The 130,201-nt window shown below is 37.5% G+C and overlaps 1 protein-coding gene, 1 long non-coding RNA gene and 2 other non-coding genes across 9 annotated transcripts; 2 read left to right on the forward strand and 2 right to left on the reverse strand.

Annotated features, from left to right (window-relative positions):
• The first annotated feature begins 5,847 nt into the window (after window positions 1-5,847).
• Window positions 5,848-107,513, forward strand: LOC102969445 (leucyl and cystinyl aminopeptidase). Of its 5 annotated transcripts, none has more exons than XM_042990660.1 (18): window positions 5,848-5,932; window positions 40,635-41,475; window positions 46,557-46,695; window positions 48,471-48,602; window positions 60,256-60,376; window positions 61,040-61,194; window positions 63,213-63,326; window positions 64,744-64,878; window positions 69,569-69,700; window positions 71,623-71,783; window positions 72,026-72,114; window positions 77,837-78,020; window positions 79,143-79,299; window positions 85,543-85,727; window positions 87,163-87,324; window positions 89,652-89,792; window positions 90,442-90,523; window positions 91,402-91,625. In XM_042990660.1, the coding sequence occupies exons 1-18, from the start codon at window positions 5,914-5,916 to the stop codon at window positions 91,531-91,533; spliced, it is 3,081 nt and encodes a 1,026-aa protein (XP_042846594.1). In that variant the 5' UTR covers window positions 5,848-5,913; the 3' UTR covers window positions 91,534-91,625. The 5 variants fall into 5 exon arrangements, 2 of the variants coding, with proteins under 2 accessions (XP_042846594.1, XP_042846603.1); XM_042990669.1 differs by lacking the exon at window positions 5,848-5,932 and adding an exon at window positions 6,715-6,814; XR_444553.2 differs by lacking the exon at window positions 5,848-5,932 and adding an exon at window positions 107,395-107,513 and having other exon boundaries at window positions 91,402-91,613.
• LOC122232358 lies at window positions 31,196-31,330 on the forward strand. Its single transcript, XR_006209727.1, has one exon. It is a non-coding gene; the product is annotated as a small nucleolar RNA SNORA13 (small nucleolar RNA).
• LOC122239722 lies at window positions 107,009-114,303 on the reverse strand. Of its 2 annotated transcripts, none has more exons than XR_006219136.1 (3): window positions 114,209-114,303; window positions 107,757-108,729; window positions 107,009-107,650 (listed from the first exon to the last, which is right to left on the reverse strand). It is a non-coding gene; the product is annotated as an uncharacterized LOC122239722 (long non-coding RNA). The 2 variants fall into 2 exon arrangements; XR_006219137.1 differs by having other exon boundaries at window positions 114,178-114,303.
• On the reverse strand, window positions 107,318-107,424 carry LOC122232071. The gene has a single exon (XR_006209397.1). It is a non-coding gene; the product is annotated as a U6 spliceosomal RNA (small nuclear RNA).
• Window positions 114,304-130,201: the final 15,898 nt, after the last annotated feature.

Below are 130,201 nucleotides of genomic sequence, written 5' to 3' on the forward strand. Positions count from 1 at the left end.
CTACATCTTGGCCAACATTTATTATGTCTGCCTTTTTGATTCTAGCCATCCTATGCCTGTGCCTAGCCATAATGTGAAGTGGCATCTCATTGGGGTTTTGATTTGCATTTGCTTAATGGCTAATGATATTGACCCTCCTTTCATGTGTTTATTGGTCATGTGTATGTCTTCACTGGAGAAATGTCTATTCAGATCTTCTGCTCATTTTTAATTGACTTGTCTTTTATTCTTGAGTTGCAAGAGTTCTTTATATATTCTTGATACAAGTCCCTTGTGAGGTATATGATTTGCAAATATTTTCTCCCATTTTGTGTGTTGTCTTTTTACTTCCTGATGATATCCTTTGAAGTCAAATCTTTCTTGATACTTATCTTCAACTTTGTTAGAAAGATACTGCTATAATGAGTTGAATTGTGCACCGCCCCCTCCTCCCAAATTCACATGTTGAAGTCATAGCCCTCATTACCTCAGAATGTGACTTTACTTGGAAATAAGATCTTTGTAGATTTAATTAGTTAAGATGAGGTCATACTGTTGAAGGGTGGGCGCCTGATCCAGTATGACTAGTTTCCCTTATTAAAAGGGAAAATATGGACTCAGGTGTGCACACAGGGAGAATGCCACCTGAAGACTGAAGTTACACTGCCACCAGCCAAGGAAGCTAGGATAGAGTCCTGGAACGTATCTTTCCCTGGTGCCTTCAGAGAGAACATGGCCCTGCTGACTCCTTGATCTTAGGTTTCTAACCTCCAGAACTATGAGACAATACATTTCTGTTGCTTAAGCTACCTAGATTGTGATAACTTTTACAACAGCCTTCACAAACAAATATAAATGTCCAATTTATTTTTCTATTTTAGTAGTTACTTCCAGATCAGAATTTGAAGTTTAATAATATACCGTTTCTTGGTTTGGAATCCTGATTACATTGATAAATTATATGCAAAATTACATTGAAATGGGCTCTGTCTTTACTTTTCCTGTGACAAATGTCTTAGGGTTTAAAGAAATTATCAAAATATTATTAAAATATATCAGTGTTCATAACCTTCAGTTGACATTTAGACTGCCTGCTTGATATTTCGGTTGCTTAACCCTCCCTTCACCCTTCTGAATAATAAAAATGATTTTGCCCAAGTCCCCCCACCTCTCCCATATGAAACAGGGAAGTAATCCTAACTCAGCATTCCTAAACTCTACTTTGTGTAAGGAACCACTCATAGTAACCCTGTTTTTATTTCTAGTGATTGGTTTGGAAATGTACAAAATGCAGTTTTGGCAATTGAAACCTAGGGAGAATCTTAATGGGGGATTTTTGAGAAAAGTTTCCTTGCTCTTGAGGAAGACACACCAAAGAAAATATTCCTTCTGCCTTCTCTGATGCAACCCCTTTTTGTCCACATGACACTCAGTCTTTCGGAAAATTGTTCACAGAGTAGACAGAATGAGAAGCTGGGTTCTCGGTGAGGTTGGGAGCTGTGACCAGACACTGTTCTATCTCTGCACTTAACATGAGATGAAAAATTTCCTTGATGTCCGTGCTAGTTTGATTCAGCATATTGATTCTTGTAGTTCAAAGCATCTGACTTACTATATAACTGTTCCTTTCTAATAACCTTCTAGTTTATTTAACTGAATCTCTTTGCTAATGTTTAAGCTCTACAAGAACTCTGTTGCATAATTGTTCTGCTTTCCTTCGTGCTCTAAACATTTCTTAACTTGTTATAGCTTCAAACATCACTAAATGATGCAGAGCATGTGTGTTGCAAATAGGCTACAGATGTAATGAGACACTGATTCCTCTGGTCCTTAAGTTGACTGGGTAGAGTCTGGAGTCACTGGAAACCTCATGGTGGTCACCTTTGTCCTGGAAACAAGCATCATCCTCTGTGTATTCAAGAGTGCTGAATAGGGGCGCCTGGTTGGCTCACTCTGTTGAGTGTCTGACTTCAGCTCAAGTCACGATCACACCGTCTGTGAGTTCGAGCCCTGTGTCAGCCTCTGTGCTGACAGCTCAGAGCCTGGAGCCTGCCTCAGATTCTGTGTCTCCCTCTCCCTCTGCCCCTCCCCTGCTCATGCTCTGTCTCTCTCTCTCTCTTTTTCTCTCTCTCTGTCAAAAATAAATAAACATTAACAAAAATTAAAAAAAAGAGTGCTGAATAAATATCATTTTCAGATTTTTGCACCAAATTAAGGTATTGTTTAGCTTATTTCAGAGTAATTAGAAAAGATATTTAATAATGCTAAACATAACGGTCACATGGAATATTAGCAAATTAAATAGGAATATCAATTAAATAATTAATGGAACCATATTCTAGTAGGATGAAGCTAGCTATATTTCTGTTGACTACGTATCCCTTTTGTGTATTATTGCCAATGACCCTAAGTTTCCTGTGAGAATTGGAAAGCAACCACAAACTCCCGAGCATTGGTTTAGAACACAGATCACCTGACTTCTAGTCTCTGTCTGCTATGGGACTGTGAATAAATCCTCCAGCCTCTCCAGAATTCATCTTTATCCATTAAATTGAGACTTCGATTAGTTGATCCATGGCAGACCAAATTCTTTATTTTGATTTAAAAAAATGTTTCTATATCCATTGATTAGCATATTTGCTGCCTTTTTATAAATACATGCTATTTGTTACTCAGGGAGCTTATATTTTTTCCTTTCATGTTATTTGTTATATATTGTATTTAGTCCTCCAAATTTTTGGTTTTCAAATATTAAATGGTAGGCAGCAAGAATTTTGAAAATAGTAAATGGGTATAGAAGATAATGTCACATTATCTCCTCTGATAATGAATAATAACTTCATTATAATTTAAAGTATTATATCCTTAAAGAAGCAACTCTGGGTAGGAGGAGAAGAGGAAGTTAAAGACTGACACATAATCAATAGCAAATTTGTGAAACTGTGTTCCCTCAAAAAGTCTTTATGAAGTCAAATGTAAAATGGTATCCAAATAAATAAAAATACCCACAAAGAAATCCCAGAATACAGCAAAACAAAATTTATTATTATTCTTTTGAGGGTAGGCAGGATTCTGAAATATTTTAGTTGTTCACTTCTTTTACCTCTATTACAAAGCCACAAGTTTTAAATGTCCTTAATGTCTGTGTGTATGAGTATGTGTGTGTGTGTGTGTGTGTGTGTGTGTGTGTGTATGTAGGAATGGGAGGGATGGGAGGCAAGAGGTTGGCAAAGAGGACAAAGAAATTATTTATCTCTATTTCAAAGAAATCTCAGGTAGACATGACCCACCTATATTTGCTACTGCAGTGGTGAAGCATTTTTACCACAAGTCTCTGCAGAATTAAAGTATTTAAGACAAAACACAAGATAACGTGTTTCACACTTAAAAGCATGATAGACTCTAGCTTACAGGTAAGGTGAGATGAGGTGATTTGACACTCTGGGGAGTTTTAAATATCTCTGATATTAAGTGCTTTGACTGCAAAAATAACTCCAAAAGAACATGTCATGACCTAAAGTATAAGGATGAGTCTATTTTTCTGAACAATATAAGATGCAGTTCTTTTAACAAAATCCGGCCCTGCGTATACTATATAATATCTGAGCACTGCGAATACTATATAATATCTGAGCACAGATGGCACCAATCATGTGGTTCACTTCCTGTTTGGGCTTCTGAAGTGCCTGGGGGAGGAGGCAGCCTAAGGCCTCTGATTATCTTTAACACAGTAGGGAGAGAGCAGCTTTGAGGTATCCTAAGATTGACATCTTCTCTGGACTGATCACAAAGACAGCACTCAATACAGAGATGTTCTCTGGCAGAGTTTTCAACATTCCAAGTGAACTAGAACTCTAACTACCATCGCATCTGTTCACAAATTCATTCATAAATTATTTATGGCATACTTATCTTCGGTAGGATACAGCCCTTAAAAGGTAATGACCCTGCAGTCATGGAGCTTACATTCTTGAGAGGGAGTTTGAGAATAATGAAACAACAAACAGAAACATTGTTTCAGAGAGTGATGAGTGCTGTGAGGAAAAGAGAAGAGGGCCCAGTCTTTAGAGAAGACACTATGTGGCTATTTTCCACTGTGGTCAGGTAAAGGCTCTCTGCAGAGGTGACATTTGAGCTGAGACCTAAATGACAAGAAGATACCAGCAGGCGAAGTACCAGGCAGAAGGGATCCTTCTTGCGCAAGGAACATGCAAGAGGAATAGTTAACAATGCCGGGTAGAATTTGGGGACTTCCAGGGACTGAAAGAAGGCCTCTGTGGCCAAAACATCGTTAGCAAGTGTAGATGAGGTTCCAGAGTTAGACCAGGAGTTTCACTTTTATTGTATCCATTGGAGATTTTAAAGCGTGAGTGGAAAGTGGGTGATTTAGTACAACTGACATTCAAAAATACAATATTGCACATATATTTCACTTCTCTAAAACCTAATTTCTAATTCCGTGCGGGTTAAACGGCACCCCAGGCGTCCCTGTTCGCCCAGGCTGTTTGCGCTCGTCGGCGGCTTGTTTGCACCCGACGTCCTGCTTTTGACAGCCACGGAGGAGTGTGTGACAGTTGGCAGGCGCAGGGAGGCACAGCCAGAGCCAAGTCGCTGCAGGGGCCAGGGCTGCGAGAGTGGAGGAGGGGAAGGAGGCTGTGGCTGCGCGCTGGGAGGGCCGATGCTTTCGCTGCGAGCGTGGCGGCGATGCCATTTCGAACAAGGGATAAGGAGGCAGGTCCCCACGAACTCGGGGCTCACTGGGCCCCTGGTTCTTCCATTCCGAAGGTTCGTCGGGTATGCCTGGATTTGACATTGAAAACAATGCTGTCTCGGGATTGGAGGCAATGGCGCGAGTAGGAGAGGCGGGACAGGCTAAGAGAGTTTCCGTTTCTCCAACCTTGCTCCGCCAGGCCTGTCCGTGGGCCCCAGCAGCTGCACCCAAGGGAGCCGCAGGTGTTGATTCAAAGCTAGGCTCCGGCAGGCCTTCTGCTCACAAACTGCGGCGCCCGCAGCCCGGGGGAATCCAGAGCCAGGTTTTGTGATCTGCCTGCATGTAGAGGCCGCGCCCGGAACCTGTGGCCTGAGGACTTGAACCCGGGCATTTCGGACCCTGCGGGGGTCCTCGCCCTCGCTTCAGTTGGCTGGCCAACGACCGCAAGGGACCACTCTGTTGTGGGCATGACCCACAGCCCCTACTCCCTCGGGCCTTGGCGAAGTGAGCAATCTGGAACCAGTCTCCCCAGGGAAACCGAAGCTTCGCATTCCGGGGAGCGACCTGCGCCCGCAGGCGCGAGCTCTGCCTTCAGATCGCTGTCTCAGTGGCACCTGTCAGCAAGGCCTCTTTTCACCACGCCGTCTTAATTAGCTCTCCACTCACTCTCCATCACATCACCCTTTAATGCTCAGCGGGACAAATCTTTTAGTCTTGTGTGCCTTCTGTGTCTGTTTATTGTCTGTCTGTGCAATGTCCACTACACGGGGCAATGGTCGTTGTTTTTTGGGCGCAGTGTCCGGCTCCGGCGCCTAAGACTTGGCCGGGCCGGCAAGCAGTAGACCGTCACATTTGCTAAATGACTGACTACTGTCCCCCAGCACTGAAGAGCTCGAGCAGCCCCACTTCCTGGAGGGGCGGGGCCTCGTCGGGCCCCGCCCACGAGGCTGCCTCCAGCTCTAACCTGCTCCTCCCCTTCCTCTCTCGAGAGGTGGCCTCGGGCGGTGCGGTGTTTTTCCCTCTGGCCTCCCTCGCTGTTTCTGCAGCTGTTGCAAAACCCGGAGCAGCGGAACCTCAGAGCGGCGGAGCGGCGCCGCCCCTCGCTGCACCTCCCCGACAGCCCGCCGCGGCCGCGCTGGGCATGCTCAGTCGACAGGGCCGCTTCAGTTCTTGGAGTAGGAAGCTTGGGCGCTTAGGCTGTAAGGAGCCGCGGCGGGGGGAAAATGGATCCCTTTACTAACGGTGAGTAGGCAGCCAGAGGCGTCGGGGCCGGGACTCTCTGGGGAGCAGAGGGACATTGGCTGTCGTGACACGCGGGGTCGGTCGGGCTGCAGTCGCTCTCCACCGTGGGCTTCTTCCCACGAGGGTTTAGGGGAGGTGGAAGCCGACTGGGGAAGGCAGCTAGAGGCTGGGGTGGGTGGGCGAGCGGGCAGAGGCCGGCGCGGGACTAGGGGCTGGCGTGAAGGTCAGTGCCATCGCCTGCCGAGGATCAGGAGGCGTCGGGTGCCGCCAGACCCGCTGCGCGGCCAGGTGGGCGAACAGCAAAGTTTGGGTTGCTTTGCGCAGAGGAGGGGAAAGTTGGCCGCCAGGGTTTGCCCCTGGAGAAGACGGGTGTCGGCCTCGGCTCTTTGGCAGGAAGGGTTAAGCCTCGGTCACTGCCAAACCAAACTTCTGTGGTGCAAGGAGAGAGGTCTCCCCTGTCCTTCCTCGAGTTGCCGGCGTGACTTTTCCTAATGGGGCGGGGTGGGGGGTGGGGGGCTTTGCAGGTTAATTTAGTGGAAGGAAGGGAAACTTGCGGAAAGGCTTGCATAGTCCTGTTCTGTGCCCAATAGGTGCCCGCCCGCATTGGCACCCTCCCCGCTGTTGCTGAGGCACTCCGCAGGGCGTTCAAGCTTCCCTTCACGGGTTTCTGATAATACCAGTGTTTCAGTCTAAGGCTCATGAAATATCAGGGGTCCGTCATGGTGATATCACAATGTGACTTGAGGGGAGAGTCAAAGCAGGAACCTGCAGGATGCCCTGCAAACAGCCACAGCTCTGTACTGAATGGACAGAATAAATCCCACCCTGGTTAAAACCGATGGCTTTTGTTTGGACCAGAAGTGCCAGAGTCACAATACAGGGGTGAGATGCGTTACCATTTTGTGGCGTTGAGTATATGGATTCCCTTTTGGGGCAGAGAGTAGGAATACTGCCAGTAAGGGAGAATTCACAGTGAAACTAGACGATTTAGTCCCTAGTTGACATGTGTTTTCTTGCGGGTGGTTGGTTACTTAAGGTAGACAGTTTGTCGCATTAATAGAAGCCAGCATATACTCCTGTTTAGGTGGGTCACTTGCCACTCAAGAGACAGAGACATTGTCCACTATATCCCAAACCCTAGCCAGACTTTGTCGTGTGCTGTGCTTCATTCATGGGACTGCGAATTACTCGAATTACTCGTTCTTTTCTCCTTGTCCTTAATTCAGAATGCTTTATTCTACTGCCATCTTCCTGTCTGTACTAATTAGGCTTAAAGATGACAACTTTATTTCTGAATTTTTTTTCTCGTTCAGGTTCTATTTGTTATTACTATTGCTCTAAAAATAGTCGGGTAAAGTTACCAAGAATTAAGGAAAATTTGAGCTAAAAGTAAACTTTGAGACCATCTAGTATTTTAGTGTAAAATATGTTTGATACAAATCATTAAATCCTTTCAAATGACTATTCCAAGGATTTTTCTTTGTCCTGGTTAGAATACTTGGAGCTTTCATGTTTGTAGGATTTTAAATGTGAACTTTCACTTAAAAAAATTCCCCACAACAAGGCTGAGTCACCCATTTGGTTAAGATTATTGCTAGCTGATGTGGTGGACCTGTGCCTCCAGAATTAAAGTACATTCTCAAGTCTTTGAACTAGGGCCTTTTCTCCGCTTAAAACATGTTCCTCTAGATGTGAATATTTGCCAATTGTCACATTTGAGAGGTGAATGGAAAGTCCCAGAGAGAAGAACAAAAAGGAAGCAGTGCTTTAACTTTTATGTAGGAAATTGGATTTTTAATCCTTTTCCTATGAGTCTTCCAGATTTCCAGAATCTGTTGGAGACAGTTTGACAGTGCATCATTTTAATATGTTAATCACTCCTTGGAAGCTTATCTAGTGTCCTTTACAAAGAAATAGAAACTACAATATCTAAAGTAAAAAAAAATTAGCTCCTAGCAATTTAAAGTGCTTTTCAGGTTTAAGCACTGGACTGGTTATTTATTTCAGAACTTTTGAAGGATAGCTGTACAATTTTCTAGTGTCTTTAAACAGGACTTGGTATAGTGGAAAGTATGTTTATCTTTGTACTTAATCCTGTTGAGTACAAAGGATAGGTACATCTAATTCTTCTCCCCTAGGTCTGGGTGTCTTGGTGTAGAGTATTTCATTATCCATTGAATTTATAATCACAGGATTTACTGAGCTTGATACTGGCTTTTATTGCACATTCATCCTCTTTTAATAAAATCTTCACCACTTTTTACTATATCCCTACATATATAGAGAGGTGTGAGAGCTTAACAAAACCATTTTCAGCAGTTCAGAACCACATAGCTTCCAATTAAAATCTTGTCAATGGTTTCACCCTCTGACCTAGAAATTTGTAAAGGAGGCACATTTAGTTTGTTTTGTCATTTTGACTGTCAGTATGCATCGATTCCAATACGACTTTCTCTGCTTTCCCAGTTTTCTGTCAAAACTTGCTGTGTGTGTGGTTCATTTTTCTTGGGCACTGCTCTCTGCCTGCTGATAATGGGTTCATTTGATGAGTATCCTATGTTAACCTGTCCAGCTAACATACTGCTGTAATCTATTTAATATGCTTACCTACAGAAAGGGCTTATAAGAAGGAATCCTAGTGCCATTAGGCCCAGGAGATATTTTTGATCTTGCCCTCGGAAGGGACTGCTGACAATTACATTGAAGACTGTATATCCAGTTTGGTTTTGGATTTTTGGTGACTTTTTATGGGGAGAAAGATGCACTGGACCAGTACTAAAGATTATTTGGCAGTAGCTATTATGTCCTGTTAGGCAGTTAGAGGTGAAACTCTTAAGAAGTAGTAATTTATATATTACCAAAAACAAAACAAAAAATTGCTGGCAATTCTCTAGGTCTTTTGATAGATGTACTAGATTAGGGCAAGTGATTATTTGGTGACTGTGTAGCTTTATTTCTCTTTATTTCTTTATTCTCATTTACATACAGGATTTGGGTATTTCAAAATAATTTAAATTCATGTTAAGGAATGTAAATGCCAAAGCTCACTCTTAGAATATGATTAAGGAGGTCTGAGGTTGGGCCTAGAAATGTACAACTTAATTTTGAGGATACTAGAAGTATTCACCAGAAGGGAGCTTTTGAGAACTTTATTAGGTAGGCAAATTCAGGATTTAGATGTGTACTGATCGAAAAGGACTTCTTTTCCTGCCGTGTATATATATATATATATATATATATATATATATATATACACACACACACACACACACACATGTTTATATATAAACATATATATAAACATACACATATATGTATATGTTTTGTGTATATGTATTTATATATTTTTCCCCTTTGCTTTCTAGTTTGTGGTATCTAGAGGATGGAGAAGCATTGATATTTTGAAGTCCCAGAACTGAAAACATAAGTTAAACAGTTTGTCTTTTTTTCTTATGAACAAAGCCCCAAGGAATCACTTTGGTACTACAACCTGGTATATGATCAAACAAGGGGGATTTACCTGTCTTAGAAATGGTTTTGTTTTTGTTTTTAGATTGGCATCCAATCAAAAATATTACCCAACTTCCAAAATGAGAAGTTGGACAACAAATTAGAAATTCATAGGCTGTAGTATAAAATTGTGATTTCATCTTTTTTTTAAATGTTTATTTTTGAGAGAGAGCGTGAATGGGGAGGGGCAGAGAGGGCGGGGGGGGACAGAGGATCTGAAGCGGGTTCTACGCTGACACCAGAGAGCGCAATGAGGGGCTCGAACCCATGAACCATGAGATCATGACCTGAGCCAAAGGAAGTTGGATCATGACCTGAGCCAAAGTTGGCCGCTTAAAGGACTGAACCACCCACGTACCCCCATCTTTTTATCTTACAAATAACACTTGTCCTATAGTTATGCATTTCTTTAAAAAAAATTAGCATCATCTGTCAAAAATATGAGCTTACCATATGTATGTGCATATATATATATATATATGCACACACACTATTTCTTTTGTGATAAATAACCATGTTGAAAGAAAATCCTTAAAAAATGGAAGATCATAGTTTCTCTATGTGATTGAAGTTAAAATATGTTTTTATCCTCTGTCTTGAATGTTCTGTTTCATTTAAGTGAAATAGAACTGTATAGGAATCAAGTATTAACATGATTTAATATTCTAGGGTTGAGGCTATAACTAGAAACTATCCAGTTTTTAAGGAAAACAGTGGAGGCGGGGGCATAGTCCTTTGCTTTGTAACAATTTCCAAAAAAGGAGTGTCTTGAGACAAACAGCATATTTTAGGAGCAATTAAAATAAGCTTGTCTACAGATGATCCTTGAGAATTGAAAGATATATAACTAGAGAGATTGGTTATAAGGAAATTACCATATAGAAAATAAGCCAGGGGTGATTTCCTCTTCAGGAGTTCATTCAAACACTGTTTTTTGAACGCCCACTTACAAGTAGATTTTTTGCTGGGCACAGTTGCAAGAAACCCACAAACCTGTTATCAGGTAATGCTGACCTCAATGAGAGAAATGAAATGGAAGAATCTAGTTTTGCTTTCATGCTAATATAAAACTAAGAAATCTAGAAGAAACAAACAAAACAATAAAACGTTAAGATAGTTTTCTAATTATGAAATAAATGTACAGAATTGTATTAAAACCTGTTCATATAACATTTGCCACCAATAAGTTCACATTTCTAATGATGCGGTATGATACTCCTGTTAAGGAGTGAAAACATTTTCAACCCTTTCTGTGAAAGCGTTAGGAAATTGAGATATGAAGGAATTTATCCAAGGTTACCCTTGAAGTTGTGATGGAGCTACATTGGGCCCATGGCTTTTGGCAGTAGAGATGAGGACAGTGTAGCCATGTTCTGTCAGGTAGTTACCTCATGTCTTGAAAACTGTAGGAAGTCGGAGCTGGAGCTAATAATACCAGTAGATCTTTCCATAATATTATTGGAGCAACCAGAGAATGTCTTTTTTCTTTTCTTTTCTTTTCTTTTCTTTTCTTTTCTTTTCTTTTCTTTTCTTTTTTCTTTTTCTTTTTTCTTTTCTTTTCTTTTCTTTTCTCTTTTCTTTTTTCTTTTCTTTTCTTTCTTTTCTTTTTTTTTTTTTTTAATTTGAGTCTCTAGCTATATACCTTTTCTGAGCATTCACAGGAAACCAGGAATGAGAATGGAGGGAAATTTTGGAGGCTTTGTGGTGGTTCAGCTCCTTGTATATCTGGTGGCCTTTGTGAAAAAAGCTGCTCATTGCCCTGGTGTTTCTGTGCAGTAAATATGACAGAAACAAAATAGTTCTTGTTCCTGAATCTATGGAAGGATGGTCAGGATTCCCTTGCAGCCTTATTTGTTGTTGTAATCCATTCGTGATTGTCCTGGTAGCACCTGTAGGACTTTGAAACCAAAGATCTTTAGGGAAAATTGAGACTTAAGAGAATTAGTGATGAAGATGAGAGAAATGTAGAGATTTAAGGTAAAGGGGGAAACTGATAAGGCATAGATTTCCAAAATGGTCATACCTTGAGCCTTGCAAATCTTTGAGAAGTTAGTTTAGTTTGGGGAGCAGGACACTGATGTATGAGGTCAAAAGATGGAGGAGTTGGGCTTGGAAGGGGCAAGTAGACAAAAGGACTGATTAGACAAAAGGAATTGAGGAGTAAGGGGATGAGTGAGTTAAGAATGGCATTTGGAAACCTTGGAAGGAGATAGAAAACATTTGACACAAGTTTAATCATGCTACATATTTCTCTCTATCATAGTCAGAAAATGCATAGTCACTTGTGAGTTAAGACTGTTCTCTCTACTGAATGTGAAGAATATAGAGCCATTGACTTCTTTTTTTAAAGTTTATTTATTTATTTTGAGAGAAAGAGAGAGATGGGCAGGAGAGAGAATCCCAAGCAGGCTCCACACTATCAGCATGGAGCCTGAGGTGGGGCTCGGTCTCATGAACCGTGAGATCATGACCTCAGCTGAAATCAAGAGTCAGATGTTTAACCTACTGAGCCACCCACGTGCCCCTAGAGCCATTGACTCTGTAGGACTATCATGATAGTAGTCACTGTTTTTTATTACCTGTTTTTGCTCCACTTTTGTACTGATGCTTATGAGTGAACAATGGACCAATTTATATTTTTAAAATTTTTTTTAATATTTTTATTTACTTTTGAGACAGAGAGAGACAGAGCATGAGCAGGGGAGGGGCAGAGAGAGACGGAGATACAGAATCCGAAGCAGGCTCCAGGCTCTGAGCTGTCAGCACAGAGCCTGATGCAGGGCTTGAACTCACAGACTGTGAGATCATGACCTGAGCTGAAGTCAGATGCTTAACCGACTGAGCCACCCAGGTGCCCCTACTTTTTTTTTTTTAATTTTTTTTTTTTTAACGTTTATTTATTTTTGGGACAGAGAGAGACAGAGCATGAACAGGGGAGGGGCAGAGAGAGAGGAAGACACAGAATCGGAAGCAGGCTCCAGGCTCTGAGCCATCAGCCCAGAGCCCGACGCGGGGCTCGAACTCACGGACTGCGAGATCGTGACCTGAGCTAAAGTCGGATGCTTAACCGACTGAGCCACCCAGGCGCCCCTACTTTTTTAAAGTCTTTTTTAATGTTTATTTATTTCTGAGAGAAAGTGAGTGCTAGTGGGGGAGGGGCAGAGAGGGAGACACAGATTCTGAACTGAGCTGTCAGCACAGGGCTGGATCCGGGACACAAACCCATGAACTGTGAGATCATGACCTGAGCCGAAGTTGGATGCTTAACCCACTGAGCCACCCAGGTGCCCTATGAACCAATTTATTTTTTAAAAATTTCAACCCTTGCATCTAAACTTGGAGGAAACCAGTTCATTGACCAAATAAAGAAAATTCAGGCTTCTAAGGGAGTTTGAAAAAACAATGGAGAAGTAAGTTCAGTTGTACAAGGCTCTTTGAAGTCTTTTCCTTTAGTGTGTATTACTGCTTAATGAAGGTCTCCTGGGCATTCCTTCCACATATGTCAAGAATGCAGTCACCAAAACAAAATTTAAGCCAGTTGTCTGGACTTTTGTGGATTGGGGATTGGACAGACCAGAGTTTTCTCTAGCCCCCTGGTGCTGTCAGGGAGGCCAAACCAGTGATCTGGGATGAAGGGAGTTAAAGGCTTCCTTATGCTTCTCTGGGGAGAATTTCATAAACTGGGCTAAAGGAGAATGACAACTACAGTGAGAGAATGGGTATTTTTGTGGGTTGGGTGTGCTCCTTTCCTTCCTAGATCTTGCAGCAAATAATGGCCAGGGCTCTGTGGTAGTGTTTCGTAAACAACTGTCTTAGGCATTCACTGTCCTAGACCAACTTTCAGGTGGGCAGGGAAGCTTTGTGGGGGGGGGGGGGGGGGGGTAATGGTATTTCTCACAGCTGAAACTTATTTCCTAAGATTTAAAATAGCTGTTAGAACAGTCATCATCTCAACAGCATTGCACCACTCCAGGGTTTTCTTCAGAGGAAAAATGCATGGTGATTAGTGGGAGTGATTGAAGAGAGATAATTGTTTTAAAGATCTTTCTTTAACTTGGTATTGGTAGTGGGATTCGAAGGCAGAAGTTGTTTGATCCTTGTCTGGTTTCTTCTTGTTCCATAATTGTCAGAATGCCCTCAGTGATTTAGGGGGGCTGCTGTGGACCTTAGAGCCTGGTGGAAGGAATGAGTATGTCCAAGATTTATCAAAATAATGTCCATGAGCTTGGGCTGCTTCCTTTTTATACTTATTAGCAGTATTTTCTCTGCCCTTTAAACTAAGTGCCAAGTACCTAAGCCCTTTGGGCCACTGACATTGTCCTTTCAGTATCTAGATTGGCTGGCTAGATTAAGAAAACAACTCCGCGTGGATGTAGTGAGTGTTAGTAGGAATAAGAAATGCTTTGCTGTTTACAACAGCAGCCTCACATTCATCTTCCTTAGTACAGGTTACTGTGAGAAGCTTGTAAGTTTTCATTTGGAGGAAGCACACAGAAAAATACTTGAACGTAGAAGGAGGGTCCAGTCTGACTTGGGGATTAGATGATAGTGTTTTGAAGTAGGTAGAAATAAGCACATGTTCACTACAGTGTAGCTAACTTTGCTCTAGTGCAGTTCATTGCAGTTCGGTACATGGTTGTAGTTTAATTAACTGCCAATTCAGGAAACATTGTTGAGATAAAAACTTGAATTCACGCATAGAAGCTTTTCTTGGCAGATAATGAAATGACAGTGACTATTGGTGGACAAAAATGTAGTTATAATCCCAGACTTTTGGATAATCACCACTATATTTTTCAGTGGGTTAATGATAGTCAAATTAACCCTCAGCAAGTTGTAAATTGATGGCAAAGTTTTTACTATGAAGATTTAAGATTATCATTTACCTTGAATTTTATCAGTCTGATGAGTCAGATGGAAAAGTATTTCAGAATTATCAGCAAAATAGTTTTTTTTCAAATCCCTCTGACATCAGGTCTAGCAAATTTATTCACCAATTGAGGTATTTTCTAGCTCAAAAGCATTCTGCATACACTGAAGAGTCCTCATAAATTTTCTTTGCAGACCTCATTCGGTGATAGGCATTCTCTTTAAATCACTCACAGGTATTTTTTATGCCTAATGCCATTTTTCATTTTATATAATGAATACGTTATACGTATATGAATATGTTAAGATTCTTTTGGAACTATATCCAAATATTTGATGGAATTAAAAATAAACCTTTTAGCTTTAAATCTTTACAAAGTATTTGTAGTTATGTAGATTTACCTGAAAGATTGATGAGCATAAGTATTTAGGATGCATTGACAATTTCAATTACTTTTTATGGCTAAATCTTTCTCAGAGGTGCCCTGAGGATTGTCAAGGACTGTGGGACTTATGTTATAAGGAAATATTTTAAAAATTACTATATGTGATAAAGATTATAAATTTGATTGGAGGATAAGTTCAATATAAATATAAACATTATGGTAAATAATGTAGCCTAGAAGAGAAAAGAAAATTGAAAACTAAGCTACAATAATTTTAATTTTTCCCCATAAGAATATTAGCTAACTTTTAAGTGAATAAAATGGCATGTCTTTTTGTGAATTCTGATCCTTATGACAATACTCTGTACTGTTTGTCTGTATTCTTTAGTCCATGGGATATCTTGTTGCACTTGTTAAATTGATGTGTTTTAGGTGCCCTCTGGCCAGAATTTTAAGTAGAGTATTTCCTCTGTGGAATTGACAGTGTTTTTGAATGGTGGTTGTTCAATAGAATTAAATGGTTATTGCTAGGACTTTGTACATTATTGTAAATTTTATATTTTCTTGGTTCTTTATTCCATTATAACAACTGGAGAAAATAAATACAGAAATGAATACACACACACACACACACAGAATTTATTGTAGAAAAATTTTTTTAGATGAATGCTTGGTCTTAAGTCTATTTTATAGAAACCAGGTAATACCGGGATTCAAATGTATTTTTGTTGTTCTTTATTTGCTTTTTTCATTTTGAATTTCTTCCTTTTTACATCTTGCTAATGCTTTTATTCATTTCTTATTTTTATCAAGACTAAAAATATTACAAACCAAAATTAGTGTTCTATGTCTCCTTGGTCCATTCTTCTTTTGGGGAATCAGCACTGGGGGTCAGAGAAGAAGCCCAGAGGGATTATTTTAATACAGATTCTTCTTGCATACCATTTTAAACTGCATCAGTTAACAAGTATTTTTTAAATTTGTTTTTGACAGGTCCCTACTTATCTCTTCTTTTAAAAAAATAATAGTTTTTAAAAAGATACCTTTCTCAAATAAATATATTAAAATATACCTTCACTATGTGCTAACTTGTTCCAAGCTTTATTCTTTTTTTTAATTTAAAATTTTTTTTTAACGTTTATTCATTTTTGAGAGACAGAAAGAGTGCAAGTGGGGAAGGGGCAGATAGAGGGAGACACAGAATCCGAAGCAGGTTCCAGGTTCTGAGCTGTCAGCACAGAGCCGGACAAGGGGATCAAACCCATGAACCACGAGAACATAACCTGAGCTGAAGTTGCATGCTTAACCGACTGAACCACCCAGGTGCCCCCTAAGCTTTATTCTTAAAGCTGGAGTCAAGTAAGAGTGCAGTATTGTCTCTGTTTGCCCTTGGAAAGCTTACATCCAGCAGAATAAATTTTGAAGAAAGGTATATGAACACACAATTTAGTATCCTCTCTTTGAAAACGGTCAGGTTTGGAGGAGCACTGGTCCTATCCCACACTGCTTTCCTTAAATAGTTTTGGTTTTATACTTTTATTTTTTCATTTGGAGATCTACCCATGAATCTACCTCCTTTTGTAAGACTACTATCGTGTAGCATAATAGTGCAAAGTAATTCATACTGCCGGCCTTCAAATCCTGGCTCCTTACTCACTGGCTCTGTGACTCTTATTTAAAGATAATATCAGTGCGCCTGGGTGGCTCAGTCGGTTAAGCATCTGACTTTGGCTCAGGTCATGATCTCCCAGTTCGTGGGTTCGAGCCCGGCGTCGGGCTCTGTGCTGACAGTTCAGAGTCTGGAGCCTGTTTCAGTTTCTGTGTCTCCCTCTCTCTCTCTGCCTCTCCCCTGCTCACACTCTGTCTCTGTCTCAAAATTAATAAACATTAAAAAATTTAAAAAAAGATAATATAAAGATGTTTTAATATGTTTAGTTAAAAAACTAAAATGTGCACAGAAGCTCAAAACTTTTTCTGATATCACTGAGGTCTAGGAGACATGGTGATATGGCACATTCCTGCCATAGTGAGATTTTGAAAGTTGGGCCACAAATGATATTTCTTGTATCTTGTTTACTAAAGGCTTTAGGTCAGTATAGGATTCTTTCCATTTCATATTTATTAACAATTATGCATTTGTAACACTTGGAGGGAAGTGTTGCCTAAGAGTAGAGGAACTATTCATTTCTACATCCAGTTTAGTTCTTTTTCTGTCAAGCAAATGGAATAAGCACACCTCGCTTCATACACACTTCATACAAGTAGAACTTGTTTTGGTGTTAAATCAGGTATTAAATATATTTTGTCTCTTGGGTGGGGCTGAAACAGGAATTCAAGACTAAAAGGGGTAGTGTTAACATGAAGGTATAGAATAAAGGTACTTCTTTAACTGGTAACAAGGCCTGTATTTCAGACGTCGGGAATGCAAACAAACATGTCTCTAATATAATGTTTAAATTCTTACCTGTTTTGTTTGTGTCCTCACAGAAGCTTAATAAGAAACTAGTTTTACTAGTGAATTTATAGTTGTGCTAGTACCTGTGACACTGTATTTTGTTATTATTTTTGCTAAAGGAATGTAACTTGGCAGCCCCTCTTTGGCTCTGAGAATCTGTTGTGATTTATGGCAATTTACCTCCCTACCTCCATCCACCCTGCCAGAAGTCTCTAGGCCTGTTGCCTGTTGTTGTTGTTGTTTTTTTTTCCTCGCTAAGATAATATCCTGAACTTCTGAATCATATAAGGTAGTGATTTTGGACAACAGCAAGGTGAAGGAAGTAAGAAATAATCCTTCAAGTGGCTGTATGGCTGGGTTGCATGGGAACATAGTAGAGGCATTCCTCTCCTTGAGTCACAATTTTTCCTAGGAAGCCTCAGTGTTCAGAAAATAGTGTTTTCTCACAGGAATAAGTTATTGGAGTTCATGTTTCTTCCCAAGAATGTTCAAAGAGGCATAAATGGTATATTATGAAAGCAGAGGTACCATTTGTTTAGGACTCCATTTTCTGAATGGTGAAAACCACATTTCCTGTTCTGTATAAATGTACATGCTTGTTCAGCCAGGAACCATCAATTACATATGACAGAAAGCACACAGTTGTCCTATATTTAGTTCCTAATAGAGTTGGTGCCCAACATAGTGCTCCACACATTAGATACACATATTAGATGCTCATTAAATGTTATCTGAGACTAATATTACTTCATGCAACTCCAGAACAAACTTTAAGTAACAGTTGTGTTTCATTTTTACTTTTTCAATTTTTTTTCCCAAGTAAAGTTGAATTTCAGTGCTCTTTTCCTTTTTCTTTAAATTTCTCTAAGACAAGTAGAGTAATTCCAAATCAGTTTTTTTTTGAATATTCTTATCAGTGCTCATTCAGCTTTCTTTTCCACTGAAACGCCTTTCCAGCACCTGCTTTTTCAGACCCTGTGCTTTGTACTGGGAAGATAGTGCTAAATAAGAAATGGTCGTAGGGGCGCCTGGGTGGCGCAGTCGGTTAAGCGTCCGACTTCAGCCAGGTCACGATCTCGCGGTCCGTGAGTTCGAGCCCCGCGTCAGGCTCTGGGCTGATGGCTCGGAGCCTGGAGCCTGTTTCCGATTCTGTGTCTCCCTCTCTGTCTGCCCCTCCCCCGTTCATGCTCTGTCTCTCTCTGTCCCAAAAATAAATAAAAAAAAAAAAAAAAAAAAAAGAAATGGTCGTAGTGTTTTAGGGGAAGCAAGATGAAAGTTAGCAGGTTTGCATTTGAGACAAAAGTGATGCAGTTAAATCAGTTTCTTTTCCTGCAGTCCTGTGGGGCCTTCTGGCTGGCCTACTCTTGGGGACTTTGCCCTTCATTAGTGAGCCACAAAGACAAATCCCAAGCCAATTAAATGAGACTTTTAAAAAGGAATTTCCTACTATCCCAGAATTGGGAAGAAGGCATGAATTGGCCATGTATAAGCATTCGTGTGGCCTTATGGGTAGAATAGAGTAGGTGAAACTACGTCATGGCTGTCAATCAGGCAAAACCATTGAGAGGCAGGGGTTATTAGTCGACACAACAGAGTAACTAATGGTTGAAGTGTATTACAGCATGAGCTGAGATATGAAAGTATGAATATTAGACATGACACTAACCAGGAGGAAGAAAATGTGGGTTTCTGTCCCGAGGTTAATCAAAGGATAAAAATTAAATGACATTTTGAGAAAAAACCTGAAACAACTCCTTAGTGGCCAAGTAACATAAATTATGATATGTAAACTGTGAAGATATTTATTCAACATCTCCTTCCCTTTTAAAAATATCCCTCCCCGTCTCAGTATATTTATGGAGTTATAATACAGAAATGGTATAGGCAGTGTATTAGCTCAGGCTACCATAACAAAATACTACAGGATTGGGTGGCTTAAACCAAAGAAATGTTATTTTCTTACAGTTATGGAGGTTGGGAGTCCAAGGTAAAGGTGACAGCATGGTTGGTTTCTGGTGAAAGTCCCCTTCCTGGCTTGCAGATGGCCACCTTCTTGCTGTGTCCTCACATGGCTTTTCCTCTGCACAGAGCTCTTGAGGCTCTTCCTCTTCTTGCAGGAACACCCGTCTTACCAGCTCCACCCCCATGACTTCATTTAACCTTAATTATCTCTTTAAAGGCCCTGTCTCCAAATACAGTTGCATTGGGGTTACACATGCATTTCAGCACGTGAATTTTCGGGAACATAGGCAGCCATATTTTGGACCGTTTGTTTATCTCAAGGTAAAGAAGATTATATTTTTCCATAGGAACAAATGGTTGGAGTCTACATTCCTTCTTCCTAAGGATGCTGAAAGAAACACAAATGGTTCAGTTCTTTTTTTCTGAACCCAGGAATCCAGGATGATTCAAAACCCCTTGTGCCCTTGTATAAAGTTATACGGACCATCTGTATTTATTTTTCTTCATCTATTTACTCTATATGCTTTTTCAAACAGTATAATGAAACTTCAGTGCTTGAATTATGGTATCTGGAGAGTTTGGGAATTTTTTATTTATCTTTAAAAGCAAGAGTTATGCTTCTTAAGTATTTTGGTCTCAGGACCCCTTTTATACTCTTACAAATTATTGTGAATCTCTAGGAGATTTTGTTTATATGTCTAGATATTTACTGTACTAGAAATTAGCACTGAAAATTTTTTTAAAAATAAAAATTAGTAAATTTCATAGTGACAATAAAAAAATGACATTTTTAAATGAAAAATAGCTATCCTCCAAAACAAATTAGGGGAGGAATTATCTTACATTGTTGCAAGTCTCTTTAATGTCTGGCTTAATAGAACACAACTGGATTTTCAGATTTGCATTCAGTCTGTTGTATCTCATGTCGTGCGTGTAGCCTATGGAGAACTCCCCTATACCTACGAGAGAATGGGAGTGAAAATGGCAGATAACATCTCAGCGTGAAGACAGTTTTGGCCTTGAAGACCGCTAAAAAAATATGAGGGATTCCAGGGTACCCATACTGCACTTTGAGAACTGTCACTCTAAGCATTAAACTTGCCTTTTACAGGGGCTGGAGACAAACACCTTAGGAGTCTACAATGGGTAGAAAGTGGAGCTGATGGAATTGGGCAGCGAGTTTAAGATAGATCTAGGTCATAGAAGGAAATGTACTAGCCAGGAATATCTGACAAGCCACACCTCAGATGCCTTGGTTAATTGAAGACTCTACTGTCATTTCATTTCAGCCCTGGATAGTTCTAGGGAGGACACAGATTTTAAAAAAAGTATTCAATTGTCCTTTATAAAATGGATTTTTATCTATATTCTGTTTATATTTGAAGGGATTTCAACAAGCTGCCCCTCTTTCCCAATACCCCCTCCCTCCAACATAACACTTAATATGGATGCATCATTTAACTTCTCAGCCCTTGAGTGATGTCTTAGACTTATCTTAATTATAATGAATTAAAGGTCTACAAAGTTCAGTTATTTTTGTTTTCTGCTTGTCCAGAATGTTATAAAACCCTTTGTCCCATACTTGCCCTGCCATAGAATGATCTGGATCTTTAAGAGAACTAGAATCAACTGTCTTTTTTTTTTTTCTTGGAGCTCTTTGGGGCCATTAAGAACTAGGACTGATCTGCTTAAAACTGTCTTGCCCCCAAATTAAGACATATGGTAAACTGATTAAGTATAAACATGTACACCCTGCCATCTACACATAAGTTCAGCCAACTGAGCAAGAATTCTATAAAAATAGGTGATATACCCACTCATCCTAATGCAGTCATTCGAAGTACTTTGAAATACTTATTAATATTATAGAGAATTAGCCTTATGTCTCTTGGTGTTTAAGTGTCAGGAATACGTTTAAACAGGAGACTTTTTATGCTTCCTTTTTTTGTGAGCGGAAAAAAAGCCATTTTGGAACAAAGGTCTAAAGTCTGGTGTCTGCCAATGAGTAGTTATTGTTCAAATAAACCTCTCAGATTGGCCTTTTTATAATTAAAATCAGAGTACTGAAGTGTTGCATATTCCTCATTCTTGGTGTTACCTTTTTAAAATTTAAAGTCAAAGCAAAACCAGAAAGCTTTATAATTTATTCCTCCCTCCATTCCCATTCTTAGGCAATCACTGACCTGCTTTCTGTTACCATAGATTGGTTTACTTTCTAATTCTGTAGAATTTTATATAAATGGAATTATATAGATTTTGTATAAATGGAATCATAGACTGTCTTTTTTCGCCTGGCTTCTTACAGTTAGCATAATTTATTTTGAAATATCCATGTTCTATCAGTAGTTCCTTTTTCTCTTTTTTCATTTTAAATTGCTGAATAGTATTCTATTGTATTGATATGCCATTCTTTGTTTATCCATTTACCTCTTAATGGGCATTTGGTTCCAGCTTTGAGTTATTACAAATAAAACTGTTGTGAAGACTCAAATACAAGTCTTTGTGTAGACATTTGTTTTAGTTTCTTCTAGGTAAATGCCTTGGAGTTGATTGGTTGGATTACCTAGGAGCTGTTTGTTTTAACTTAAGAAACTGGCAACTGTTTTCCAAACGGGTTTTACCATTTTACATTTCCATCAGTGGTGTTTGAGAGTGCTTATTCTCTACATCCTTACCAAAATTTGGTATGATTAATTTTAAAAATTTTAGCCAATCCAGTGTGTGTATCGCAGTGTGGTTTTAATAGCATTTCCCTGATGACTACTGATATTGAATGTATTTTTTTTTTTTTGGCGGTAGTTCATCTTTTTTTTTTTTTTTTTTTTTGTGAAATGGCTGTTCAAGAGTTGGTTAGGGATTATAGAAGTTGTTTATGGGGGCGCCTGGGTGGCGCAGTCGGTTAAGCGTCCGACTTCAGCCAGGTCACGATCTCGCGGTCCGTGAGTTCGAGCCCCGCGTCAGGCTCTGGGCTGATGGCTCGGAGCCTGGAGCCTGTTTCCGATTCTGTGTCTCCCTCTCTCTCTGCCCCTCCCCCGTTCATGCTCTGTCTCTCTCTGTCCCAAAAATAAAAATAAAAAACGTTGAAAAAAAAAAATTAAAAAAAAAAAAAAAAAAAGAAGTTGTTTATGTATTCTGGAGACATGTTTACACAAAGGTATAAATATATCTGTGTAATATAGAACATGTATTATGTATATTACACAAACATATATAATAACAGTTCCATATATGTAAAAGCAATAAAGATGTTGCTCTATCATTTTCTGGCTTTCATGGTTTTCTGTTAAGAAACTCATGGAGGGGTACCTGGCTGGCTTCGTCTGTGGAGCATGCGACTTTTGATCTCTGGGTTGTGAGTTTGAGCCCCACATTGGGGTAGAGTTTACCTAAAAAAAACAAAAACAAAAGCAAAAAACTCATGGTATTTGTACCGGTGTTACCCTATATGTAACATATCACTCTTTTCCCATTTAGTTGCAAGTGTGGTTTTTTTTTTTTTTTTTTTTTTTTTACTTTTGGTTTTTAGAAGTTTGATTGTGTCTTGGTTTGGTTGTCTTTGGTCCTTTTATTTTTAAGGTTCATTGAACTTCTTGAATTTATAAATGTGTGTCTTTCACTATATTTGCAAAGTTTGGGGCCATTATTTCTGAATAATTTTTCTGTCTCAATGTTTTTATCCTGTCATTTTGGGACTCCCAATTACATATATGTTAGTCCTTTTGATACCTTCTTACAGATCCCTGTGGCACTGCTCATTTTTTTTTTTTCTCAATCTTTCTTTTCTCCGGGTTCTTCAAACAGAGTAATCTGTCTTCAAGAAATATTTACTGTCTGGTATGTGAATCATAATCAAAATTGATCTTCAGTTTCGCTTATAAATCCCCTGAAAAATAACTGCAGTAAAGAAAGAGCTGCAGTGAAACTTGGTTCAGTGAATAAATCTAAAGTATAATTAAAAAAAAAAAAATCTCACACGATATGATTGGCTGTAAACTTTTTTTTTAAGTTTATTTTTGAGAGAATGAGCAAGCGAGCAGGGGAGAACAGAGAGGGAGGGAAAGAGAATCCCAAGCAGGCTCTATACTGTCAGCACAGAGACTGACACGGGTCTAATCTCACAAACCGGTGAGATCATGACCAGAGCCGAAATCAAAAGTGGGACACTTACTGAGCCATCCAGGTGTCCCAAATTTGCTGTAAAATTTTAAGTTGCTAATTGAAATATATTTTTAAACAAATTGGCCACTTTGGTGTTTGGGGTATGGGAGCATCATTTCCTATATTAGTATTCTTTTATCAGTTGGGACAGTGAGTTCTGTGTCCCAACAAATAGCATTGCAGTTATTTTTTCCCAATGATGACTATATGTTGAGATCAGTCTTTGTAAGAAGATAGGAAAATAATAAAATGTGTTAGAAATATTTGCATTAAAAAACAAATTTTAAGGGGCACCGAGGTGGCTCAATAGGTTAAGTGTCTGACTTTGGCTCAGGTTATGACCTCACAGTTCATGTTGGGCTCTGTGCTGACAGCTCTGAGCCTGGAGCCTACTTCAGATTCTGTGCCTCCCTCTCCTGAGCTCATGCTGTGTCTCTCTCTGTCTTTCTCAAAAATAAACAAACATTAAAAATTTTCTTAAAAACCCACAAATTTTAAAAATTAGTCAGGCTTTATCTTTTAGCCAGAAAACTACTTTATTTATAATTATGCAGATTCCGTCATCCCAAGTGTCACATTTTCCTGTATCATGATTCAACTAGTACTATAGGGTAAAAGGAGACAGCAAATAGATTTTCTCAAAAAATGTTCTATAGTAGAACATGAGAAATTTCTCTAGGAATATAATTTTTTTCTATCATATCTAGCCTCTGTTTTGTCTGAGAACAGCATGGAACCATGTTGCTCAGTCTTGAAATGTCAGCTTGTCTGTTCCCCTGCAATGATTTTTATTTTTCTGGTTTGGTCTTAAAGTCTTGAGAATTCATTTTATTATGAAATGTAAAAACTCATTTAAAAAAAGCATTTCATAGTTCTTTGCTCTTTTCAAAGGAAATAGAGTATCTAGAATAAAGTAATAACCGTAGCATCTTGTAGACTTGCTCTTTAGGTTGATGAGTGCTTGTACAATGTTATAAAGTTCTATTATCTGAAAAGGACTCATTAAAAAAAAATGTGTCTGCTGTGGTGCAAGAACAAATGACTTCTCTGTGGTTGCTTAACCATTTCCTGTAAGTCTCAAAGTGGTTGTTTTCAAAATCATTGAGCTGAACTTGGGTTGATCTAAACTTAGCTGTGCAGTTGTGTGGGTTAAACTCAGTCGTTGTTTCACTTCCATCTTCCTTGTAGAAAAATTAAAATCTAAAAATTCAAAAAATCTTGTTTTCATTCCTTTTAACTAAGTAGCTGAATAATTTTGAACAAAAGTTAATAATCTGTAAAATATAACGGGCTTAGAGTGTCTCATAAAAAGCTTCTAGTTTTGTGAACTAGCAAAAAATAAAGTTTCAGTGAAATGGGTAACTGTGTTGTATTTGGATAATTTCAGAATCCTAATGAAAGAGGGATCAAGTTCGATTTACTGCCCAGGATGGAGTTGTAACAGGGAATGTAAATTGGGCAAAATCAAGCAGTACTTTTTCAGTACCCACTAAATGCCTGGCTGAAAGAGTTGTAGAAACTATAGTGCCGTTGTTTGACACATGGCAGTAGTTTTGTGGATCTCTGACACCATCCTAACCCTCTTCGCAGCTCTTCAGCTCTGATGTGGGGATGGCTCTGTGACCACCCAGCCCAGATCCAGAGGCTGCTAAGACATGAGGCATTTCTCTGTACGTGGGACCTGGTTTGACTTCCCTGGCCTATTTTAAGTCATGGCACATGGTCTTGAAGGGTTTAGCTACCATAGAAAAATATGGGTTTGAAATTTGGCCATGCCACTCACTAGCAAGTTATCTAACTCTCCAATTCCCACTTCTTCATCTATAAAATGTTGTGGGGATTAAATTAAATGAGTTGACATATGTAAAATCCTGATTAATAATACCGAAAGCTAATAATTATTTAGCACTTTAATATGTGCTAGGCTCTGTTCTAAATGTTTTATACATATCTCATTTAATTTTCAAAACTCAGTGAGATAGGTACTGTTATTATCTCCATCTTACAAATGAGCAAACTGAACTTGGAAAGATGAACTAACTTGCTCAATCAAGGTTACACGGGAATGATATAGCAGTGTAGTTTCAGAGACATTCCTAACTACTCTGCTGTGCCCAGGGCATTGTTAGCACATGCTAAAGCCCTTAGTGAATGTTGGTTTTTATCACTATTTGTGGTGGTGTTAAGATGATGGTTTTGATAACGAACTTGGTCTTACTTTTTTCATTGTTTGCCCTGGTCCTGTACTAGGGCCCCAGGCATAGCATCCCCACATCTATTGATAAGGCAGTAAGAAACAATGAAGTCATGTACTTCAAGTTTTCCTCAAAGCCCTTGGAGGGAAAGCTCACAGTTGCACACAGTTTTGTATAAAGAATGCTGAGTGTTCTGAATACCGGATGTTCTATTCTTATGTGTCTGAGTTGGAGTCTAACCATGAGGCCCTGCTTCTGTTCCCATTTCCAAGATGTCACAGAATCGTAGAACTAGTATGTGTAGTGTGATCTTAGGGGATTGTGTAAGAAATGTATACCACAATATTAATAGTATATTGTGTAGAGGATGGATAAATCATTCATCTGTTGCTGTGTAACAAATGACAATACTTAATGGCTTAAAATAATAACCAATTTTATTTGCCCACTATTTTGTAGGTCAACAATTTGTACTGGGCTCAGCTGGATGTTTCTTCCACTGATCTTGCCTGGGGTCACTTGTAGCAGCCATCATTTGGCAGCTTAATTTGGAACTGGAAGATTTAAAATAGCTTAACTGGCATATCTGGCAGTTGGTGCTGCCTGTTGGCTGGACTTGTCTTTCCATGTGGTTCCTCATCCATAAGGACATTAGCTCAGATTTATTCTCATGGGGCTCTCAGGTCAGCAAAAGAGAAATAATGAAAGCAACAAGGCCCTTTAAAACTAGGATTGGAAATTGTACAGTGTCACGTCTGCATTCCATTGATTGAAACAAGTTATAAGGCCATTAGATTCAAGGTGGATGCAGACTCCACCTCTGAATAGGAGGTTCCATCAGAGATTAATGGTACATTCTACCTGGTGTCCAGGTTTCCTGATTTCACCATCCAGGGCCATTTCTAAGTTTATTTATTTATTTTGAGAGAGAGAGGGAGAGAGAGAATCCCAAGTAAGCTCTGCACTACCAGTACAGAACCGGATGTGGGGCTTGAACCCATGAACCACGAGATCATGACCTGAGCCAAAGTCAGACGCTTAACCACCTGAGCCACCCAGGTGCCCCCAGGGCCATTTTTAAGACACCTCAACAGTGTTGATAATTTTTCATCATTTTATTAACTTTAGATCTTCATAGATTAAAACAAGATCTGTACATGTTCAAGGGGGTTCTCCTATTTTTATACATTTAAAAAGTAGAAAATATAGATACTAAAAACACCCAACATACTCATAACTCCCAGAAATAACCAGTATTTACATTTTTATTTACAGTGTTTCCAACTGGATGAATATTTATTTATTTAAAATTCCATAACCTGCCTCTTAATACTATATTTTGAATACCTTTCCATGTTTAAAATAGATGTAAATAAGTTTTATGATGTAAATAATTTTTATGTCTGTATAATACTTTATTAGGTATGAATATACCGTCGTCACATACTTCGATTATTTCCTTTCTGTTGCTCTGTAAACAAGACTGCTGTAAACATTCTTACATATATATTTTTCTGCAGTTACTCTTAGGATGCATTTCTCTTATGGAGTTATTTGGTCAAGTAACTTATTTTAGGTTTTGACATGTATTGATGAGACATGATTTTAAACATTCTATAGTTTAAACTTATCAGTAAGTATAACTGCAGAGCAAAGTTCTTAGGTGTTATAGAAAGATTATTCTTTAGACATTCACAAGTGGATGTACCCATTATGATTTGTGTTTGGGGGAACTTAGATGTGTGTGTGGGGGTTGTTGGAATGAACTGTTAGGGTGAACCTTAAATTTAGATCACTTTCCCTTTAACATGATCTCAAATATAATGAATAACTTTGAAAACCTAGATAAAAATGGCAATCATAAAAAAATAACATTGCTTTAGCATTTCAAATCAAAATGTGTTAATTTAGTTACTAATATTATCTTATTGACTAAAGCTTTTATTTTGCGTACAGGTCCACTGATCAGAGTTCTACAATATTTCATCTTGTATATGATATGTGCTGTTTGTGACGCAACTGTAATTTATAGGTCTTCATTATTTTTCAACTGGTTTGAGAACTTAAGACACTTTGAAGGCTGGGAGCAAAATTCTTCTGTAGGGCCCTCCTCCCCTAATCTTTTTGTTTTACTTGCTAATACCTAATCTGGCAGCTGTGTTATTTTGGGGACTCATTTTTGTGGGGTCTTTCTGCTGCATACTCAGCTTTCGTAGAAGCAGTTTTCATTCTTTTTTTCCTTTAATGCAGTACTTATTTACATAACTACAGTTATAATTTTAACTAGCATAAATTGATTGGAGAACAACTAATTCTTGGCAAGAATACAACTGCCCTGGTGGGGACATAAGTGCTTGAATCTTCTAGAGAGTAGCCCTTTAGACATTCAGTGGACACTTGGCATCAGAAAATGTCTTTCAGGGGGGAATGAACAGCATTTGTTAATGTGGAGGTTTAAGTGGACATAAGTTAAAAGAACATCTACTTTGTTGAGGTAGAAACTTTTCTTTATTTACTGAAGGAAATTACTCTTCTTAATTCTTGTTTTACAGTTAAGGTTTGAATTAAACTACAGGTGTTTATTTGTCCCTCTCCTTGATCCTTTACATTGAATCCTGTATCTGAAGCATTTTGTGGCAGGATTCTTTATGTGCTATAGCTCATGTTTGTATTTGATACTTTTTGGTCTTTGGCATTCCTGTAGAATGCCTCCTTTTCATGTTCAGTGTTCTCCTTGATAGATATTTAAAGGTTTTTTTTTTAATGTTTATTTTTGTGTGAGAGAGAGAAAGACAGAGACAGAGACAGAGCATGAGCAGAGAAGGGGCAGAGAGAGAGGAAGACACCGAATCTGAAACAGGCTTCAGGTTCTGAGCTGTCAGCACAAAGCCCGACATGGGGGGCTGAAACTCTGGAATGGCGAGATCATGACCTGAGCTGAAGTTCGATGTTTGTTTAACTGATTGAGCCACCCGGGCACCCCTACTTGATAGATATTTAAAATAATGTGCTTCATAGCTGCAACATTAAACTAGCAAACTCTTCTTTGTTGCTGCCATCCTGCACTGAAGTGTTGATTTTTGCTTATAGGACTACACAACTGCACAGAAAGTAACAGCTGTGATTAGACTGAATAAATATAATGTGGTGTACAATTTGAAGATGGTGATAAATTTATTGACTGAGTGTTTTAGTTTGGTAAAGTAAAATTCATGTCTGTGTAATGCCCTTTTGGTTATTTCAGTCACAATGTGACCATTATATGATTTAAGTTGCCTTCTTATAAATTGTAGCTGTCATTGGTTATCTGAGTTTTATTGTGTAAATGTAATTATAGTAAATGAGCATGGCCTTTAGATGCACTTAATCCCTAGGGATATTTTGGGAAAGGTTGTAGTGTCTTTACAATCAAGACAGCCATTTGGCAAATATATTAGAAGTCAAATGACTTAAAACGTAAAACCTGTGTACTAAAATCTCTGTGATACAGAATTATCTCAAGTTACCCTGTTTTACACTGGCTGAAAGCCTCTATAGATATTGCTGATGCTGATCTTACAAGATGTCAAGAGGCCAGAATTGTTGCTTATGTTATCATTTGGTATTTATGGAAGTAAGACAAAATGGAGTTTCTGGACTTTACTTATTTTATGAATTTATCTAATGACATGTGCTGTGAGTGGCATTTAAGAATCATCTTTTATAGTAAAAGGTGTGAGGGGGAAAATTGTACTGATGCATCTTAAAGAGAAATGCTAGAGTGCTTGGCTAAAAAAGGATGTGTTTACTGGCTTGAGATTTTGAAGTTCCTACTGTGGCTATTTAATATAGTAGCAACAAACTATGAATGTGGCACTTCATAGTTTGCAGAGTGTTATGACCCACTTATTTCATGTAATCCCTATGATAGTCTAAGTAGACAGAGCAGTTATCTCCATTTTACCAGATAAGAACACTGAGATCCCAACTAAGTTCTGGAGCCAGAACTAGAATCCACAGGTTCCTCAGCATTATACTTTATGTCTCCTAAACCATAATTGATTTAAATTATGTCCTAGCTTTGAAGAAAGAGGAGGAAATGTAATAAGTCTGAAGAATCCGGGTCTAGTAGAAAAGAAAGGCAGTGACTCAGAGCCCATAATCACTGAAGTAGTACTAGGCCCTGCTGACTTAGGACCCAGCCCCACAGCAGGTGTTAGAGGACCTTCTTAACCTCATGGCTAACATACTAATTCTGTCTTATTCCAAGCTTCGGTTCAGACTTCAGAGAATTTATGAGTGGCCTTGGAGGTAATTTTCGTTAATTAATACTTAATTTTAATGTGTTGAGTGTTGGTACTTTCATTTCAACATTTATTACAGGCTTTTTTTCCTGCAGGGCTCCAGGGATATAAAGATGAATGAGATAAGAGCCCCTCCCTTGGAGGAACTGTTTAAATGTGAAGCAAAATCTATAATTATAGTTTACTTCTGCAGAAATTCCCTTCTCTGTAGGGTAAACTAAGCCTTGAAATTTTTCTAAACCTTCTCATCTTCAACCTGTAATTCTGTAATAAGCAAAAAGTTACAGGATTAAAATGTATGCTATTCTAGAAAAAAGTATGGAGCAGGTTTTGGAACTTAGTATTTCATCCTAAGTGTGAAAGGCCGTATAAGCGTATAGTGTGCACAACTTCCATTTTCCAAGTTTGAGAGACTGCCAGGGGTTTGTAGTATGGAAAGAGTGAGGTGACTCATGATTTGGAATGATTGTTTTGATCTCTCCCTGTAGTTGCTGTAGAACATTGGCAGGGTGGCCAGCATAATTAACACCGCACAGTCTAATTATAAACACAACTCTGTGGACAGTGGCTACTAAAGAAGAAAGCACGTCCTGGATAAACAATCAAGTTGGCAGGATTACTTTAGAATGATGACTAGATAATGTCAAGTTTACTATAAATCAACTTGCTTTTCCTAGATTGTCTCAGGAGCTACCATAGGGGAAAAAAAGTATTACCTGTGAAAGTCTCGCTGGGTTATTTTTTTAAGGGCTCATTTTAAGCATTTCTTTATTGCAGTCTTTCTAACCTTTTCATCCTAAGAGAGAGAACAGCTAGGCATTTTAATTTTTATGGTGTACTATTTTAGGGAGAGTAGGGGAATGGGTCACAGGAGGACATTTGTTCTAGTAATAGTTGAATTGATTTTTAAAAGGTGAAAGAAACTAGGGATTTGGAAAGATTACATTGGAGTAGTGTAATAAAGAGCAGGAAAAGAGAGACCCGTGAGCTGAGGAGAGTGAAGAGGGTGTGCTAAGAATACAAAAGGGAAGTGGCCACAACAGCCATGCAAGTTTGAGAGAAACTGAGACGCATGTTACACGTGTGTGGTCTCACATACTCGTCTGAGACAGAGCAGGCACTGTGCATGTTTGTATGTGCTTAGGGATTTGTTGAAGCATGGCTGAGAGCTGAGGAATGATTTAGTTAGTTTAAATATAGGTTTGGCCCTTGGGTTCCTGAGTTTCAGAACAAAGGCTATGGAGATTGGTTTCAGGACCCTGTAGGGATGGTTGTATTTCTGCAGAATGAACCTGAGTTGTGATTTACTCTAAATAAAGTAAGCACTTGAAAGCAAATGCTTAAAAATGAGACCCTCCCCCCCCTTTTTTTTTGCTTTTTCTTTTTCTTATTGAGTTAATTTCAGTTAAATTTCAAATGGACACTTAAAAAGAGATTTTTCTGGTAGCCTTTGTGTTGCCAATTCACTTTTGGAATCTAGTGAATGTGGTGTCAAAAACGGTGGAAGCTTTGCAGCCTTTTCCTGCCCTTGAATTTTAATTTGAATATTGTTGGTGTAGGAGCTGCATAAAATAAGAGTCTATCCTTTTATATTAATTTGTTTACACATGTGATCTTAACTCTGCTTTTAAATGTATAGTTTCTCTTAAAGGGTTTAGAAGAGGACTGATTTTTCTTTTTAAGAAAAAATATACAAAAATCTAAATACAGAAATAGATGAGTTAAGCACAGTTTTTCTTGTTTGTTTTTGATTTTTTTTTTTTTTTGTAAAAGAATACTTTCTACTTTGAAGAGATTCTAAGAAGTGTCCTTTAAATAATAGCTCCTGGGGCTCCTGGGTGGCTCAGTTGGTTAAGTGTCTGACTTTGAGCCCCGTGTCCTCTGTGCAGACAATTCAGAGCCTGGAACCTGCTTGGGATTCTGAGTGTCTCCCTCTCTCTCTGCCACTCTCCCATTTGTGCTCTCTTTCTCTCTCTATCAAAATAAATAAACATTAAAAAAAAATTAAAAATATAATAGCTCTCCAATTCCTTTTAAATACTTGAATTTACAAAAAAAATCTAGCTTTTTATTTTAAAGAAGAGGGGGAGAACATGGATTTTTCTAAATTTGGGTAGAGCTAGCATTAACACTGGCTAAATGATTTTTTTTTTTTTTTACCAGATACTCTTGGAGGAGGGACAGATACAAGGCGGTGGGGCTTGTGAAAGAGGATCTCTGTCTGTAGTCCAGGACCCAATTCTGATTCCTCTGTTACATTAACCTAACCAGACTTTTGAGAAGTGAAAAATGGGTCTTGGAGATCTACGAGGACCTGATATAATGTTGATTTGAAGGCCAATTTCTAGGAAAATATGATTAACAGCCAGTAATACTATTTTTCTGCCCTCCAGCATTTTTTGCTTTATTAATTTTCTTTTCTGTTTTCTACTTTATTGGTTTCTGCTCTTTATTATTTTTTTCTGCTTAGGTTTACTATACTATTCTTTTTAGTTTCTTAGGGTGAAAACTTATATCATTGATTTTAAACGTCTTTCTAATATAGGCATTTAAAGCAGTAAATTTCTCTCATTAAAAAAATTATTTAAGTATTTTCTAAATCTGTTATTGTTTATTCTTTGATTTTTGAATTATTTAGAAGTTCATTTTCTGTTTTCCAAATATCTAGACATTGTCTAATTCATTATTTTTGGGTTTTCAAATTATTTCTACTGTGGTCAGAGAACACAGTCTCAAAAAAACTCAGTCTTTTAAAGTTTATTGAGATTTATTTTATGGCTCAGTGTATGGTCTACCTTGGTAAATGTTACATATGTATTCTGCAGTTGTTTGGTGTAATATTCTACAAATGTCTTTTAGGCCAAATCAGTTGGTAGTATTTAGATAGTCTATGGACCTACTTGTTGTCTACTTGTTCTGTCAATTACAAAGAGAGACATGACAGAATCTCCAATTATGGTTGTGGATATTTCTGTTTCTTGAGTTTTGCCATTTTCTGTTTTGAATTTTAAAGCTCTCTTATTAGATACATACATATTTAAGCTTGGTATCTTATCCTGATGAATTTCTCCTTTTATCATTATAAAATTTTATTCTGCTTTGTTAACCTAATAGTATCCTTAAATTTAAAAGGTGTCTTTTATAGACAGTGTGTAGTGGAGTCTTGCTTTTTTTTAATCCATTGTGACAATCTCTGTCCTTTAGTTGAAATGTTTTATCCACTTACAGTTAATGAAATTTTTTATGCGGTTGTGTTTAAATATATGATTTTGCCATCATTTTTATTTGTCCCTTTTATTATTGTTTTTGTTTCTTTTTTGATGCCCCCTTTTGGGTTAATTGGGTATTTTTTAATATTTTATTTTATTTTCCTCATTGGCTTTTTAGCTATACATCTTTTAAATTACTTTTTTATTGATTATTCTAGGGCTAATAATATGCATCCTTAACTTATTAAAGTGTGTTTATTGTCAAAATTATGCCATTTATCCATTCATCAGTTGATGCACATTTAGGCTCTTTCCATAATTTGGCTATTGTTGAAACCATAAGAGACTCCTAAAAACTGAGAATAAACTTAGGGTTGATGGGGAGTGGGAGGGAGGGGATGGTGGGTGATGGGCATTGAGGAGGGCATCTGTTGGGATGAGCACTGAGTGTTGTATGGAAACCAATTTGACAATAAATTCAATATTAAAAAAAATATGCCATTTAACATTTTACACCTGACCATTCTCTCTTCTTACTTTATACTTCCTACTTTTCACTGGACACTTAGCATTTCCCCTTCTCAATTCACAAATATAATTTAATATAATTCCTTTTATTCACCCCCTCTCTTCTTTGTGCTCTTGTTGTCATATTTTTTTATTTTTATATATATTAAAAACTTCCCACATATTATGCTTTAAGCAAATAGTTTTAATATATAGTGTTTTAAGGAAATTTGAAGAAGAATAAAATATATAAAATATATAAATTTTTTATTTTTAACAACTTACTCATCTTTTCTGGTATTCTTTCCTTCCTGCAGATCTGAGTTTCTGTCTGGTATCACTTCCCTCAAAGCTTTATAGTATCTTGTAGTGCACATCTGCTTGAGATTAATTTTATCAGCTTTAATTTATTTGAAAGATCTTTGTCTTATTTTTGAGAGATATTTTCGCTGGATATAGAAATCTGAATTGGCAACTTTTTTTTTCCCCCCCTTTCAGCCCCTTAAAAACCTTCTCACATCTTCTGGCCTCCATTATTGTGGTGAAAAGTTAGTATTCTTATTTTTCTCTTGCATGTAACATATTGTTTTTAGGCCTCTTTAAAGATTTGATCTTTGCTTTTCAGCAGTTTGACCATGATGTAGCTAGATATGATTTTCTTTGTATTTATTGTCTTTGGAGTTTGATGAGCTTTTCTGACCTGGTAAATAGTGTTTTTCACCAAACGTAATAAAATGTTAACTATTATGTCTTCAAATGTTTTTTCTGCTTTATTTTCAGAGTCTTCTGGGACTCCTATTACATATGTTAGACAATCTGATATTGTCCCACAAATTTCTGATGTTGTGTTCATTTTTCTTGTCTTTTTTTCCTTTGTTTATCAAATTGGTAATTGTTAGTAATCTGTCAAGTTCATGAATTCTTTTTTCTGCTATCTCCAATCTACTATCAAGTCCATTCAGTGAGTTTTTCATTTTAATTTTTGAAACTTCTAGTCCTAGAATTTCCTTTTTTTCTCCGATTGATCCTTTTTTGCAGTTTTAGTTTCTCTGCTGAGATTCTCATCTGTTCATATATTCTCCCTTGTTGTTGTTGTTGTTGTTATTGTTCAAAAATATTTTCCTTTATTTAAGAGATTTTTCAAACAACAGCTCTGAAGTTTTTACTAAATGCAGTATTTGGGCCAACTTAAAGTCAGTCTCTAATGACTTATTTTTTCTTATGGGTCACATTTTTGTTGAATGCCTAGAAATGTTTTTATTATGTATTGGACAGGATTGATACATTGTAGAGATGCAGAATTTTTTTTTTCTTTTTAATTTCTCTGCAGTGTTGTTTGTTTTAGTGGCAGTTTAGTTGCTGGCTGATCACCTTGTATAGGTTTGCTAGGGAAGATCTCTGGAAAGCTTTTTTTTCAAGTTTTTTTTCTCAGGCCCCTCTAAGTTAGCACAACTCTTCCCCCAGATTGTTTTTTCCTCATGGTTTTTATTAGGTCTTTAGGGCTTGGTTTTAGACTGTTTTAATGTGGGTCTAGAGTTGGTCTTATTCTATGGTGTGCTTTTCCCCTTAAAGTGAAGCCTTTCTGGCATTTCAAATTGATGTGCAGAATGTTAATGAGTTCTCTTTCTTCAGGTTGGGTTAAACTGGCAATGTTTGCCTATGCTGCTTGACCTCTAGTATTTCTATTCCATATTAACCTCATTACAGATACTCTTTTGTAAGCCTTATGTAGTTACTTACACTCAGCATTGGTTGAGGATTCTCAGGGAACCCCTGTACAAACTTCTGTGGTCCTCACTCTGTGCATTTCCATCCTCTCTAGTGTCCTGTCTCTGCCACTAGCCCTGCTCTGCTTGGACTCCAGCTCACTATACTACAATTAGAAAATTGTCCCAAGGCAGAGAGCCAAGCAAATGTAGCCTCGCAGTATTGCTCGTTTATCCAGTAGCTAAAAATAGTTGCATTATTTTGTCCAGTTTAATAGTCATTTATGAGAGGAAGAAAAGTCTGGTACCAATTACTGTGTCATATTGGAAGTGGAAATCTCCCACAGCATTTTTATATGTGTTAAAATGAACTTTAGAGATAGCTTGAAAGGGAAAATTAAACTTTAGTCTCTCTTAGAACTAAATAAAGTGAGCTTATGTTGCTTATGAACTGACCATTTCTCTCTGATCTTTCTGCCTCCCACCCCTAGTCTCCCATTCACTGCTGTCTTCTCTATTCACAAGAGACACAAGGAGGGAGAGGGGAACAGAAGAAAGACCTTACATGGACCGTGCGTCCTAGGTTGTGACCTTGGGCCTGTCAAATGGAAAATTAAATGTGGTTTTGAAGCAGTACTATGTAAAAGTAGAAATGCATATAGGACTTTCTCTGTTAATATTTTATGACACTGCTCATACATTGAAGTGTAAGCAAACAGGATGTATCAGGGAAAGGAGCTACTGAGAACATCTTTAAAATTTGTCTCTTAGTGTCTACTCTTCAGATTCTGGTGAGAAGATGATATATCTAGATTTGTAACTTAACATGAGTATTGTGATTAATAGGAAGAAGTTTTCTTTGAGTGCATCTGTGGCGGGGGTCAGGGGATTAGGTAATGTTTTGTCAGATTAGATCCATACAGAAAAATCACTGTTCTTGTTCTGAATTCTAGTTGTTTTCTTGCCTTTTTAGTATTAAACTTTAAAAAAATAAAATATCTTTTTGATAGTCAAAGATTGCTTATTGGGGAAATAGTTATGTTATTTGATAATTAGTCGTCACTTCAGAAATTTAATGACGTTTCCCTTTGGAAGTGATCTAGAAAATATAAATGTTGTCTCATGCTTGGAGCTTTCAGCTCTGTTTAAATATGTCTGAGAGGCCTCAGAAGAAGCATAATTCTTTATTGTTAAGGCCCAATTTGAATATAGCAAGTTGCTATAATACCTAATTGAATATAGCAATCTTGCATCTTCCCAAAAAGCCTTATTGAAATTAGGCCTATTCTTTTAAATTTGTTTTGGCTTGTTGATTTCAAAATATACCCCATTTCATTTCATTTTCTCAGAAAATGTGATGGTAGTTTAAAGGGATTAAAGTTTGTGGGAAGTTTTCTTGTTTTAATTCAAGTTGCTCACCATGTTGTTTGCCATGGCTTTACTTTTTCTGGTGTTTTCTAAATTGAACCCCTCATTTAATCATTTTCTCTCTTGCCAGCACCTTCTATGCATTTTCCTTGTAGCTTCTTACCACATCCTCTCTACATATTTAACCCTGGATTAACCCATCTTCTGTCTCTACTCTTTAAAAATATTTTCCATTTATATTTTCCATTTTAAATTGTGGTAAAATACACATACATTTTTTTTTTTTCTTTTCTTTTAGACTTGGGCTGGTGAGTACTGCTAAAAGGCATTTATGGAGACTGGTAGTATGAGAAGTTCTACTGCACTTACTGACCTTCTCAGCCATAGCTTGTCCTTGGGTCAACTTTCCCTGGTCCTCTGCCTAAGCTTTTGTACTTTATTTTCCTCCGTAAGCCACCTATCCTTCCCCACAACTGCCTTCGGGCAGATGGCCTTGATTCCTCTGTCACAGAGAACATAGAGGCTCTCTGCTGTTCACATCCTCAGTTTTCCATGCTCTTGTACATGCTTCTTCTCTGTCTTCACCTTCTGTCTCCCAGGTTCAGAGGAGAAGTGCCTAGTTCTCACCCAGGTTAATCTCTCTCCCGGAGTTTTTGTGGTATCTTCCCATCCCTGTGGGATGTTATTCTAACATTTCCTCTCTTCTACTCCTCCACCTGCACGTTTTGTCATTCTTTACTTTTCCTTCATGCTTAAGTTATTCCCATCTTAAACACAGACAAACGAACAAACAAAAAAACAAAAGGACTTTTCTCTTTTTTAGTTTGACCCTATGTTCTTTTTCTTGATATACAACTGTGTACCTTGAAAGAATAGTCTGCAGCCCTTGCCTTCCTGTGTAGATTTTCCATTCTTTGGGCTGTTAGGCTTCCATTTCCACTATTCCATTGAAGGTGCTTTATGAAAGTCGCTGGTTCCCTAGTTGCCAAATCTCATAACCTCTCTAGGCCTCATTTTACTTGATGTTTCAAAGACAGTTAATGCTGACCACTTCCTTTATGAAAACTTCCTTTGTTTTTTGGGATACTACTGTCCTAATTTTCTTACCTCTAGTAAATTCCTTCTTACTCTCCTCTTTTGCCCCTCTTCCTCTGCCCACCTCTTCAATGCTCATACTCTCTGACTCTTACCTCCCTCCCTCTCAGTAGTCTCACTCATCTGCACGGTTTTCATTATGTATACGGAGGTGATTCTGAAATCTGAATCTTCCCCATAAATCCCTGTTTTGAGACCAGATCCATATAACATAGTCCTCATAACAGGCCTAGAAAATAGTAATGTTTTTTCACATTTATGGGTGAGGAAATTGAAGCTAAGGGATATTTGTAACCCATTTGAGATCAAGCAGTCAGTGGAAGAGGCAGGACTTGAAGTTCTTTCTAAAATTAGGTGTTTATAATATGCCATTAATCAAACATCTCCACCCGGCTGACAGATGTATTAAATACATCGTATCCCATACCAAATGCCATCCTATAACTGTTCTCACTACACCGCCCCCCACCCCCCCCCCAAAAAAAAAAAGAACACCAAGAGAGAGAATTTGGAAACCTATATTATCAATCTCCGTGAATGGCATTCTTTTTTCCAGTTATCCAAGCCAGAATGTATATTGGGAATTGACATAGACTTCCTCCTGTCAGTCCATCTTACAGAACTGTCTGGCCCAAGGGAGCATCAATTCCTTGGTATTCTCTTTTTTTTAACATGACTTGTAATCATTCCCTCCTTTTGACTTCTGCTGTTATAATTGAGAACTTCATATCGACCTGGATTGCTATTACAGTTACATTGCTTCCCATTGTCAAGCCATTGCTTCCCAAGTTATGTGAGCCGAAGAATCAAGGTTGTTTTTTAATTTTTAACCTGTAGCATAAATTTTGTAGCATTTAAAAAATGAATCATTTTTTAATGATGAAAGACATCATTAAAAAAGACATGCAAATTATAAGCTTCATTTTTTAAATGATTAAATTTGGCAGACATAAAATTATTGACAGATTGCTATAAAACTTTTTTTTTAACATTTATTTATTTTTGATATAGAGAGACAGAGGAGGAGAGGAGAGGGAGGGGAGGGGCAGAGAGAGAGGGAGACACAAAATCCGAAGTAGGCTCCAGGCTCTGAGCTGTCAGCACAGAGCCTGACGCGGGGCTTGAACTCACAAACCACAAGATCATGATCTGAGCCAAAGTCGGACGCTCAACCGACTGAATGACCCAGGCGCCCCAGATTGCTATAAAACTTTTTAAATATTAGTTGTCCACATGTATCCTGTCACAGGTAGATAACAGTTTGTGGATTGACACTGATTCACAGACAACATAGGAGAGCACCAGTTCATGGTATCTAATGAAAAGAAATGTCTTCAGTTTTCTTAGATTATTACCACATGGGCCTACATTGTTTAAAACTGAAAAATTTCAACTAGGACATTCTTTGTTTTTTGCTTATAGATAGCATGTATATGTGGATTTAAGAGGTTTTAGAAAATTTCCTGTTTCTATAGGATTCCTTCTTCCTATACAAATAACATCCCATTAGAGCAATGAGTAATCATGTTACATTGTATACAATTTAAGGTTAAGATCGAAGTACTGACGAAAGAATCCAAAGCAGCATTTTCTTAAATGGGCTTGAAGTACAATCTTCATGGGTTACCTATTAAAAAGAGTGATTTCCCCTGGTTTGGTGTATTTAACTTGATACTGTACACATATGCAAAAGTCTGCCACCAATGTGCAGTAAATTATACCAGAGGAGGTGATGTATTCCAGTTCTAAAAGATTAAAATTCTACACAAGTATTAATCTTCATGGGTGATAAATAATAAAAGTAACTTATTTGGATTTGGCAGATGTCTGACAATCCCTATCAAAAGATTTGAAGTAAATGAAATGCAAACAGGAGATGCTAAAATGGTTACACAGTAGAATACCCCTGGGCTTTAAACAAGGCTTTGCTGAGGAATCAAAACACATAAAAAACAAAGTTCTAAGGGGGTATGGATTCAGGAATGGGTGTGCTCTAAATATAACTGAGATTATACCTAGAATTAGTTTAGAAATTCATTAAATAAAACCATACTGTGCAGACCTCATTGTTGTCTACATCACATCTCACACAGAACAAAACACATGGGCAAATGTTAAGACAACATACTTTTCTCTTATGAGGTTAAAAAAAAAAAACTAAAAGCCTTTTAGACATCTTGAAAAAACAAATTAAGCAACTACTCTTCAGCATATGCCAGGACTAAAAACTACCACAGAAAATTTCTAACCATTACGAGTTCATTAAGAGTTAAAAAAAAATTAAGTTCAACTATAGCAATATTTGCTCTGATAATGAAGTAGATGATGCCCAAACACAACCATCAGAACAAAACAAAACTTTGTCATGAGAAGTAGGGGCACTATCTGACGTTTAAGAGATTAAATTCCTAAGGCGGTATGTTATATAATCACTCTTCTTCCATTTCTAGGTCATTCACAGGAGGTGGAAAAATGGCAGCTTGCTAAACCCACACCTAGAATGTAACCAAAAGTTTTATTCAAAGAAAAAATTTTTTTAAGTTTATTTATTTTGAGAGATAGAGAGAGCATGGGCGTGAATGGCGCAGGGGCAGAGAGGGGGGGGGGATCCCAAGTGGCTCCACACTGTCAGCACACAGCTGGACATGGGACTTGACCTCAGGGACCATGAGCTGAAATCAAGAGTTGGGTGCTTAACCAACTGACCCACCCAGGTGCCCCGGGAAATTAGTATTTAGTCTCAGCTGCCTTTTTTTGTTACTAGCCTGCTTATTTAGGTTTCTTATTTCATGACTGTGGTATACTTTTATTTATGCTTAAGTTTCTAATGGATGATAAAAGAAAATTATAAGCATCTTATTTAATTCAGTAGCTCCATGATGGAAATAAGCCTTAGTGTTAAAAGAATTCTTAGTTTAAATGTGGTTTTGCTTGTAGACATTTTATTATGAGATTTTTTTTTTCTAACTCTGCCTTGTCCTTGTGTTTTGGTTGTTTAGATCTGCTTCAGCTTCCCAGGAATATGATTGAAAACAGCATGTTTGAGGAAGAACCAGATGTGGTGGATTTAGCCAAAGAGCCCTGTTTACATCCTCTAGAGCCTGATGAGGTGGAATATGAGCCCCGGGGTTCAAGACTGCTGGTGCGGGGTCTTGGTGAGCATGAGATGGATGAGGATGAAGAGGATTATGAGTCATCTGCAAAACTGCTGGGCATGTCCTTCATGAACAGAAGCTCAGGCCTTCGGAACAGTGCAACTGGCTACAGGCCGAGCCCAGATGGGACTTGTTCGGTACCCTCTGCGAGGACCATGGCGATCTGTGTTTTTCTTATTGTGGTTGCCGTTTCTATAATCATGGTGATTTATTTACTACCCAGATGTACTTTTACCAAAGAAGGCTGCCATAAAAAAAACCAATCAATGGGACTAATTCAGCCAGTTGCGACAAATGGAAAGTTGTTTCCGTGGGCCCAAGTCAGGCTTCCCACCGCCATTATGCCACTACGCTATGAACTTAACCTACACCCAAACCTAACCTCGATGACATTCAGGGGTTCTGTGACAATTTCACTTCAGGCTCTTCAGGCCACGTGGAATATCGTTCTTCACAGTACAGGCCATAATATTTCAAGAGTGACCTTTATGTCAGCAGTTTCAAGCCAAGAAAAACAAGTTGAGGTCTTGGAATACCCATTTCATGAACAAATTGCAATTGTTGCCCCTGAAGCTCTTCTTGAAGGACACAATTATACCTTGAAGATAGAGTATTCGGCAAATATATCTACTTCTTACTGTGGGTTCTATGGAATCTCCTATACAGATGAAAGTAATGAGAAAAAGTATGTAGCCCTCTTAAATGGTTCTACTTCTTTGCTCTGTGAAGACTTCTTTAATGTGGATTCCTTTGCCCATACCAGATATGTTAACTGGAATTTTTTTTTAATTTAGAAGGTTATGTGCAAAATAGAATGGTGATTTGGAAGCATCTACTATTTCTTTTTTAGTCAAAGCCTTGAGCACCTATCATGCTCATATATGTCATATATTATGTTAGGAGTGGGATATGCTGATGGAAGGAAATTGATAAAGATTTTTATCAGTTACATTCTCTATCACCACAACTTAAGTTATTTTGAGCTTTTCGTATCTTAGATGAATGTAGTTTTCAGTCCCTTAACAATATCTCAATGGGAATCAAAGAAGAAAAGAAGAGTATGGATAATTCTTTAAGATCTATTTTCCTAATGTGCAGAACTTTTAGGGGGTGCTTATTGAGATGGAGAAAGAGGGCAGGAAGAACTGTTGTATGCTTACATATATCATTTTTAGTGTCCTTAATATTTGCTGTTCATTAAAAAAAGTCACTCTATTTTGGATTTCTGATGGAATTTAAAAAAATCTAGGACAGACTTAATTTAGTTTAAAAAAAGTGACTTAAAAGTATTCTCGCTATTTATGTATTTTACACTTTAATCTTAGTATTCATAGAATGTTTCTGGAATTTGAGTTTCTGGAAAGATGCAGTGCGCACTGTATACAGGTTATTCATAAGTAGCAATAATACCATTTCTCTGGTGTACACAAAGTCCTTAATAGATGTGCTTAATTTTGCTGGCGCATTCCCTCATATTACTTTGTATACCAGTTTGTGAATTACTGAAGCTGGCCATTTGGCAAATGTATGTTTATGTATTGAGAAAAATAGAAATGAATATTTTAAATCTAAAGGAACTTGTTTGATCCTTCTTAAATGAAGAAAGAAAAAACAAGATCTGTACAGCTATTCAGATAAATAATTTTTTTCTCGGGGTGCCTGGGTGGCTCAGTCGGTTAAGTGACCGACTTCAGCTCAGGTCATGATCTCACAGTTCGTGAGTTTGAGCCCTGCATTGGGCTCTGTGCTGACAGCTCAGAGCCTGGAGCCTGCTTCGGATTCTGTGTCTGCCTCTCTCTCTGACCCTCCCCTGTTCACGCTCTCTCTCTGTGTCTAAAAAACAAAAATAAACATTAAAAACAAATTTTAAAAAATAATAATTTTTTTCTCTTTGCCTTTACTTAAAAAATGGCATGCTGGCTCTTGCATGAGATCTAACGTTAAAAGCAAATTTGTAATTATACTGGCAGCCCATGGCTTCTTGGCTTTACTTCTCCTTTTATAATCTTCATCAGCTCTAAGAATTAGAGGATGTACGTAAAAACAATGCAAACACACCTTTAAGACAAATCCAGTAGTCACCTCTTTGAATCATTATTGCTCTTGGAGTCCCTTGAGTCTACTCCTACTGTATAATGGAAGGAATAAATGTATGACAAAGAAAGCTGATTTTGGGTATGGTCACTTGTTGACTCTTGCCACGGGCTAGATTGAGTTGTGGAAAATTCTAGAAAAATAGAGAAGACAATCCCTTAAAAATAAAAAATAGAATGCTTTTAACAAGTGTTTTTAAAATGTTTATTTATTTATTTTTGAGACAGAGGAGAGAGAGAGAAAGTGTGAGCTGGGGAGGGGCAGAGAGAGGGAGAGAGAGAATCCCAAGCATGCCCCACACTGTCATTGTAGAGCCCGACATGGGACTCTGTCTCACAAACCATGAGATCGTGACCAGAGCTGAAATCAAGAGTTGGATACTTAACTGACGGAGCCACCCAGGTGCCCCAGCAAGTGTTTTTAAATCTATTAAAACAAATTAGTTTGTAAAACTCTGCTGTTACAGAAAGTATATAAATCTGTTAACCTGACTGCTTCAGCCAAATGAGTGTCCCACATAATTATATATCTTCATGGAAGATAAATTTGAGAAGATTATTTATGCCTTTCAAGGTGTCTGAAAACTTGAATTCAAAACAATTTTTTGCCTTTCTCCAAATTTTGCATAGTTTTGCATAGTTCTGTTAGAGAAATTTTTTGTACCCCCTCCACCAAGTATAATAAGAATAATTAAATAAGTAGATAAAAGAATTAGGGATATATTCCTTATTGATAGGGAAATCAGAGTATATGTAAATATCAACCATGTATTTGTGGTAAGGGAACTTTACCTACGTTATTTAAGAGGGGAAATGGCCAGTGACCTTGGAGTTTAGTCTAGAAGTTGTTGATGATATACTTAAGATTCTAGATAATAAACTGATGCTGAAAGAACTAGTAAACAATTTAGGATAGGGATGTGTTTTCTTTGTCCTTCAGTCTCTCAATGCCTTTTTTTGAACACTTCAAGCATCTTCTTAACTGGCTTCTAATCTTATCACTGCTTTCCCCTCCTCTTGCCACCATCTTCCACACTGCTGCTAGACTCATACTTCTAGAGTACAGATCTTACCATATTGGTCTTTGGTTTGAGAGCCTTCACACTTCCTCTTTTCTGATAAGATTTAGTTCAAGATTCTTCCAGCTCTGGCCCTTGTTTTATCTCATAGCCCTCACCTGCTACATTAAGCTTCATGTGCACTTTCCTGAATTCCAGTGATAATAATAGCCCATATTTACTGAGAACTCAAGTGCTAGAAACTGTTTGAAGCATTTTATATGTTTAATCTTTTATCCTGTCAAACCCATTAAGAGGTGGATATTAATATTTTATTCATTTTACAGATAAAAAAGCAGAGCATAAATAATATGGTTATCAGGTAGGAGGGGGGAACTCAAACTCAAACTCATTTTAACCCCATTCTTAACCCCACTATGATGTACTGCCTCCCTAGTTCACACTACCCATTGTTCATTTATTTACCTATTGTTATTCCCAGTGGTTAGAATTCTCTTATGTGAAGCCTGGCTAATTCATGATTGTCTTCAGCACTACTGGAGGTAGTGCTCAAACTGCAGCTAATATTTCTGAAAGCAAAGGAAGTCACTAATGAAAGAATAAGCTTCAAGGTATTCAGCATAGATAAGATAGATTATAAGTATCCTCAAGCAGCAGCCTTCTCAAAGAGACTTATGTAAAATAGTTAATAGTGCATCTCTTTCAAAAATAACTTAAGATTGTCTTTGCCTCAGAACATTATGATCCAGTTTTTATCCAAAGTGATCGTCTAAATAGACTTTTTATATGAATGGTATAGATATCATTAAACTTTATCCCCTGGTCCCTTGTGGCCCTCTTTCACAATTTTCTATTAACTAGGTAAGAATTGGGGAATGGAGTGAAGAAATTGAATATTAGCAACATAGCATGTTTAAATTGTTTCATATATGTTGATTGCTATCTTTCATGTAGTTTACTCGATAGAAACAGTTATTTTGGCAAATTCTTATCAGGAAAACACAATATTGAGTGTGGATGAGGAGTTATGACTGTCTAGCATTTATAATAAACATCTATGTTGGCAATTGTGGCATACAAATAGTTTTTATTTTGAATAGTCTTATTTGATTCTAACAAGACCCCTAGGTGTTTGGCAGAGGATCCTACTCAGTCCTAATTTAATAAATAAGGAGGGCGCGGGGTGGCTTAGTAGGTTAAGGGTCCAACTTCAGCTCAGGTCATCATGATCTTGCGGTCTGTGAGTTTGAGCCTTCCATCGGGCTCTGTGCTGACAGCTCAGAGCCTGGAGCCTGCTTTGGATTCTGTGTCTCCCTCTCTCTCTCCCTCCCTCCCTCACTCACACTCTGTCTCTGTCTCTCAGAAATGACTAAATGTCAAAAATATTTTTTTTAAATAAGGAAATTGAGGTGTGTATTACTGATTTGCCTGAACTCCTATGGCTGGTAAAGTGCAGGGTTTGGGTCTTCTTACTTCAAATCCCACACTCTTTTCTGTCTGTCTTTTAAAAGTGGAAACTAAGCCCTAAGCAAGCTAGGCCATCTTGTCCAGGGTGGTGGTTGTATATGTGCCATATTGACCAGTACCTGAAATATGCACAACAGGGCCACACTTGCCCTGATTATTCTATGGCCATGTTTGGATGATTTCCCCAATGCAGATCTGTTTTATTCCTCTGTTTAATTAGAAATCTGATTTTCTCCTCTTTTTTTATGCTTTTCTCTCAGTTTTTTAAAAAGTTTATTTGTGTATTTATTTTGAGAGAGAAAGAGAGCATGTGTAAGTGGGGTAGGGGCAGAGAGAGAAGGAGAGAGAGAATCCCAAGCAGACTCTGCACTTTCAGCGCAGAGCCAGATGTGGGACTCAAGTTCACTAACAGTGAGATTATGACCTGAGCCTAAATCAAGAGTCAGACGCTTACCTGACTGAGCCACCCAGGCACCCTCTCCCAACTTTTAATGTAAGACTTCCATATGAGTTAAATTCTCAAATGTTATTGCTGTTCTGTAGGAGAGGGAGGAAGTTTTTTTTATTCATTTCTGAAAAGCTTGAAGGAAACAAACATACTATAGAGTAGCTAGTTTTTTTAGTCTTCATGAAAGTTTAAGTAGTAAGTTTAAGGTTTAATGTTGTGAAGCCAGGGTCTGTACAGGTGATTAATGGCAATTAATGACCACCCTTCATAGTGATCATCCATCTGAAACCTTTTTAAGACCAGTTGTAGGCTACCTTTGTGGCTTCATCTCCAGCCATCTTGGACAGCCACCTCCTGTCCCTGAGTATCCATCACTGTCTTTCCTTGTGCTTTCCACTCTTTCTAGAGTATACTTTCTTCCCTTCTCTACCTTTTCAAATATTCTTCATTTTTTAAAATTCTCTTCAAAAGTTTGTCACCAGTTTCCATATAGTATCTCAACTGCCAGTCAGAATTTGTTTCCTATCCTTTATTTCCACTGCTTTGTTTTCAATATTAATGACATGATTTGCAGCCTTCAGGTTTCTGTTCATCATATAACCTAGGTCTCTCCCAGTTGATTGCAGATCCTTTGATGACTGGGATTATACCATGTTTATCTTAGTATCACTAGTACTTGGCAGGATACCTTGAATAGTAGGTGCTCAATAACTACTGGATGAATTTGCATTTGTTTTAGGTACTTTGCAGCAACTCAGTTTGAACCCCTGGCAGCAAGATCTGCTTTTCCTTGTTTTGATGAACCAGGATTTAAAGCCACATTTATCATCAGGATCATAAGGGATGAGCAATATACTGCTTTATCAAATATGCCTAAGGTACTGTTCTGTTCCTTAATGTAAAATCCTTGAGTGGGTCTCTTTCTTTGTTATAAATATTTGAATTCCTCTTTGTGATACTGTTGAGAATGAGTAAAATCATGTATATTCTTATCCTTTCTTAAAATACTTAAATAGAAGTTAAAATATATGTTAGAATTAATTGAGAAGTCAGCTCAAGGAGCATTTGAAGAAAGAGTAAGGCCTGCTCAATATGCATTGTGTGGGCAGGAAATATGAAGTATGTGCTGTATATGAAAGGTATGCAAATACTAATACTATATGAACTAGTACTAAAAATCACAGTGATGTTTTCTGAGACTTGATGAATTTGCTGTTCTAAATAGTGGTGCATGATAATGTTGAATCATGATTGACCTTGGTGTTTTATTGGTTATTGAAAAATCAGTATTCTAACGTGGAGGCTTAACAAGAACGTGAACCTCTTTCTTGGATGTAAATTCTGTGTGGGAGGCAATGGGGACAAAACCAAGCAGAATTGTTTTTATGCTAGACAGAACTTAGGGTTGTTTTTTTTTTTTTTCATGACACCTGAGTGGCCATGTGGAATCTGATGGGAGCCTCTCAGAACCCATGTGGCTAGGGGAGAGGAGTAGCCACGTCTAACAGACTGTGGAGTCAACCTTTGTAGGCAGGCGAGGATGTGATCTGTCCTTCAATAGGGACATCACTTCAGCAGCTCCAGTCCTAGCCCTACTCTTCACCTTAATCTTCCTCTAAAAGAGGTGAGATGCCTACTTGCCTAGTATCCCCAAACATATCTTAATTCATGGTCAGAAAATCTTGGAAGGCTTCTCTAATCTTGTGTCTACTACATACTGCATAGTGACTTACCACCTTTGATCCCACTAAGCCTTCTTGGGGTCATCACCATGGTACTTTAATTTTTTTTTTAATGTTTATTTTTGAGACAGAGAGCATGAGTGGGGGAGGGGCAGAGAGAGAGAGGGAGACACAGAATCCGAAGCAGGCTCCAGTCTCTGAGCTGCCAGCACAGATCCCAAGCAGGTCATGATCTCACAAACTGTGAGATCATGACCTGAGCCAAAGTTGGACGCTCAACCGACTGAGCCACCCAGGGCACCCCAACATGGTACTTTAAAAGCTGTTTCAGATCTTTCAGAGGAATATTCTAACTGTAGCTCCTTCTTCTGTGTTTGTAGCAGTAGAGTGGAACGCTCCTATGTCATAAGGAAGGATTTTGGTTTTGATGGTATTTTAAAAGGAAGAAACAGAACCACTGTTATTTACCTTCTCTAAGTTATGTTTATTTAAAACCGTCTTTTGAAACTAAAAATTCCTTAAAGATTTTCACTGTATTCAGTGTATTTTTTCTTTTTTCTTTTAGAGAGAGAGAGAGAGCAAGCAGGGGAGAGAGCCAGAGAGAGGGAGGGAGAGAGAGAGGGAGAGAGAGAATCTTAAGCAGGCTCCACGCTTACTGCCAAGCCTGACACAGGGCTCTATCCCACAACCCTAAGGTCATGACCTGAGGTGAGATCAAGAGTTGGATGCTCAACCAACTGAACTACCCAGGCACCCCTACTCAGTATATTTTCATGATAAGCGATGACAGAACAGAATGAGAGGAAAGGTCATTCTCTGTTTGGAGAAAGAGTCATGTTCTCTTATGCTGAGAAATTAAAATATGTCAACATCTTCACTACTCATTTCGTATTTGAATTTTTAATTTCTTAGTTTATTAAGTCATTTATTACCATAATTACAGAACTGTTATCATTTCCCATTGCTTGTAGAATTCATCAATCATTATGGAAGATGGACTTGTTCAGGATGAGTTTTCTGAGAGTGTGAAAATGAGCACTTACCTGGTTGCATTCATTGTTGGGGAGATGAAGAACCTGAGTCAGGACGTAAATGGAACCCTGGTATGTTGTTTTGGTAATTGTCTCAAAAGCCTGTTTCACAAGAGGTTAAAAGGAATTCTTTGATGATTTCTGGAAATGGAAAACAAGCTTTTGGATCACAACTCTGACATTTTATGCCAGAAATGTTACTTTTTGCTTATATTTAGTTTTGTTAATTGAATACCTAAAAGTCAATAATATTCAAGTTTTCTTTAATTATGTTTCTAAAAGAGAATTCCAGTAAGACAATATATGTATAACAAGGATTCTATAACTGTGCTGTACAATATGGTGGTTATTGGCTTTATGTGGTTTTTAACATTTAAATTAATTAAAATTAGATGACAGCATCATGGTTGAATAAGGTATCCCTCATTCATGTCCTCCCATGCCAGCAACAATAATTTGACATCCAGCCATGGACAAAAATGCCTTTGTGGAAGCTGTGGGATCCAGCACTGAATGCCAAATGACCTGGGAGGCCTCTTTTGCACCTATGCATCAGGTACTAGGCATACAGACCTTGGTCCTGGCTGTGGGCCCTGTGAAACATCTCTTAGCCCTCTTGGCTATGGTGTGGGAGCACCTGAAAATACTGTCTTAGACAGTAACACCTGGAGAAAATAGCCTTTGTGGAAGTCCACATTTCTAGCCAAAAAGTTCAGCACTCCGTTGGAGAAAAAAAGAAATACAAGTTTGGATGCATTGGTGAGGGCAGTTAGATAAGACTGGAGGAGGTGACTGCCATGTCAAATGTGAAGACATTAACACAAAACTTCAAAGAACATGAAAAGTCCAGAAAATATGACAACACCAAAGGATCACAAACATCTTCCAGTAAACAATCTCAAAGACATGGAGATCTGCAATTTTCCCATTAAAGAACTCAAAATAACTGTTTTAAGGAAACTTAATGAACTACAAGAAAACACAAAAAGACAATTCAGTGGAATCAAGAAGCAATACATGAACAAAATGAGAAGTTTTAACAAAGAAATCATAAAAAGAAACTAAAGAAATTCAGGGGCTGAAAAATACAATGAATGGAATGAAAAAAAAGAGCACTAAAGAACATCAACATCAGAATGGATCAAGCAGACGAAGAATTTGTGAGTTAGAAGACAGGAAAGTTGGTATTATCCATCCAGAGAACAAATAAAAATGTAAGAAAAGAATGAAGCAAGCCTATGTGATTTATGGGACACCATCAAAGAAACAATTTGTGAATTACTGGAGTTCCAGAAGAAGAACAGAGGAAGAAGGGGGCAGAAAGCTTATTCAAAGAAGTAATGGCTGACAGCTACCCAAATGTGGGGAGAAATTTGAATAATCAAGTTCATGAAACTCACAAGTTACTGAACAAATGGCTTGAAGAGGTTTCTTCTGAGACATGTTATAGTAAAACTGTCAAAAATCAGAGAATCTTAAAAGCAGCAAAAGGAAAGAAGATTGTAATTTACAAGGGATAAGTCTGTCAGTGGATTCCTCAGCAGAAACCGTAGCAACCAGAAGGGAGTCAGATGAATTAAAGTGCTGAAAGAAACAACTGCCAATCAAAAAATACTCTTGCCTGACAAGGTTTTCCTAGAGAAATGAAGGAGAGATAAAGACTTTCCTAGACAAAAGTTGAGGGAGTTCTTTACCCCCTTAAAAAATGCTGAAAGGAGTGCTTCCAGGTGAAATGAAAGGACACTAATTAGTAATATGAAAATATGTGAAAATACACAACACAGTGGTAAAGGTAAGTATATAGCCAAATTCAGAATACTCTTAATACTCTAATATGGTGGTGTATGCATCCTGTAGAATGCATAAAAAGCAGTTCCAAGAGTGATGTTTAAAGCAGTAAATGCCTATATTAAGAAAAAAGAAAGATCTCAAATAAACAACCCGACCTTATACCTCAAGGAAATCAAAAAAGAACAAACTAAACCCAAAGTTAGCAGAAGGAAGGAAATAACAAAGATGAGAGCAGAAATAAGTAAAAGAGAAGAACGCCTGGGCGGCTCAGTGAGTTAAGCCTCCAACTCTTGGTTTTATTTCAAGTCATGAGGTCATAGTTTTTGAGTTTGAGCCCGTGCTGGGTACTGCACTGACAGCTCAGATTCTGCTTGGAATTCTCTCTCCCTCTCTACCCCGCCTTCATTCGTGCCCCCCCTCTCCAAAATAAACTTGAAAATTAAAAAAAAAAATAAAAGATACCAGGAAAAACAATAGAAAATATCAATGAAACTAGAGCTGGGTTTTGTTTTGTTTTGAAAGATAAACAACGATAACAGACCTTTAGCTGGACTAGGAAAAAGTAAGAGTCAAATCAGAAATGAAAGAGACAATTCTGTTGCACAGAAATATAAAGGAACATAAGAGACTACTATGAACAATTATAGGCCGACAAATTGGGTAACCTAGAAGAAATTGATAAATTCCTAGAAACATACAACCTAGCAAGAATGAATCATGAAGACATTAAAAAATCTGATCAATATTGAGTAAAGAGATTGAATCAGTAATCAAAACCTCCCAACAAAGAAAGCCCAGGATCAGATGATTTCTCTGGTGAATTCTACCAAACATTAAAGAAAAATTAATTCCAATCCTCAAGCACTCTGAAAAATTGAAGAGGGAATACTGCCAGATTTGTTTTATGAGGTTCACATTCCCCTCCTATTAAAGCCAGATAAGGACATTACCAGAAAAGAAAACTATAGGCCAGTGTCCCTGATGAATATAGATGCAGTAGATGTCTCTGCATAAAATCCTTAAAAAAATGTTAACAAGTTGAATTCAACAGCACATTAAAAAGATCATACACCATGATCAAGAGGGCTTTATCACTGGGATACAAAGATGGTTCAACATATGCAAATCAGTAAATGTGATACATCATATTAATAGAATGAAAGATAAATAGCACATGATCATCTCAATAGCTACAGAAAAAAGCATTTGACAAAGTATAACTTACTTTCCTGATAAAAACTGTAAACAGGGGCCCCTAGGTGGCTCAGTCAATTAAGCGTCTGACTTTGGCTCAGGTCATGATCTCATGGGTCATGAATTTGAGCCCCACATTGTGCTCTGTGCTGACTGACAGCTCAGAGCCTGTTTAGGATTCATTCTCTCTCTCTCTCTCTCTCTCTCTCTCTCTCTGTCTTCCTCCCTCCCCCCTCCCCCCCCCAAATGAATAAACATAAAAAAAAAACCCTCTAACAAATTAGGTATAGAAGGGCATACTTCAACAAAATAAAGGTCATATATGGCAAGTCCACAGTTAACATCATACTCAACAGTGAAAGATTGAAAGCCTTTCTCTTAAGATCAGGAACAAGAAAAGGGGCCTACTTTCACCACTCTTAATTAAAATAGTGCTTGAAATCTCAGCTTGTGCACTTAGGCAAGTAAAAAGAAATAGAAGGCATCCAAATCAGAATGGAAGAAGTGAAATTGTCTTTGTTTGCAAATGATATGATCTTATGTATACAAAATCCTAAAGACTCCACCAAAAAACTTTTAAAACTAATCAGTGAATTTAGTAAAGTTGCAGGATACAAAATCAGCATAAAAAAGCCAGTTGCATTACTATACACTAACAATGAAATATCTGAAAAAGAAATAAAGTTATCTCATTCTCAATAGCATCAAAAACAATAAAATGCTTAGGAATAAATTTAACCAAGGAGGTGAAAGATCCGTATAGTAAAAACTATAAGATTTTGATGAACAAAATTGAAGAAGACACACATAAATGGAAAGGTATCTGATGTTCATGGATCAGAAATATTAATATTATTAAAATGTCCATACTACTCAAAGCCATTTGTAGATTCAATGCTATTCCTATAAAAATTTCAATGGTATTTTTCACAGAAATAGAAAAAAAAAATTACTAAAATATGTGTGGAACTACAGAAGACATTGAATAACCAGAGCAATCTTGAGAAACAACAAAGCTAGAGATATGACATTTCCAAATTTCAAACTGTACTACAAAGCTATAGTAATCAAAACAGTATGTATACTAATTAAGAGAGTATGATGCTAGAATAAAAATAGACACATAGACCAAGGAACAGAATTATGAGCCCAGAGGAAAAAAATGCATGAATAGGCAACTAATATTTGACAAGATAGCCAGGAATATGTGGTGGAGAAAGGATTATCTTCATTATAATGGTGCTGGGAAAATTGGATAATCATATGTATAAGAATAAATTGGACGCTTATCTTACACCACTCACAAAAATTAACTAAACATTTTAAACACTTTAATGTAAGGTCTGAAACTGTAAGGCTCCAAGAAGAAAAGATAGGAAAGGAGCTCCTTGACATTGGTCTTGGTAATGATTTCTTGTATATGACACCAAAAGTACAAGCAACAAATGCAAAAATTAGTTAGTGGGACTACATCAAACTAAAGAGCTTCTGCACAGAAAAAAATCAAAAAATGCAAAGGCAACCTAAAGAATGGGAGCAAGTATTTGCAAATCATATATCTATTAAGGGATTAATATCCACAATATATATAAGGAACTCATATGACTCATTAGCAAAAAGATATATAAGCAGTCTGATTTAAAAATAGAGGAACTGAACAGACATTTCCCCAAAGAAGACATACAAGTGGCTATACAAGTACGTGAAAAGGTACTCAACATCACCAATCACAAGGGAAATAAAAATAAAAATAAAAACCTCAATGAGATATCCCACACCTGTTAGAATGACTGTCATTAAAAAGGCTAGAGTTAACAAGTGTTGGTGAAGATGTGGAGAAAAGGGAACCTTGTGCACTCTTGGTGGGATGTAAACTGATAAAGCCACTGTGGAAAACAGTATGAAGTTTCCTCAAAAAAATAAAAATAGAACTACCATATGATCCAGCAATCCCACTTATAGATATATAGCTGAAGGAAATGTAATCCAGATCTCAAAGAGATATCTGACTCCCATGTCAGTTGTAGGATTATTCATAATAGTCAAAATATGGAAACAGCCTAAGTGTCTGTCTGAAGATGAATGGATAAAGAAGGTGTGGTATAAATTACTGTGGATTATTATTCAGCCATGAGAAAGAAGGAAATCCTGCCACTTGCAACAACATGGATGGACCTTGAGGGCATTATGTGAAATGACTAAGTCAGAGAAAGACAAAGACTATATATATTATCTCACTTAGATGAGGAATCTAAGAAAGCTGAACTCTTAGACACTAGAATGGTGGTTGCCAGGATCTGAGGGTTGGGGGAAATAGGGAAATGTTGGTCAAAGGGTGTAAACTTGGAATTTTAAGAGAAGTTTGGGAATCTGGTGGATAGCATGGTGATTGTAGTTAATAATACTGTATTATATGTTTGAAAGCTGCTAAGAGACTGGATCTTGGAAGTTCTCACTACAAAAAAGAAATGGTAATTATGTGAGATGATAGATGTGTTAACTAATATTACTGTGGTAATCATTTCACAACATATAAATGTATCAAAGCAACACATTGCACACCCTAAACTTTCACAGTGTTATATTAATTATATTATTAAAGCTGCAAAAAAAATAATTCAAATTTAAATTCACTTTCTCAGTCCCAGTAACCATTTTTGGTGTTCTTACAGCTAGTGGTTACCATATTGGATTTTACAGATACTGAATATTCCCATCAATTCAGAAAATTTTATTGGGCCACACTAAATCTAAAACATTATGAATACTAAAGAGATAGTGTAAAAATGTAGTTAGAAGAAAAATTCCACGTTTTAGAATTAATTTAGTCTTCCTTTTTTAAAAAGCAAGTCTAGATTGAGTTTTCTTCATCTTATTGAGTGAGATTGTTTAAGGGTCTTGTGTATCTGTAATTCATAAAAATTTATTATTCTAATTATGCTCCTCTGCTTTTCTTTGTCATTAGTCCATGTATATAAGTGATTATTTGTTTAGATTTTATGCTTGGATTTCACAGTAAAGACCTAGTTAGCAAATATTTTCATATAGTGAACAATATAGAAGGAGAAAAGAGTCTTTTTCAAGAAGCTAAAAGGGATTATTCTTCATGATAGAAATATAATTATTTATTTTTCCTTATTTCGATCACCCCAGGGAATATTTTATACCTATTGAACAGGTTCAGTAGGATTTGGTTTACCTTTCTAGACTGAAGAGCTTTATTTTGATCATGGTATATTTAGATATTGCTAATTAAAAAGGCTATACTCATTTTGTTACAAAAGATTATCATGTCTCCTCCATAATGCTTAGAGGCAAAGGCAGAGATAAGGATTATCTGGCTTTTCACCAACAATAATACTATATGCCATTATGCCCAACAGTAAAGAATGGACAACTATTGACGAGGTTTAAATGTCCAAGGGTAAGTGTAGTCTACATAGTGACTAAGTGCTCAAATAATTTACTTACCTTTGGCTTGAAAGAGGTTTTTTTCAGGTCTAAACCAAAAAATTTTTCAGAGTCCGTTGAAAAGGATATTGAGAGTGGTTTAAATCTGATAAAATTCAATTAATTTTCTTCAAGTGTTGCACCACAGATTTAGGCGTTGATTCACATGTTGCAGCCTGGATAAATCTAAAAGGCTCAATCTAGGAGAGTCAGATTTGCTTCAAGACCCAGCTGACTACCATCCTCTCCTTGAAGCAGCTCATTCTTTCCCCAGCTGGGATTAATCATTCCCTCTGTGATCTTTCATAGCACTTGAATTACATCTCTGTTGTTATCACACTCTTTGATATAAAACCCCCAGCACTTTTTATTGTATCCCAAAATGTATGCAGTCTTGGCTTTTTCTTTCCCCTGTGTCCCTCCCGCTCTCCCTCCTTCCTGCCTATAGGATTACATTCAAGTTCATCAGTGTGATATTCGGGATGCCCTTATAAATCCATCTGTATTTCTAATTGCTCCAGTATGGATTCTTCCGTATAGCCAAGCTGAATTATTCACGGCTCAAATGCTCAGGTTTATAACTTATTCTCACATAGAGAGAGGAGGATGGGGAAAAGGGAGAGAGAGGGAAAGAGATTGATTGAGACTGAGATTGAGAGAGAGGATTTTGGGGTGGCTGTTTTTTTCTTTTTCTTTTAATTTACATGTATTAGGAAGCAGCATGGTTAAACATGGACTCTGGAGTCCCACTTCTACAGCTTACTAGAATGTACTCTTGGGCAGATTACTCTGTAATCCTGTCTAAACCTTACCTTCTACAAATCTAGTACTGTCTCGCCTATATTAGCCTGCCCTCTCAAGGATTCAATTGTAAACTTTTTGTAAAGCATTTAGTACCTGGTAGATAGTAATACACACACACACACACACACACACACACACACACACACACACAAATTACACTCTTTTTTATCCATTTGCAAACATATTGTGAACTTTCTTTCATGTCTGTAAATATAAAATATAACTTAAAAAAAAATTTTTTTTTTTTACATTTTATTTATTTTTGATAGAGGCAGAGCACAAGTGGGGGAGGGGCAGAGAGAGAGGGAGACACAGAATCCGAAGCAGGCTCCAGGCTCCAAGCTGTCAGCACAGAGCCCAACTCGGGACTCGGACTCACAAACCGCGAGATCATGACCTGAGCTGAAGGTGGACGCTTAACTGAGCCACCCAGGCGCCCCTAAAATATAACTTTTAATGCTACCCAACACCCACGTATTTCAAAATGCATTTTGGAAAAATTAATGTTATACAAATAAACAATCATTTTATTAATTTTCTCTCTTTTTATTAGGATGAGGGAAGAATCTAACATGCATGGAGCTATGCATTAATATATGCGTTAATCCCATATTGTTGATGAAGAAATAGTGTGTCAGAGAGGTTAAGTAATTGGCCCAAGATTACGTAGTAAGTGATAGTCAGGATTGTACTGTCCACTTCAATATGCTTTTGCTCACACCAAATGACACAAATAACTTCTGTATACATGGTGACCAGAAATTTAGGCTTGAAATCTAACACAAGATTTGTGTCACACTAAAATGTTGTAATCTTTAGGATGGATGCTGTTTTGTAGTATTTGACATTTCATAAGATTCACAAGGCCTATTTCACAAGATTCAGGAATAAGGCAGTAGGGCTTTACTAATGTCCGTCTCACCAAACAACTAAAAATGTCACAGTTGACTGTAGATTATTAAACATGCCCTCTTTAGTGATAAAGACTACTATGTTGTTGAAGTTTTTTCAAAAAAGAGGAACATTTGTTTTTATCATTTATGTCTATTCTTCAGTGTTCCTTACCCTCTGTGTTCAGTAATGCCAGAATTACCTAAAAATTTCTAGGCTGGTTTTAAAAGACACTGCTTTGTTTATCTTGAGGTTTTTGTTTTGTTTTTGCCATTGCCTGATGTTGTTTTTCACCATAGACAGGTCTAATCTGTAGAATCAGAGTGTAGTGGTGGTTGGATGTGGATACCATGCCTATCATTCAAACAGAACCTTCAATGGTATTATCCAGGTGAAGTTACAATTTCGATTTATTCATATTCAGTCAGGAACATGACCTAGTTATGAGTTACCACGAACAACATCTACCTCAAGTATCTCTTCACCAGGCAAGGACGTTGTACGTAATTCACATTATTCTCCTAAAGTCCCATCTCATTATTTATTCTGAATAGACTTGAGATTGGTATGTGTGTGTGGGTTTTTTTGTGTTTTTGTTTTGTTTTATTTCATTTTGTTTTCTTTTAGGAATTTATACTTTTGTGTGTGAAGCTTTCTGTTTAGGAAAGCTCATTTTTTCAGGAAGCTTAATATCAAAATTCTAGTATTTTCTGTATTTATAAATCTTGCAGGCCATGTTGTCCTTTTTTGGGGGTGAGGTTTTATTCTATTTTCTTCTTTTATCTAGGTTTTTCTTTTTACTAAATTAAGAAATAGATTAAGTTAAACTTAATAAATCTTCAGTCTTAACCCTTTTCTTTGATATTTGGTCAAGAATCTTTACAGTTGTGTCTTTTAGAAATCTCCCCAAGGTCTTAGCAAGAAATCTTGCAAGAAAAGTTTTAACTTGTAAGTGTTACAGTCTGAGTGCCAGTTGACTTCTATTTAACAGTGTTTAGAGTTCTCTTATCAAGCCCAGAATACTGGTCAATACGCTTGATTTTTTGTTGAACTAGGTTGTTTTCTCTGTTTCTTAATGCTTCTGTTGCTCTTAAAACAAGCTGGACAATAATTATAATGACCAGATTATTTATCTCTAGTGAGAACTCATAGTATGTCTTCTTTTGAGGGGTGGGGGGAAGAAGAAGAAGTAGAAGAAAAGAGCAAATATAATGACTTTTTTCCTAGTCATTGTATTCCAGAAATGGAATCCATAGGTCAGGTTCCATTTTCATGTGAACTTTTGCTCTTTCTTTACTTTTCCTCTAAGGGAAGGTGCTTTCACACACATTTGGGAGTGGCCAAATGGTATATATGGCAGAAAGATGTTGAAGGAGGGAATCTGGGGGATTATGAGTGGTGTTTCCATTGGGATAGCATCTCCTAGGTGTTTGAATTAACTATAACATAAAAATACATATGTTTGGAAAGAATGGCAGAGACAATAAGGATTTGTCTCAGATTCCTAGTGATCTTGGTATAGTTATTTACAGTGGTAGAGAGTATAAAAAGAATATGTCAGGCTTCCTCCCCTCCCCCCGCCCCGTAACATTGACTTCAGAGGGGGAAAGATGCAGGAAGTACCCACATCACCAGGAGAAGCTGGTAGTTCCTTTGGCAGGCCAGGGGATGCAGGTGGTATGGTGGCCTCATGATATGGGAGAATTAAATTTCTTCATAGTTACTTAGAAAGCAACATAGTTTTAATTTACTAACTCCAGTCCTAGATGCTTTATCTTCTAGTAACTATTGCCACAAATGCTCTACTCACACATATTTTGCCCAATTTCTTTTGGGACTGTGTGTGTGTGTGTATATATATATATATATTTTTTTTTTTAATTTATTTATTATTGAGAGAGAGAGAGCATGTGCAGGAGAAATGCAGAGAGAGAGGGAAAGAGAGAGAGTCCCAAGCAGGCTCTGCACTGTCAGTACAGAGCCCAATATGGGGCTCGAACTCATGATCTGTGAGATTATGACCTGAGCTGAAATCAAGAGGCAGACGCTTGATCAACTGAGATACCCAGGCACCCCAGGACTGATAGTAATTAGCATGTACTGAACATTTATATCATGCCATGCACTAGTCTAAGTTCTTTATATTATTTAGCTCATTTAATTTTCACAGGAACCCAGGGAGGGTAAGGAGCTACTTTTATTACCTTTTTACAGATAAGGAAATTGAGGTTAACCAACCTGCTCAAGGTAACACAACTAGCAGAGATTTGAACCCGGCACTCTAACTACAGAGCCTTTACCCTTAATTTTGTTTTTTGTTTACTTAAAAAATTTTTTGTGTTACATTTAATTTTTATGCCACGTTACCTCCATGTTTTTGTGATTAATGATATGTTCTATAGACTAAAGCCCTACATTAAGACAATTATGATTGATATCTAGTTCACCTTTTAGAATTATTGACAGTTTTTCAGTCCTTTAATGAAAGAAGTAAATTTAATTTGGAGTTAGAGTTCATCAGTGCATTTTTGTCCAAGTGATGAATTGTTCAGTAAGTCTCCATTTCCCACCTTTTCAGATTTTTTTTTGAAATTTTTATTTTCTGCTATGTCTTGTCCATATATCATATTCCCAGGTGAGTATGGAGATTTTTTTCAATCAATTGAAAAACAATATATATTTCTTTTTAAAACCCATTGCTTTTAACATAATTGCTTAAATTTTGCCTTTTGATACTTACTGAACAAGATGTTTACAGTTAGTTGCAGCTTATGTGTTTAACATGCATTTAGTCAGAAAAGGAAAGCAAGAATAAAAATTTAAATAATGTTGGGGATTGTCTCTGCCTTCCCCTTTAGTGAGCATGTATCCTGGAATGAATGGGCAATGTGAATATGAATCTATTATCCCTAAGTTGGTTTTAGTTACTGTGTACCACTCACTGAATGATTCTGTGGGTATGATTATTTTTTTTATACAACATGATCCATGAAAACAAGCCAACAACTGGAAAAAAGGAAGCAGTCCCAAGGTTGGAAGAAAATCTGGCTGTGTCATACTTACTAAAAGAGAATGCATTGGTCTGTAATAGGTTTTTCCAGGGTAATTTCAACAAATGTGCAATTTCTGCCTTGTGTGTTTACTTTAGAACTAACTCCTTTATGTGACTCCTTTGTATGGGTGTCTGTTGATGCCAGGTTCTGTTATAGGTGCTAGAAAGATGAGAATTTGTTTTGTCCTTCAAATAATTTGGTCTGATGGCTCATAGGTAAGGAAGGACAACGTGAGGTAATGGAGAAGATAAGTATAAAATTAATAGTTTGAGAATGTTCTGTTGAGAATGTTCTGTTAACCTAAACAAATAAAAAACAAAACCAGTAAGTTTTTGAACATTGTTCTATGTGTGGAAGTAACTAGCTAAATTCTCCAGGGGAGAAAAGAATTAGAAGCAAGAGTTCCTGTCCTGTAAAATCTCATAAAGCTCTTTGCAGTTCTCATATATGTGTCATGGTATTTATCTGAATATCATACCATTTTAGTTGTACCTGTCTTTATGTTATATGATATATATACATTTATGTATGTTTTCTTTTAGGTTTCTATATATGCTGTACCAGAAAAGATTGGTCAAGTTCACCATGCCTTGGAAACAACTGTGAAGCTTCTTGAATTCTATCAAAACTACTTTGAAATTCAATACCCACTTAAGAAATTGGGTAAGAATCAAACAGTGCCTCTGGTTTTCATTAGCATTATAACCTAGATTCATTTGGCAAATGTTTTGTAGAAAGCACTTTTTTAAAATTATTTAAAGAGAAAACTAATAAACACCTAAAGCTTTAAAAATTGTTTACATTTGTTAAGATTATTTACATTCCCTAAAAGTAGCTGAATGTGGAGCTTAAAACATTTAGAAGTTTATGGAGCTGTTCCAAGGGCTTATACAGGTTCTGTGTAAGTGGCAATTTGCTTAGGGCTTTGTCTGCAGTCAGACTCTAACTTCCTAAGAAATTCTGTTTCACAGGAGGAAAACTGAGTAATAGATGCTGAGGAAAGCAAGAGCTGGTCCTGGATAGAAGAACGTTGGGCCTGTACTTTGTCTTTCTTGCTCTAGGAAGTTGATTCATTGTGAAAGAATTATATATCTCTTTCTTTGTGAAGGGACAGAGCAATGGTGACTCCACAGGAATTGGTCAGATCTTTCTCAACTGACCGATAGGTGGGGAACATACAAGACTAGAGTAAGGTTCGATTTGCCAAGAATATAAAATGAACTCCCTGTCTTTTGATTCACAGTGATAAACCAATGGGTAAAATATTTTTTGGGGGGAGTGCCTTAGATGAGCGAAATTTGATCACTTCTTTCTTCACATGTTCAGATTTGGTGGCTATTCCTGACTTTGAAGCGGGAGCAATGGAAAATTGGGGTTTGCTCACCTTCCGTGAAGAGACACTTCTGTATGACAATAATACTTCTTCAGTGGCAGATAGAAAACTGGTGACTAAAATCATTGCTCATGAGCTCTCCCATCAGGTATTAATAGCCATGACTATTATATTTAATACTTATAGTATTTTAGAATAAGAAAATAAGTAAGAATTTTAGGATAAGAAATTGGAATAAGCTAATAAGAAATTCGGCCTTTTATTGTAGTATTGCCTTTCATAATAAAATGGTGGGTTTTTTTTGTTTGTTTTTGTTTTTTGTTTTTTGGTTTTTTTTTTAACACAAACATGATCATCAAATGAAAATGCTATCTAGGGGTGCCTGGCTGGCTCATTTGGAGGAGTACGCAATTCTTGATCTCAGGGTCATGAGTTCGAGCTCCACATGGTGTGCAGAGATTACTCAAATACGTAAATACATACATACATACATACATACATACATACATACTTAAAAGAAATTGCTATCTAATGTTTGTATAGGATTTTACAGTTTATAAAGCATTTTCACATCCATATCTCATTTACTTTTCATAACGGCTGTGAGGTAGGTGATGATCCCATTTTATAGATGTGGAAATTGAGAGTGTAAGTAAATGACTTACCCAAAGTCACAGAGCTAATAATTGGCAGCACTGGCCCTTGAAGAACCACTGTCTCCTCAAGATGTTTCTCCTTTTTTGCCCCCAATAATACACAGCTGTTTCACCTCTGACAATTGCCAGCCCCTCAGTATAACTTTGTGGCAGAGAAACCCTTCCCCTAAATTGCATTCTATTCTGGCATCTCTTGGACTGTAGTTGTCAAGACTAGATTTATATTTTCTTCTCTTGCTCAAACTGGGTTCTTTGTTAATTTGAGAGAGGGAGGGTACTCTTTGTATGACAAGGAGAAAAAGAAAGAAAATTATATGGGTTCGTGGACCCCCCTCTTTCTTTCTCAACACCTTGTCTTTCTTTTGTCCCTTGATGAGGTGCATAGCAGTGTTGGGTGTAGTTTGGGGGCATCATGATTGAGGGACAACGTGGAAGAAGAGTAGCATGCACTCTGGTCAGTTTGGTCCCTGTCTCAAACGCCTATATGTGTGAGATTCTAGAGGTCTTGTGAAGACTTCGTAATGGTCTTGCATATGAAGCACATACTTAGTGATAATTATGATTTTAGGCATGTAGACAAGTTGTCCTTTAGGGGATCTTTTCTAGGTCTGTTATTTCTGGGGCCTCCCCATCACCACTTCTCAGTTACTTCTTCTTTAAGACATATATTCCTCGGAAGCAGGTTTTAAAATAATATCTTTGAAAAACATGTTATTGTAATTCTCAAAAGTGTTTTGTTTCCATACCCAGTAACCTTATTATTTTGCTGCTGATTTGAGGTGAGCCCCACATGTCACTAAATCGCACACCCTATAACCTACCACTCTCCATTGCAGAGATTTTTGAGATACATTTTTCTTTTGGAGAGTCTCCTTTCATTGTTTTCCTTCTTATTATTATTTTATAGATGAAGACATTTAATGATATTTCTTATTTCATTTATTTATATGCATGCCAGCTTTCTTAAAGAATATTGTTTGAATTCTCTTTTCAATCATGTAAATACTGTCCTCAACTTGGGTAACTGAGGAGAAACATGAAATATAGGCTCTCTGTAGGAAAATCTCTCAGAAATTTATTTTTAAGTTGTAATGGATGGCTGAAGATATAGAATAGAAATAATCTTACTAACTTGATAGTAGTAGGTAGAAGAATTTCATTATCTAGGAAATACCACTTTTAATGAAGTAGCGAAAAACTGTTTTTGTTTACCTAGTAAACAGGGTTTGTATGTTAATTTGATAAATATGCTAACTAACTGTGGTTTTTGCTTGTTTTCCCATTCAACAAGGTAAAATGTTAAAATTTTCATTTTCATTTTAGAGTTAATTTACACAAATTTTTTGTAAGTCTTTAATTTGAATATAGTTTGTTTTACCTAATAATTGCATTTTTAAGTAATTATAATCTGGCTAAAGGGGATGAAGCTGACAATTTAATTATTAGAAAATTCTTGACAGTATAAATATTGTGTTGGTTAGTAGGATTTTTTGCTTTGTTTTCCCCACAGTGGTTTGGTAATCTAGTAACAATGGAGTGGTGGAACGATCTATGGCTAAATGAAGGGTTTGCTACTTTCATGGAGTATTACTCCTTGGAAAAAATATTCAAAGAGCTTTCTAGTGTAAGTATACCGTTTATTAGACGTGCTATAAATCATATTTGCCCCGTATTTTATAGTCATTTGGAGTGCTAAAAATGTTTTTAGAAAGATACAATAAAATTGACACTTGTTACTGATAGCTTATACCTCTTGAGATTTGACAGTGAAAATTAAGCTTTTACTTATTGATATATTTCATTGAAAGCTGAAATTATGTGCAATTATTTCACACTTTGTTAAGATGAACATTTAAAATCGCTTTACTACATTTTATTTCCAATAGATGTGGCTCTTCTTGAAGGAATTTAAATTAAGTTGAAAAGCCTTTTTAGCAAAACAAAACTTTTTATCCTTTGTATAAAGAGAGAAAAAAAATAAGACATTTTGTAGCAATACTCTCTCCCTGTTATCACTGTGATCATTCTTGTAACAGTGATAACATAGGTTCATACAGACAAATAATTTGCCCTGTTAAGGTACCAACCATATTTGTGCCCTTTTCAATGACTTGGGACATCGTTCTGTCATAGGGAGTGTAATACTGTTGTTACTGTGTTCCTAGACTTCCTGGGGAAAGGCAATGGTATGACAGGTATTGCCAAATAATCCAAGCAATAGGTGGGAAAGTATAAAGATCCCATTCACCCTTAAAATCCTGTGACATTCTATTAAACTTCCTGAATATACGATCCAAGACTGCTTCAAAACAGGGATACTCTTAAGAGCTTTCAATTTGAAATTTTTGTGTAAGTCCAGTTCAAAAACTTCAGGTAAGTAGAAGGAACTTATTTTTAGCTAGAATACTAAGCAAAGTATTCTAAATCTATGTATGTGACTTAATTAAGCAACCAGATACACAGTTTCACCACTGGGTGGTGCCCAGAATGTTTAAAACCTTCTAATGTATATTCTGGGGGAGCTCATCTGCTGAGCTATCGAAGAATTCTATTTAAGTATTATATTTTACTTCAAATGAACCTCAGTGAAGGGAAATGTATATTATCTTAATAGAAACCTGGACTACATATGAGAAATGAGCTTAAGGACCAGTTTTTATTTTTGCTTTTTAATTGTAAATGTTATTTTAAAAGTACACACTAACCATCTTAGAATATTTACTTCGAATACCTGGATTTGGCACATTTGGTAGCTTTAATAGTAGATTCTTAATTAATCCTTATGCTGTGGGTTAGGAAATAATAATGTTTTTCATATGGTCAGGATGTTATCATTTTATTTTTAAATTTAAGGGATATGAATGAAAGTCTCTCTATTCTTACACTTTCAAAAGCCTATTTTCTGAAGTTTAGTAAAGATGGGTATTTTTTAATAATGACCTTAAACAGGTAATTAATCTAATTCATATAAATAATTACTATATTTTCCTTTGCCTTTGATAATGTTCATGGTTTCATAATCTGTTTGATGTTTTTGCTAGTATGAAGATTTCTTAGATGCTCGATTTAAAACCCTGAAGAAAGATTCCTTGAATTCATCTCATCCAATATCATCATCATCTGTTCAGTCTTCAGAACAGATCGAAGAAATGTTTGATTCTCTTTCCTATTTTAAGGTACCGCTCTACACATCAACTACCTGGAGTGGGTTTCAAATTAATTTCATATGTGAGCAAGCTTCATGATTTAAATTATTTTAAGCATTAAAACTAGATTATTTTAAAGATTAGAGATTACTTTAAGATTATTTTCAGGTATACGTTTAAACTGTAAGATGTTTGCTTCAATTTAAATCTTGGTTTTAACTTTTTCTGGGTCTTTCTTTCTCTGATTTAAGTTCTTCTGACTGGTATAGTGAGTGGGTAATCAGATAATATAGCAACATATCTTTTAAAGTTGGTTCAGTCTCTGGATCTATAGGTAGAATATGTCCAGGGAAGGTCCTAAGCAAGCCCTTAGCTGTGTTATTGAGTATTGAAAGATGTTCAAAGTCACAGTTGCCAAAACTCAAAAACAAAAAGAATAAGAATTGAGAACTAGATTGCAGGATCAGAAGCACAGACTCCAGGTTTGGGAGTGAAGCAAAAACAGAAAACTGGAAACCTGATTAGGATTGCCATAGGTCAGAGAACAGAACAATGCCTGTCACAGTTGTGGTGGGAGGTGTGAATGTTAGGACTTACTTACCTCCTTACTCTGGCTGCCAAATTAATTGATTAATAAATGAATTCCTCCACTGGACAGAGAAAACACACAAAACACCTGAGATACAAACCATATCTTCAAGAAACTCAAAGTTTAGGTGGTAGGTACTTGTGAAGCACTAAGAGATGATATGTGCTGAATGAATGGTACAGATTTTTTTTACCTAGGTTTATGAAGAGAACTTTTTTGTAGGAAAATGGAAATGGAAGGGAATTAAATAATAAAAAGATATGGATAAAGAGGAATGGTAAGTGTTGAGTATGGCAGGAATGGGACAATAAGGTCTACAAAGAGACAGTTCAGGAATACTGATGGGCAGGACATTTTTGTTTAGGGAATAAATGCTTGATTGTGGTGGAAGCCATAAATGGAGTAAGGGAAAGATAGAAAAGGAGCTTGGGGCAGTTGTAGAAGGTTCTAAACGCCATCAGGAATCTGGACTTTTTCTGTAAGCATTGGGAAGCTTTAGAAGATTTTTCAGAGGAATTACTTGATTAAAGTTACTATTTATGAAAACTAATTTGTTCCAGCTTGTAGATTTAAGTGGAGAGAGAACTAAAGTCAGGAAATTGCTGCTAACGTCCAAGCATGACGTGGTAAAGGATGAAATTAGGAGTGGTAGTGAAAGTGGAAGAAAAATGATGAGTGTAAAAAAACATGGGCTGGAGGGAAGTTCTTGAAGGATTTAGTGATAGGGTAAGACAGGTAAAGAAAGGGAGACATGTTTTCCAGGTTCACACCTGACTGACATGGAAAATGGTAGTACTGTTAACAAATAAGAAATAAGGAGTTTAATTATCTATATTAAATATATTCCAGTTGGAGATACTGCTATGATTTTTAAAGCCTATATGGGATCTGTCGATAAAATTTTAAAACTTGTGGTTCTGTTCTTATACAGAACTGTCGCTTCGAGATTTGTTCTTACAGAGCTCTGTCATCCTCTGACCGCCATCCCCTAAACCCCAAATTCATTGTCTTATCATGTGGTCTCCACAGCATACCTAACCCCTGTCAATATGGTAACTACTTATTTCATGATTGGAAATCTGGCAAATACCCCACATAACTGAGAAAAGTAGGATATTTTACCAATGTTATGTACAAGAACAAGTGTCACTAGGGAAATGTGTTTGACAGATATATTCTATTTGGGTTTTTTAATCTCCAAGCCTAATTCTCATGTAGATTGTCTCTTGAGGAGATCAAGTAGGAAGTAAACTTAGAAAGAAAAGAAAAAAAAAAAAAGGTCTGAAATGTAAATGCCAGGGGCCACCAAAATGAGGTGGTTCTGTGTAAGATGAGGATCCAGGGAGAGAGTGAGAGTGATGGCCAGTGAATAGGGGGAGGATGAAGAGTGCCTCCCAAGGCTCAGTGCAGAAAGACTTCAAAGGATGAGTGAGTGATCAGTCATTCAGATGCCACTAGCAGGTTAAGATGAGCCTGGGAATTGATGTTGGTTTCAAGACAGCATGAAGTTCATCAGTGACCTTGATAAAACCACTTCTGGGGGCACCTGGGTGGCTCAGTCGGTTAAGCTACCGACTTCGGCTCGGGTCATGATCTCGCAGTCCGTGAGTTCCAGCCCCGCGTCGGGCCCTGTGCTGACAGCTCAGAGCCTGGAGCCTGTTTCAGATTCTGTGTCTCCCTGTCTCTCTGACCCTCCCCCGTTCATGCTCTGTCTCTCTCTGTCTCAAAAATAAAATAAAACATTAAAAAATTAAAAAAAAAAACACTTCTAGCAGAGTGATGGTTGGAAGATTGCCTTAAAGAAAATGGAGATGGCAACTGCAGACAGCTCTTTGAGGAGTTTACTACAAAGAGGGAAATAAGAAATAGGGTGATAACTAGAAGAGACATGGAGTTAAAAAAAGGAAGGCCATCTTTTATTTGTTTTAAAGGAGGAATGAATGTTGCATAATTTTGTTAATGGGACTGTAATAGTAGGGAAAGTTGGTCATGCAGGACTGAAAGGGATCTGTTGGGAACAAGAATGAGTACTTAAATTTATAGAACAAGTAACACCATGAAGCATGATACAGAAATAAGAGAGTAATAGCTATTAAATTCAGTTACGTGTATCTGATAATCTTGACCTAATATTGCTACATTTTTACCAGAAGTGAAATTCAAAGACTATTTGAATTCCTTTTGTGTACTAGGTGTTGTTTTAGTCTCTGAAATTGAGCTTTGCAGTGTTGCCCTCAATTATCATACACTCTAGAAGAGGAAATAAAGATATATCTATCTAAATATATATTAAATATATATCTGTAGCAGATGAAGGAAGTGATACAAATTGCCCTTGAAGATGGAGAAATATTTCTATCTTAAATCAGGAAAGGCTTCACAAAGGTGTTTTTGGAAACGATGGCATGCACTTCAATGACTATATAGCATGGCCTTAATAGTTGTATGCTGGATTCTGAATTATTAGTGTATGCTTATTGCCCTATACATTCATTAGTTCCAAACATATTTGAAGTAACTCTGCAGGAAGAAGAGAGATCTTGGTTATTTTAGCAACATGATATATTAAAATTGGAAATTGATGCACTCCCAAGTAGAGAGGCTTTTGAGAGTTCTGCTTGTTTATTGTCTCCTGCAGTGAACCCATGAATTCAACTGGTACTTTTTTTTTTTTTCAATATATGAAATTTATTGTCAAATTGGTTTCCATACAACACCCAGTGCTCATCCCAAAAGGTGCCCTCCTCAATACCCATCACCCACCCTCCCCTCCCTCCCAACCCCCCATCAACCCTCAGTTTGTTCTCAGTTTTTAAGAGTCTCTTATGCTTTGGCTCTCTCCCACTCTAACCTCTTTTTTTTTTTTTTCCTTCCCCTCCCCCATGGGTTTCTGTTAAGTTTCTCAGGATCCACATAAGAGTGAAAACATATGGTATCTGTCTTTCTCTGTATGGCTTATTTCACTTAGCATCACACTCTCCAGTTCCATCCACGTTGCTACAAAGGGCCATATTTTGTTCTTTCTCATTGCCCTGTAGTACTCCATTGTGTATATAAACCATAATTTCTTTGTCCATTCATCAGTTGATGGACATTTAGGCTCTTTCCATAATTTGGCTATTGTTGAGAGTGCTGCTATAAACATTGGGGTACAAGTGTCCCTATGCATCAGCACTCCTGTATCCCTTGGGTAAATTCCTAGCAGTGCTATTGCTGGGTCATAGGGTAGGTCTATTTTTAATTTTCTGAGGAACCTCCACACTGTTTTCCAGAGTGGCTGCACCAATTTGCATTCCCACCAACAGTGCAAGAGGGTTCCCGTTTCTCCACATCTTCTCCAGCATCTATAGTCTCCTGATTTGTTCATTTTGGCCACTCTGACTGGCGTGAGGTGATACCTGAGTGTGGTTTTGATTTGTATTTCCCTGATGAGGAGCGATGTTGAGCATCTTTTCATGTGCCTGTTGGCCATCCGGATGTCTTCTTTAGAGCAGTGTCTATTCATGTTTTCTGCCCATTTCTTCACTGGGTTATTTGTTTTTCGGGTGTGGAGTTTGGTGAGCTCTTTATAGATTTTGGATACTAGCCCTTTGTCCGATATATCATTTGCAAATATCTTTTCCCATTCCGTTGGTTGCCTTTTAGTTTTGTTGGTTGTTTCCTTTGTTGTGCAGAAGCTTTTTATCTTCATAAGGTCCCAGTAATTCATTTTTGCTTTTAATTCCCTTCAACTGGTACTTTAAGCATTGGGGACAGGGATAGGGATTCAACAGAAAATTTGGCATGTTTTTCTATTAAAGATATATTCACAAACACTTAGCTTTTTAACATAACACTGAAACAGTAACTGATAAACCACATAAAAATGGCTCATAGTAGAATTAGTGCACATGGGAATCTGCTCCATTATTCTTTTGTCAAATCCTTTAAAATAATTTTTAAAGACAATTTGAACATAGTTCACATCAGATTATATGACACTAAATAACAGTGTATTATAACTATGTTCTATAGTGCAAGTTTATACTTAGCATGATTGTATTTTGAATTTTAGATTGTCAATTCTATAAACCGATTGTAGTCCATTATTTTCCACCCCCTTCTCACTATTTTTTTTTTTTAATTAAACAGGGAGCCTCTCTCTTGTTGATGCTGAAAACTTATCTTAGTGAGGATGTATTCCAAAATGCTGTTGTCTTTTACCTGCATAGTCATAGCTATGCATCCATTAAAAGTGATGATCTGTGGGATAGTTTTAATGAGGTAAGTGACCTGGATATTTTATTTAGTTCTTAAGAAAGAGAAGAATTCTTCTATTTATATTCTTATCAAGTATATAAATAAGCTATAGTACCAAGGATATTTAAGACAGAGGCGGATGGAACACAGAATTAAAGGTCAAGAAACGGAAATACTAGCCTTGAAATTATTGTGTGTAGCCTTGTATAACCATTTTTGTTCTATACCTTAGTCTCCATTCCTATTTAGTAGGAAAGTTGTCTTTTCTGAATTAATATATATTACTATATTCATTATTTGATTTTTTTCAAAAATCTATTTTCCTTTTCTCAGGCTTTTGCATTTTCCTCCCATTCATGATTTTTTCCCTACACTCTGCCCTATAAAGCCTCCTCTCATTTGTGGCCATACTCTTTCCTAGAAGCCCATGTTTGTAGAGAATCTATCACAAGCTGGCTGCCATGAGCTGAATATTGCCCTTGGATCGTTTTGCTGTTTGGATTTTGTTGTGCCTGCAAATGTTCTAACAAGCAGTGTAATTAGGTGCCAGTTAGGCTTTAGAGCAGTGCGTGAACCCATCCTCCATGGTGCATGTATGCCGACGGCATAGTCCTTACAAGTGTTTAGGTTTGTCGTTTCCCTGATCCAGATCAATGGTTCTTAATGTTTTGGAAGATCATAGACATATTTGAAACCGTGATAAAAATTCTGGACATATTACCCAGTAAAACCACATATTCACAATATCACACAAAGTTTCAAAGTTTTAGGGGCTCTGAAATTAAGAACTCCTACTCTAAATCTTTTCCATATACCCTTTCTCCTTCCTTGTCTTATCTCAAACCTTGTGTTTTCTAGCCGCTAACCCTGGTGCTCAGAAGATACACCTTTCCTTCTCTCTTTGAAAAGGTGGATTATTCCTTGATACTTAAGAGTTGCTTCCAAATCACTGTTGTTTTTTTCTCTTATCATATGGTAACATTTCAGTTGAAAGCCACATTATTTACTTTATACCCACATTATCTCCTGACATTTAGAATATATTTCTTCCTTTCTGACTGACTTCAGCTTCTGCACCCATAGTGTTTTCCTATCCCAACCTCGTTCTTAACATTATCCTCAGGTTTGTCAGCTTCCACATCATATGCACTGGCCTCTTCATTTCTGTTCTGTTTTGAAGACCCAAAGGTGCCTTGCTTTTGGGAAAGCTTGTTTTCTTCCCAGTCCCTTATCCAGAAATGAATAGATTAGAGCCATGAGAAATGTAATATTAATATTGCAATGAGTTTGGATATATTTGATCCATCCTTTTCTGCTTTAAATAAATGGGCATATGGAGACTGAGGTTAAGGCTGCCATAGTAGAGTGGTACTGTTACCAAACAAAGTACTTAATGATTTTAGTTGCTTGCAATTCACATCCATATGTAGTCTAGAAGAATGATTTGAATGATAAGGTTACCTCACCTGCTTTAAAGAGATAGTTTTTCTAAAATGTCTTCTTAACCATTGATACCAGATGTCTTTAGGGGATGGTGGGCTTTAGAGGGTCTATGAACCTGACACTGGATTCTAGATTTTGCAGATAAGTTGATGTAATTTCTGGGAGAAAGGGTCTGTGACTGTCAAAACAGTTAACCACTGTTCTCTGGAGAAACTTAAAGTTGAGGCAGCTGATGTGTTTATATCTTATTCTGCTGCTGCTTTCTGGCACTCGCACAGAATTAGTTCTTCCAAAGGTGAATGTCAACATTTACAAAAGTTTAACTCCATATTCATGCTTCTGTTTTTATGTTAACATTACATGTAGTCTTCATAGAATGTGGTAGGCAGAGAGGGAAAGGTTTTGTTTTTAAGCAAAAATAACTTTTATATATATATATATATATATATATATATATATATATATATATATATATATGTATGTATGTATACACACACATATAGGTCACAAACAAAACACTAGATGTAAAGAAAATGATGAAAACCTGGACCCTGCAAAAAGGATTTCCTTTAGTGACTGTCCAAAGAAAAGGAAAGGAACTTCATGTACAACAAGAAAGATACTTTTTAAATGTGAAGCCTGAAATTCAGCCTTCAGATGCAAGGTGTGTTCCTGCTTTTTCTTCCTGTTATCTATCTCTTTTGTATCCTTGGGTTAAAGTATTTGGTAATCACAATCTCTTAAGAAACCTAAGAAGATTATCTTTTTTCTGGAAATAGCTTGAAAAATTCTCCTTCCTGCCAAAAAGGGTCGGGGGGCGGGGGAGACCCAACAAATTATGTGTAAATGACTGAGCACTGACTGAACTACTGGAAAGATTAATCTTCCAATATTTTCTTTTTACAGCTATCTCTGGCATATTCCACTATCCTATGTCACTGAGGGAAGAAATTACTCAAAATATCCATTGGTATTTTTACTGGACAAGAAATCAGGTTTGACTATAATTAACTCTTTTCTGAGAAGAAATTGAAAACAGTATATTTTTTAGAAATCTGACCAAGCAGCAGAAGGAGATTTTACTTTGCAAAGTGCATACTCTTTGAACTGGTTTTATGAGTCATCTATACAAGATGTGACTAAAGTGACACTGATTCCATGTCTCACGTTATCAAGTCAGTCATTCTTATTCATGTGAAATAAAGTACAAAAAGTTGCACTGTGTTTTTATATCCTAGATAAATATTTTGTTGTTACAAAGAAGTAGTACAGGTAGAGCAGTCTCTTGAAGTATATGCTCTGCTGTTCACTCTTTAGGGGTGAGCTTGGGCAACTGCATTCCACAAGCATCGTAGATGATTCTTGCGCATAATAAAGGTTGATCATGATCCAGATTTATAGTAAGTAAGCATTACAAAATGTCCTGTGAACATAAGACACATTTTTGGTAGTAAGAAAATGGGCAAGAAATTATGTTTGTAAGGAAGCAGATAGGAAAATGTAAAGATGATGTATGTTGACCCACAAGGAGCCTATAAAAAACAATTGAAATGTAGTTTCTGACCATTTGTTAAATACCACTATGAATCCCACACCATGTATCCTCTTAATCCATGTCCTGAAACAATATGAAGACCTTGGGCTCTGCAGGAACCATTAGTGATACTCTAGATTTATGGAAAGGGAAAATTTCTTGTTTGAATTTGTATCTGGTGGTCAAGCCTCTGTTTTTGAGGGAGGAGTGTAGCCTAGTAGTTAACGGGCTATACTTTGGAGCCAGGTTATCTGGTGCACTGGTATGATTGTAGGTGGTCATGTGACTTCCTGAGCCTCATTCCCTCAGCTACTGAGTGGAGACAGTGATCGTACTTATAGTGTTATCGTGAGGATGGGGTTAATTTATGTGAAGTACCTAGAATAATGTCTGGCATTTTGTTATTGTTATTATTGAAAAAAAAAATCTTCACACACAGTATTATCCATATTACATGAAATCTAGAAAATGGAGAACAAATCACCTTGCCACAACTATTATCATGATTACTTCTTTTGAGTCATTTTTAAAATATTTTTTACTTAGTTGATACCATTGTGTATAAGTGATTTTTATATCTTGCCTTTTTTTAAAACAAAAAACTTAACACATATGATATTTGACTTGATCTTTATTGCTAGACACTTGACTCACCATTTGTCTCTTAAAAAAAAAGTCTCAGTAGAAATTTAGGGTCTTAAATGTTTTGTTATTGTATGAACTTCTTCATAAGAATGCTTCTCAGAAATGAAGACTGTTATCTTTTGTGATTTAGTACACATTTCTAAATTGCCCTTCAGTTATGTGGTAATAATTTGTAATGCCAGTTGAAATACAGGTGTGTGCCAGTTGAATTGCATTTTCACTAGAGTGGAGTGTTAAAACAGTCTCATTATTTGAAATGCTAAGAACATTTCATAATGTTGTATCTTTGATTAATATCACAGCCAGAAGTGTAAGGAAGGGCAGCCTTCTTTGATGAAAACAAAACTTCCAAGTGGCCTTGGAAGGATAGACCCTGACTTAAGAGACAACAAATAATCCCATCTCCATTTTTGGACCGATAAGGAAAATTTTCAAACCTCCCAGTAGTAGATAAGTTTTTTGGTAGTATTAGAAATAATAGGACAATGAGAAATCTGCTTTTATGTGCCCATAATTTTTAGCTCAGTTTGTGTGTGTTTCTTAAATTCTTTTTGAGATTCACACCCCAAAGCCTAGCTCAAGTTTTCATGCTATAGCCTTTTCTCCCTAAGCCTGTACCTGGCACTCCGTGCTTCTGCTGTCCAAAAGTGGTTTTGGCAAGTCAAACGTGCTATACTGCCTCTTGTCTCTGGGCCTTTGCAGATGCTGTTTTCTTGACTGGAAGAACACTCTTGCCTTTCCACCTCCTCGATTTATTGCTATTCATCCTTCAGGTCTCAATGTGCCCATTGCTTGCTCCAGGAAGCTCCAGAAAGGCAGAGATCATGGCTATATGAATCACTTTTGTGACTTTAGCACCCAATAGGCACACAAAATTTTTTTGAATGAATAAATTTTAGTTTGTAATTAAGTCACTCAATATCAAATCTCACTGTAAAAAGTTTTAGGAAAAGAACATTTAGAGCCTGATGAAATGATATCTTCTTTTCCCTTCATTTGGAAATATTCTTAATAAAGGGGAATATACAAAATGTACTATAATTGGTTTAATCTGGAGCTGGAACTGAGCCAATAGATGATGAAAGCAGTGCCTGTTACTTTCTCTTCTCAACTGTTACTTCCCTTGCTGCTGCTGTTTTAATTCCTGGCAGTTCCAGTTTTGAGTGTCCACACTGAAAATGTTCTGTCCTCACAAAAAATTGTGTTGACCCTGAGGACAGTTGAGTCTTCTTGGTTCTTAATGCTCAAGTGAGAAGCACTCTTATTTTAATTGCATCTTAATTGTTTTCTATTCTAAAAAGAAATGTAGCAGAGACAGTGACTATAGAGGCTAATTTTTTGACTTTAGTACATTGTGTTACGTGGTGGTTTGTTAAATCTGTAGTATATTTCCATGTGTTGTAAGGCCAGGGTTGCTGGCTTAGTACAAAGCATTCAGTCAAATATAGGAATTTATATTTAATCAAGATTTTTGTCACTCTTCCCCACATACATGAATTTGGAATGATTAACAGTTGTTGTGCATAAGAAAGTCTGAAAGGGGCCATTTTTTCAGGCCACATATTGAGGAAATTACACTAAAATAGTGTCTTTTTCTCCCTTCCCTTCCTTTTTCCCTCTCCCCTTTTCCCTCTCTATCCCCTCCCTCATCCATATCTTACTCAGACCTAAGGTCTTTAACTATAGGAAATCTTTATATTACATCTAACTTGAAACATGATATCCCTGTGCCAGAAATATTTATCTGAAACTAAAAGACATGCCATTGTCTTTGAATGAAAGGCATTTGGAAAAAAAAAAAAATAAGGAAGGGCATATAATTAAGGTATTTATCATGTGCCATCCTTTGAGCTTGCCTGTTTCCCCCTAGTAAAATAAAGGAGAATAAAAGGGTATTGGAGAAAGGAATGCTTTTGAACAAGAGAGGATGCAGTTTAAATGCATGTATCATGCTAACCCTCTGGAGCAAGCTACACAGGAAAATTTTCAACTTTGTTGTAAAAGCTTGTTTTCTGTTTCTGTGCTTCAATGTTTCTGTTTAAAACAGTAGTTGATTTTCAAAACTCATTGACAAATGGTTTTTAAAATCACTACTAAATTACTTCATCTGCTTCTGCCATATAAGATTGGAGTTACTCTTTTTTAATACTCAGTGGACTGTGAAAATTGAACTCTTAATCTGTTAATGATTATAATGAATTAAAAACATATGAGGGTAGCCTCATCCACTTTTGAGCTGCAGGATGTAGTTACCTCCCTTGTGTGCAAAGCTATTATTTTTTGATACCTGTGGTTTTAAGGTCCTTCATTCTGGATCATTCAGAAGACCTGAAAGAGACTAGTATGTTGATTCTTTAAATGATACCTCTTCTCTCCATGCTGTTGGCTGCACTGCTTTATATTCTGTCATCGAGATGACAGTAACAATTTCAAGTACACTCCCAGCTGCCCCTTTCCTCTCTACTGTCTGGAGTTGGCTAAGTTTATAACATGGCAAATTGCTTATCAGCCAAAATACACTGTATTTCAGTATTGTCCTACATCCATCCAGTGGAAGAATTGCCATATTTATCATTTCTTGCCTCCATTTTTTGGGAAAGGGAGATTTGGAGCTCTTTAGTCCTTCTTCCCAAGGGCCTTTCTTGATAAAAGCTCGACAGGAAATTGTGTTTGTAACCTGGAGAATGTCAATATTTTTGCCATACTTAATGATAAAGTTAATTTCATTAGTCATCATTTTGTTAAAATAGCTCCAACCTGGAGCAGCTACTTTGTCATCACAATTATTCCTTAGAACTTCCTTCTGCTCCACAAAAAGGAATCAATCCTATTAACGTAATCGATCTTTCCCATCTGCTGCTGTGTCAGCAATATGGGAAATTTTTTAGTGAACAAGACTGATTATCTGATATTTCATATTAATACATGATCAGAATGTAAGTCTTTTCCATCATAAACATCCTTTGTAGTTTCAGTAGAATTGGAGTACTAAAATATTAAAAGAATTTGATAAATTTTAATAATTCTTGCTTTTGAAGTTGATAAACCCTGAGACTTCAGGTACCAAAGGGTTTAAATGTATTTCTAAAGCATTTTATGTGCAAAAACCATCATACAGAGTTGTTTTGACAGTAAAAATTTTAAGACAGCCTAAATATTTCCGAAGAGGAGGTTGGTTAAACTGTGGTAGGTTTTTTAAATGGAATTTTATGAAGTTATTTGAATATTGCTTATGAAGATAATGGAAAAATGGCTGTGGTTGAAATCTGGTAGGTAAAAAAGCAGTACAAAAATAAACGCACATCTATCCACTGTATGAAATATTACATCATTTAAGATGTGTATAGGAAAGGTCTTGGCAGGAAATATACCCCACAATGCTATCACTGGCAGACTGTAGATTATTTTCCTTATCTCTACTCCTCTTATATAATTTTTAAAAATTAGTACTCCTTTATTTATTTATTTGAGAGAGACCATGCAGGTGGTGGGAGGAGTAGAGGGACAGAGAGAGAATCTTAAGCAGGCTATGAGCTCAGCACAGAGTCTCATGTAGGGCTCGAATCCACAACCCCTGGGATCATGACCTAAGCTGAAATCAAGAGTCAGACGCTCAACCAGCTGAGCCACCCAGGCACCCCTAATACTCTTTACTTTAAGAGGACTACTCCTGAAACCATTATTAGCCTACATGTTAACTAATTTGGCTTTAAATAAAATTTTAAAAAAATTGGGAGGAAAACTTATAAACATCTTTCAAACCCTATGTAGATTTCTTTTGAAAGCATTTGCCGTGGCATAGTTATCTTGTTCACTTATTTAGTAACTCACCAAGTATTTTTTGAGTACCTGCTAACAGCAGTGTTCTGGGCACTGAGGGATTAGCATTAAACAGAATGGTAAGGTAATGGACCTATATTCTAATAAATAGTAAATCTTAAGATGCTTAGAAGCATACCCTTAACTATTATATTAAATCCAAGCCTTGTTGCCAACTTTAAAGGACATTTCTTGATTAGTAACTTAAAGGATGTTAAAAATTCCTACATAGATTTTGTAGTCAGGTTTTATAGTAATATATTTTTGTCATCTTGTATTTTATAGCTCCTTATTAATTGAAATCATTCTATATAAATTTCTATGAATTCTCTCAACATTTATATATGTAATGGTAGGGACCCCAAAAGTGCATATCACCATATTTTCTTTTTCTAGCAGTAACATTTATATGATATTCTACTTGCCTGACTATATTAAATTGTAAGATTTTTGACAGAAGGGATATATCTGTCCAGTTCATCATTAAATAAATAATTGTTAATGAATGGTGATCTTTGCTAACATTAAAATAACTGCACTGGGAGGCAGACATTTAGTTTCTTAGTAGAATAATTAAATGTAAAAACATCCTATATTAACTTTGAAACAAACAAAATGTCCATTTAATACTTTTTCTTCCCCTGTTATCTTCTCTCTCTCTCTCTCTCTCTCTCTCTCTCTCTCTCTCTCTCTCTCTCTCATTCTTTGGTCTGTATTAGGTGTCATCAATCTTACAGAAGAAGTGCAGTGGATCAAAGTCAATACAAACATGAATGGCTATTACATTGTACACTATGCAGATGATGACTGGGAAGCACTGATCAAACAGTTGAAAACAAATCCTTATGTCCTGAGTGACAAAGACCGAGCCAACCTCATCAACAACATCTTTGAACTTGCAGGGTAGAGTGTGCTTGGTTTGGGTTTGTTCATTTTTAAACAAGTGTTATTGTGGGGGGAAAAAAAACTTTAGAAAAACAGTTCAAAAGAACTGGCATATATTGCCTGTTAGGTGTAATTCATTTTGGATGATTGGGAAGATATAAAATACAATCCTTGCCTTCATTGGTGTTACAATCTGTATAGAAATGTCAGCTACAAACATATCGAACAGTTAAGTAACAGTTAAGATTACAATATTAACAACCAGGACACATGTTTGCTGAATATATTGATCTAGGAGTTCAGGATTTGCTTTATTTCATGAGAGAATTCTTTTCAAGCAGCTTGGTTAGTTCTTCCCCACTGGTTTGAGTGATGTCTCTGAGAGTTGGGGCCTTCTTATTTGGTTACAGCTTGCCTCCCAACTACTCTGTGCATTACAGAATCCCAAAACCAAGTGTGGTCGTGACTGTATGTGTTAGATATCCTCCAGATAATAAGAGTACCAGCTTAGGTGGTTAATGGGTCTAGAGACACACAGAATATTCAAAAGTATTATTTTGGACTGCTCTTGACCTTCTTTTGGTTCATTTTTTATGAAGTAACTATATATCATCTCAGCCATCATTGTTATGATTTCTCTTATATGGTTAATTTTTAAAATGCACTCACCATAAATTCACAGTGGACCTTGACTTAACGAGTTTGACAAATTTCCATACAAATAACAAAATATTTTCTTTTTGATTCAGATCCTCTTTATGCCACTTGCTCTCACCTGGTAAATATATGAAATAAATAAATAAATTAATTAATTAAATAAAATTAGTACTCTTCATCTTTTCTCATCTAAGACACTGACTTATGTCTCAGTAGCATGACTCAGTAGCAATTTATAGGTAACTTAGGGAATAAAACCTGAGCTATTGTTTATCTTTCTCATGAAATGTATCTTTAACCTTGGGTCACACACATGAACTTAATCAAAGATAATAATATTTAGTCTAACTTTACAGAATGCCACTTTAAGCTTACATTTTAGTTCTTGAAGACTCACCATCTATTCCTGAAGTTTCTCAGCATGTGTATAAAGTTCATCTGCTTCTCTCAGCATATTGACTTTTCTGTTCTTTTACCCTTTAGCCTAGGCAAGGTGTCTCTTCAAAGGGCCTTTGATTTGATTGATTACCTTGGAAATGAGACCTATACCGCCCCCATCACTGAAGCCCTGTTCCAGACAGGCCTCATCTATAACCTCCTTGAAAAGCTGGGACACATGGATCTGGCCTCAAGAGTAGTGGTGAGTCTACCTTATTGCCAACTTGTCTTTGTTGCTTGCCTTTAATGTGTCATTCACAGTTCTAGGCTGTAAAGGCAGCCAGTCACGTTCCCTTTTCTTCACTCTACTAGTGGTGAAATCTTTACTTTGAATCAAAATGGCATTGCTTACCAGGAAGAATTGATAAAGGCTTAGCGTGACATGGTATTGTTTGACTATCAAAATACAGCCTTCTGACACTGCTGCCAAAATGAGATCACATGAAAAGAAAACTCTCTTCAAATCTCAGTTTATTTCTATATAATAAATGCTCAAAATGGGTCCTTTTGCAATGTGGTGTTCCCCACTGATTTCCTAGTGGTCATTATGAAATGACAGTTATGTTTGTATTGAAGAATATTCTGTTTTAGGAGTCCTTACTGATAACTGTCTTATGGATGATGATGCTGGTGGATAGATTTATCTGCAGAGCACTAAAGGAATCTTGGTAGTGGTGACTGCTTTACTTTTTTAAAACCAGTTTCTTGATCTTAACAGTTGTTAGTTTGGACACTTTAAATATTAAACTGTTGACAGAGTCTTTAAAAGCTTGGGAAGGAGAGATGAATTCTTTGTTTCATCTTGCTCTCTGAATCAGCACATTCTGACAATAAGGTTTGCTTTATGAATCAGTCAGGTTTGCCAGGGCCCAGACAAAAGGAATCTCTCAGAAAAAGGAAGAAAGTATTAGAATAGAAATGAGAATTTCTTTTAGGGTTTTGATGTTCTTACTGGTCAAAGGAATGGGTTAGATTACATCTCTCTCTCTCTGTGTGTCTCTGTCTCTTTCTATTTTTCTCTCTCTCTCTTTTTTTTTTTTTTTATTATTAAAAAAGAAACAACCTCCTTTCTGCCTCTTACTGTTCTGCACTTCCCCTGTTATGAGTTCTCTCATCACAGTGACGGGAGGCAGTACATGGCTGGTGGGCCATATGGAGCTTGAAAAGTACCCTTCTTCCCAAGTCTCTGATCTGACCCTAAAAGAGCCATGACTATCCTTACCCATAACTGTAATATGTAAGTTAGATGATTTCTGAGGTTTTTTCAAACTGTTAGGATTTTTATCATTCTTCTGTATCATAAGGCTATCTATCACCATCGTTAATAAAAACCAGAGTCTTCAGAATGTGACTCAGCGCATAGTGTTACTCAATAAATATTGAGCAAATGAGTGAAATACACCAGAAACTGGTACATTTCAGTGCTTGTTTTATTCTGCACACCATGCTTAGTGCTTAATGTAGATAACCTTGTATAATCTTCACACAATGCCAGATAGATACTTCTTTTATTTTTTAATGTTTATTTTTGAGAGAGACAGCATGAATGGGGGAGGGGCAGAGAGAGAGAGGGAGACACAGAATCCCAAGCAGGCTCCAGGGTCCAAGCTGTCAGCACAGAGCCTGACGCTGGGCTCGAACTCTGAGCCACGAGATCATGACCTGAGCTGAAGTTGGACGCTTAACTGACTGAACCACCCAGGCACCCTGCCAGATAGATATTTCTACCCCCGTTATACGGATGAGGAGACTACTTAACTTCCCCAAAGTCATTTACCAAGTAAATTTTAAAGCTGAGCTTCAAACCCAGATTAGTTCCACTCTGAAACCCACCATTTGTATTATATTGCTGTATTTTAAATTAATTTGTATTCTAGCAATGTCTCTTTCAAAAGATACCTTTTTGTTGGAAAGATCAAGGCTGTTTCTTTCCTATCATTTTTTTAATTGAGATTTTAAATTAAAACAGTTTGAAAAACTTGTAGACCATGTGTTTAAGGTTTAAAATGACAGACTTACATCTAGTTCCTTGAAAATAAAGTTGTCAACTTACTATTTGAGATTTCTGTTATATGCAAAATGTTAATGACTTTTTTAATAGTATTTGTACGAATTTTCAAGAAGTATGCAAATAACATATTGATCTCTTTAGGGCTCCAACACCGACTTTCTCCTGTTAGTATATCAAAGAAATTGGCCGTTTGTTAGCCACTTCAGCAACCATAGCTGGACATGTACATTGTTCACAGTTTGCAGCTATTATGAATCACAATACTATGAATATTCTTATACATATCTGTTGTGAATATCTGTATGCATTTCTATGGGCTGTGTCTGAAAGTGAAATTGCTGACTCATAACATATTCGTAGTTAATACTGTACTATCAAATCGTAGTTCGACATTATAGCACTTTGTGCTCCGTCAGCAATGCTTGAGAATTTGAGTTCTGTTCTGGCTCTATATCCTTGCCAACACTTCGTATTAATAGTAAATCTTACTCCCTTTAGCCATTTGGTTGGGAGCATAGTGGTATTGCAATTTTGGCTTTAGTTTGTATTTCCCTAATGACTAGTGAAGATGAATTCCTTTTGATTTGTTTAATGACCATTGGAGGTACACTTTTGTTAAATGCCCAAGTCTCTGATGTTTTTTCCATTGGATATTCTGTCTTTTTCTGATCCATTTGTACAGCTCTTTGTATATTCAAGAGATGAGTCCTTTGTTGCTCTTGTACATTTACAAGTATCTTCTCCCCCTCTGGCTTGCTTTTTCAATCTCTTAATTATGCTTTTTGATTAGTGTAAATTCTTAATTTTAGTGTATGAAATCTGCCAACCCAAGGATATTCTCCTTTGTTCTCTTCTGGAGACTTTATTATTTTACCTTACACATTTAGATCTATGATCCACCTGGAATTGATTTTCGTGTATGCTGTGAGTGAGACACAAAGATTCATGTTTTTGATACAGCTATCCAGTTGGTCCAGCACCAGTGTGCTTCATTGTATACAGAGATTTCTCTTATTGAGTTTTTATAACTACTTTTGAGGTTATTAGTGCCATATCAAATCAACACCATTTGGGGTAGTTTTTTTTTTAGTTTCCTAGGGCTGCCATAATAAATTAGTAAAACCTGTTGTCTTAAAACAATAAAAACATATTCTCCCACAGTTCTGGAAGCTAGAAGGCTAAAATTGAGGTGCTGGGAGAGCAGATTGGTTCCTTCTGAGGGAAAATCTCTTCCATGCCTGTCTCCTAGCTTCAGGTGGTTGCCAGCAATCCTTGGCACTCTTTAGCTTATAGATGCATCACTGTAATTTCCGCCTCTGTCTTTACATGGCATTCTCCCTTTGTTTCCGGGTCCAAATTTCCCTGTTCTTATAAGGGCACCAGTCATTAGATTAGAGCCTACCATAATTCAGTATGACCTTACCTTAAATTGGTTAAGTCTGCAAAAACCTATTCCCAGATAAGTTTACATTCAAAGATTCTAGGCAGACCTGAATTTTGGGGGTGGGGGAGGGCACACTATTCAACCCACTATAGGTAGCAATAAATAACTACATACCACTCGTGTTTTTTGGTTTTGTTTTTTTTTTTTTTACTATTAAAGGGTAGTGTTTGGTAGTGAATATACCATAAGAGTTAGCAGAATATTCTTGAAGCTGCCCAGCTAGTTAAATTTCATGTTGGCAGAAGCCATTCTTACACCTGCCTCTCTCCAGTCACTCTGTTGAGAGCCTAGTGTCAGAAAGCACTTGATATTTACCTCAAGCTATCTCTATGCTGTGAACATAGGTGCTAAACTCAATCTAAGAAGTTAGACATTTTGAATATTTTCTTACTGTCATGCTTGAGTAACTCTGCGTCTTCATCCTAGATGATAGTTTCCTGTTTGCTGGGCAGGCGTGTGTTTATGAAGAACATACTTCAGGGTGGGGTCCAGAGGACTGATGCTTAGAGGGCAAGAGCAGCCTTAGTGTATATGTGTGAGCCTGTGGGCCCTTTTACTGCTGTAGATGTCGTACACTTGACTGTTAATTAAAGGTCAGGTTAGCTTTAGGTCATCAAGAGGGAGAAACTGTCTCTGAAATTGTTATTCCATTCTTAGGACATTCTGATGCCATCAACACTCTCAAAATATGAAATCTGACACTATAGTTGGAGATTAGAATGGCGGGCATTTCTGAGTTCTTGGATCCAATCCTCAGATAGTATTTGTAATTAATACTGGTGTCTAATTAATTTTTTATGTTGTCACCAGAGCATTGTATAAATATATTGGTCATTTTGTTATTTAGACTGCACATGCCTACATAACACACACCTCTGAATCACATTTAGTGATGTATGCTGTGGTATGGTGGTGCATAGAGTCTGGAGGCACTTTTCAATTGTGTCAAATTGTTCACATCTGATGTTAACATCTGATCCCAGCCATATTCCTGTTTCATCGCTTACAAGTCTGTCATTCTTTTACATATGAGGGATTGTTGGGATAAACCTTTTGCAATAAAAGCTGACACTTCACATTTAAGAAGCTCACTTGACCCAAGAAAGAACTCCCTGGGCATATCAGTATAAAATTAAAGCAGTAAATCACAATGTAATACATAGTATAAGGGCCGCCGCCATCTTTCCTGTCTTTTTTATTTTTAAAATCATTTTGTGTTACTGTTCTTGCATTTTATTGCATACTCTGTGTTTGTAGCTTGTCTAACCCATCTGGTTTGTTCTCTTCCCACTTGCCATTTTCATTTTATGAAATCAGGGGATTGGATTCTATTGTTTAATGAGTTTAAATTTAAAAAAAGATAATTTAGAACCATGGAAAAACAGATTCTAGGTTTGAAGTACTTGCGATATGGTTTATTAATATTAAAAATATAACCTGGATTACTTATAAAACTAAAACAGCAGGAATTTTCTGAACACAGAATTATTTCTAAAATAAAATCTTTTGCTCTATTATGTTATCATTTGAAATATATGTAAAGTCAACTATTTGAGAAATTCATCTTAACTATTTGGTATCAGAAATAATTAGTAAAATTGCACCCTATAATTCCAGTGGAGTAACTGCTTAGGAACTGGCCTTAGCATCTTCTAGAGTCAGGGTTCCCTTGCTTCCAGTGCTTTAAAGTACCTTTTTTCCCCTACTGGTTTCTTTATGTTTTAGTAAACTCTTATTAACATTGACATTTTTCTCCACTGAGTTTTTTAAATAGTATTTCAAGCATGTAACTTTTTTTCCCCCCTCTGATTCTTCCTTTGTATCTACTTGACAGTTAGGAGCAGTTTTTAATTTTCTTGTATTCTTTATTCATTTGGGATGGTTTGCTATCAAGCCATTGAGAAAGGCCACTGGGAGACAGCATGTCCAATGCAGCCATGTGTATACAATAGGATCTCCTGCGTTGCTTTTATGTTCCTTGGATTATCAGTCAGCATGGCAAGTATTTTTCCACTTCATGTCCTCGCAATGATTCACAGGCTTTGTTACTCACACATTCCACAAGGTGTCTGTTCTCTATTTCATTGCTTTTGAAGCAAACAAAAGTAAGTTGACATGTTATCACAAATGTGGAGTCCTTCTTGCACAGATTCTTCTTTTCATTCTCATAGCTCCACAAGAGACTTACTTATGGAAGGTCTGCTAATAAAATGGCCTCAGCAGTTTAAAACTCTCCAAGTAGGATTCATTTTAGGTATTAACACTGGTACTCTGGAAGAATATGATGCTCTGTGAAGAACTTGAACTTATTTTCTGGGCTGTAAGAGTGTTAAAAACCAATGAATCTAACATACAGGTGTTCACCATACTATTCTTGTTGCTTTACTATAGCTCTGAAAATTTTTTAAATAAAAAGTTGAGGGGGGTTGGGGAAATAACTATAAACAACTCATCTTTCCTGCAGGCCTCATTTTCTTGCCTCTTTGTTTAGATTAATTTGTTAGATCATCAAGCTAGTTGATATTTTAAGTATTCCTTTAATATTGGATTCAGAAGCATTTAGACATGTACCTATCAGTAAAGAAGCACATTTTTCTCACATTGCTTTATGGGTTTATGGATTTAAAGTCACGAGGTCAGAAAGTTTCAACTGGCTTCTAGCAGTGGCTATAGGTGATACTTTTTGGCAGGAAAAATCTCACTGAGTACACACAGAAGAAATTCTCCTTACCGCATAGAAGTAATTCTTTTTTTTTTTTTTTTTAATGTTATATAATTAAGAGTCCCCGTTGGCTATAGCAGCCTATGAATAGCCTTTCTTATTGAATGGTTTTGCCCCAGTTGTACTTAGGCTTCATGTGTCATTTGATATTTATTGGGTAATAACTATGCCCCCCTTTTTCTCCTTGGGTAAATGTTGGGGAAAAAAGATCTTGCTGTCCTGATTTTTTCTGGTTGTCCTAATTATTATTAACATTTTTTCTCTCTAGGCCAGGGTATTTAAGTTACTTCAAAGTCAAATCCAACAGCAAACTTGGACTGATGAAGGCACCCCATCTACTCGAGAGCTTCGGTCAGTCCTGTTAGAATTTGCTTGCACCCACGGCCTAGAGAACTGCAGCACTGTTGCCATGAAGCTCTTTGATGATTGGGTGGCATCTAATGGAACTCAAAGGTGACATGTGCTTCTACTCCGATGAACTCTCTACTCTTTCTTAAGTTAATATCATATACTGAAACCAGGATCTTTTCATCCTGAAGTATAAATGTTATAAAACCAAGTGTTAATGTAGGTGATTTCTATGCACTTGTATTGTCAAACAAAATTTTTTTTTTCAAATTGTATTAAAATACATAAAACATACCATTTACTATCAACATATTCTAAGTGTGCAGTTCCGTAGTGTAAGTATATTCACATGGCTGAGCAGTGAATCTCCAGAACTTTTCATCTTGCAAAATAGAACTCTTTACCAAAACAAATCTCCATTTTCTCCAACCCCCAATCCCTGGCAGCCACCATTCTATTTTCTCTTCTAAATACCTTATGTAAGTGAAATGTACAGTATTTGTCTTTTTGTGACTGGCTTGTTTCACTTAACATGGTGCCCTCAAGGTTCATCTATGTTGTAGCACGTGTTAGAATTTCCTTCTTTTTTAAGGCTGAGTAATCCTTTATGTGTATATACCACATTTTGTTTCCTCCATTGATAGACACATGAGTTGCTTCCACCTTTTGGCTTTTACAAATAATGCTGCTATGATCATAGGTATATAAATACCTCTTTAAGACTCTTTTAGTCCTTTGAGATGTATACCTAGAAGTGATGTTGCTACATCATATGGTAGTTCTATTTTTAGTTTTTTGAGGTACTGCTGTATTGTTTTCCATAGTGGTTACTCCAGTTTACATTCCCACAAATAGGGCATAAGAGTTCCAATTTGTTCACAACCTCACCAACACTTGTTTTCTGTTTTTTGATAGCACCCATCCAAATAGGTGTGAGCTGTCAAACAAGTCTGTTTTAATTTAGGAATATAACATAACAGAAGAAACGTTTTTGATGATGACTGGTTTTCTCCATGTTCCTTATTTTGCACTATGGAAATAGATTCAAGCATCAGATGAAAGTTGGGGTGGGGGATTTAGATGACCTTTCCAGCTCTGAGATCTTAATAAAGGCAGAAAACTGTGTTTCTTCCCCTCTTCTCACCACTCTTCCCACACTTGCTGCTGTATTTCCACCATGGAACTTACCACACTATATCGCAATACATTTATTCATTCTGTACGTTGCAATAGTCCCTGTGTTCCTGCAGGGCAGAGAGTGGGTCTCATTCTTCTTCCCGTCCCCAGTATCCAGCCAGTTGCCTGCCTGGTTTTTGTGGATGCTTAGTGAATAATTATTGCATTAAATTAGATTGATATTCCCTATAATCACACTGCCAGGAAAGTAGCAGCCAACTGAATTAAATATTTTCTTGACTATTAGTTGTAAAGACTCTTCTTTTACCTGCTCTGACTCCAAAAGCACCACTAGTCAATTCCTTGCCTTTGTATTCAGGATTTTTTCTCTTGTTTTTTTCATATTTATGTACCTCTCTTACAGCCTACCTACTGATGTCATGACTACTGTGTTCAAGGTCGGAGCACAAACTGAGAAAGGCTGGTCATTCCTACTAAGCAAGTATGTCTCTATAGGCTCTGAAGCAGAAAAGAATAAAATACTTGAGGCTCTTGCCAGCTCCGAGGATGTACGGAAACTTTACTGGTATGAAACCACCCAAGGAATATGATATATAGAAACTAAAAGCATAAAAGCATTGTGCTTCTAGGTTGAGGAGCTCATTTTCTCTGGGATCTCCCGTTTTCTACCTTTACTTGTGGGCCAGACCTGACTTAGAAGGTGTGGGGAGGAGCCCGCATGTGTTGGGCTTCATCTCAGGGATTGGACCTGTACAGATGGATAGAAAGTGCTTCGCCTGAAAGAGATTGGGAGATGCCAGAAATCACAGTCCCCTTCTGCTTTCTGCTTAAAAACTTTTTGATCCGCCTGACATGTTGTCTTTGATTCCACAATTAGTGCTTCTTTTTATTTATTTATTTTATTATTATTATTATTTTTTGTCAAGGCATTGCTCTGTCCAAGCCATCATTTTGAAAATGCAGACACTTCAGTAAAAGGTGACATGTGAAAGCTTATAGGTTATACATTCATGTGGATTTGTCAGACCTTTCCTTTTTAACATTCAGCTGATGAAAAGCTAGCGATGGTTGTTTCACATGGGGGAAAGAAGGGCAATAAGTAGGGCTTCCTGGGAGGAAGAGCAATCAGTGTCAGGGTAGAGGCACTGTAAATAACTGAGAGAAACAGGAAGGTATCTTGAAAGTCATCAGCAGGAAAGAAAGGAAAAGCATGTGGGTCTCATTGCTTCTCTTGTATAACTTTGCTCAGAGAAATCCTAATAGTGTTCCAGAGATATTCTTAGCAGCTGCCCAGATCCACTTTCCATAGGATACACTGTAAATAATCATTTTCTTTAAAGTAGTAGCCAGCCTCTGACTCAAGAAAGCAGAGAAAAGTTGTGTATAAATTAGTAATTTTGTTTTAAAATAGTAGTGTTTTACTAATAAATTTCCATTATAAAGTATTTAAACAATACTTAAGAACATGGAATAAAATGTGAAAGTGTCTCTCATCTGACCCTTCGCTTACATCCTTATTCTCTCTTCTCTGTTAACAGTGTCAGTCCTGGTCTGGGTATTTACATATTTAAACATAGGTTTATACTATACCCAGTGCTCTGTAACATTCTTTTTAATTCTTTGACAGTCTTTGAGATTTGCCATGTGAGTTCATAAAGTTTATTTCATTTGTTTTTATGGCTACACGGTATTCAATAGTATGGCTCTGTCATAATTTATTTAATCCATCACATGTTGAGGGGCATTTGGGTTTTTCCTCCTATTAAAAATAATTCTGCAGGGGCACCTGGGTAGCTTAGTCAGTTAAGGGTCCGACTTTGGCTCAGGTCATGATCTCACAGTTCGTGAGTTCGAGCCCCATGTCGGGCTCTTTTCTGACAGCTCAGAGCCTAGAGCCTGCTTCGGATTCTGTGTCTTCCTCTCTCTCTGCCCCTCCCCAGCTCGCACTCTCTCTCTCTCTGTCTCTCGTCTCTCTCTCTCTCTCAAAACTAAATAAACATTTAAAAAAATTCAAAAAGTAATCATTATGCATTCTCTTGGGAGTATGTGTTTTCCCACTATAAGCAGGTATTACAGCATGATACATGAGAACTGCATTCATTTAAGTACCAAGCTTTAGAATTTATTAGCTACGGTACTATGACAATTTTACATAACCTCAGTTTCTTACTATAAAATGGAGATAGGTAATAATTACCTATTTCAAGCCTTGTGTCAAGTATTTAGAACATAATATAGTACTTATAGAGTATCAATAAATGTTAGCTATTAATATTAAGGGTGTATTCTGCAATGTATCTTGCTTTTTACATCAAACAGCCCAATTTTTTAAGAGTAGGTGCCTGGGTGGCTTAGTTGGTTAAGCACCCAACTCTTGATTTTGGCTCATGTCATGATCTTATGGTTCATGAGTCTGAGTCCCACATTAGGCTCTGCACTGACAGTGTGGAGCCTGCTTGGGATATTTTCACTCTCTTTCTTCCCCTTCCCCACTTGTGCTCTCAATCTCTCTCTCTCTCAAAAAATTAACTTTAAAAAAGTAGTAATATACCTATCTACTCATATCAAATAAGGTTTTTAACAGAAAAAAATCCAATCTTCAGAGTTGTAATAAATTCTATTTGAATTTATTTCATAAATGAGCTTACTACATCAAGAACTGTTTATTATTATGTGACAGTATATTTAAGTCCTTATCTCATTGGTGAGTTCTCCCTTTATTTAAAAAAAATGACAAATTTTCAGTCTATTGATCAACCTTAGACTGACCCAAAACTTACATCCTTTAAACTGCTTCAGAACCTTCATTAGGAGAATGGTACTAATTTTAAGTTCAGTGATCACTTCATGATGAATAATTATTTTGGAAACCGAATCTGCTTTGCTCTCCAGGTTAATGAAAAAGAGCCTCAGTGGAGATATCATCCGAACGCAGAAGCTGTCATTTATCATTAGAACAGCTGGCCGACATTTTCCTGGGCACTTGCTGGCATGGGATTTTGTCAAAGAGAACTGGAATAAGCTTGTGCAGAAGTAAGTGTCTCAGATAACTACTAATTTTTAGTATTCTCCAGTTCTGCATTTAAAAATGTTCTCAGTGTTGTATTGATTCACAAGATTTAAGATTTGCTGTGAGAGGAAAAATGCTTCACTGACAGTTGAACTGAAGCACCCAGAAATTTCCACCCTTGTAAATGTCATTCCATAATGTGAGGCATTAACGGTGGTGCTCCATTCGAATGCTAATTAAGCCCAACCAGGCTTGACACTTAGTCACTTAGCTTCACATGGCCACGGACTATTTGAGAATAGCTCTTGGGTTATGTGTTTTGAAAAGTACCACTTCATTGCCAAAGAATCAGTTAAGAATTCACACCCACCTCAGTAGCACATGGAGCATTTAATTTCTTTTAAAGTAATAATAGATTAAATGGATTAATAATTTATCTGGGTATCCTTAACTCCTGCCTTTTTCTGCCCAGCTTTTCGTCCTACTGACAGTGAGTGTATGTAGGATTACTCCTAATACACTGAGCTTCATTACCCTGGAGCAGGATTTCACTTTGCCTTTGGCCTGTGTAATTTATAGTAAAGTATTTCCTTTGCACTCAAGAACTTTGTTTCCCAACAGCTGCCTCATTTTTTTTTCTCTCTTTTTGCTCTTGTATTTGTGTTTCTTCAGGTTTCATCTGGGGTCCTATACCATACAAAGTATTGTTGCCGGGTCAACACACCTGTTTTCAACAAAGGCACATTTGTCTGAGGTTGGTTGTATAAAATGTTAGGGAGATCGGGTAATCCTTTCCTCTTAGGCTACTTGGTTTAAGTTAGGTGGTACCTTCTCATGCCAATTCCTGTCCCTCCTCTCTGTCTACTGTGGTCAGTGCTAGTGATTCTGCATTGGGATTACTTTCAAAAGGTGAATATTCAACAATGAGGAAAAATTCTGATGAGAAAGAATTTGGATTCCATTCTCAACAATATTCCCTTCTCTTCCTGATACAAATAATTGTTTATAATTTTTATAAAGTTTTTTTTTATTTATTTTGAGAGAAAGAGAGAGTGCACGAGCAAGGGAGGAGCAGAGAGAGGAGAGAGAGAATACCAAGCAGGCTCCACATTGTCAGCGCCCAGCCGGAAGCAGGGCTCAGTCTCACCAACCATGAGGTCATGACCTGAGCCGAAACCAAGAGTTAGACGCTTAACTGACTGAGCTACTCAGGCACCCCACAAATAATTTTTTTTAATTAACCAGCATATACAAAGTTTCTTTTTAAGTGGTAATAAAATTGTTTTAAAAAATTTCATTACAAGGGTAAAACTGGACATTAATTCCAACTTTAGACTACTTCATTTACTATTACTTGGCTTTTTTTTTTTCCTATTTTGAATTGGAAAAATTCATCCTTGTGGGAGTAAGAGGAATTCATTGCTAACATTACTTCAGATTTCACCATACTTGATCAGAAACTTGGTGTAAATACTTTGAATATTAAAGTACTTTTTGTTTCTACTCCTTTCAAGACATCAGTATAGCCATGACTAAGTTAAAGCTTATTTGAAAAGGATATTCAGAGTTACCTCTGATTTACTATTTACTCTTCTTTTCTTCTTTTGAAATACTTCTGCATGCAACTTACAGGTCCAGGCATTCTTTGAAAATCAGTCAGAGGCAACCTTTCGGCTTCGTTGTGTCCAGGAGGCCTTGGAAGTCATTCAGTTGAATATCCGATGGATGGAGAAGAACCTTAAAACTCTGACGTGGTGGCTGTAGCATGCACACCTGCACCTCATCTTGTCGCCCATTCAGAGAGCTTGTTAACTTGGGCTCCGCTGCTTTTGCAAAAAGCCAAGGTGAAGCCAGAACCGCTGCCAAGTTGTTTGCACTCTTAGGAGTTCTAGTTAGCTCAGGGCCCGTCTGTACTTTTCATCTGTCTTTTTCGAATTGTCTTTGGGAAGTATGTAGTTATTTATTATAAAATTATATTCGCCTACATGCACCAACATCTACAAAAACAGTAAGTAATTTTTCTACTTTGAAGATAAAGAAATAGGGGGGAAAAATCTGTTTTGGCCTTCTGTTCTGTTTCTCAGTATCCGGAAAATACTGACATGGTGAAACAAGCAAAGATCTACCATGGGAGCCATCATCTTTGCAGGCTGCTGGTTTGTCAGCCATTTGTTGCTTCTTATTGATAGATGTTACTTGAATGTGGTACAACACTTGGCTTCAAATACTATGGTAATGAAGTCGATGAATCATACAACTGTTAGAAAACTGATCTCAGGTGTGCAGACCTACTTTGATTTGAGGTTTTGATTAACTCTTTATTTTCTGAAAAAAAGTTTAAATAAGATCTATAACTTATATTTTTTTTTCTGCAGAACAGCCAGGTGCTACAGAATTTTTAAATTTTTGTTGTATTGAAAAACTAAGTAATAAGGGCAAAAGATTAAAATTTCCAAATATTTAATAATTATTTTTTCATCTTTTAGGAAAATGTTTCAAACTGAGTTAGCTTTAATTATAATTATTTTATTTATGAATTCTCCAAATCTGTACACCTTTACCACTCCCTGCCATAGATATACCTTATGTTATAAATAAGTATGTCTACATACATGGCAAGCATTTTGTTACTACTGGTGTCTTTTATCCTGACTTTATCACTGTTACTAAAAATAATTTGTTTAAGTTACCTTTGACATTACCTGATCATAGACACTTTCTCTGTGAATCATACTCATGTAGATTTTCATGTTATATGGTAGGGTATATTAGAAGCATAGTAGAAGCATATTTTAAAATAGGGCCTTTGAGAAATTGAGCATTTTTATTTGAAGTTCACCATAGTACCTTAAAGGAATAAAGAGAATGTGGGATAGGAGTAATTTGATTCAGATTTAATATGGTGGGCTTTGAATTTTTTCTACTGTCAAAAACAGTACCTTTTTTTAGTTGAAAAATCAGTGGTTTTGTTTTGTTTTGTCTTTATCATGGCCAAACTAACTGATTAAAAGGAACGGCTGAGAAAAGAAAGAAAGAAAAGGGAAGATGTCCACAGCTGTGTGGTATTTTCACTCCTTGCAAAGGAGAAATACTGTACTTGAATTTTTTGAGCTATGCAGACTTCATACTTAGATTGTGGAGTTTCTTTGATTCTTATGGGAAAGACTTTCTTCCTAATAATTTTTGAGTACTTTATATTTTGTTTGAAAACATCTTGTATGTACGTAAAAAGAGTGGATACCCATTTTCAAGCACTTAAAACACTCCACAGAATCAATGGGAAAGGACACCTTTTTTTTTTATTTTAGCAGGTATAAACAAAAAATATGTGGGATTGTGTATAAAATTATATTTTACTTTATGAAAATATTTTTATATAACAAGATTTAAAATGCTAGCAAGCTAAAAGCTAGCTTTCTTTAGTCCTAGTGTATTTTCCCCCAATTTAGTCTTTTCTAAACATTTACCTCTGGTTTAGAATACAAAATCTTATATCCTGAGAATCACAGAATCCTCTAAAGATGTCTTAGTGAAACTGGGGTGATCGTAGGTTTTTATTTGTCTTGTGCTTCCGGAAATGAATGATAGTTTAGTTGATATGGGAAGTTGGTGTGTTTTTATATTTTTAGAGTGGGGAAACATACTAAACTTTGAGGGGTTTTTTGGTTGCTGGTTTTTTACCATATGTTATATTACTAAATTCCACTTTGATACAGAATTTAAATTTTGCTACTTCTCAAAATCAGTTAAGACTTTTCAGTTTTACCTGCCCATCTTTACATGGCTACTGTAATGTATGTTAACTCTGCATATGGCAAATCCTGTACCGAATTATAGCATCTTTCCTGAGTGCGTGTGTGTGTGTGTGTGTGTGTGTGTGTGTGTGTGTGTGTGTGTGTGAAGGAAGAGGGTGATGTTTAAATACTTATCAAAACATGAGCTAAAAAAGAGGTAACTTGTAATCCATTGCTATCTTTGTATTCAAAAGCTGTTCATTCCCATGATACTGGATCTATACTGGTTGTAGTGTTATTTATAGGCCTCACCTCAGTTGTTTGTAGTTTTAGCAGCCCTCCCCTCACATTTTCCCACAGGATTCCATAATTTGTAATGTTAAGCTAACCCATCTCTGTATGGCACTTCTAAAAACTATCTCTAAGTCAGGAATATAAGGTTAAGTAACCAGTAGAACATGTTACATAGTAAGTATAACTAGCTTTTGAAGATTATATTACCCCAAACCTTATCTTTGCCCCTGCATCTTGTAGAGCTCAAATAGATGGACGCACAGCAGTCACAGCACGCTTGTTTATGTAAGCACATAGGTCCATGACAGTTAAGTGCTGGTTTTCAAGTATTATGTTCATTGCAGAGAGACGATCTACATGAATGTAATGGAAGGGGCACATCATACTAGGTTATTAGGAAAGGTAAAATTGGAAATCTGGAATTGTAGAAGAAAAACGTATGCTTTGGAGATCTGGAAATAGAAATCCAAGGAGTCTAGTTTGTTCCCTTAATAGCAAGAGATTGGATACATTAAACTACAGGTGGGGTCAGCTTCCACCCCAGGCTTGTGCCTTCCTGCATCTTCTTGTTTTACATAGAGATCTCTTTAAGTTAAGTGTTGCTGTTATTTGTGAACTTCTTACCAGCACAGCTTCCACTTAAATGTTAATACTCTTTGCCATTCATGTTTTCATTTCATTGAACAAGAGCTGTCAGCAGAGTTCTGGGTACATAGAGGATATTGTGCTGCGTCAGTCTCACTGGGTACAGAGCAGAGTCCCTTCTGAGCATAGCAAAATAAGGAATGAAAGTTACGTGCTGAGTTTGTTGGATTATTGGTAGCCTGTTACTGAGTTGTATTTTAAGAGTCTATGCAAACTAAAGCACCTGGACCCATAATCTGCAGTTGGACTGCTGAATTCACGTAACCCCGATTCGTTTCATGGGATTGTGCAGCTCAGGACACATACCATCACCGAGGACAGCATTTTCTCAGCTGAGTCTGCAAAACAAGAATTTCAAATTCTCTGCAAATCTGAATTTCATACATAAGATGCAACTCTTTTTCTCCCCTTTGCCTTTGTCATTTCGTTTTTATTGGAATTAACTCTTTTGTAAAGAGCTTCTTCTCTCCCCCCTCTGACACTCCCATTTGTACTGTTTTGTTTTTTATTTTTTGGGTTCTTTGTCTTTTTTTTTTTTTTTTTGCATTCTTTTATTTTGCACTTCATTCTCTGCATTAGTAAGTACTAAATTAAAAGTGGCAGTCCAAAAGTATGAGAAGTTTCCTCTTCTCCCTTTCCTTATTGCCTACATGTTCAATAGCTAATAAAATAGTTGATTGGTTTCTTTGAGTGGCTTTTTGGGGGTATATACTTTTTTTTTTAATGTGCATATGTGGTTTTGATATGTTTTTATTTTCTTTCACTTTGTAAACTTTTTCTGATAGTGAAATTCTGTCCTGTGAAAAATCTCTTCCACCTGCCCATAATTGCCTGTGTGGGCAATAGGTACAGAGTAGTTATGTGATGTTTCTTTTTTGGAAGTTGATGGTGATATTGAGGGGAGAGCAGAGTATGTTCTTTTTAAAAATGTGTACAAGATGTTTTTGCTGCTATCTTGTGGGTGTCATTTCATTTTGCACTTAATTCATCTTTCCCATGGATATGTAAATATCTAATGAACTGTGGAGGTCCAGAAGTAGGACACATGTCCCACTTACCCCTCTCCATATTGCCTGCATGGACAGTAGCTAATAGAGTAGCTGTGGGTGCTCTTGTCTTGATCTAGTCTTGGGGGCTCGGGCTTGTATATCGTTCTTTCAGGTGTGTGTGTGTGTGTGTGTGTGTGTGTGTGTGTGTGTATGTTATGCTACTTTTTTACATTTCATTTTTATATGTCCCTTTGCATGTATGCATATATACTTAATGAAAATTGAAGTTCAGAGTATGACAGATTTCCTCTTTTCTCTTTTCCTTATTGCCTCCTTGGGCAGTAGCTAATACTTTGTTTTGTTTTGTTTTGTTTTGTTTTTGAGGGGGGATGGGAAGTAGGGTATGTACTTAATGTATATAAATAAGTTTGGTACTACTTTGTATTACTTAATTCATTTCGTACTTTGCCCTTCTCAGAGGACATTAAAGTACCTAATGAGACGTGGAGGTCCGGATGTATGACAATCTCCTCTTGTACCCTTCCCTTATTGCCCATGTGGGCAATAGCTAGTAGAATAGTTGTTGGAGTGGGGTTTGGGGGGAGGGTGGGGGTGGGGACAGGGATGTGTACATGTTGTATATACCTGTTTTTACTACCAAGTTGTATTATTTCATTGGGTGCCCACACTGGAAGGTACCCAATGAACCATGGAGGTCCGGATGTATAACAATCTCCTCTTCTCCCCTTCCCTTATTGCCTGCATGGGCAATGGCTAGTAGAGTAGTTAATTAGTTTCAGGGGTTCTTTTGTGGGCTCGGGGGTAAATACTTTTAAATATATATATACATGTATATATATATCTGTGTGTGTGTGCACACACACACACATTTTTACTTCCTTATTACAGTATTTCACTGGGTACCCAGTCCTTCACTTGGACCCGTAGGTTCCTAATGAACCGTGGAGTTCTAGATGGATAGCAATCTCCTCTTCTCCCTTTCCCTTTTTATCTACATAGGCAATAATTTTAAAGTAGTTCGGTTTTTTTTGAAGTTTTGGTGTGTGGGAAGGGACAAAGGGCAGAATATATACTTTTGAAAACTGTATATACAGTGTTTGTTACTATATTGTGTTATTCCATTTTGTACCGCGTCCCTTACTTGGACGTGTGGGTACCTAATGAGACGTGGAGGTCCGGTTGTATGAAAATCTCCTCTTGTCCCCTTTCCTTATTGCCTCTGTGGGCAATAGTTTAGAGTAGTTTTAGATTAATTTTTTACTCTACCACTCCCTCCCTTGAGAGGGTGGGGATATATACTCTTTTCAATGTATATGAATGTTTTTGTTCCTTTTTTCTGTTACTTCATTTTGTACCTAGGTCTCCATGGATATTTAGGTACATGATGAAAATTAAGGTTCATTCTATGAAGAAAATCTCCTCTTGGCCCCTTCCCTTGTTGCCTATCTGGGCAATGACTAGTGGTGTAGTTGTTTAGATGGGTTTTTTTTTGGCAGGGTGGTGGGGGATTTCTGGGTTTACGGTTTTAAAAATGTATATAAATGTCTGCTGCATGTTTTTTGTTTGCTTTTTTGTTTTTGTGGCTTGCTGTTTTACTTCAACCAGGTTTGTTTATTGGTTTGTTTGTTTGTTTGGATTTGTAGATCTCAAATGTAGTGCAGAGGCCCAGATCCGGAGACATGATAAACCTTTTCTCCCTTCCCTTATAGCCTGTGCACAATTGTAGGACTTGGTTTCTGTTTTTTGTTTTAGAGGTTATTAATGGGGAATGGGCTTATTAGATAAGATAGGTGGTTTTTTTAAATGTATATAAATGTTTCTGCCTCTTTTTGGTGTTCATTTCGTTTTGAATCTAGTGCTTCTCATGACTATTTAGGTACTTCATGAAAGTTGCGATTGATTCTATGAACAATCTCCCCTACTCCCCTTCCCTCATTGCCTGGTGGGCAGTGGTAGAAGAATAGATGTTTCGTTTCTTTTTTTGGAGGGGTGGGGGGTGGGGGAAGTCTGTGTGTGTGTGTGTGTGTGTGTGTGTGTGTGTGTGTGTGAATTTTTTAATGTATATAAATGTTTGCTACATTTTGTGTGTTATTTCACTTAGTAACCAGTCCTTTGCTGGGACTTGTAAGTACATAATGAAACACGGAGGTCCATACGTATGATAAATCTCCTCTGCTTCCCTTCCCTCACTGCCTGCATTGGCAATAGTTTTATAATTTGGGGTGTTTTTTTTTTTAGGGGGAGAGATAATTTGGGTGGGTAGTGGGGAAAGGATAAGGATAGCGTACAAACTTTTAAAAAATGTATATAAATGTTTTCGTATTAATTGATTTTGTACCTACTCTTAGCATGGATGTATAGGTACTGAATGAAAATCGAGGATCAGTGTATGACAAATCTCCCCTTCTCCCCTTTCCCTTATTGCCTGTGTTGGCAATAGTGAGTAGAATAGTTGTGTGTTGTTTATTTACTTGGCTTTTTTTTTTTTGGAGGGGTTTCTATTTTTGGTAGGGGAATATTCTTAATACATATGAATATATTTCCTTTCATTTTGTATTTAGTTCTTCGCATGGCTATCTATGTAGGGACCTAAAGGAAATTGAGTTTCATAAATTGACAGTTCACTTCTTCCTTCCCCACATATTTCCTCATTTATCAGTGGCTAGTATAGTTGTTGTTCTGTGCTTATTTTGTTTTATTCTCTAGGAAATATGCCTTTAAAAGTATAAATATATTTATGCGCATATCTAATCTGCTTCCCTCTTTTTTTTTTTTTCATTATTTTTTGTTAATACTTAGTCCCTTGCAGGGCTGTGCATGGATCTAACAAAAATAAAGTCCCACCAGATCCCTGTCCTGTGACTTGAGAGGCTTTGGGGTGGTGTAACTAATGGCTAACAAATGTACAGCAAATAAGATGGGAGCAGACACTTGGACATGGTTGAGTTGTGAAAGCTAATCAGGGTCAGCATTTCTTACATTGATTCAAACTGAAGGAAAGGGTGAGACGGGACCTGTACTGTGGAAATTCCAGAAAGGCAAGAGGATCATACTAAGTAAAAAGTGTGTTTAACGTTCATTGCTGATTAATCTTTTAGTAACTGGTAAGCCAGTAAAAGTGCTGCCTAGAACTCATTTGAAGACCCTTGAGAGTAGCTTCTTTTGGGGGCTGGAATTCTGATTTATCTACAGAAGTCTCTTGCAGTTCTATAGATAGCATATTCTCGTGTAGCCAATAAAAATTATTTTGACTTTTGGAATGAACTTTTTGAGTTATTGCCATGGTTCTAGTGAATAACAACATGGGCCCAAAAATCATTCCCTTAAGAATTGGGGGGCTAGCCCTCCTGTCTTTCAACACCCATCTATGGGAGGGCAAGTTGGTCCTTTCTTACCCAGAGCTCTTCTGTGTGGCTGCATCTCTCCCTTCCATTCTCCATTAGCTGGACCATTCTTGTTGTTGTTGTTGTTGTTGTTGTTGTTGTTGTTGTTGTTGTTCTTCTTCTTCTTCTTCTTCTTCTTCTTCTTCTTCTTCTTCTTCTTCTTCTTCTTCTTCTCCTCCTCCTCCTCCTCCTCCTCCTCCTCCCTCCTCCTCCCTCCTCCTCCTCCTCCTCCTCCTCCTCCTCCTGTATTAGATGTTATACTCAAGTACACTTAAACATGTAAGCCGGTGTTGCCTCATCAGCTCTATGTTTTTGCATGCATTTCATATATCCAGATGTGTGTGTTCGCTTTCTTGAATCATATTGACTCTTCATCCACCACATGGTAAATGTTAGGACTCCACATTTGTCTGTATCAAAGAAAATGCATGTGTAAAATCCCTCACTCCCTCCCTACCTCTCTTTCTTTCCTCCTTGTTTTTTTTCCTTCAAGCTTCTGAGCAATCTTTGTTTCTAATGCTGAAGGTTTGCTATATTATTTTGTTCTATTATATATATTTTTTAGAAACGTTGCTAGATAGGACTCCTAGAACATTTGCGAAGAGATGTCATTTACCATATCAAACTCTCAGGTCCTAGTGTTGAAATATTAGCCTGTACTTTGCTTATTTATACCTGCTGCTGTAGAAAAAACAAAAGTTTGTTCATGACACATGTAATTATGATCATAAATAAGAGAGAAAGGGACACCTTTTTGAAATTAGTCATGGTAGTCATTAGTGATATCTCTGAGCAGTTCTTAATTTGAGATACTTCAAAGAAGTAAAGGTCATGGATTAGCTGAATGAAATGCTCCAGAAGTTGCGCTGTATAAACCATCAGTACAATAATACACTTGTATATGTATGTGTGTGTGTGTGTGTGTGTGTGTGTGTGTGTGTATATATATATATATATATATATATATATATATATATATATATGAAATGAGAATTACAGCATAATTGGAGCATTTGCATTAATGAGCAAACTCACGCTGAGACAAACTTAGTCTCCTAGCCGTCTTGATTAAACCCAAGTGTTCTACGTTGCTATGAAGAGTAGTAGTCTCTTTCAAACACTTTGAAAAGTAATTATTTGGAAACTTGTAAAACTATTACATTTTTGTATTTAGACACCTATACGGATCTTCACTTCTTTGAATCTGAGCTTGTGGGTGGAATTCTAAATTTGTATCATAACCTGTCTTTTGTGGAAAATTTTGAAAACAGTATGTGTAATATAATATATATGCAAATTGTGTTGTGTCACTTGTAAAGGGAAAAGGCTTATTTTTCTTTATACTTCTGATAACTTGTTTTGCATATGACCAGCACTGACTGAAAGGCATGTGTAATTGCAAACACTGTTGCTTTTTCTTTTTTGTGAAATGAAAATAAAGTATTTAAATATAAATACTGTGTGGACTATTTGGATAAATAAATTGTATATATAAAGTGGTACATCTTCTCAGATTATATACTCTACAAGGGTAATGACTGTATTCACTGTATTGCATTATTTGTTTTTTACCCCACTAGTACCCCAGTATCTCTACTGCCTGTAACTCAAGGTTTCTCAGGCTCACACTGTTTGATATCTGGGGCTCTCCCGTGCATTCTGTGATGACTAGCAGCATCCTTGGCCTCTAATGCAAGTAGCAAATATGGGCCAATGGAACTTCCCCCACCCCCAGTGTGACAACGAAAAATGTCTTAAGACATTGCCAAATTTCTCCTGTGATGGGGTGGGGTGGGGATTAAAACTTTCAGTGGATGCATGGAGAAGGGGGCTCAGTAATAGTTATATGAACTGTAGGGCAAGTATTTACTTTTTAGACTGAATTGCTTCCTATAAACACCCAGTACCAGTTGATACAGTAATAATTCAGTACCTAAATCAGAATGAGACATGTAACTACTTATGCCAGTGAAACCAAGGAACACTTACTATCTGAAGGTGAAAGGACACTAAATGTTATCAAAGGACACCCCTTGCTTTGATTTACATGTGGTTGGAGTGGGAGTGCACAGCTGTTATCAAGGGACACTGCGATAGTTATGTTCCTGGTCATGTCTACAAAAGGAGTTTCTCTGTTCTAACCCCATGAGTAATCTTGAGAATTGAGAATTTCTTAGGCTTCCAGATATGAGAACTAGAACCAATATTCTCTTCCAGTAATTGTTAGGGCTTAAAGTTGGGCATTTTAGAGCAAATACAGTGTCTCTTAATCCCTTTACCCAAAAACCTGTTTCTGGGGACACAAAGAAACCTTGAAGCCATACCTTCTTACAATCTCCTATGGTGATCATTAATATATTGGAGAATCAACAAAGTGAAGGCAACCCACTGAATGGAGAAGATATTTGCAAGTGATCTGTTTAGAGGTTAATATCCAAAATATATGAATAACTTCTACAACTCTACACTAGAAAACCAAATAATCTGATTAAAATGGGCAGGAGACCTGAATAGACGTTTTTCTAAAGAAGACCCGATAGCTAGCCAACAGATACATGAAAAGATGATCAACGTCACTCATCATCAGAGAAATGCGAATAAAAACCACAATGAGATATCACCTTACACCTGTCAGAATGGCTAATAGCAAAAAAAAACAGGAAATACCAAGCGTTGACAAGGATGTGGAGAAAAAGGAACCCTCATGCACTGTTGGGGATGTAAATTAATACAGCCACTATGGAAAACAGTATGGAGGTTCCTCACAAAATGAAAAATAGAATTACCGTATGATCCAGCAATTCCACTACTGGATATTTATCCAAAGACAATGAAAACAATAATTTGAAAAGATATACACATCCCTATCTCTATTGCAGCATTATTTGCAACAGCCAAGACATGGAAGGAACCAAAGTGTCCCCTTGATAGATGAATGGATAAAGCTGTGGTATGAACGTTATTCAGGCATAAAAAAAGAATGAGATCTTTACATTTGTAACACAATAACCTAGAGGTTATTGTGCTAAGTGAAAGAAGACTGAGAAATACCATGTGATTTTGCTTATAGGTGGAGTCTAGAAAACAAAGCAAAAACACACACATAAACACAGAGAACAAACTGGTTGGTGGTTGCCAGAGGGGAGAGAGGTAGGGGAATGGGCAAAATGGGTGAAGAGGAGTGGGAAGTACAGGTTTTCAGTTACAGAATGAATAAGTCATGGGGATGAGTGATATAGCATAAAGAATACAGTAAATGGTATTGTAATAATGTTGTAGGGTGACAGGTGGTAGCTAAACTTGTGAGCATATGTATGGAGCGGTTCATTCACTATGTTGTACACCAGAAACTAATGTAGTATTGTGTTGTCAACTAAACTTCAATAGGTAATAGTAATGTACTGGGGTAATGTTCTTAGGAATTTTGATTTTGATCAAAACCTTCTGGTTACATTTTTTATGCTTTTTTATTCATGGATATCTGCAGTAAACAGTTGAACTAAAACCCATTATAAATGTAGAGAAGAGGGGCGACTGAGTGGCTCAGTCGGTTGAGCATCTGACTTTGGTTTAGATCATGATCTTGCTGTTTGTGGAATTGGGTCCTGTGTTGGGCTCTGTGCTAAGAACTCAGAGCCTGGAGACTGCTTCGGATTCTCTGTCTCCCTCTCTCTCTGCCCCTCGCCCACTCACTCTCTTTCTCTCTCAAAAATAAATACACATTAAAAAAAAAACTTTATTTTTCAAAATCATTTTTAGAATCCATGCACAGGAGAGTTTGATTTGGTTATATTTTCTTTTTGCTTTACTTCAATTCATACCATAAAGCCCTACACACCTCCTGCAACACACACACACACACACACACACACACACATACACAAACACACTCAAGCATCTAGTGCTTCCTAAAACTTGTGAGTTGAACAATTGACTTACATGCTATACAGGAGTGTTATTACCAGAGAGCAAAAACATACTTTAAAATCATCATCACAGCCTACCTTCTATAGTCAATAATTAATGATATGTCTCCAATGCTTTCTGCTTGTTCTTCATTTTTACTATGTACTTCATTTTCTTATGGATGGCCATCCAATCGATTATGTGATTGTGATTTCTATTGTTGGCTGAGCTGAATTATAATCAGGACTTTTGCTTATACATCTAAAAACTTTTATTCTTACTATGCCGCTCATTTTTTTTGAAGGAAGAATGTAATGTAACATAGTAAAATAACCAAATAGAGTGGTGAAAGTAGATGACGTTGCCATAGTTGAACTGTTGAGCAGGCCACACCAGGAGGCAATAGATTCAAAGAAGTCAGGGACAGACAAGAAGCCATGTCAGCTTAGGAAAGGCTTATTTATAAAGGGGACTCGGCGTGTTGCTTATTCACATGCCATTTGTATAGAAGCCAAGTGTGGGAAACAAGAAGCCCTTTTGTTCCATGTTTTCTCATGCTGCTCATCTATGTGAACATAGCCCATGTGATCCTTGGTTGCTTCATCAGGATTATACATTGGCTGCCCTGGTATTTATGGCTGAGTATATCTTCATTTACTTTGCCTCCTAGCCTTTTGTGATTTTTAACTTGACCAAATGCTTGGAATGTTAGTATTTTTACATGGTAGCAAAAGGCAATGATTTCTAGAAATTTAAATATTTGAAATGCTGTGGAACATAGACTGGCATCAATCAGGACTGGAACTGGTTCCTGGTACAGTGATTTTCCACTTGTCTCTTAATTCCTATTAGCCTCAGTTGTCTCCATTAATAAAACAGAGATACTGCCTACCTTGTGAGGTTGTTAGCATTAAATAAAATATCTATAGGGTGTCTCTGTGGCTCAGTGGGTTAAGCGTCCAACTCTTGGTTTCAGCTCAGGTCACAACCTTACAGTTCTGGAGTTCGAGCCCTGTGTCACGCTCCGTGCTGAAAGATTCTCTCTCTCTCTCTCTCTCTCTCTCTCTCTCTCTCTCTCTCTCTCCCCCTTCCTTGCTTGTGATTTCTCTCTCTCAAAATAAATAAATAAATAAACTTAAAAAAATAAATAAATAAAATATCTATGAATTACCTACTACAATGCCTGTAAATATAACAGTGACATGGTAAATACCACTGCCATTGTTAAAACTGCCTGCTGTTTTCTGGGGTGTATGGATGTTAACACCATCAGTTACAGATGGAAATGAGTTTTTTAATTGAATATGGTTATATAACTTGACAGTTAGGAAATTAGGGAAATACTTTCAGTCTAATCCTCTTAGTAAATTTAAGCCTTAAATATGCAGATTTAATTTGAGAGTTATTGTAGTACATTAGAAAAAGCATGAAGTTATATAGATTTCACTGAATTTGGTTAATTATAAATAAGTATGAAATAAAATCTTGATTATTGCCTAATGCAATGGTGGTAATGACACCTATTTTGCAGTAATAACATCAGGTACAGGTATACAGGAAATAGATCTGGTACTTCGTATATGCTCGTAAATACTCCTTTTTTTCCTTTCAATAATTTATTTGCCTTCAGTATGCAAAACAATCAAGCATGTACGAGTGTCCATTCTACCTAGAAAATATTGTGTACAACTTTGGGCATGGCAGAGAAATTGGCCAAATGTGTTAAGATCTCTCTTAGTGCTAGAAAGAACTTTCCATATGATACAGTCTAATTCCCTAATTTTACTGATAATGTAAGGGAACTCAGAAGCTCTGCCTTAGCTATGACCCCCAAATATAACATTATATGTTAAATTTGTATATGTGTTTGTATTAGAAAAAGTTTGTGTCGCCTTTGAGACAAAGGATGTGCAAATGCCTACAGGATACTATTTCCTTGGAAATAAGAATATTAGAATTTACTGTTGAAAGAGGTGTTTCATTTTAACATAGAGTGTGGAGCTAAAACTATCCTAATATTTTAACTTTAAACTCAATAATGTGAACAATCTACCATGATTTCGAAAGAGTAGATATATGGTATATTATCATATGCCCTTTTTTGTCTGTTTGAACTAAGTGGGTACAAGAAAGTAACCTCTCTCGGGTGGAAGATGCTAATGTCAGGGAGGTTCAGAAAGACTTCTCTCCCCGCCAAGGGAAATATCAGGGAAGAGGTAGGGGTGGTTAAAACAGTGGTGAGGTGCCAAGTGCTGTAATGGTTGATAGCTTCACCAACTACAGGTAGAAGATGAGGATGAACCATTTTCCTAAAGTAGTTTGAAGTCAGCCTGAGATGGGCCTTTTGTCCTTGAGTGGGCTGTAGAATCCTTGACTGTGGGTGCTGACTGCTGTCTTTCTTATGTTTCTACAGACTCCCTGTTGCCAGAAGGTCAGGAACTTAAGGAAGTTTACAGTCGTGGGAAGAGACAATATTAAAACACAGTTTTAAAACCATCCACTTGACATATTTAGTCTTTACTGGGAATTGGGTAGGGGGAAATAACCTGGATGTCAGTTGACCTTCCTCTGCCCTGCATCCATGCCCATGGTCTCTTTTCTGCCTTGAGCAAACCTGGGCTTAGAACCTAATACCTCTTTAAGATTCCTTCCCACAAACTCACTATAGCCAAAGCATTACTGAACAATGCAGATTTTCCCTAGGATTCTATAGGGGAGAATCTCTCACATGCCACAACGAACAGCTTCATCATCGCTTGATATTTCTCTTCTCCAGAGCCTCTCCTTTACCCTGTTGTTTCTGTGGGATCTTTTCACTTCCTGTAATCATCCAAAACATGCATGCACACAGCCACACAGATACACACACGTGCACCTTGCTGACTGCTCACTCTTACTCCTAGACATCTCCTTGAACTTGAAATGTCTCTCCTCCGTGGCATTGCACTTTGGCCGCCTCACCCAGATGCACATGGCCAAGTGCATCAGGAGCTCAAGGAAACTAATGGCCTGCAGTTAGCAGCTGGTCCCTTGATTTAGTGGACCCGTACAGATGGCTTTTTGCTATTTGGACATACTCCTTGGAATCTTATCCCTTACTCAAAGCAGCTTATCAACTCTTTATTTCAAACAAGCACATTGTTCTCATAAAAAGAAACTTTATCTCTCTCTTTTGACTGGCAACCAATTTCTTCCTGTTTTTCTAAGCTAATATGAAAATTGGCTTATAATATCTGAGCACGTCCTGACTTTGGGTGAGAGAAAGCAGCCATAAGTTGAACCGGTAGAAGAAGGAAGCCAGGCCATGTTTCTCAAATGTTTTTTATGGCCCATTCACTCAATAAATATTTGTAATCATCCACTATGCACCAGGCCTTGTGCTAGGTGGGTACATGATGCCTGACTCTAATGTGAGCAGCTGGCTGCAGCTGGGAGAATGCCACCTGGACTTTATAAACACTGGCTGCGTGGTGGGTGGTAAATAGTTGAGGGCAGTTGGGTTCATGAGGAACAGAAGTGAAGGGCGTCCCCTGGGAGGTTTTAAGCTACGATGTAGGTAGTTCTGCAGCCACCTCAGAAACAGCAAGCGCCTGGAGTGGAAGGGGGTGGGGATGGGGGTGGGGACACTGGCTCCCCAGCCAGAATTCCCCCTCCGCTCCTGTGGGTGTGTGGTGCAATGTGAAAAACGGAGACCTCTCCCCAGATGCTGCATGAGTGCCCACACGTCCCGCCTCATGTCACTGATTGGGAACCAAAGACACTTGATTCGCACTGAGGAACCACACAGGTATTCATTCCTGAGGGTGTTCCAAGTGAATGACAAGAGGCTGGAAGTTAATTGCCTGTTTCAGTTTCACTCCAGGTTTCCCTTAAGTTCTAATTAGCAATAAATGAGCTTGGCTCACCTCAGCCTACGTTGTGAGAATGCTTCCTTGTCTGAGTTGCTCAGGGTAGCCAGGCGAGAACAAGGAGAGTGTTTCAAGATAGACTTCTAAATCAGGGAGTCTCGATTACATCACAGTTCAATAAAAGGGAGAGGGCTTGTAGCTGCCTGCACGTTGAAAACTTACAGGTGAAGTCACAGAGTATGATTAATTAAACACGCCACACAGGAGACGCGCTGATTGTCTGCTTGGCTTCAGATGACAGGCACCGCGCCCCCTGTATTTCTGTCAGTGTCATCTAGCCTCAGGAATTCTAGCGGCAGTTCTGATCTTTGACCTCTCTGAGGTCCTTACCTTAAATTAAGAACAGTCTGCAGAGGTCTTTTATTTATTTATTTATTTATTTATTTAACCAATGAGAACAAGCTTTCGGATGCAGCTACCAGGATTACCTAGTTAATAATAGTAATGTGATGGGTGGCCGTGGAGATGCCAGGGGGACCACTGAGGTGAGCTCTCACCTCCAAGGACAGAAGATTCGGTGAAGTCCAGGAGAAGCTGACAGGTGTGCTGGGTCCTCAGCTGCTAGAGGGAATGCTTAATTCAATTCGGAACAGACCTCCCAAGTGACCTTTCCAAACCTTGTTTTTTGTGCTAATCCACAAAGGGTGGCGATTCACTGAGGAACTGCACAAAATACGGAATGCTTCACAAGTTTGTGTGTTATCTTTGCTGAGGGGCCATGCTAATCTTCTCTGTATCGTTCCAGTTTTAGTGTCTGTGCTGCCCAAGCGAGCATGGCAGAAGTCTTAGAACTTGTGATGCAGTGCCAGCAGTAAGTGGGTGAAAAACTCTGGTGGCTTCTGTCCTTGCCCAGTGCTCACCAGGAATGAACAAAAGCAGGTAAGAAGACTTGTTTGCTCTGAGATGGCTTAGAATCCTTGCAGCCCATGTGGAAGGCATCTGAGTTGTACAGACACTAGGGAAATTTGAGTCAATCATAACAAATCCTGGAAAATGTGCTCCTGTGAGAGGACATGAAAGAAAAAATGTTTCATGAGGACTGGCCAAAAATGGAAATGCTTTTCTCTGTTTGAAAGAGATGCTTAGCTAGCTCTAAGGATTTCCTACCTGCCTTCAAGGTGGCCAAAGCTGTTATCTGATTTATGTAGCCCAGAAATCTCCAGTAGCCAAGAAATGAGTTGGGCTGTCCTGAGTAGGACTTGCTCCAGCAGGAGCCCTGGTAGGTGGTGCTTTCCCAGGACAGCCAGATTCCATCTGAGAGGAGGCAGTGCATGGACTTGGGTGGAGGCTACCCCCTCCCACAGGTGGGAAAGTGCTGCCAGGTCTCTGCAGGCAAGGAGTCTTCTCTAGGATCTGTGAAATAAAGGTTCTTGTGGGTTAGGCAAGAAGAGTGTGGTCCTCAGAGGTGTTCCTTGGTTGCCTTGCTGATGGTTGTCCTGGGTTAGCCCATCAGCCTGCTCAATCCGTACTGAGGCTGATGTACAGTTTGCCATTAAATGTGGCTCCAAAGGACATCATACTGAGTATACAGAAGAGAACTTCAGCTCAGGGTCCTCAGCCTACAGCTGCTCTGGGAAAATATCCTCTCTCACTCCCTACCAGACCAGCTCTGCAAATAGTTGGTAGAAAAACAGAAGATACATTTAGACAAGACTAGTAAGAAGGATGGGTATTTGAAGGTATTGGGCATTGGACTTCTATTGGAGAAGGCAGTCTGGCAAACATGACCTGTGTAACTCCTGTGTAACCTTTTGTAGCTCCACTCTTCACAAGGGTTTGTTCAAGGTCATGATGTTTTGAGGCAGGTGCTTCATGATTTAGAATCCTAAGCTTATTGATGCTCCATACACGCTAGTAGTCCACTTGTGCAGACTCTCCTAGGAGGGTAAGAAGCATTCCTGGGGCAGGGTAGACTCTCCCTTGCTTTATGCAGGCCAGCCAGTGGCTGGGGATGGGGTGGAGAGAGACAGGTCGATCAAATCTTATAACATCTCAAGTGGATGGTGCTACTCAGTTCCCCAAATCCTTGTATATAACTCTTCTCTCCTTTCCTACTCTGGATAAGAAATAATTTCTGGCCCTAGCAAAATAGTAGAAGCAGAAGATATCACAAGAAAAGAAAAATACAAATCAATATCCTTTATAAATAGAGATGCACAAATCAACTAAATACACAAACTGAATCCAACAATATATATAAAGTATTATCCATTATGACCAAGTGGAATTTATTCCAGGAACACAAGGTTGGTTTGACGTCCAAAAATTAATGTGATACATCATATCAATAACACATAATAGAAAATAAAAACCACATGACCATCTCACCAGATGCAGAAAGAAACACTTGACAAAAACCAACACACTTTCATGATAAAACAATAAAGTAAGATGAAAGGAGAACTTCCTGAACTGCTAAAGGGCATCAATGAATAGCACATTTAGTGGTAAAAGACTGAAAGATTTTCTCCTACGATCAGGAACAAGACAATGATATCTACTCTCACTACTTCTGTGCAATATCATACTGCAGGTTCTAGCTGGGGAAATTAGGCAAAAACAAAATAAAACCAAACAAACAAAACAATAATAAAAGTCATCCAGATTAAAAAGGAATAACTAAAACTATCTCTATTTGTATATGAAATGATCTTATACATAGAAAATGCTAAAGTACCAAAAAAAAATGTATTAGAGCTAAGAAATGAACATAAAGGTTACAGAAGACAAGATCAATGTACAAAAGTCAATTGTGTTTCTAAACAATAACAATGGTTTCATATACAATGGCATCCAAACGTTAAAAGACTCAGGGATAGATTTAACCAAAAAAGTTCAAGATTTGTACACTTAAAACTATAAAACATTGCTAAAAGAAATTAAAGTAGACCTTAATAAATAGAAAGATCCCATGTTCGTGGGATCACTGAAACACTTAAAATTGTTAAGGTGTCAATAGTCTTCAGGGCACCTGGGTGGCTTAGTTGGTTAAGCATCTGACCTTGACTCAGGTCATGATCTGATAGTTCGTGACTTCGAGCCCCAAGTCAGACTCTGTGCTGGGTTCTGTGCTGACAGCTTGGAGCCTGGAGCCTGGAGTGTGCTTAGGATTCTGTGTCTCCCTCTCTCTCTTCTCCTCCCCAACTCATGCTCTGTCTCTCTCTCTGTCTCTTAAAAATGAATAAATATTAAAAAAAATTTTTTTCAAGTGATGTCAATACTCTTCAAACTTATTTAGAGATTCAGCACAATTTATATCAGAATCCCAGCTGCCTTCTTTGTAGGAGCTGATGACCAGATCCCAAAATTCCATGAAAACTCAAGGAACCCAGAATAGCCAAAACAATCTTGAAAGGAAAAAAAAGTTGGAGGACTCATACAACACAATTTCAAAACCTTCTACAAGGTGACAAGAGTTAAGACAGTGTGGTACAGGCATAAGGACAGACATATAGATCAATGGGATAGAATTGAGAGTCCAGAAATAAACCTATATACTTATGGTGAGTTGGTTTTTGACAAGGGCACCAAGACAATTCAATGGGGAAAAATAATCTCTTCAACAGATAGTGCTGGGACCACTAGAAATCCATATGTAAAAGAATGAATTTGAACCACTACCTCATACCATATACAAAAATCAACAATTAATTAAAATGGATCTAAATGTAAGGACTAAATGTATTAAACTCTTAGAAGAAAAACAGCTGTAAATCTTCATGACCTTGAATTAGGTAATGGCTTTTAAGATATGACACCAGAAGCACAGGCAACAAAAGGGAAAATAAATCTGAGTTGATCAGAATTTAAAACTTTTGTGCACCAAAGGACACTATCAAGAAAATAAAGAGATACACCAAAGAATGGCACAAAATATTTTTAAATCATATATCTGATAAGAGCTTGGTATCCAGAATATATAAAGAATTCATATAATTTAACAATAAAAAGACAACCCACTTAAAAAGTGTGTAAAGGGGGGTGCCTGGGTGGCTCAGTTGGTTGTCTGACTCTTGGTTTGGTCTCAGGGCATGATCTCATGGTTTGTGGGTTCTAGCCCCTCATGGGGCTCCATGCTAACAGCACAGAGCCTGCTTGGGATTCTCTCTCTCTCTCTCTCTCTCTCTCTCTCTCTCTATCTCTCTGTCTCTCCCTCTGTCCTGCTCACACACACATTCTCTCTCAAGATAAATAAATAAACTTAAAAAAATAATAAATTTAAAAGACGGAGAAAAATTCTGAATAGACGTTTCTCCAAAGGAGATACATAGTCAGCAAGCACATGAAAAGATACTCAACATCATTAATTACCAAAAAATGCAAATCAAAACTCTTTCATATTCACTTCACACTTATGAGGAGAGTTATACTCTAAAATATGGAAAATAATAAGTGTTGGTGAGGATATAGAAAAATTGGAACTCTCATACATGACTGGTGGGAATGTAAAATATAGAGGTCAGTTTAGCTTTTCCTCAAAGGGTTAAACATAGAGTTACTGTAAGACCCAGCAATTTCACTTTCAGATGCCCCAGAATTCAAAACAATGTTTATACAAAAATTTGTAGATGCATATGTGGATGTTCATAGCAACATTATTCATAGTAGCTAACAAGCAGAAACAACCCAAATGTCCACTAATTAATGCATAGGTTACTAAGGAAAGCAGTATATTCATTCAAAGAGTAATATTGACCTGTAAAAACGAAGTAATGATACATGCTACAACATGGATAAAGCTTGAAAACATTATACTAAGCAAAACGTGGGAGGAGAGAAATCTCATTGAGAAGGCCTAACAATTCAACTATTGTCTTCTTTCCTTCACTCTTCTGATCCTGGACAGCTAGTGCTGGAAATCTGAATGATGTGCTATGTCATATCTGTGAACTACAAATGCCCAACATTGCTTCAACAGCCTTTCTTAGAGAACTTGGTACTTAAGCTTATGGTTGAGTTATGTACCTCTCTACCCCTTTCACTGTAGCTCAGTCAAGGTTGATTGGACTAGGAATGAACATGTGGCATAGAGGAAACAAATCACAATTTGGGTAGATCCAGTCAAGTTCTCCAAACTTCACAACATTGGGGCTTGGAGGGACTCAATTCATTAATTCACAGTGACTGGCTGGATTTACGAAGCTGATTTTTAAGGCATACTCTGCTGCAATGGTAGAGTGACCAATTCCTTCTGGTTTTCCTGAGACTTCTATGGTTTTAACACTTCCCTGGTTTTAACACAGGTATTTTCATGGTACTGTTTTTGATTTTAGTGAGGGATAAATTTCTTAGAAAACATTCATGTGATAAAGCACAAATTAGCACAGTAGAAGCTACATCTGTATTTTAGTATATGCCAGTTTCAGGCAAACAGTTTGTCTTTTCAGGCAAACTGTTTCTAGGGCAGTTTGTCACCCTAGAAGGGCACCATTGTAGAGCACGTATACACACTTGTGCAGAAATAGACAAGGGAAGCAGAGATATGAAAGCAGAGATGTAGACGTACAGGGTCAGTCAGTGAAATCAGTGAGAACTGCTGCCTTGATTCCTGATGATTTTCCAGTTCCTTCCTCTACCCACCTATTCATCCATTTATTGGACCAAAGTTTATTGAACATTCACCCTGTTTTAGGCAATTTAGTATGGCCAGAGATGGCCTTGAGGTCTGGGTTTACTTCCCACTTTTGGATTTTCCAAGATATCCAAAACCCTTTCAATAAACTCCATTTTATGTTCAGTAGGTCTCTATTCCTTGCAAGCAAAGTATCCTTAAAATACTTGTCTGCTAAAATGATGGAGGGGACAGGGAAGAGGGCAAGAAAAGGGTGTTTCAGCCTAAAAATTCTGCAACTTTGCATCAATGTGTACACTCCCCTGTTTATGGTATATGCCAACCGGTGTCTTCCTGCAAGACCAAGTTTGGGAACAGTGACACCCGTAGATCTTAATGGCTGCCAACAGGAAAGCTAAGTGGACATTTTGGACATGTGCCTTGGATGAAGAAAACTTCCAGGGTTGTTCTAAAAGTTCTCCAGTGAGTCCTGGATTTTCACGCTAGACCAGTGACTTTGAAATGTTTTTTACTTCTACCCAGAGAAAGACATATAGTAAATATAGCAGATATCACTATGGGTTATTCTGTAGCAATTAAAAGGAATGGACCAGAGTATAGATAATATATATATATAATATATGTATATATATTATATACATATATATAATGTATAATGTATATACATATATTATATATATTATATATAATATATATATAACAAAAACATTTATGTTTTTATATATAATATATAATATATATTATATATAATATATATAACAAAAACATTTATATTTATGTTTTTATATAATATATATATATATATATATACATATAACAAATATATATATAACAAAAAACATTATAATGTTTACCTGTGGGGGAACAAGGAGGTAAGTGAAAGTGGAGGATGGGGAATTAAGGGAAATAAAACAAGAGATAGAGCTTCTGCTGACCAATGAGAGGATATGAAATAAACTAATTCATGTAATTTAGATTTTTTAAAATACATTTTACATTGTAACCCAATACAGATATGTGTATGTTTAGCTGTAATGGATGTTTCACAAATCATTATTTACCTTCATTATGTTCAATATTCCCTACTTTGGTCTTCTTTGATTTTTTAAAATCTTAGTCACAACCCCTAAATTGTTTTCACACCTTGCTAATGAGATAGGACCTGTAGTTGGAGAACTGCACCGCACCTCAGTGAAAAGCACACTGCTCAACACTCTGTGTCTGACAAAGGCTCCAGAACCATTTAAGCACAGATGTTTTTGCAAAGAAAGGAAACAGTTTGCCTCGTTTCCATTTTTTACAGATACATTTTGGATTCAGTTCTATTTCTGTTTGAAGTTTAGAAGTACAATGTTGCAGGCAAAAAATGGTTCCCCCAGAGAAGTCCATGTCCTAATCTTAGGAAACTTTGTATTTGTTACCTTACATGGCAGAGGAGAATTAAATTTGCAGATAGCATTAAGGTTGCCAATAGCCAATGTTAAAATTGGGAGACTATCCTGTGTTATCTAGTTGGGCCCGATGGAGTCACAAAGGTCCTTAAAAGTGGAAAAGGTATGGCACCTGGTGGCTCAGTCAGTTGGGCTCCTGACTTTGACTCAGGTCATGACCTCATAGTTTGTGAGGTCAAGCACTACATTGGGCTTGGGGCTCACTGATGTCAGTGCAGAGCCTGCTTCATATCCTCTGTCCCCCTCTCTCTGTCACTCCCCTGCTTGCACTCTTTCAAAAATAAATAAGAAAACATTAAACAGTGGAAAAGGGAGACAGATCAGAAAGATGCAATGTGAACAGGACTCCACTTGCTTTTGCTGCATTGGAAGATGGAAGAAGAGAGCCACCAGCCAAGGAGTGTGGGCTGTGGGTTGACTCTAGAAGCTGGGGGGAAAAACAAAACTAACAAACAACAACAACAACAACAACAACAACAACAAAAAACAAGTACATGAATCTTACCTAGAGCCTAAAAAAAGGAATTCAGCCTTACCAATGCTTTGATTTTAGCTGGTGAAACCAAATCAAACTTCTGGCCTACAGAACTGTAAGACAATAGTTTTGTGTGTTTAAGCCACTAAAATTTGTGGCAATGTGTTACAGCAACAGATGCAAAATAATTTATGAGTACAGTTAGAAAACCTGGATCTATTCGATTGCTAAGAAACTGGTAACTACAAATCCCATAATTCTAACCTCTGAGGAAGGAGCTCTAAGCTTCAGATAAGTTTTACAAATGCAAGCAGAGTTGCTTGGCAACAAGAAAAATAAACAGTTTCAAGAGAAACCCACAGGAGATTGGAATCGCCAACGTCTTCCTGACTGTGTCTCTTGGTACAAACTTCTGTTTTTTATATGCTTTTAACTACTTTTAAAAATCCAGGGAGCGATTCAAAAGACATGTACAGATCATGATAATTTTTTCAAATATGGGAATTAATGGGGTGGTAAAAATTGAAGAAACAATGGCTCCTGGGGAATCCTTGAGTACTCTAAATCAGATTTATATCTAAACCAGCAGTTACTAATGTCTTTTGGGTCACAGATTCACTTGAAATTTCTTTTTAGAAAAATGTGCATATATACCTATACATATTTTGCATTTGTTTTACTGATGTTACAGCCATCTTAATCTTTATAAGCCCAAGCTCACAATCAGCTTGTCTAAATAGGTATTTTCATGATATTGCATTTGATTTTAGTGAGGGATAAATTTCTTAGGAATCATGCATGTGATTGAGCACACATTAGCACATTAGAAGTAATACCTGTATTCTAGTTAACTATGAGAGACTATATTTTTTTCAAAGGCTCTTTGTTTTTGTGGTCAGTAGGTTCCAGATCTAATACTTCATTGGGAAAGGATGTGGACTCTCAAATACTACAACTGTGAGTGCTGTGGGAGTGATTTTGTCAGCTGCAAGGCTCTGAAGTATCACTTTCAACAGAAGCATTTTGGAAAAGTTCACTATGAAAAATTTGGCCAAGAAGTCCTGAGGGAGAAGCTCCAAGATCACAGTAAGGTACAAGTGGGAAAAAGTAGGGGAAAACTTGGGGTTTTCCCCCACTTTTTCTAAAAAAAAACACTGCTTTTTATTTGTTGTTTTTGGGGATTAATTCTCTTCATGGAGATTAATTAACAAGAAAGTAGAAATTATAACAAAACTTCAGGTCCTAGGCCACCTGGTGGGATGAAGTAGTTAAAACGGCAAGTCTCAGTCCTGCTATAAAGGATCTGTCTCGTAGGGCTGCTGTTAGGGACACTCAGCAGAGTTCACTGGACACGAGTGTTGTATCCAGGGCAGCTGCTACTGCTGGAATTACTTTTCCAAAATGCTTATGTAGTGACAGGATTCTCACAATCCTAGACTTTTTACTTTTTTTTTTTTTTTTTTTTAAGTTTCTTTCTTTTGAGAGAGAGAGAGAGAGCACGAGCAGGGGAGGGGCAGAGAGAGAGGGAGAGAGATACCTCACAAACTGTGAGATCATGACCTGAGCCGAAACCAAGAGTTGGCTGCTTAACTGACCGAGCCACCCAGGCACCCCTAGAATTTTTACTTTTAATGGAAGCTTAGAGGTAGATAAATATACTTTCCCTCCTTCCTCCACCTCATTTTACAAATGAGGGAACAAAGCCCCGATTAGGTTAAATGATTTTTCTAAAGCCTCCAGAGAGAATAAAAAGAGCCGGGATTTTATTCTTCTGATTTTATAAAACAAAACCTGGTGATATATATACATACATATATATATATATGTATATATATATATATGTATGTATATATATAGCAGATAGATATATCTTTTTTTCCCAGCACTGTAGTTCTCATGGTTCATCCATTAATCTACAGTAGTTTTCTATCTATATCAAAAGAAGTAATGGGCTTTGCTATGTTTTGAAAACACAGAATGAGAATCTCTGTGCTCATGAGTGGGAGCATTTAGTGAGAAGCCAAATCAAGTCCAGCAGATCTTTCAAAGAGCTCTTATAATTCCTATGTTATGTGTTTACTTTTTCTCAGTCTTTACATGACAGGTCAACCATGGAGACACAGAAGCTCAATTGGGAAAATCTAGAAGAAAGGAATATAAAGCATATGGCTGCAGAAATATCAAAAACCTGCAGGATGTGTTCTAGGCACTTTGGAACCATCCTTAGTCGGGAGAAGCATGAAATACAAGAACATCACTTCACAGCCAGAAAAAGAGGTAAAAGAGAAGCCTGACTCTTTCTCTCTGTGTATATTTACGCAACATAGAAACCATATTTTGATTTTCCCTCAGTGCAAGGCTTTAGGGGTTGTTTCCAGGAATAGGTAATAGAGAACGATAGAGGATGAAACCAGATGTGGCTTGAGACTATCCTCTCTTGGAGTGGCAGGGACGAAGTAAAATTTTGCAAAGCCAAATCTGAAGAAGAAGCTGGGAAACCAAAGTGTCATTCAAAGAGACAACACAGTTCATGCAATTCTATGGGCTTTCAGTCAAAAGTGGGACAGCATCAGGAATTCAGGTAGGAGTTGGGTAATGGTCTATCCATGTCAAAAATAGCCACAAAACTAAGCTTTACACCTTTTCCTCTCATGTTTGTGGTCTGTGCTCTAAACTAACTTGTGGTTGCTGGTCTATGAAAGAATTTTAATCAATATAAATTTTTTCAGGAAATAATAATTGATTCTGGATACAGAGAGTCACTGGAAAGTAATCATTTTGTGATGAACTTCCCCTAGCGTAGTATATAAGTTGGATATTATGTTTCAAGCAAAAGAATCGAAGTTTCAAAAAAAAAAAAAACCCCACATAATCTGTTAACTTGGCATAATTGATAAAACTTAAACAAGAGACTATGTATCCCTTGAGTGTTGATATAAAGTCTCTTGTTACTGATTATTTCTGAGTATGTTCTGATTTCCATTATGATTTCTTCTGTGATACATGATTTATTTAAAATATGTGGTTCTTAAAATTTCTTAAAGCAAGGAGTATTTTTAGTTATTTTGTTACTGACTTCTCATTTAGTTGCATGGTGGCCAGAGAATGTAATCTGTGGGACATTAGTTGTCTGAAATGTGCTGAGTTTTATCTATAGCCGAGTATATATTCAATTCTTTCTTGTTAACTTTATTTATTTATTTTGAGACAGAGACATAGCGAGGGGGGTGGGGTGGGGGGAGAGGGAGAATTCCAAGAGGGTTCTGCACTGACAATACCAACTTGGGGCTCAGTCTCATGAACTGCAAGATCATGACCTCAGCCAAAACTAAGAGTTGTATGCTTGACCAACAGAGCCACCCTGGCGCCCTGAGTGTGTATTCAATTCTTGTGAATGTTCCATATGTGTTTGAAAAAGAAAGTCCAGTTGAAAGTTCATTCCAGAGAGAATTAGTGAATTCTTTAAGGCACTTGAGCCCTTTTCTAGCCAGAGGCCACTCTAAAATGAATTCTCGGGGTGCTAGGGTGGGTCAGTCGGTTAAGCCTCTGACTTTGGCTGAGATCATGATGTCTCAATTTGTGGGTTTGAGCCCCATGTCAGGCTCTGTGCTGACAGCTCAGAGCCTGGTGCCTGCTTCAGATTCTGTGTCTCCTTTTTCTCTCTGCCCTTCCCCTTCTCATGCTCTGTCTCTATCTCTCTCTCAAAAGTAAAAAAATAAACATTAAAAAAATATTTTAATGAATTCTCAGTGATAATATGAATTTATTGTATAAACCTGAATGAGGGCCACTTTGTGACTGCAGATACTTAGGGATTGTTTTCCTGATCCTTCCAATGCAAAAGTTATGAAAATTTCTTTGCTGTTGAAGGGGATCAGGATATGCCAACCCTAATTATGCCAATTTGGTGTATTGATTATTTGGAGCCAAGGCAGTTGAGAAATAGTAGATACAAGAACTCCCTGCTCTCCCCCTTTCTGCCTAAAAGCAAGCCATAAATTCTCTCTCTCTCCTGTACTGAGATGAAGAGAGTAGCCTTTATCACTGATAACCTAGAGCCGGCACATGAGTGTTTCCAAACAAACCTTAATAGTTTTCTTAATAGTTAATAGAACTTAATAGCTCCCCCTGTGTATTTCCTAGTCACCTTCCCACAATTTATTGGCCTTCAAAGCTCCTGACTCCCTTCCTTCTGTCTACTCACTTCTCCACAACATATTATATTTTAAGTGGCATACAAACCCCCAAGTCTCACTGCTACTTTGAATTTTCATTTCTTTTCTATAAAGAGACCTATGCACATTAAAAAAATATATTAGCATCAGTAAAATTTGAATGCCTCTTCTCCTGTTAATCTGCTTTTCTCAGTTTAGTTCACATGCTCCATTCGTTGAACCTAGCAATTCAGTTATTCACTTCCTTCTCGTGAAGGATGTGGTTAGTCTTGTCAGCTCTTCTGGCTCAAAACACACACCTACGATGTCCCCATTTAAAAAAAAAAGTACTATCTCCTGATTTTTAGGTGTTGGCTCAGTTTTTTCTTTTTGAAAACACTGTGCAGGCCAAACCAAACATTCTGTAGGCAGAATATAGCCTCTGGACTGACGGTTTGAGACCTTTAATAGATGGTTTAACTTGGAATTCTGTGCCTTGGGTCATTTTGTTGAAACTTGTTAACATATATGTTTTTCACTTAGGAACTTAAAATGATTGAGGAAATTGGAGCAAAGATTTTTTTCCTCATACAAGAATGTCTGAATATCTGTTCAGCCATTTCTCTATAGAGACCTAGGGTTCAATGTCAGCTAAGTCTGGTGGGAGTGAAGTTTGCTGTTCACCTGATGCTCTACCAGCAGAGTCAGTTTCCCTGTTATTACAACTAGATAGTCCTGGTGATTGACTAGATGTAATTTACATATAAAATTAGATTCTTGCCTTAGACACACACATCTTTTTCTGTACAGTGAATATCAAATACTGGCCATTTCTCTATGCAGCCCAAATGTCTACAGGATTTTCACCTCATAATATGTTGGAGTGTAAAAGTCCCCAAGAGCTACAGAGATTTGCAGATAAAAATATCCGCCCTGCCTCTGGTCATCTGAGCACTGCATGTGTGGCTGAAATTGGGGCCCTGTTCAAGCTGATCCAGGATTGCTTTCCGGTGCCGGCCTCCCGAGTGATCCAGGTAATCTGAGCCAGGCCACACAGCCCTAAGGAAGCCATTCCTTCCTCATGGAGGCAATGAACGTCAACCGGGCAAGGCCACATGTTCAAAGGCCAGTGTTGCCTTCTGCATGGGGTGACACAGCTCGCAAGGAGCTCTTTGAAATGCCAGGGCAGGCTTCAGGCTGGTGGAGCAGGCACTCAACCATGCGACAGCTGGAGTCCATTAAGGTTGGCAATTTTTGCCCAAGGGATGAAAGTGCCTTTACATTGGCAAGACCAAAGAATTGGCTTACACTTGACTGATATTTGTAAATGCTTAAGGGAATTTCAGGCAAAGGAGGTGAGCCTGTCCCCCAGGGCCCTGTTTCATGCTTGAGCAATCTGCCTGTGGAAGTAATTAGGTGCTGCGCTGATGGGCTCCCTGTCAACTTAAAGACAACTCGCTGAGTCCAGGAACAGTTGTCCAGAGAGCACAGAAAATTTCCTTGAAGAAAAATGGCCTGAACACAGGAAAGGAATCCAAATAGCAATGATGGTATGATTTCCCTCCCGTCCCGTTATTATTATTTTTACCATTAATACTGTCGCTGAATACTCTCTCATCCGTGTTTAGAGAAAAAAATACAGGGCAGTTCTGTGGGCATTTTATTCCGATAATTTTTCCACTCTTTCGTTTTAAAATGCACACATGGTGTGCCTGGCTGCCTCACTAGTTGGAGCGTGAGACTCCATCTTGGGGTCATGAGTTTGAGCCCTCCCTGGGTGTAAAGATTGCTTAGAAAAATTAAAAAAATAAAAAAATAAATCTTTTGAAATGATGTCAAGAAAACTACAAATGCACATATATTTGTTATAAGATCATCTTTCAGCCATAAACTTATTTAAAAGCAAAAATGATTTTTAATGTAACTCAGTAGCAAATATGATTTATGAGGATGATTAAATTCTTCCTTCAGGTAGCTATGGCAATGCCTGAATATGAAACAATGTATTTTCTTCTACAGAGATAAGAGTCAGCGTTCTATTCTAGTCCTGCCTGATGCTTGCCAAAAATAGGGGCCAATGATTGATTAAGTTGCAGAATTGTTGTGCCCTTTAGTCCATTCTTGGATAGTGACAGTACACATTAGTGTATTAAGAACTCTCAGATTAAAGATGCTAAAAACTACATTTCCCATATTCCTCTGTCACTGTAATTTCCTCTTCTTTTTTTTTTAAGAGAAAGAGAGAGAGTAAGCACACATGTGAGCTGAGGAGGAGCAGAGGAGCAGAGAGAGAGAGAGAGAAAGAGAGAGAGAGAAAGAGAATCCCCAAGCAGGCTTCATGCTCAGCATGGAGCTTGATCCCACAACCCTGGGATTATGACCTGAGCCAAATTCAAGAGTCGGATGCTCAACCAACTGAGTCACCCAGGCGCCCCTGTCACTGTAACTTCTAATGGGAATAGGTTTTGTAAATTAGTTGCACTAGTGAGAACCGTGTTAGGAACAGAGTTAAGTTGGGGTAGAGCTGGTAGGGCATGAGACACCTATTTTAGTCTTCATGATTAGCAGATACAGAATGACTCTGGAGCCAAGCATTGAAATGTTTTCTAACTTCATGTGAAATCACAGTGTCATTTGTGTGTCACAGTCTACCTTTGACAGATTGCTTTTGCCTTATTCGGGACATGACAGTTACCAAATCATAGGTAACAGGTTTCTTTGCTGCTAAAGAGATTCCTGGGGGACCTTGCAACCTGAAGTTTTCCTGGAGTGCTAAAGAAGGCAATAAAGTACAGTTAATTCCTTCCAGTTTGACTTTTATAAAATTATATTTAGAGAGAGATTTGAGATAAATTCTCAGTAATTATAATTACAGAACACTTATTAAAAAGCATTCAAGATCTATTTAGAAACAAGGAAAAGTAACATCCCCCAGAAACCTCAGTCGCTTGTGGTTCTAGCTCTCACAGGTTGGGTCTGTGTTAGGACACTTATGCCAGTGGCACCTGTCTAGCTGTTCATTGACAACTGCTAGGTGTGAGCTTCAGGCTTCACAGTGGTGAATTTGATTCCTGCCCCTGTAGGTTCCATACAGTCTAGTGGCTTTCAGGCAGAAAGAGTCTGAGAACTAGCAGCTCTCTGTCTTTGTAAGGATTTTCAGGATTTTTTGGAAAATTATGCTTTCTTTTTCATAGCTGAACCTAAATTCTCAGTAGACCGTGATAGATTGCTTTCTCCTTCTTCTGTTCCGCACCCCCCCCCCAGGGTGAAGGGGGTTAAACTGCACATATTTAAGCTATTCCACAATGTTAATTGACCCTAAAATGCTACAACTTGAAATTTGTGCTTCCCTCAAGGTTAGTTTAGGTTTGACCCACATTAAATCCTTCGTCTTCACAGGGTGGTTCTTATATAAAGGGGACTGACACCCAAGGATGCTCAGAGATTGACATCGTGTTGTTCAGTGATGTGTTTGCCAATGTGAACGATTGCAAAAAACAACTGAGAGAAGCGCTGGATGCTCTGAGGGAAAACTTAAAGCAAACATCACGTGGAAACAGGTCTGGGTGAAGGTGTTGCTGTGAATTCTTTTCTTCCACAGGTGGAAACGTCAGCTAAGGGAAATTCTTAGCTTGGTACAAAAGGGCATTATTGAGCAACCATTACTTCTGTATGCTAACATTAAATTTTTGAGAGAAAACTTGGAAAGATTGCCCCAGAGGCATTTTTTTTAAAGACTTCTAGCTGAACTTTCAATGAAATTTCACGAATTTGAGATTCTACGATTTAAGGACTAATTATGTTTTCCCCAGTGCACCTTTATTTAATTTCCATCCCCTAGCTGAAACCTGACTCTGAGGAATGCAAACAGGAAGGGGTGGGAAAGGTGCCTCCAAGTACCAAGAGTCTTTGAGGCACATTTGTCTGATAAACATTCCCTTCAGCTATATCCTGGGGTCTCTTGCTGATGTGGCTTTGCTGACATTACACACAATGTCTCTTTGCTCCAAATGTTGAACTAATCAGACCTGGCAGGGTTTTTTGTTTTTGTTTTTGTTTGTTTGTTTGTTTGTTTTGGTAAGTTCCAGACAGAAAAAAGGAAAGAAATGCAAACACCTTGACATGTTATTATTTATTTTTCTCTTTCATTTTTACACATCCTGTTATTTTTTTCAGTATAGTGAATTGTGGATAAAGAGAAACGCAAATAATCCATGTTGTAAAATAAAGAAAGCATTTTTCCTGAGAAAAACAAACCAAGCTATGTGTCACTTTTTCTAAAATAAGATCAATGTTTTAAAACAATGTCCCAGAACTGTTTCTTAATTTAAATAACAGATTCATTAGCAAGTCTTCGCTTCAAATGAGTATGGAGAAGTAGCTTGAATGTGTCTTTATTGAAACATACTACCTTCAGGAATACCAAACACCTACTAAATTGTGGTAGTTAGCGAAAGACTTCAGATGAATGGCATGATGGTGACAATAGTGACTGACATCCTTTGGGTTGGAAAGGCAGAAAGGGAAATGATGGAGTTTCACATACAATTACACTTTGGATGGAGAAAGACCACCTTTAAGAAAAAAGAAAACAAACAGGAGAAATAGGAGAATGTGTTTTTCATTTTTATCCATTGCTTCTTCCAAGTTTTCCCCATTAAATTTGTAAACTAAAGGTTGCATCATACTATTGTTATTATTATTTATCAAAACAGAATGTTAATGTACTCTAAGGCACATTAAAAATAAGAGTTAGGCTGTATTCTTTCCATGGTAACCTTATTTGGAAACACAATATTTGTTTTTCATTGTTAGGTCATTTTCTATACTCCTTGCCCACCCAACTTCAAAGAACCTTATGGATTCACTCTCCCTAATGCTTTTTCCCCTCTTCCATATCTCAGCTGCCCTTCACTTGGAAAAAACAGCTCTTGAAAGTCTTTACTTTTTAGATTTCCAGAAGGAATTTTGAAGTAGGACCCATGAAAAATAACAACCCTGAAAACCATGGTTCATTTACTCTAATTGTTCCTGACTAAAAACAAGCAAACTCATTTTCTCATCTATGTTCCTTCTATTCTTTTAATTCATTAAGTAATTTAATTGAAAAGTCTTCAAAGTTGAACCGAGTTCCCAGGTAACCACCATCTTTCTTTTGCACCTTTTAAATGCCTGTTCATTTTCACTCACTCTGAGTGATTTTTCAAGGGACTAATGGTTTTAATTCAGCCCAGAATGTATTTTATCCCATATTTTGTTTGGTTGAATGGTTCCTGTGGCTAAAAAGGAGCATATTTTCTGAGAAGTAAGACTTAGAGGCAAACTGAGAAAAGAGGACTGTGAAGTCAGGAAAAGAGGCAGATTGTCCAAGGGTGCTGTTTGGTACTGATATCTGAATGGAGCAGCCGCTTTTTCTGGCTTTCTTCTCCACTACTCAGAGCAACTAAGACCATACCACAATTCATTTGAAGGGAAAATTGAATTAAAAATGGAGAAGAAGCAGATATGTGGGTCTGACAGTTGGTTTTGACTCCCACCCACTGAGAGAGTAGAGTTTATTGTTTCAGTTGATGCCTGGTTTTTGGTGATATATTGTTTGTTGCTGTTATTTTTAAAGCTATTCAGTTACTTTATTTTGAGAGATGGGTGTGAGAAAAACTTGTTCTTTTCCTTTGAAACTAGTCTATATCTTAATCTACCAGTAACAGCAACTGTTCTATGTCAGTCACTTTCTGGGCCCTGCTTATGAATGAAATCTCAGGAGACTTGCCCAATAAGCCCAAGTTACTGGAAATCATTTACATGCCAGAGGTATTGTGCTCCTCTCTTTACACATGAGTGTGTTTATTATTAAAAAACCACAATGGGAAAACATACTCTCAGCTTTTAAGGAGATGGTGCTATAAAGTGTCACACCTATAATAATTATGTTATAATTGGAATTTCTCCAGATTATCTCTTATTTCTTATTGCATTGATTTAGAAGTCTTGAAAACAAGAATCTCTCTTTCATTATATTATCCAGTCAGAGCATCTTAAAGCTCTCCTCTGAAAAATAGTCTTTTAAAATTACATTGCTGGGTGGCTGGGTGGCTCAGTCAGTTAAGCATCTGACTCTTGATTTTGACTCAGGTCATGAACTCATGGTTTGTGGGTTTGAGCCCTGCATCGGGCTCTGTGCTGACAGTGTGGACCCTGCTTAGGATTCTCTGTCTCCCTCTCTCTGCCCCTCCTCCGCCCACACTGTCTCTCTAAATGAATAAATAAATAAATAAAGTCAGATTGGAGGACTTGGAGTTGTCTTGATAAGACATGGACAAGACATGGCATGTTCATGGACTGGGTTGACAAGAATAGGAAGTGGCAAATAATATCACCTGAGGACTCCTGAACAAGCACTGCTATGACCCATGCCTCTTTTCTACTAATAAGATTAGCAAAAATCTTTTGGAATACTCATTGGACAGTAATGTGTATGTAAGGTAGCCTAAGATAGTGACATTCTCATTAACCTTGACCCATTTTAGAACTCTGAACTCCTCAGTGGCTTTAATACTTCATTCAAACTCTCTGGTATACACAACAGTAAAAACTTCACATACCAATGGCCATGTCTCCTATAGCCCTGTCTCTTGGAATTTCTAGTGATTTTTTAAGATTAAAGCCAGGACACGTGCATAAAAAAATCTTAGATCCTTCAGCTGATGTTCTTTTTCCAAGTGGATAGAATAAGAACTGATTACCCAAGTAACACCTCATACCCATTAAATAAAAATGTTTGGAGGCCAGAGCATCTGTACTTTTTAAGGATCCCCAGGTGATTCTAATATGCAACAAAGTTGGGGAACCACTGTTACAGCCTGGTATGTTCACCAAGGTCTTTGCCCTAGTCCTTGTCTCCTCAGCTCTTAAGACTGAACCCTCATCCATGTTGTCTCATTCGGGCAAAACTATCACCAACCCCATTCAACTCTTGAAGACATTCTGCTTTATTTCTTCAGCCATGCCTGTCTCAAGCATCTTCAGAATTCAGCAGATGTTTGGAGGGAAAAGCAGATCATATTTCAGATTCAACTCTCCACCCTTCCCTTTTGATCAGGATTGTGGCCTCCAAGTCTCTTAACATTGCATAAATCCCCTGAACTAGAAAGAGTTCTGCTGGTTTCTTTACCCCAGAAGCTTCTCTTCACACAAACAAAATCCATGTTTTCAGCCTCGTGTCTATTCCCCAAATCAGTGTATGTCCCCAGAAAGGAAAAAGCAGAGTTTCTGTCCAACTCTCCATAATCTGCTGTCCCCACCCTCATGGAATCTCAGCCTTTCTAGCTTCATCAACTCCCTGATGCCCCTCAAATACGTTTATATGTGGTTTTGAAAATCTAATTTTCTAGTTGTTCTGAATGAGCATCAATCTTCCACAGACTACTTCATTATACCCAGAAGTAGAAGTCTGATTTCTTTTAAAATATATTACTTAATCATATTCATGGTTAACAATATCTTGTGCCCCAATCTATATTCAGATAATAATTCACTTAAACATTACTTCTTAATCACCTACTACATGTCAGATATTAGGGACAGGGCAGTAAATAAAACAAACACAGCTCCTGCCTTTGTTCAACCAACACTCCAATATAAGAGAAATAAGTAAATAATGCCAAGTGGTAACTAAATGCTGTGAAGAAACATAAAGCAGGGTAAGGGAACAGGGAATAGGGAGGGAGCTCTTGTTTTAAAGGGTGGCCAGGGAATGCCAAACAGTGCAACGAAGACTGAAGCCTTGTGGAGTATCTTCCATCAATGTACTCTAGGTATAGGAATAGCAATTGCAAAGACCCTGAGAAGGGAACATTCCTGGAATGTTTAAGAAATAGCCAGGAGAGTAGCAGGGCTAGAATAAGGGGAAGGGTGGTTGAAAATCATCTCAGTTTCTTTTTTCTCTACTATTTCTCATGCCATGTCTTGTTCCTTTGTTAAGGATCCTAATGGGAAAGAGAGCACCATTGTCTTTAAGATTCAATTTTTTATGTACTGAAGGTCTTCACAATCATTCTTTTGAGATCATGGCCTGCTATGATGTCCTGGGGCATGCACCCTCCACAGGTAAGGTTTATTTTTTTTGTTTCACATGAAGCCTTAAAATGACTGCTTATTCAGCATGTATTTATAGAGGACTGAGGACATCCAGACATAGCAGTGAAGTAGGAGTAGGGAACCAGGCTGCTTGTCGTAGTGAAACATTTAGTGTTGTTAGGAGACATTTTGTTTTTTCCTGCAGCACATAAACACTATGCATCTGTCTGCCACCAGTTTTTAATTTAAGAAGTGTGATCAAGTATTAACTATTTGTCCAGGATAATGGAGTAGAGAAAGAGCACAAACGAAGTATGGACATGGCTTGCAGGGAGCTGCTGCTTGTAGCAGGAATCCCTATGTGAGCCTAAGCTGGGTTTGCCCCAGGATTCAGGCACAATCTGGCTGACTCAGGAGGGAAACTGAGTCTTCCCCAGTGGGAAAGATGGGTTAGGAACATAACTTTGGTCCAAACTCAACAGACCAGTATTGCAGAGAAAGGTGCTTAGTACTCAGCACCATTGGCTCATGCCTGTCTCTTGGAGAAAGACTTCAATAAAATTTGAGGGAAAACTAGACGAGCTGTTTCCTGGATGTCTGCTATGGCAGGCAGAGCTCAAGTCAGCACAACTTTGCAGCCTGAGTGGTAGAATGCAGCTCTGGGGTTATTGTGTGAACGAGGAAGGGGTCCAGAGGGCATGAGGAGCCAAGAAGTCACCCTCACTGTGACCTGAGAAGATGCAAGAACAGGCCTCTCTCCTTCAGGGTCTTACTTCCCCACTACTGGCCCGAAGAGTTGTGCCTTTGGCAGGCATGGCCACCCCGATGGCATAACTGTTTTTGGTGGGACCATCAGTGCTTTTGGTAACAGCAGCTACAGAAGACATCAAACAGCACAAATGATCAAGAGAAGATGATAATGGCAAATATCATGTGGTATAGAAAGAAAAAGTCTGCAAGCACATGTGAGATAGTCTATGGGGGCATCTTAAATAGGGGAGGAATTTGAGGAAACTCCTTAAAGAAATGGGAAGTGAAAAGGACAGAGTCATAGAATGATATTGTGATGGCTACTGTGATGTTATTTTTATCCGTAAGATGTGCTATCTGAAATGAGATATGAAATATAGAATTTAGTCATACTTATAAAAAGAGGGGAATAAAGTATCTCCATTAGGCAAGAAGATTAAGGCCCCGTTATCAGCTCCTCAAAATCCATATGTTGAAACCCTAACCTTCAGTGTGATGGTATTATGAGGAGAGGCCTTTGGGGAGGCAATCAGGTTTGGATGAGATCATGGGGAATGGACCCCCAGGATGGGATCAGTGCCCCTCAAGGAAGAGAAGGAGACACAAGAACTTCCTCTCGGGGCCATGTGAAGCTACAGCAAGAAGATAGCCAACTGCAAGCCAAGAAGAGATCTGTCACTAGGAACCAAATCTAGTGGCACCTTGATCTTGGACTTCCTAGCCTCCAGAACTGTAAAAAAATAAGTTTCTGTTGTTTAAGCCATGCAGTCTGTGATATTTTGTTATAGTAGCCCCAGCGGAGGCCCAGATGACTAAGTGATTTATGCAAACGTAAGTATATTCTCCAGAGAACTTGGGTGTTGAGTGTAGGCTTCTGCTTGACTTAGAACATTTATGTATGTATTCTCTTTGTGTCAATAGGTGGTACTAAAAGTACCATAGCAAATCATGAGCCAATATATGAGCAGTGATCCTCCTGTAGCTTAGCAGGACATATTAAATATTTTCACTGATCTATTCACTTATTTATCCCATTCAACCATTATTTGTGGAATATCTACCATGTGCTATTAAATACTTACAATGAAATAGACAGGAGATCAAGATTGTTGTTCTTTTGGAGCTCACATCTTGTAGAGGAGAGATTCCTAACCTTGAAATATCTGTTATTCCCTAAGGCTCCAGTCTATCTGTCTATCTGTTATTCCCTAAGGCTCTATCTCTATGTCTTTGCCCACTGTTTCCATTGATTTTTTAAGTTTATTTAAGTAATCTCTACACCCAACATGGGGCTGGAACTCACAACCCTGATATCTAGAGTCACATGCTCTCCTGACTGAGTCAGCCAGGCACCCCTAGTGATACATTTTCTTAACCTGCCCCATCCTATACTCTATCTTAAAGTTTCTGCTCAACCTTCAAGACTCAACTCAGCACCAGCTCAACTTGCTTCTCTAATTCTTCCTAGACCTGACTCTTCTGCTTTCCCACAGAATCCTCCCTATATCTCCACCACAGCATGATCCTCTATACTGTCACTATGTACAGGTTTGGCTTCCCACAGTGTTTTGAGCTCCATGAGCATAAGATTTGTCTTTGTTCCTGGTACTGTATTATTCAATAACTATTCATGGAATAAAAAGAATTATTAAACATAACATTGGTCCTACCCTCTCAGCTAGACCCCAGAGGAACAGGTTGACTTTCTTGAGCTAGTTCTTTTACTAATCAGCACTGTTGGCCAATGTGCTCCTCACATTAAAATTCTCTTCTTTTGAGCTGTAATTTGTTAATGCACATGCAATACATGCCTGCCACGGTCTAGAAACTGTGTTACCATTGGGTACAAACATGAATAAGACATGATGAAGTTTATAGTCTGGAGGGGAAAACACATGCATAGGCTATTTTATTTTGTGTTGTTTGTTTATTTATTTTGAGAGAGTGAGAGAGAGAGAGAGCAGGAATGCACTAGCTGGGGAGGGGCAGAGAGAGAGAGGGAGAGAGAGAATCCCAAGCAGGCTCCATACTGTCAGTGCAGAGATGGACACGAGGCTTGATCTCATGAACTGTGAGACTGCCCTGAATCAAAATCAAGAAGTAGACGCTTGACCAACTGAGCTACCCAGGTGCCCCATAAATAGGTCATTTTAATATAACATCATCTGTAATAAGACAGAAGTATAGGGAACTCTGAAATAAGGATACTAGGAAAGGGAATGTGACATCTTGGTCTATACTGCAGTGTTAGTTAAGCCTTCTTGGCTCTGATAATCTTGCTGATCCTGTAAGACTTTTTTAAAGTGCTATGATTTATCCAGCACTTATTATATGCCGTACATAATTCTCATTGCCCTAAAATTAATCTCATTAAATGAATCCCATTTGGTTTGCAAAAAAACAAACAAAACAAAACAAAACAAAACAAAACAAACACCTAAAATAATGACCCTCTCTCCAGTTTACATATTTAAAAAAAATTGAGCCTTAGAAAATTTAAGCAAACTACCCACAGTTTTGTAGCCAGTATGTGCAAGGCCTGGGATATAAATCCAGGTCCTTCACACTGTCTAGATCCTGTGTAGACTGATACAATGTCAAAGTTCTATAATGGGAAGAATACACTGGGCTTGAAGCCAAATCCCAGATCTATTTTATATTATCTATGAGACCTTAGGTAAATCATGGAAATCTCAAACCTCATTTTTTTAAATCTAAAAAACAGAGATATTGCAAGAATTAAAATATGAGATTCAATTTGAAATCATGTAGCAAAATGCTTATTAGCTCAATGAATATTTATTTAAAAAGATGATTCTAGGGGCGCCTGGGTGGCTCAGTCGGTTAAGCGGACGACTTCGGCTCAGGTCACGATCTCGCGGTCTGTGAGTTCGAGCCCCGCGTCAGGCTCTGTGCTGACAGCTCAGAGCCTGGAGCCTGTTTCAGATTCTGTGTCTCCCTCTTTCTGACCCTCCCCCGTTCATGCTCTGTCTCTCTCTGTCTCAAAAATAAATAAAACATTAAAAAAAAAAAAGATGATTCTATCTCCTTACGTCTTACCATAGGCTCATAAA

The sequence above is a fragment of the Panthera tigris genome, chromosome A1 (assembly GCF_018350195.1).
Source record: "Panthera tigris isolate Pti1 chromosome A1, P.tigris_Pti1_mat1.1, whole genome shotgun sequence".
Classification (NCBI taxonomy): domain Eukaryota; kingdom Metazoa; phylum Chordata; class Mammalia; order Carnivora; family Felidae; genus Panthera; species Panthera tigris.

Bases quoted from the DNA above. Each gene is read 5' to 3' on its own strand.
- LOC102969445 (XM_042990660.1), top strand. The intron at 64,879-69,568 runs GTACCGCTCTAC...TTAATTAAACAG, and splicing joins ATTCTCTTTCCTATTTTAAG to GGAGCCTCTCTCTTGTTGAT. The intron at 71,784-72,025 runs GTGTGTTCCTGC...TTCTTTTTACAG, and splicing joins ATTCAGCCTTCAGATGCAAG to CTATCTCTGGCATATTCCAC.